At 47.6% G+C, this 118,496-nt stretch overlaps 5 protein-coding genes across 7 annotated transcripts in view; 2 read left to right on the forward strand and 3 right to left on the reverse strand.

The window, feature by feature from the left end:
* Positions 1–4,398: 4,398 nt before the first annotated feature.
* Positions 4,399–10,227, reverse strand: Mpv17l (MPV17 mitochondrial inner membrane protein like). Its single transcript, XM_048333297.1, is given in 4 exon segments — positions 4,399–4,578; positions 4,760–4,789; positions 8,910–8,980; positions 9,866–10,227. Coding segments are annotated over 4 exon segments (591 nt in total). The 5' UTR covers positions 10,176–10,227.
* A 7,722-nt stretch (positions 10,228–17,949) lies between these two features.
* Pdxdc1 (pyridoxal dependent decarboxylase domain containing 1) lies at positions 17,950–60,123 on the forward strand. 2 transcript variants are annotated; one of them, XM_048333292.1, is made up of 23 exons: positions 17,950–18,150; positions 30,776–30,849; positions 31,320–31,385; positions 33,175–33,255; positions 34,394–34,540; positions 36,041–36,230; positions 37,301–37,369; positions 41,449–41,527; positions 43,169–43,253; positions 43,796–43,844; positions 43,944–44,045; positions 46,129–46,254; positions 49,620–49,670; positions 52,543–52,606; positions 53,800–53,888; positions 54,617–54,722; positions 55,991–56,162; positions 56,477–56,595; positions 56,769–56,890; positions 57,516–57,608; positions 57,692–57,788; positions 58,180–58,284; positions 58,670–60,123. In XM_048333292.1, the coding sequence occupies exons 1-23, from the start codon at positions 18,130–18,132 to the stop codon at positions 58,894–58,896; spliced, it is 2,334 nt and encodes a 777-aa protein (XP_048189249.1). In that variant the 5' UTR covers positions 17,950–18,129; the 3' UTR covers positions 58,897–60,123. The 2 variants fall into 2 exon arrangements, with proteins under 2 accessions (XP_048189249.1, XP_048189250.1); XM_048333293.1 differs by lacking the exon at positions 17,950–18,150 and adding an exon at positions 18,463–18,577.
* A 312-nt stretch (positions 60,124–60,435) lies between these two features.
* On the reverse strand, positions 60,436–71,374 carry Ntan1 (N-terminal asparagine amidase). Its single transcript, XM_048333295.1, has 10 exons — positions 71,208–71,374; positions 65,567–65,669; positions 65,425–65,490; positions 65,103–65,211; positions 63,996–64,069; positions 63,017–63,070; positions 62,738–62,791; positions 62,150–62,247; positions 60,975–61,088; positions 60,436–60,772 (listed from the first exon to the last, which is right to left on the reverse strand). The coding sequence occupies exons 1-10, from the start codon at positions 71,286–71,288 to the stop codon at positions 60,587–60,589; spliced, it is 939 nt and encodes a 312-aa protein (XP_048189252.1). The 5' UTR covers positions 71,289–71,374; the 3' UTR covers positions 60,436–60,586.
* A 1,510-nt stretch (positions 71,375–72,884) lies between these two features.
* Positions 72,885–97,178, reverse strand: Rrn3 (RRN3 homolog, RNA polymerase I transcription factor). 2 transcript variants are annotated; one of them, XR_007208806.1, is made up of 19 exons: positions 97,036–97,178; positions 95,727–95,832; positions 94,396–94,452; positions 91,400–91,489; positions 91,169–91,298; positions 90,176–90,235; positions 89,839–89,902; positions 88,661–88,730; positions 87,644–87,742; positions 87,006–87,098; positions 86,282–86,420; positions 83,623–83,753; positions 81,644–81,774; positions 80,202–80,386; positions 77,878–77,986; positions 76,585–76,737; positions 75,955–76,042; positions 73,155–74,393; positions 72,885–73,120 (listed from the first exon to the last, which is right to left on the reverse strand). XR_007208806.1 is itself a non-coding variant. In XM_048332449.1 (18 exons), the coding sequence occupies exons 1-18, from the start codon at positions 97,119–97,121 to the stop codon at positions 74,211–74,213; spliced, it is 1,974 nt and encodes a 657-aa protein (XP_048188406.1). In that variant the 5' UTR covers positions 97,122–97,178; the 3' UTR covers positions 72,885–74,210. The 2 variants fall into 2 exon arrangements, 1 of the variants encoding a protein (XP_048188406.1); XM_048332449.1 differs by having other exon boundaries at positions 72,885–74,393.
* A 16,097-nt stretch (positions 97,179–113,275) lies between these two features.
* The window catches only part of LOC125341073 (group 10 secretory phospholipase A2-like), a 12,571-nt gene continuing 7,350 nt past the window's right edge, over positions 113,276–118,496 (forward strand). The window contains exons 1-3 of the mRNA XM_048333079.1: positions 113,276–113,363; positions 115,230–115,380; positions 116,782–116,888. Coding sequence (XP_048189036.1) covers positions 113,276–113,363; positions 115,230–115,380; positions 116,782–116,888 — 346 coding nt within the window. The remainder of the gene's footprint in view (positions 113,364–115,229; positions 115,381–116,781; positions 116,889–118,496) is intronic.

Genomic DNA, 118,496 nt, shown 5'->3' on the forward strand with positions numbered 1-118,496 from the left:
GCAATGAGGAAAGAAAGTTAAGGGAGTGCAAGGGCCGGAGTTCAAGCCAAAGAGCCAGCACTGGAAAAATAAAACCAAAACAGCATATACAAAAAAAGTATATATATATATATATATGTATATATGTATGCACACATATAGGTATATGTGTGTGTGTGTGTGTGTGTGTGTGTGTGTGAAAATGAATCCTCCCATTAGTTTTTTTGTTTGTTTGTTTGTTTGTTTTGCCAGTCCTGGGCCTTGGACTCAGGGCCTGAGCACTGTCCCTGGCTTCTTCTTGCTCAAGGCTAGCACTCTGCCACTTGAGTCACAACGCCGCTTTTGGCCATTTTCTGTATATGTGGGGCTGGGGAATCGAACCCAAGGCTTCAAGTATACGAGGCAAGCACTCTTGCCACTAGGCCATATCCCCAGCCCCCTCCCATTAGTTTTTAGAAGTAACCAGTATTTAAATAAAGCACACAGTAATGATGCATGGATTAGAAATTATGATTATGAGTTATCTCTCTCTGAAAGAAACTATCCATATTCATTTAGCTCAGACAAATAGTCAAAATAGAAAGCCACCTGACATGCCAGAGTTAAAATTCTAGAGGTTTTAATGTGAAGAAAATAGAACAAATTTTATACTCACACCATTAGTTTTTAGTGAAGTACTACAGATGGGATGTTTTCCTCTTGGAACCAGGACTTTTGGTTCTTTTACTCATTAAACAGTTTCTTATTCTGGCCCAACCAGAATAACTGAATCAGATAATATTTAATTGTCATCTGTATGAATGAATCTCTGTGAATCACTGATTTCACAGTGATGGCTTTATCTGTTCTATCACCCTATCGAACAGATTTTGAGAAAAATACCGGTGTATTACAAAGAGACTCTCAAACTTGGTTCATCAAAAGATTTAAACAGGGGCTGGGAATATGGCCTAGCGGTAGAGTGCTTGCCTTGCACGCATGAAGCCCTGGGTTGGATTACTCAGCCCCACATAAACAGAAGAAGCCAGAAGTGGCGCTGTGGCTCAAGTGGCAGAGTGCTAGCCTTGAGCTAAAAGAAGCCAGGGGCAGTGCTCAGGCCCTGAGTTCAAGCCCCAGGACTGGCCAAAAAGATTTAAACATCCAACCAATTCTCTCCCATCACATCAACTATAACACAGATAAAAGAGAATAACTTTCATTAACTTTTCTGCAAATAAAAAGACTCATAAGGTGCCAGTTATGCATGATTTTTTAATTGTATGTAAGCTGAGTAATCACATTTACACTTTCAACTCTCCCTTCCCCTGGCACCTCTAAGGCCAATGCTCTGCCCCTGAGCCTCTCCGTCAGCCCCCACATATTTTCTGTCTTCTTATTCTCTCCTCAAGACCCCTTTCTTGTCTCAGTCATCGCCAGTTTCCTTTTTTTTTTATTATTATGAGTCAGCACTGGAGTTTGAACTTAGGGCCTTGTACTTAGTAGGCAGGGGCTCTACCACGTGAGCCACACTTCCACCTCTGTATATAATTGTGTGTGTGTGTGTGTGTGTGTGTGTGTGTGTGTGTGTGTGTGTGTGTGTGTGCTGGTCATGGGTCATGAACTCAGGGTTGGGGCACTGTCCCTAAGCTGGTCCCGGGGCTTGAACTCAGAACCTGAGCCTCTTTATGCTCAAGGGTAGCACTCTTGAGCCACAGCTCCGCTTCAGGCTGTTTTGGTAGTTAATTGAAGGTAAGAGTCTCAAGGACTTTCCTGCTTCAAGTTGGCTTTAAACCACAGTCCTCAGATTCCAGCTTCCTGAGGAGCTAGGATTACAGGTGTGAGCCACTGGCACCTGGCACTTCTTGCACATTTTGATAACAAAAGTTATCTTACATATTATGAAATACTTTCCTGTATTGCATTAACTACTTTTAAACTAATGTAAATATCCAGGTGTTTTAGAATGGGAATGTAGCCTAGTGGTAGAGTGCTTGCCTAGCATGCATGAAGTCCTGGGTTGGATTCCTCAGCACCACATCAACAGAAAAAGACAGAAGTGGCACTATAGCTCAAGTAGTAGAGTGCTAGCCTTGAGCAAAAAGAAGCCAGGGACAGTGCTCAGGCCCTGAGTTCAAGCCCCATGACTGGCAAAAAAAAAAAAAAAGTTTCCTTACTATATTGTCCTAATGTAAAAAATATTCACATCAATTACATTCACATAAATTATATACTTAGAAATTACACACTCATGTATATATTATGGCACAATCATACAAATTACATGTGTAGAAATTTAGATATACATTCTTTTTTTTTTTTTTTTTTTTTTTGTCTTGTGGCTTGAACTCAGGAGGCCCTATTCCTGCGCTCTTTTGCTCAGGGCTAGTGCTCTACCACTTTGAGCCACAGCTCCACTTCTGGTTTTCTAGTGGTTAATTGGAGTCTCATGGACTTTCCTGCCCAGGCTGGCTTTGAATCATGATCTCAGCCTCCTGAGTAGCTAGGATTATAGGCATGAGCCACCAGCGCCCAGCTTCTGTATACATGCTTGAACTTAAATATAAATTCTCAAACTAAGCATTCGGTACTTCATTACTTGAAGTTTGTGAAATATGCCATTGGAACCAACAAGATTATGAAGTAATATTAACTCTTAGATAAAATTTGCTGAAACGTGAGATATTCATATACGATTGATTATTTGTTTGTCTAGAGTCAAGTCTCAATAACAGTAGCCTGGCTGGTCTGAAATTCATGGTTGAAGTATTCCTCCTGCCTCAGGTTCCTGAGCAGCTGAGACTACAGAAATGTGCTACCACACCTGGTTATCCACATACTTTTTAGTCCTGATGAAGTTGAGATTAGACAAAGGGAAAAACTGGGTCAAGTGTCTCATGTCTACCTTAAAGAGTCAGGATTTATTTTAAATCACCAAATTTTAGAGACATAATGTCAGAGGTCTAGGGATGTAGCTCAGTGGTAGAGCCTGAGCCAAAGAAAAGAAATAAAAACGCTAAATGATGCAGCAGTCCAGAATGGATTGGAATTCTTCCTTTTCAGGAAGAAAATTATTATTATTTTTTTACAACTTTCATTGCCTATAGTTCATTAAGAAGCCAGATATTTGATATATTTAGAAAATGGGGTTCTGTAGTGTATGTAGTCAAATAGGTTCCAAACTAGAAAATGTTCATTTAAAATTATTATGCTAGATATAATAATATAAAAGCCAAAGATATCAAGAAAATATTCTATATAGAACATACCTGTTAGACATGATTCCTTTTTTTGGATGATAAAAATGTGCTTGTATTAATATAAGACAATTGGGGGGGAAATACGATCATCAGGTTTTTCATTTGTATTAAATAAAAATTTACTATCAGAACTATTTTTGGTATAAAAGGTGATCTGATTCAAAAGTGTATTTCAAATAACCTGATATATATATATTTAAATCCCATCTCACCTCTGTCATTCTAGCTACTCTGGAGGCTGAAATCTGAGGATCAAGGTTTCAAACCAGCCTTGGCAAAAAAAGTCTGTGAGACTCTTATCTCCAGTTAGCTACAAAAAAAAAGAAGGAAAGAGAGAGAGAGAGAGAAACAGAGAGAAAGCAAGCTAGCTAGCTGGAAGTGGTGGTGTGGGCCCAAGTGGTAGAGTGCTAGCCTTGAGCAAAAAAAAAATCAAAATTAAAAAAAATACATATATATAATAATAATAAACACTGGGTTACCCAAATTCTACTGGCATTAAATATTCAAATGTAAATATTAATAATTCTGAAATGGCCTTTTGCCACTGGTGCTGAGTTTAGCCAAAATACTAGAGGAAGCATTAAAGAATTAAAAGACACTCAGGGCTGGGAATGTGGCTTAGCAGTAAAGTGCTTGCCTAGCATGCATGAAGCCCTGGGTTCAATTCCTCAGGACCACATTAACAGAAAAAGCCAGAAGTAGGGGCTGGGAATATGGCCTAGTGGCAAGAGAGCTTGCCTCCTATACATGAAGCCCTGGGTTCAATTCCCCAGCACCACATATACAGGAAACAGCCAGAAGTGGCGCTGTGGCTCCAGTAGTAGGGTGCTAGTCTTGAGCAAAAAGAAGCCAGGGACAGTGCTCAGGCCCTGAGTTCAAGGCCCAGGACTGGCCAAAAAAAAAAAAAAAGCCAGAAGTAGCTCTGTGGCTCCAGTGGTAGAGTGCTAGCCTTGAGCAAAAGAAGCACAGGGTCAGTGCCCAGGCCTTGAGTTCAAGACTGGCAAAAGAAAAAAAAAAAAAAAGGAATTAAGACTCTCAGACTAGAACAAGGGGAAAGGTTTAGGTGAAAGTGAAAGGATTACTAAGCATCGCCATCTTCTAAATGCTGCAGGTTGACTGGAAAGGCCGAGTGCTCTCTGCTTTGGAGGCACAGCTCCAGGCATGGAGTGGGCTGCCTGGCTCCTCACTTCTCTGGGGGTCTTGCCTCTGCGGAGACCTCCTTTGTATGAAGGAAGATGAACAGTGACTCCAAAGTGCCGTCCCCACTCTGCTGTGAATAGCAAAGGAATGTGGCCCAGAAAAATCCACAGAGCCCAGTGTAGGCCGTCCTCCAGTGCACAGGCACAAGGCTGAAGTTGGTCAGCTGCAACACACAGAGAGAGGCTGTTAGCCTGCCAGAAGCGAGGCCAGCAGCCAGCAAGCTGGGGAGGTTTGGGGCTGGTGGGTTGTTGTGGTGGTTGTTTTGGGGTTGTTTGTTGTTGTTGTTTTTTTACATGCTGTGTGCTCCATCCCCAGCCCCAGATTCTAAATTGTTTGAAACTTACCTGAACAAAAGGCCAGTACATGAGACCACTCTAGAAGAAAGAAAATTTTTTTATTAGCATGCTTTTTAAGGCATTCAAAATAAGCACACAGTTCAGTCTATTAAAAAAAAAAAAGCAGGTTGGGTTCCCAGGCAGTATTATATTTCCAACTAAGCTGGTTAAATTAACTACTTAAAACCGCAAAGGCAGGGGTTGGGGAGTTGGGGGGTAAAGCAATTGGCTCAAGATTGTATGTGTGTGTGTGTGTGTGTGTGTGAGTGTGGGTGTATGTGTGTGTACACACACATGCATGCACATGCTGGTACAAGAGGTTAAACTCAGGGCCTAACACCCATTCTTCTAGTTATTCATAAATGCCAATCCCAAGGGCACTGTCCCTTAGCATAAGATTGTCCCTTTGCTTAAGGTTGGCACTCTCCCACTTGAGCCACAGCTTCACCTCGGGCTTCTGGTGGTTAGTGGGAGATAAGAGTCTCTCAGGCTTTCTTGCTTCAGCTGGCTTCAAGCCTCAGTCCTCAGATCTTAGCCTCCTGAGTAGCTAGGATTACAGGCATGAGCAAACAGTGCCCAACCCAAAACATTTTTATTAATTATATTCCTAAGTGCAGAATGAAGCCAACCAGTACCAGTACCAGTTCTGGAAGAAATTGGTACTTTAGAAATAAGCACATAGGGGGTTAGAGGTGCAGCTCATTTGGTAGAGCACTAGCCAAGGCGTGAAAGAATCAGGTCTTGGACCTAAAAACAAAGAAAAGAAAAGGGAGGGAAATAATCACATATTTTTTCACATTGTAATTTCCTAGTAAGCATAAGCACATGGGGCAGAGATATGTTTATAAAAAATGGGATCAGCTGGGCACCAGTGACTCATACCTGTAATTCTAGCTACTCAGGAGGCTGAGATCTGAAAATTGTGGTTCAAAGCCAGCCTGGACAGAAAAGTCCCTGTGAGACTCTTATCTCCAATTAATCACTCAAAAATTGGAAATGGAGCTGTGGCTCAAAGTGGTAGAGCACAAGCCTTGAGCAAAAGAGCTCAGGGACAGAGTCCAGGCTCCCAGTTCAAGCCCCACGACGGACAACACAGAAACAAAACAAAACAAAAAAAAAGGGGGGGGGGCTCTGGGAATGTGGCGTAGTGGTAGAGTGCTTGCCTTGCATGCATGAAGCCCTGGGTTTGATTCCTCAGCACCACATAAACAGAAAAACCTGGAAGTAGCATTGTGGCTCAAGTGGTATGGTGCTAGCCTTGAGCAAAGAGAAGCCAGGATAGTGCTCAGTCCCTGAGTTCAAGCCCCAGGACTGGCAGAAAAAAAAAAAAAAAAGATGGGAGATGGTTGCTAGGATATGGAAAGCAGGCTGAAAGACTAGCCAGACCTGAGACACTTGAGCATGCAAAGTCAATACAGTAAGGAATTATAAACCACTGGCTTAAAAAAAATGCAAACAAGAACAGGAATACAGAAGCAGCGTGAAGGAAGAATGCTCGCTGTGGAATGCTGAGTACCCACCTGGCCCGTAGGGACATGGCTGGGGTGGAAATGAACCCCCTGCAACAGCACATCCAGCTATTGATTGAGATGCGGGTCTTGCATTTATCCCTAGGCTGGCCTGGAACTACAAGGATATCTGCCTCTAGAGCATTAGGGTTATAGGCATGAGCCACCATACCCTTGCTAGATAGCAGTGTCTGTACAAACTAGCTCCCAAATGATTCTGGAAAATGTATGTTTGGATACATGCATGGATGGATCATAGATAACGGCTAGATTAATGGATGAGGGATGGGTGATAAACGAATGATGCATAGGTGGATGGCTAGATAAGTAGATGGGTGAATTGATGGATGAAGGTATGGAGCAATAAAGTAAATTGGGCTTTATCGTGATCAAGCAAATGTTAACAAGTGGCGAATTTGCGTATGTGGTATGTGAATGTTTTTCAAGCTTGTTCTTTAAGGTCTATAAGTTTGAAGTTATTAGATGTTCTTTTAAGTTCTCTAAATTTGAAAAATTCCAACTCATTTCTTAGAAGCTATAAGAGAGAATAGCAGATATATTTCTAAAAGTTAACACGCAGTGCAGCTGGCCAAAGGAGACAGAAATTGCCTACCATCTGTGCAGAAAAGAAAACACAAATCACAACCCCCCCCCCCAGCCCAAGTGTGACGTAGAAGGCAACAACAAATAAATTAGGCCCATGCTTCCTAAGCTTTTTCAGAAGAACATGGAATAGGCAGAGGGACGGTCCTCAACAACAACCAGCTATTACACGACAGCGGCACATGGCTCTCAGATGCTTCTTTTAGATTCTTAGTTTCATTGATCAAACTTGGATAGGAAGAGCCTCACTTGGGCCCAATTTCTGCTGGGTCTAAGACCTCTAGCTCAGAACACTCTCCTCTGTTGTACAAATCTCCCTGAGAATAACCTAAAGTGTCCAAAAGACATTTCCAAAACTGATCTCATCTTACTTTCTCTCAAATCAGTGCCCTTCTCTTTGCTCAAGCTGGAAACCCGTGTCTTGTGAAACATCCGCACTTCTGAACCTTTCATCAAGCTAACTGTTCTACCTCCTAAATGCTTCCAGATCCTTCCCAGGATCTTGGTCTGGATTATATGCATTTGTCATGAGCAAACACTACAGCAGGTGACTTTCTCCATACCTAAGAATAACCTGAAGAAACATTATCTTCTGCAAACGCCTTTGGGATCAATGTCTTAAGAAGGCTTTTTTTTTTTTTTTTTTTTTTTTAATAAGGACTCAGCCAAATGCGCACTTGGTTCTGAAGGCAAGACTGATTTCATTCAGCTACTCATATTCTTTAATTCTTGTCTGGCAAATCACTTCTAAAATTTACCAAACTGTGATCAATAAGAGTAAATAGGATACCGTCAGAAATCATTGTGAACACCAAAAGAAAAATGCAAATGTATTATTTCTTTCCCATTCTTGAGGAGGGTGAGCCAATCTCATCAAGCCTCTTCTTATTCATCAGGTAAAACCGAAGCAAGGGCTGAGAGCTTGGCTCGAGAGGTTAGAATGCTTGCCTGGCATTCATCAAGCCCTGAGTTCAATCCCTAGTCCTTGAAAATATTCAAACTGGGCTCGGTGCTGCACACATGCAATTCCAGTTGCTTAGGACGCTGAGTCAGGAATATCACTTGAGACCAGAAGTTTGAGACCGGCATGGGCAACATAGTGAGAGATCCTTATCAAGAAAGAAAGAAAGGAAAGAAAGAAAGAAAGAAAGAAAGAAAGAAAGAAAGAAAGAAAGAAAAAGAAAGAAAGAAAGAAAGAAAGAAAGAAAGAAAGAAGGAAGGAAGGAAGGAAAGAAAGAAGAGAGAGAGGGAGGGAGGGAGGGAGGAAGGGATGGATGGATGGAGGGAGGGAGGGAGGAAGGGATGGAGGGAAAAAAGTCTCTTGGTCAAAATTGGGACTCCTGAGCCAATCAAACTGGAGCCCTAATTTAAGAAGAATTTCAATAAAAATCTATGTTTTGTTTTAAAAAATACTAAAAAATATATGGATTACATTTGCAAAAAGCCTGTCTTAGTCAGGCACTGGTGGCTTATGCCTGTAATCCTAACTACTCAGGAGGCTGAGGTCTCAGGATCGTGGTTCGAAGCCAGCTAGGGTAGAAAAGTTCTTGTGAGGGGCTGGGGATATGGCCTAGTGGCAAGAGTGCCTGCCTCATATACATGAGGCCCTGGGTTCGATTCCCCAGCACCACATATACAGAAAATGGCCAGAAGTGGCACTGTGGCTCAAGTGGCAGAGTGCTAGCCTTGAGCAAAGCCAGGGACAGTGCTCAGGCCCTGAGTCCAAGCGCCAGGACTGGCCAAAAAAAAAAAAAAAAAAGAAAAAAAAGAAAAGTTCTTGTGAGACTTATCTTCAATTAACCACCCCAAAACAGAAAGTGGTCAAGATCACACAGCCAGGGCTGGGAATGTGGCTTAGTGATAGAGTGCTTGCCTAGCATGCATGAAGCCCTGGGTTCAACTCCTCAGTACCACATACACAGAAAAAGCCAGAAGTGATGCTGTGGCTCAAATGGTAGAGTGCTAGCCTTGAGCAAGAGAAGCTCAGGGACAGAGCCAGGCCCTGAGTTCAAGCCCCACAACCAACAACAACAAAAACCCTGTCTTACCTTATAGGTATTCCAGAATTTCTGTCTCAGGTCCAAAAATATATCATTCTTTCCCTGGAGAATACTCATACCTGTTTGCAAAACACACAGAATTGTAAAAGATTCCGTCAGAAGAGTGCAGGCCCATAATCCTAACAATTTAGGGGGATGAGGCTGAGGTCTGACGATCAAAAGATTCCAAGCCAGCCAGGGAAGACAAACCCAAGAGATTCTGCTCTCCCATCAACCAGCAAAAAGCTAGAAGTGGAGCTGTAGCTCATGTGGCAGAGCACCAGGTGTTGGGGTGAAAGGTTGAAAGGAGAATGCAAAGCACAGTGTTCATTCGAAAACTGGGAACATTTCAAAGGAATCTAGTAAATCTTAAATTATAATAGGTTACAAAATTATAGACAAAAAAAATTTTTTTTTAATTAAAGCAGAAAGGACCAGGCACTAGTGAAGTAGGCAGAGGCCTGAGGATTGAGGTTCAAAGCCAACCAAGGCAGGAAAGTCCATGAGACTCTTATCTCCAATCAACCAGCAAAAAGCTGGAAGTGGAGGTGTGGCTCAAGTGGTAGCATGCCAGCCTTGGGGTCTGGGGTGGGGGTGAGCACAAGGCCCTAAATTCACCCCACACCCACACACACACACTACCTAGACTCAGCCTTCAACTCTTGAAGACCCAGCCTCTCAGCCCCTACTCTAGCTTAGTAGATCAGGGCACGCTGGACCTCCAGCTCCCCAAACCCTAAGCTCCACCAACAGTGTCCCCCAGTTTTCCCTTTCAGAAGCCTCACCCCCAGTCCCTAGCCACCCCAGCCCCCACCCTCAGCCCTAGTACTCAGCCTCCTAATAGCACCCAGCCCCAGCATCCATTCCTGCTTCCCACCCCTCCCCCCGGAAGCTCCCTCTGCCAGTCTCCAGCCCCCCCCCAACCTCGAGCCCCCCCACCACGTGGCCTCCTGGGGGCCCCTCACCCGTGTAGAAGGCCGAGAGGGCGATGGGCCCCCCGACCGTCTGGTCGCACAGCACCTTGGCCAGCACCACACGGGGCGCGCGGCCCGGCAGCGCGCGCTCCAGCAGCCGCAGCCACGCGTAGTTGAAGTGGCCGTGGAAGGTGACGGCCAGGGCGGCCACGCAGCGCGTCTGCCGCCAGTCGGCAGGGCCTCCGCGGAGCTGCTACTGCACCGCGTCGCCCGCCGAGAAGAGCCCGGCGTACAGCAGCACGTTGGTGGGCCACGGGTAGCGCCGGGCCGCGCGCTGGAGCGCCCGCCACCAGCTCGCCATACCCGCTCCGGGTGCCACCCCGGGCCGGTCGGCTCCGGGCCGCGGGACCCCTCCACCTCCGCCCCGTCCCCACCTGCACCTGCCGGCGGCCCAGCGATTGGGCGGCGCCGCGCACACCCAGCCGGCGCGTCCAATCCGGGGCCCGCTGGCCGTCCCGGGGGCTGCGCCCTCGCCCGGCCCACCCAGGGCGAAGGGCCGCGGAGGTGAGATTCCCCAGGGCGGGCAGATCCGGGCAGACGGGAGGAGGGCGATCGGCCGGTGAGATGGGCAGGGGCTGGGGGGGGGGGGGGGGTGGATTCAGAGGGAAGTGATGGTGCCGCCTGGCCCTTGAAGGTTTTGGTTTAGTTTTGGAGAGGTTGAGAACGTGTCCTAAGAAGCATGCTTTAAAAAAAAAAAGAGAGAGAGATGCCCTTTGAACTGTGCGCCATAGGACGGTGGGGTTGGTGGCGTGTGATGCCTCGGTCATGGAAGAAAAGATGTAGCCAATCCCAGTGACCGGAAGAGCGATGTGTTTTTTCCATGCCCGCGTTTTGGAAAGCATTCATGGAGCGCTTCCAGCGCACACACACGGCGGCCTGGGGCATTGGGCCACTTTGTTGGGAAATGCCAAACCCGGAGGCCTCCCGTGAACCAGGCGCAGTGTGTCTGCCCACGGCCTTCGCCCTTAGTGACCAGGGCCTCCCACGACCTGAGCTGTGCTCCCAGCCCAGGCCCTCGAAGCCGAGGTCCGTGGGCGTCTGCTCCACAGATGGAAGTTTTGACCTCATGGAATTCCTTTGCTTCTTGAATTTTAAGTGTGTGTGTGTGTGTGTGTGTGTGTGTGTGCACCCTCATACTGGGGCTTGAACTCAGGGCCTGGTTGTTCTCTATTAGCTTTTTCACTCAAGGCTAGTGCCCTACCACTTGAGCCATAGCTCTACCTCCAGCTTTTTGGTGATTTAACGGAGAAAAGAGTCTCTCAGGCTTTCCTGCCTAGGCTGACTTCAAACCCCAAACCTCAGATCTCTGCCTCTTGAGTAGCTAGAAGGACAGGCATGAATCACAGGCACATGGCAATCTTTACATTTTTAACTTTAATTTTAAAGTAATTCCAGACTTTTAAAAAGTGGTCAAAACAAAAAAATAAAACAGGGCTGGGAATGTGGCGTAGTGGTAGAGTGTTTGCCTAGCATGCATGAAGCCCTGGGTTCGATTCCTCAGCATCACATAAACAGAAAAAGCCAGAAGTGGCGCAGTGGCTCAAGTGGTAGTGTTAGCCTTGAGCAAAAAGAAGCTCAGGGACAGTGCTTAGGCCCTGAGTTCAAGCCCCAGGACTGGAAAAAAAATGACAAAAACATACAAACAGTTCATATGTACTCTTCACCCTAACTTCTCCAAACGTTGACATCTTACATAACAAGGAAATACTGATGTAATATAGTTACCCAACCTTCAGACCAATCTTATTCAAATTATGGCCAGAAAGTTCCTTTCTCCTGCCCAACAGCCAATTCTGGCACACCTGGCACGGAACAGGATTGCAACATTGCTTAAGTCTTAATCACATCTTTAAGTCTCCAGTGTGGGCCATGGAACCGGCTCTTCTGCATGCCATCCCTCAATGTATCATCCCTCTACTGAGAGCTAAATTGTGTGTCCCCAAAATTCCTAAGCCCCAGATGTGCTTTTAGTTCAGGGAGGGCTCTCAAAGAGGTGATTAAGGATACTAGGTGTGGCCCCAGAGTCAAAGCAACAGCCAACTATGTTGACATTGGCATGCACGCGCGCACACACGTGCGCACACACACACAAATGATTGCCTTAAAATGAAGTCAATGGGGTGGGCTACCCTAATGATACAGTTCGTTTGGTGTCCTTACAAGGTCATAGGCAAAGGCATCCCTTTATGGGAGGAAAGGCTGCCTCCAAGGAAAGAGGCTCAGAGTGAAGCCAACGTTGATCTTGAACTCTAAACTCCAGCACTGTGAAAAAGTAAATTCTATTGTTTATGCCCCTAATCTGTAGCATTTTTATCATGGGAGCCTTCTCTCTTCCATTCTTGGGAATCTTCCAGCTTCTGTGTTCTTTGACCTTTGTCTACCTATTCATTCACTGATTTCTACTCTGCTCTGTCGTTTGTTGCTGCTCCCAAGTAAATCTGTTAGACTTTTCCAACAGGCACACTTCTAGCTTACCTACACATCACTTTGTGTGCTTATATCCCCCTTTGTGTGTTCTTCTGGTTGTGGCTGTATGAGTGTGTGTATGTGTCATCTAAAAAAGTCTGTCATTGAAGTCTAGATTCTGCAAATAAAAATGTGGTATTTGTACTGTCCTTGTTTTTGTTTTTCTCCTCAAAGCCAGTGCTCTACCACTTGAGTCACAGCTCCATTTCTGGCTTTTTTGGTAGTGAATGGGAGATAAGAGTCCCATGGACTTTCCTGCCGTGGCTGGCTTCAAATTATGATCTTCCTCCTCCTGAGGAAGATCCTCCTGATCTCAGCCTCCTGAGTAGCTATTGGATTACAGGTGTAAGCCACTGACACTTGGCTTTTATTTGGCCTTTTTATCTTGTCTTATCTCAGTACACACTATGGTTTCTAGCTCTATCTGCTTTACTTTTACTGGGGACACAAAGAGAATGATAGAAGTATCAAAAGTCATGGGGACTGTCTATTCAGATGGCATACAAAATGCTACCGGAATTTGCTGACCAAGGTGTGGGAAATGGGGAAAAAGAAAGAGCAACAAAGGGAATTATTCTAAATTATAAGATATGCACATGTGAAATACCATGGTTAAACCCTTAGGCACAATTAACACACTTATGGATGGGACTGGGAAAGATGGGGGGGGGGGCGATGGAAGGATGACACTGATCAAACTATCCTGACTGAATTGAAACCCCTTTGTATAGTACTTAAAAAAATACACACTGAAAAAAAAAAGAATGACAGAAGAGTAAAACAGGTTGTACTGGGGAGGGGTGGAGAGTGGCTAGATAGGGTGAAGGAGAGTGGATGTTGTCAAAGTTCTTTATATGCATGTAGGAAAATAGACATTGTGCTGGGCACTGGTGGCTCATGCCTGTAATCCTAGCTACTAAGGAGGGTGAGATCTGGGGATTGTAGATCAAAGCCAGCCCTGGCAAGAAAGTCCATGGGACTCTTGTCTCCAATTACACACACACACACACACACACACACACACACACACACACACACACAGTGGTGCTGTAGCTCAAGTGGTAGGGTACTAGCCTTGAGCTGAAGAGCTCAGGGGCAGCACCCAGACCCAGAGTTCAAGACCCATGCCCAACCAAAAAAAATACAATAAATATTCCTTGACATGATTTTCTTTTTCTTTTTTTCTTTATTGCCAGTCCTGGGTCTTGAACTCAGGGCTTGAGCACTATTCCTGGCTTCTTTGTGCTCAAGGCTAGCACTCTACCACTTGAGCCTTAGCGTCACTTCTGACTTTTTCTATATATGTGGTGCTGAGGAATCCAACCCAGGGCTTCATGTGTGCTAGGCAAGTACTCTATCACTAGGCCACATTCCCAGCCCATGATTTTCCTTTTAAAGATCATTGATCATCTATTTGAAAAAGACTGGCTAGTGTCATAAGGTGTCAATAACCACAAATTATAATTTAAAAATATTCATTTTAAATTTTTTTTTTTTTGCCAGTCCTGGCGCTTGAGACTCAGGGCCTGAGCACTGTCCCTGGCTTCTTTTTGCTCAAGGATAGCCCTCTAGCTTTTAACCCAGGGCTTCAGGTGTGCAAAGCAAGCAGTCTACCACTAGGCCATATTTTACATTATACATTTTTTATTTCATTTTACATTTCTTTTTTTTTTTTGCCAGTCCTGGGGCTTGGACTCAGGGCCTGAGCACTATCCCTGGCTTCTTTTTGCTCAAGGCTAGCACTCTGCCACTTGAGCCACAACACCACTTCTGTTTTCTGTATATGTGGTGCTGAGGAATCGAACTCAGGGCTTCATGTATAAGAGGTGAGCACTCTTGCCACTAGGCCATATCCCAGCCCCTCATTTTACATTTCTTATTTTCATATGATTGAATCAAGCCTAGGGCTTGAGCTCAGGGCCTTCCCAGTCGTGCTCAGTTTGCTTGCTCATGGCTGGTGCTTTACCACTCAAGCTACACCTCTAGTCCTGCTTTTGCCAGTTTTTGAAGGAGTTTCTTTGAAGATGCAATCTTGAGCAAAACAAAGCTAAGGGACAGTGCCAAGCCCTGGCTACCAGGGAGTGTCAGATGACCCCAGAGCTACTTGGACTATGGGAAATTATAGAATAATCAACTGACATCTCCAACAAAGCAATCACAAGGCATGTCAGGGAGTCATGTAGATTAAAAGGGATGGAAAATAGATCTTTTTCAAACAGTGAAAACTAGGGTTTGGGGAGACTTGTTTAGGTGATAAAGTTATGAAAGAAATCATCAGGAAGAATTTCCATAAAGGTCAGAAAGTGGTGGGCATTCTTTTATGGGTGGGGGACCTAGGGTTGTGTTCATGAGGGGTTATGAGTTGCTTGAATATTTTCATAAGGCTGAGCACCAATTCAATTTTTTTCTTCTTCTTTTTTTTTTTTTTTTCCTTTTTGGCCAGTCCTGGGGCTTGGACTCAGGGCCTGAGCACTGTCCCTGGCTAGCACTCTGCCACTTGAGCCACAGTGCCACTTCTGGCCGTTTTCTGTATATGTGGTGCTGGGGAATTGAACCCAGGGCTTCATGTTTACAAGGTAAGCACTCTTGCCACTAGGCCATATCCCCAGCCCACTTATTTTTGTCTTTTGTCAGTCATGAGGCTTGAACTCCGAGCCTGGGTGCTGTCCCTGAGCATTTCCTCTCAAGGCTAGCATTCTACCACTTTGAGCCAAAGCACCACTTCCAGTTTTCTGGAGGTTCATTGGAGATAGGAGTCGTACGGACCTTTTCCTGCCCGAGCTGGCTTCAAACTGTGATTCTCAGATCTCAGCCTTCCGAGTAGCTAGGATTACAGGTGTGAGCCATCAGCACCTGGCCGGAATTCTTTTGTACAAAGTTTAATAAGAAAGGTTTTGTTCTTTTTCTCTGTAAGCCTCTATTTGTGAACTCTGGGTCCCTAGTGAAGCAAGGGAAGATTTGAGTCGTCCCAGGGTCGCCACCTGGAGTTGCTTTCAGGGATTGCAGTCTTCTCTGAAATTGCTCAGGATTTAACAAATGAAATGTATTTCTCATAAGTAATTTACATTAGAAATTTTAATTCATAAGAGAAATCCATGCAAATATGAGCAGACCAAGAAGTGCAGAAGAACACGAAGTGGGATGTTGCCATCTTTATGCTCATCTTCATCCTAACCAGAAAAGCTTTCACCTGCTTTTGAAAAAACATCCTTGTGCAGTGGGTACAGACTCATGCCTGAAATCCTAGCTGCTCAGTATGCATACATGCATGCATGCGCGCGTGCATGCGCACACACACCCTATGTCTGTTTCTTAATTTAGAAACCACTGACTTGTGCTTTAAAAATGAGAAATTTATAATCATTTACCCTCTCTCTTCTATCAGTTTCAACTCCTTACTTTTGTGACTTAATTCTATTTTTTTCTGAGGTCTCCTTTGTCTTATTTATTATTTAGTTGGGTATACTGGTGTGAACCATCATGCCTGACTTCCTAGCTCCTTTGTAGCCAGTAATTGTAATGATCAGAGTTATCTTTCCGTCCACCCAGAAGCCAATAATTTTAACATTATTCTTTAGCCACTGGAGTGGAAAAGAGTGTCACAAACTTGAGAACAAAATGAAAACTATGACCATTTTCCCCCAGAAAACATTTTGACCTCCACATGAGCTGCAAATTAAAATTTTCTGCTCTAAATGGTTTGCCTATGGGAGCAGGGATCTTGCCTTAGGTTTATGTTTCTAGAATCTAACTGGCAAGATTATTATAAATCAATGTTTGACTAAAGAGGAAGCATTTCTTCCAATTTCCCCATGTTGAGTTTCCAGCTTACTTTTTTTTTTTTTTTTTTGCCTGTCCTGGGTCTTAAACTCAGGACCTGGGCACTGTCCCTGAACTTCTTTTGCTCAAGGCTAATGCTCTACCACTTGCGCCACAGTGCCACTTCCAGCTTTTTCTGTTTATGTGGTACTGAGGAATTGAACCCAGGGCTTCATGCATGCTAGGCAAGCACTACCACTAAGCCACCTTCCCAGACCACAAGCAAGCTTTTAATGGTATCCATGCTGATGTGTTCCAGGTGCAGTGTACCAAATTGTATCTGGATAATATAGGCTAATACAGATAAAAGATGAGAGGGGATGGATGGGGTTGGGAGAGATGAGAATGATGAAGTAACACTGCATTGTACTCAACTGATATGTTGAATTGAAACCCTTTTGAACAACTAAAGACAATTTAACAAATTTAAAAGGTATATTAATTATAGCATCTAGGTAGTGGATACATTGGTTATTGTATGTTCATTTTTTCAACTTTTATACATGTTTGCAACATTTTATAACACCTGATTAAAGTGATGGGACTTGCTCAACACAGAGGCATATTAAATTTCTCCTTCCCGGAAGACTGAATTCCTATTTTCTTTGCCCTTTGGAATGTCACCAGTTGTTTGCTTCTTTTGGCAGGACTGGGGTTTGAACTCAGGGCCTGGTGCTCGCTAGTTAGGTGTTCTACCACCTAATCACGCCCTCAGACACCAGAAAGGAGTTTCTTCAGAAGGCTGGCAACACACAAGGAAATGCTTTGCTAGGAAATACTTGTTTCACCTAACAGGACAGTTTACGAAAATACAAAATAGCTCAAACTATGTCATTTCCTAGGCTGGAAAAAACTGTGACCACAGCTTTGGGAATATATGACAAATGTTTCGTGGCTGTTACTAGAAGGTCTTCGGGGTGGGGGGAGCGGGAACGTGTCTTACCCAAGGCACCTACTGGTGATCCTCCAGTCCATTCATCGCAGTGAGAGGGATTAGTAACAAAACCAGGCCCTGTGCAGACATACAGACGCTCCCATCAACAAGAGCAGGAGTAGTGGATGGGGGGAAAAGGGGGCAGCCCCGGGGTGCACCGGCCTGGCGCTCGGTCCTACCTCGGGCGGCCCCGAGAGATGAGATAATGACGTGGACATCAAAGGGCTGCTGTAATAAAATGGAACAGCCGCGGACCTATTATTATCATCACCACCATCATCCGTATCCTTATCCCATCCCTGGACACGCTATAATTATGACACGGAGGCGCTGTCTCCAGACCTTTCCCCTTCTAGACTGCTACGGAAGAGCTAAGGCAAATACCTCAACCTGGACCCGCGGCCCTGCGGGAATTTAAAGAGCCCCAGCTCACTGAGCCACCCACGCCGTCGGCCCGGCGCAGGCGCCAGCGCGCTCGCTCCGCCCACCTTCCTCGAGGTTGAATGGACCGTTCCATTCCTGGGGGATGCCGAGGGGTGGGATGGAAGAGACGGGCTTGGAAGCCAAGGCCCGGGAATGCAGGTGGGTCTCTAGTATTTCCAGAATTTCCATTCCAGAAATGATACTTTGTAAGTATTATATCTATACTCCCACGATGGCGACTCACTTCTGGAAAAGGTCCGGTACGGGACGGTTCCACTACTCACCTCCCCCCCCTCTTCCCGCCTTCACCTGGGCGCGTCGGGGCGGCCAGCGTGCGAGGGCCGAGTACGGAAGCCCGGAAGGCCCCGCCCCCTCCGCCGGGGCCCCGCCCCGCCTCGCCTCCCGCAACGCGCGGCTACACCGCCCGGCGACGCGACCGCCGGACGGCTCCTCCTCCTTTCAGCCCCGCCGGCCGCGGGCGCGGGGCACGTCAGCGCTGCCAGCGTGGAAACCGCTGCGAGGCGAGGCGAGGCGAGGCGAAGCCAGGCGCGGGAGGCGGAAGTAGCGCCCGGGACGGTCGGGTCAGCCGCGGACTGCGCCGCTCTCCTCAGCCATGGACGCGTCCCTAGAGCAGGTCGGTACCCGGGGTGAGGGGCGGTGCCGCGGCCCGGACACCCCCGGGCCTCCGGGGCGACTGTTTCCCCGCGAGCTGCCATTGTGACCCGGGGGGAGACGGCCGGGGTGTGGGGGGGTAACGGGCCCCTCCTGCGGACAGCGGGCCGCCCCGCCCCGCGCCGGGCCTGGTCACGTCACGGGGGCCCCGGGGTGGTCGCGGTGAGGCCCGGCCGGGTCCTGCCGCGGGGGTCGGACCTTGGTTGGCCCTGCCGCACGCGCGCGGGCTCCGGTGGGTGACAGGAGCTGAAACCGAGTGGGGTCCCGGAAGCTTCTGGAACGAAAGAAGTCTCACCTGCGAAGCTAGCTGTACGTGTGCTGCGGCGTGCAAGTTAGGAAGAAAATGGTTAAACTTTGTTGGCGTGTGTAGGACTCACCTGGGGCCCTAGGTGGGTTTGTTTGTTGTTTGAAGGTAGAATTTCAGCCTGGTGTCTGAACCTGGGAGTCGGGGTGCTGGACTCGGAGCTGCGTGTTTAATAAGAACCCCCCCCCCCCACCATCACCCACCCCACCCCACCACCCACCCCCACGTGATTCCAGGACCGTGAGACTGGCGAACCCCCGGTGGGAAGCTCTGGGGTCAAGAAGGGGTGGGGTGGTCCGGCGATGGTGAATTTAGTTTCCGGGATCGCCACGGCCGGGCTTTTCCTCTCCGCCAGGCAGGAGGGACCTAGGTGTCCACCTCCCAAATCCGGTGGCCCCGGCCTCCCTGCCTCTGGGGTGGGGGAGGGAGATGTAATCCGGCTGGCCGCTCTGGCGTGGAAATGGGCTCTCATTGTCCCCGACGGAGGGCCCGCCAATGAGAACAGGTGTTTCACTGGGGTTTTTCTCCACCGATCCTGCCTGCGGTGCCTTAACATTCTGCCATCTTCTGCGGCAACCTGAGATTCGGCAAGTCGAGTGTGATGCAAACTCAGTTTTTCCCTACGTGGGGAGGATGGGGGGGAAGGAACGCACGGGGGGCGGTGGTTCAGCAGCAGCTGATGTAGATTTGTTCCCTTGTGGAGCCGGAGAGTTGAAGGCAGTCATGGTAGAAATTGAGCCCGGACACATGGTGCTATGTCTTGCTCCTTGGGCATTTGGTGTAAACTGGTCAAAACATTTAGATAAAACAGGAAAAGATACTGTGGTGGTGGTGGTGGGTTTTTTTCCCCTCGAGTCTTCTGACTAATGCAGTGTCTACCTTTTGGTACTTTGCATTTCATTTAGTATCACCGATTCTCAACCATGGGGAAATTGTGTTCCCCAAGAAGACATCTGGCCAATCTGGAGGTGTTAAGTTGAGGGCAGAGAGGTGCTTCCCTAACCTAGTAGGAAGAGGCCAGAGATGTTGGGAAACATTTTACAGGACACCCTCAACCTTCTAACATCTCTTTCAAAATGTTTAGATCTCTATTCCAAACCCCACTCGGGCTCCATTGGGAGACGCTGTTATTTGAAAAATAAACAACAGCAACACAGCTGAAGCTGAGAAGCTCAGGTTGAGCTCATGTATATGACACCAGTAGTTGAATACAAATGATTTCTAAAAGTGTCCCTTCTGTATTGTTTCTAATTCCATAAGAAGTCGGGGTGGGCTTTGCGTCATTGAGTTAAAAACGTAAGAGAACTGGGGTGATCATTCTCCCAAGAATAGTTCTTTATAGGCAAATCTGCAAAACAGAGTGGGTAGAGATCCTGCTTTAAATATTACTTTCTTGACACTTGATTAGTAGATTACAGTGGTTGCTCCCTAAGTGCTAATTGATAATAAAGGATCCTAAACTTTTTAAATGAAGATCTGAAAAGGTATTGAACCTCTTACATGCTCAAGGCTGGAGCAGGCACGAAAACAGCCATGAACTTTTAGGAATTCAGAACATGTGGACTGGAAGTGTCTGCTTTATAGGCCAGTGTGAAAAGTGTGAAGTGACTTTTTTTTCTTTTAGAGCTAGGGCTCTTATTTTTATATTTCGTGTAGTCCTAGAGAACCTTACTTATAGGAAAAGCTTTGCTGTGATATGTGTTTTGCTAATTGTGTTCCAAAAATAGTTTGAGTCAAAGCAAAACATTAGATCGTGTCATGATGAATAGGCTATGATTCTGGGTGAAGTTCTACATTGCTGGTATAAATTTGAGAGCTATTTGAGCAGTTCTGAATGATCCCATTTAAACTGATCATGCATAATTGATGTGGCTACAGAAACCACAATGTTATTTGATAGTTGTCCTCTAAAATTTCAACATCTCTCCAAGATGTACTGTGCTGTCCTCATTTAATAGAATCACTCCTTGCCTCTCCTTTGGTCCAAACCTAATTCTGTACCTTTGCTTTTTCTTTAGATAACATATCAGCATGCAGAGCTGTGCTGAGAGTTGCTTGTCTTGATTTTTCTTTTACAATGGTATCCGTTCTCTTGTATCTGAAATGATGACTTAAGACAGCAGCTAGGTTAACTGAGGGGACAAGGAATTCAAACTAGCAGAGTAGAAATAGGTCCTTGAACTCCCTAATACTATGAGACTGCTGGGGAATAGTCTCATAAATTCAAGTACAGAATGCCACAAAGTAATTGCTGATAGTCTTATTTACCTCTTATACGCCTATACTTTTCACTGAAACTTGTTACTTTAAAGTTTTTTTTTTCTATTGCTTAAAAATCTTTTCCTGTGTGTACTTAGGCAGGGTATATTGTTTTCTTATTTTCTGTTTGTCTTGATTTTCTTGGGGCACTTGGGGATTGAACTCTGGGGCCTTGCACTTGCTAGGCAAGCATTCTACTACTCGAGCCACACCCCCAGCCTGCAGTGTGTTTGGGTACTTCCATTCCATCTTTGAGCAAACTGAGAGCTGAATCTTTCAGTCTCACACTCCTGACATTGGCCAGATGCCTGACTGTCATGGTGGTGAGGAACGGTTCTGTGCACTGAAGCATTTAACAGCGTCCCTGACCTCCATTCCTCCATGGGAGTACTACTTCAGATGGAGGCAATTACCTCCTGGGAGTGGGAGGAATGGCTTCTCTTTGGAAATTACTTAGAGAATCTAGAGCTGCACTGCCCAATTCAAGAGTCACTAGTCACACTTACCAACTTAAATCTAGACTAATTACAGTTAAGTAAAACTCACAATTCATTTTCTTAGTCAAACTAGCCACGTTCCAAGTATGGAAAAGCCGCATGTGGCTTGTGACTGCCCTACTGGTCAAGACAGATCTAGACCATTACCATCATCAGAAAAAGTTCTGCTGGACAGCTGTGGAGCTTAATTTACTCAGCATATCTAATTCTTACCTCTGAACAATGCAGCTTTTACTGTTTCTGACTTAAACACTATTCAGACCTGATTATGGAAAATCCTTTTATCACCTTACTGGTAGGCCTGAAGTAGTTTTGGGGTGGTTTTTGTTTTGTTTTGTTTTGTTTTGTTTTGTTTTTTGCCAGTCTTGTGGCTTGGATTCAGGGCCTGAGCACTGTCCCTGGCTTCTTTTTGCTCAAGGCTAGCACTCTGCCACTTGAGCCACAGCACCGCTTCTGGCTGTTTTCTATATATGTGGTGCTGGGGAATCGAACCCAGGGCTTTATGTATACAAGGCAAGCACTCTTGCAACTAGGCCATATCCCCAGCCCATGGCCTGAAGTTTTTAAGGAGGAGCAGCAACAGGAGTGAAACTTCCAGATGATTACTGAGTGATGATGACTGCAGAATTTCTTTCCTTGCTTTAAGAAGGAGTTAAGAACCCTGTTAGGCCAGCCTGAAATGATGGGTTTCCATGTGTGCTTTGCAGAGCCACTCAGTGCTTGGAATGGAAGGGCTTCTGTGTGGAGCTGATGGCTGTGATTGTAGGTTTCAGTTAAAGCTGGTCCTTGCCTCGTCATGAAGTGAGGGGTTCATACTGGTTGGGGGTGAGGAAGACTGCAGGACTGATCACCTAGTGCTAAGTGGCAAAGAGGTTTGATGGGATTTGCCATGGTACAAAGTTTCTGCTCCTAAAAATGTTTGGCCTTGATGATTATTCACAATTTAGGGCAGTGGTCAGTAGCAAAGCTGTTGTTGTGGCCTAAGAATTCCAATTATTATTAGGAGTTTCTGGAGCTTAGTGTGTACTCTCTTTACCTACCACAGAAACCAGTTTTGCTTTATACTTTATTATATTTTTATTACATATGTGTATATATATATATTTTTTGTTTGTTTTGTCAAAGACCAACCAAGGCCAAAACCCAGTGCGGAGTGCTGCACAATACACAAGGCAAATAAGATATGATCCCTCTTGGGGTTATGGGCTACTAAGGGGAATGAATACATATTGAGACAAATACTCTATAGCAAGGAGGGATAAATGTAGCTTAGGTATGGTGGACTCAGAAGGCTAAGAATAGGAGGATCACAGTTCCAGGCCAGCCTGGGTAAAAAGCATGCAAGACCACTTCTCTACCAATAGCTAGGCACGGTGGCATATTCCTGTCATTCTCAGCTGCAAAGGTCTAGGTACAGGCCTGGGCAAAAAAGTGAGACCCCCTAACTCAACATAGCCATTGCAAAACAAGATTGTGAGCTGGAGGTAGAATACCTGTCTAATAAGTGCAAGGCCCTGAGTTCAAACTCTCAAACTTAAAAAAAAAAAAGAAAACCCAGCATAAAAATTGGGGAGCAAAGGCTGGGAATGTGGCCTAGTGGTAGAGTGCTTGCCTCGTATACATGAAGCCCTAGATTTGATTCCTCAGCACCACATATATAGAAAAAGGCCAGAAGTGGCACTGTGGCTCAGTTGGCAGAGTGCTATTCTTGAGCAAAAAGAAGCCAGGGCCAGTGCTCAGGCCCTGAGTTCAAGCCCCAGGACTGGCAAAAATAAATTAATTAACTAATTAATTACTTAATTGGGGAGCAAGCAGGGAATCCATGGAGTGGATGACCAGCAAAGATTTTGTGGAAGAGGTTCTTTTCTCTTTTTTTGCTTCTTGGAGCAGTGCCCCGCTTGTGAGGTCCAGGCTGGCCTCAAACTCAGTACTCTCCTTCCTTAGACTTTTTTTCTTTTTTTTTTGGCCAGTCCTGGGGCTTGGACTCAGGGTCTAAGCACTGTTCCTGGTTTCTTTTTTGTTCAAGGCTAGCACTCTGCCACTTGAGCCACAGCGCCACTTCTGGCTTTTTTCTATATATGTGGTACTGAGAAATCGAACCCAGGGCTTCATGCGTAGGAGGCAAGCACTGGTAGAGGCCACATTCCCAGCCCTCCTTCCCAAGACCCTCGATTGCTGGAATCACAGTGTTTGCCATCACACCTCGCTTGAAAGAGGTTCTTTAGGGAAAATATGTAGCTTAGAATTATGCTTTTCTAGTTTGCTTTAATTGTAAAAGTAATTTAGAGTTTTGCTTTATATTGTAATTGTGTCTCATACTGTTGCTGTTAGAGTATAAATCAAGAGAGAGAAAAGCCATTGATCTTGGGAAGTTAAATCAGGTATCTAGCTGATATTCCTTCTCTTCTAACAGTACTCAAGGACCATGCCATAAAAGAATTTTACAGTTTTGGTTTATTTGTTAATAGTATTGCTGGATTTTGCTTTGCTGCAAGAGACACTTTCCTTTTTGGTGGCAGTGCATTCTGAGTTAGAAATGACCAAGAGAAGGGTAAGATTTTCATAAAATCCCTTCCCAGTTGCACAAAACCAGAAACACCAAAACAGTGCTTTTACTCTGAAGTTGCTGTTTTCGTGCATTAAATCTAAACACTTGAATATTGGCAGTTTTGCACAACTCAGCCTTAACTGTCTCAAGACACATAGAAGCACCAGGAATTGATGATGTTTCCTCAGAATTATGTTTTAAGAGAGGGCTGCCAAACTGAGTCCTACATAATTGGATATAATAATATTGATAAGAATGTTATATTTTTTTCATTTTTAAAGATTTTTAAAATTAGCGTATAAAAGAGATTCATTGTGACATTTCCACATATGCATTCCAGGGAACAGATCAAACTCTCTCTCTCTCTCCCTCTCCCTCATCGCTCCCCCCTTTCTGCCCCCCCACCCCCATGGCAAGCACTGTACCACTGAGCTGTACCTCCCGCACAAGGATAATAGTTATCTTTCTGACTTGTTCTTTGGAACGTTCTAGGAACACTTTAAAGAAGATTTTCTCAGAGGAAGTTATTATATTCAGTTGCTATGGCATGCTTTAAACAATTTTATTTTTGTCTAGGTGTGTGGTTCCAGATAAACTACAAGGATTTAGAAATAAAGCTTGCCAGTTGTGTATGTCTTGCCCTGTGTATGTGTGTGTGGGGGGGTTATGTAGAAGTGCTTTCTCGTGGTCTAACGTTGAAGTGAATGGATTCTAGAAGCAATGGCTTTTAGGAAGGTGTTTTTTTTTAACTTGGATCTCTAGGGTTTCCAACATACTTCTAGGACATGTGATTGGAAGCCTTTCCCTCCACATAACACACTGTGAGCAACATTTGACATCTGTTAGCTGTGTTTCCCTGCTAACCCTCCCACCTTTACAGCGACCACCAAGAGTCAAATCAGGGTCCCTATTTGCTCTTTGCTGCCTCTTCTGTAGGAATTTGCAAGGTTAAGTCCTCATAGTCACATTGTATACTAAAGCTTTCCTACCAGGGAAGAAGGACAGAGGGAAGGAGGGATAGGTGAAGAAAAATAGGAGAAAAGGTGAATCCCTTGCTATATGTAATAGAAATGTCCTGTAGGGAGTTTAAGTTGACTTTTCCTAACCATGGGTAGACCTGCCCCTGACACTCAAAAGTACAAAGCCGGGTTTGCTTGCATAGCAATAAATGTTTTGTTTTGTTTTGTTTTTGTTTTTGCCAGTCCTGGGCCTTAGACTCAGGACCTGAGCACTGTCCCTGGCTTCCTTTTTGCTCAAGGCTAGCACTCTGCCACTTGAGCCACAGCGCCACTTCTGGCTGTCTTCTATATATGTGGTGCTGGGGAATCGAACCCAGGGCTTCATGTATACAAGGCAAACTCTCTTGCCACTAGGCTATATTCCCAGCCCAGCAATAAATGTTTATTTGGATTAAATTTAAAAATTTTTTTTAAAAAGCTTTCCTATCATGTGGGAAGATTAGGTTGCTTAATGAGCTAGTCTTTATGCTCACATACACTCAAGCAGAGCCTCCAATAAACATCCAAACCTTAGAATTAATCATTAAATACTGTTGAAATCAGGCAAAAAAATACAGATATAGACATTGAGAGTCTAACAAAGTTTGGTAGGCAAGTTCTGTAGGTTATCAGCCTGGAGAATTCCTGTGCTTCCTGTGCTTCGCCATTGATCCATAGGGGCTGCAGTGTTCTGGGCCTGCCGTGCTGTGTTGTTGTTCTTTTTTTTTTTTTTTTTTTTTTTGGCCAGTCCTGGGCCTTGGACTCAGGGCCTGAGCACTGTCCCTGGCTTCTTCCCGCTCAAGGCTAGCACTCTGCCACCTGAGCCACAGCGCCCCTTCTGGCCGTTTGCCATATATGTGGTGCTTGGGAATCAAACCGAGAGCTTCATGTGTAGGAGGCAAGCACTCTTGCCACTAGGCCATATTCCCAGCACACCATACATTTCTTATCAAACTTATTTTCCCCTTATTTTCTCCCATCTTCTCCCCTCCCCAGCCAACCCCCTACCCCTGCCCATGTGCATTTTTTAAAAGCCATACTTTGGTAAGCTGGCAAATGAAGAAAGTACATCTGAGAATTTAATTATGCTTGAATACTGGGAGCAATTATTTGCTTATTTATTTATTATTGCCAGTCCTAGGGCTTGAACTCAGGGCCTGGGCACTGTCCCTGAGCTTTTGCTCAAGGCTAGCCCTCTACCTCTTGGAAGTGGCCAGGGTTCCACTTCTGGCCTTTTCTGTTTATGGGGTACTGAGGAATCAAACCCCAGGGTTCATGCATGCTAGGCAAGCACTCTACCACTAAGCCACATTCCCAGCCCTGCTGAGAACAATTTTTAAGTGACTGTAGTTTAGGAATTCCTCAGTTTTAAATCCCTTTTATTATTTCTCTACTGAAGTTTTCACTTTTGCAAGGTTATGATAAATAACTTCTTAAATATTTAAAAAGTGATAGGTTAACTAAGATTATCAGTAAGCACAAACATCTATTAAAATGGTGGATTTTCAAAAAATGAATCATATCCTACACGTAGGATGGCAAGTCAGTGAATCAGATAATGCTACATAGTAAAACAAAGCAAAATAGAAAGTAGAATGTGTTCTAAATAATAAGGGTGAAAAGTTTACCCATGTTATCACACTGAGTTGGTACAGTTTCTTGCCACAAACCAATAGAAGTGATTTTTTTTTTTGTCTGAGACCAGGACTCTGACTTGGTCTCCGATGTTTTTGCTCATTGGCTGACACTCTACAATTGGAACCACTCCTTCAACACTGGTGATTTTCTCTTTGTTGGTCTATACAACCATATACAAAATACATTTATAAAACTTCCAGCTTTTTATATTTTGTGTGTGTGTGCCAGTCTTGGAGCTTGAACACACGGTCTGGGCACTGTCCCTGAGCTTTTGTGCTCAATGCTAGCATTCTACCACTTGAGCCATGCCTCCACTTCCAGCTTTTTGTTGATAGTTTAATAGAGATAAGAGTTTCATAGACTTTCCTGTCCAGGTCGGCTTTGAACCTGGATCCTCAGAGGTAGGATTGCAGTATCAGCCACTAATGCCTTGTTGTAGCTTAAAAAAAAAATTGCACATTGCTCCCTGACTTCCTTTACTCTACCTTACCTTGAAGTTGACTCCATTTAAGTAATTTCAATACTGTGTGTGTATTCCTGTTAGTGTCAGGGTATTTCACTGAGCATGCAATTAAATGGTTCTCTTTAGGAACCTTGAAATTGAGATTGGTTAGGTGTACATATAGCAGAATACTGAATCCATTTAGTTCCATACAGATCAACTAGTTGAAATGTCATTTATGAATTTTCAGCCCAATGAGTATTACTGCTTCTGAATTCTCAGCAGTACTTAGTAGTTTTGTGATTAGAAAATGTGTTTGTGGCTGGGTATGGTGGTATACACCTCTAATTCCAGTTCTCAAGAGGCAGTGGGGGCTGGAAATATGGCCTAGTGGCAAGAGTGCTTGCCTCATATACATGAAGCCCTGGGTTCAATTCCCCAGCACCACATATATAGAAAATGGCCAGAAGTGGCACTGTGGCTCAAGTGGTAGAGTGCTAGCCTTAAGCAAAAAGAAGCCAGGGACGGTGCTCAGACCCTGAGTCCAAGCCCCAGGACTGGCAAAATTAAAAAACAAAAAAGGCAGTGGGCAGGAGGATCTGGAATTTGAGGCCATCCTGGGCTACATAGGAAGACCTTGTCTCAGAGTAAGAATGAATATATGTGTATGTGTGTGTATGCATATATATATGCACACACATACATATATACTTTATAGATGCTTTGTTGTAGGATTTTGTTTATTCCTTGATGGTCTGGTTGCTACAAGACTTTTTAAGGCTTGAGTTACAGCTCGTTCTCCTAGAGAAGCAACTTAAAACACCACATTCCTACATATTGTAATGGCCCAGCTTACTCAGTGAGAAAAGTAATGGAAAGGAAGCAGGCTAAATGCCAGCTGACCTCAGGGGGTGGGGAGTGGGGTTGGAAGCTGTGGAGTTTTCTGTGATAAAAGGACCTTTTCTCTGAATTGTTTCTAGCAGGCCCTATAGACAGAAAGATGTATTTAAACCTGTTCACAGGTAGGAAAGGAAGTCTACTGGGACCACATGGGAATTGTGAAGTGCTAAGTACTGAGTGCCCAGTATTGAGTACTGAGACAGGTGCTGCTGGCAGTGCCTACATTGCAGCGTGCACTGCTTCAAACTAGTACATTGTCTTCATTCCACTCACAGAGCTCATAAACAACCCCCACGGAAATGGAATGAGAAATGAGGTTTAAGATCTGAAGTAAACTTCACCATTAAGGGTAGGGTGACGGTACATCTGCGTTTGCCCAGGACCATCCCAGTTTATACCTTTTGTTCTGGGTTAATTATTACCAGTGCCCCATTGGCTCTTAAAAGTGCCCCAGTAAGGATCAGAGAGGTTTATTGTTATCCAGTTGAGACTGTTGTACAATGAAAATTTCTCTGAAGGGAACTCCTTGTGGGTTTTTTTTTCTGTTTATTTATTTTTATCATGGGACTTGAACTTAGGGCCTGGGTGCTATCTCTGAGCTTTTCACTCAAGGCTAAGTGCTCTATCACTTTGAGCCACAGCGCCACTTTTCCCTGGTGGTTAATTGGAGATAAGAGTCTCACTGACTTTTCCTACCTGGGCTGGCTTTGAACCGTGATCCTTGGATCTCAGCCCTGAGTAGCTAGGATTATAGCTATGAGCCACTGGTGCCAGGCTCATTTATGTTTTGTTTTGTTGACCTTGTGAAAATATTAAGCAAAGATAACTTTAACATTCAGCCTTAGTGCTAATTATGATCTTCGAGCGTTCCCAGAGTATGAGTTGCTTCATTTACTTTCTTAATAAAATTGAGAAGCAGTATTGTCTAATGTTAAGAGTACTGGTTCCAGAGAGATAATGAGGAAGTGAGGTCTGCAAGGAGATCAGCGAGCATAATGACTGGATTATAGTGTGTTAGTTAAAGATCCTATGTCTGACTAAGTACTTGCTCTGCGGCAGACCCTGTGCTTGGTTCTAAAGCATACAGAAATTAGTGACTTTCTTCGTAAGAACCTGATGTAGAATAGTTCTCAATATCATGTCTTCTCCTATATAGTGAACCACAGGTAACTATGCTATAGTTGAACTCTTCATTCATCTGGGTTTGTGTCTGGCTGTTGCTGTGCTGTTGTGTGGTGACATAGCCACTTTGCCTGGCATTGTAAAAGGTACTGAGGATGTGAATGGGAAGAGGAAGCAGTGGCTGCCCTTTGTAGACGCTTGTATAGGCATGGCTTTTTTTATATTTCATTTTATTTTATTATTATTATTATTATTTATTTTTTTTTTTTTTTTGGCCAGTCCTGGGCCTTGGACTCAGGGCCTGAGCACTGTCCCTGGCTTCTTCCTGCTCAAGGCTAGCACTCTGCCACCTGAGCCACAGCGCCCCTTCTGGCCGTTTTCCATATATGTAGTGCTGGGGAATCAAACCGAGAGCTTCATGTGTAGGAGGCAAGCACTCTTGCCACTAGGCCATATTCCCAGCCCTATTTTTTTTATTTTTTTTATTTTTTGCCATCCTGGGCCTTGGACTCAGGGCCTGAGCACTGGCCCTGGCTTCTTTTTGCTCAAGGCTAGCACTCTGCCACTTGAGCCACAGCGCCACTTCTGGCCGTTTTCTATATATGTGGTGCTGAGGAATCAAACCTAGGGCTTCATGTATACGAGGCAAGCACTCTTACCACTAGGCCATATTCCCAGCCCAGGCATGGCTTTTATTATTAAGCAGTGAGTTGATGAATGTACAGCTTCTTTTAGAACCTGGTATTATCCTGCAACTGGATAACACTTTATATTTTGGATCATTCAGTTACTGCAACGAGCATGTGTTCTGTGAGGGTCAGCATTTATGCACATTTGAATTACTCAAATTTACCTGCAAGTGCTCCTTTCCCTTCCTGTCCACTCCTGCCTTCTGTTTACCCTCCAGAAGTATAAGACTGAGAGCAATCAAAACTCCATCAGTGCACTCCATGAGCAGGACTCAGATGGGGATGATGGGGCCGCATGTGATTCTAGTGTTTATAAATGTTGCTCATACCATTTGGGTTCCTTGGTCTGTAAGAGAAACCCAGTTAGTGGGAGTATGAAGACCTGCCTTCACAATGTATTTGGGGAACTATCTGTGCTAGAAAAGAGCATCCATAACCCAGTTCTCAGTAAAGGGTGTAAGGATTCAGGTGGGTAGACAGCAGTTGCCGATTAGAATGGCTAATATGCTCAATTCAAGGGCTCTGTCCCAGTAGCCCCATGAGTGCAACCATTTTTGTCAGACTTTGAGTCCAGATTTTGGGTTCTAAAAAAAAATGACATCAGTATCCTTAGAATACAAAGGCATGAAAGTGGTTTTCCCCATGAAGGATTTTTGGAAATACTGAATTGTGGTTGAAAGGCAGAGGTGTTCAGAGAAGCAGTTTGAGGTCCCTTTTCACTGGATAGCTGGGCTGTGTGGCACATACCTGTCATTTTGGGGAGTAGGAAGACTTTTTTCTGTTACACTCTTATACTATTGGAAGTTTCACATTGCTTTTTTTTTTTTTTTGCCAGTCCTGGGCCTTGGACTCAGGGCCTGAGCACTGTCCCTGGCTTCTTCCCGCTCAAGGCTAGCACTCTGCCACTTGAGCCACAGCGCCGCTTCTGGCCGTTTTCTGTATATGTGGTGCTGGGGAATCGAACTTAGGGCCTCGTGTATCCGAGGCAGGCACTCTTGCCACTAGGCTATATCCCCAGCCCTCACATTGCTTTTTTGTGTGTTATACTTTTGTACTATTAGACATTCTTACATGTAGTATTTTATAATCAATGTAGAAGAAAGTGGACTTGCATTTGAGTTTTTGGTGAATTGTGTTGTCAGAGTAATAGAGGAATGTTCAAATTTGCTTTATTCTGGATTGTTTTCCAGATAGCGGACCCTACCTTAGCTGAAATGGGGAAAAACTTGAAAGAGGCAATGAAGATGCTGGAGAACAGTCAGAGGTGAGCATGTGGGACAGAGTGTGGAACAGAAGGCCACCCTGCTCAACGTGTCCAGCCTGTTTAGGAACTGGTGGCTCTGGTTTCTCTCTGTCAAGGACACCTCTAGACTTCAGAGTGTCACACATAGCTTCTACTGACTTGAAAATTGGCATTTGTCTTGGGTTGAAGGAATTTTATAATTACAGGATTTTGAGATGAGGGGAAGAACTTTGAAGTTTCCATTCTGTCTGTAAAGAAGGCCTTTACATAATACTGATTTAAATCTGTAAAATAGTTCTTACTACAGATTCAGGTCATATTGAGCCTCTAACCAAAAGTGGGTTGAAGTGGTTTTGTCATGTTCTTTTTCTGAAACACTATCCAAAACTGAGGCCAGAGTGACATGATCAGTGTGTTTCATGTTGGCATGCTCACATGTTAGCAATTTGACATGATAAAATCAGTGACCCATTTTACTCCCTTCCCATTAGAAGAGTAGAGGAAGAGAATGGAAAGAAGCCCGCATCGGAAGACATCCCAGGACCACTCCAGGGCAGGCAAGTAGAAATGGAGATCAATTAGGATGCGTCCTTTTCTACCCCAAGACCTTGTTTACAAATTTAATTTAATGAGCACAAATAAAATTTACATAATGTTATGTTCAGCAGAACATTGGAAAACTGAAATGCCTTAGGCTGGTTGGTGATAATGTGGAGCCTACCATCTTTCCACTCAGAGTTTAATATGACTCCATGACTCCAAAGCCATACCTGAATTTGTACTTATAACTGGAATGTCATGCATAGTTCGTCCTTGAACCTTGGAATCTTCTCAGTAGACTGAGCTTTGTTTTGAGAGAAATTTCAATTAGGTAAGACTAGTCATTGTTGCAGTAGATGAAAGTAAAATGTCAGCTGTCATCATTGATTGGCAACTAAAGCAAATCAAGTCTTTGTGGTTTGAACAGAAAACCACAAGTAGCTGGCTGCAGTTTTTGCAGGATGCTAATAGTTAATCTGAAGCTAAAATCCCTGCCTACTTTCCCTAAGACAAACTTATTTTTCTCTTTTATAACCAGGAAACTGCACGTAGGTCAATAGTACAACTCCCTTAAATTGTTCTCTGACCTGTATAAGGTTGCAAAAGAAAAAGTATGGAGGAAGTATCCTGGTGTACCAGGAAACATCGTATCTAAAATACCCGGATGCTAAGGCCTTAAGATACTCCTCCTGCTTAAAATGAACCTGGCCGACTCCATGTGAAATGTTTCTATAACTGTATAGGAGGCAGATTCTGTAAGACTCCTTATGCAGGCCAAGAGGGACATAAGGTGGTAAGGTTTGTTTGTTCTTCCCATTGCACATTCCCTAGAAGAGACACTCCCAAGAACATCTGAAGCCCTCAGAATGGCAGCATGTTTTTCACCATTATGATGTTGATCGCCATTTTGAGTCTGGTGATATGCCAGGCATGGCACCAGGTGTAGTACACACACATTCGGACTGCATCTTCAACCGACCTGTAAAGGCTTAGCAAGTTTGGATAGCTAGCTCAAAGTCACAAGGCCAGTAGCAAAGTGTGCCTCAACTTCCCCTCCCTACCCCAGTCTCACACTGTGTGAAGGCCAGAGCCCCTCTCACTGGAAGGTCATTCATTGCCTTGAGGAATTGAGCATTGTTCTGACAGTGATGCTCTATTTGAAGGTGAAAATTTTCTTGGTTGTGATCTTATCCACAGATACTGTTTTTACATTACACCCGTCACAAGTTGTGTTACCAGTTACCATCCTTATCCCATTAGCCATTCATATTCTTCTAAGCAGGTGGAAGCTCGTGCAGTGAGCAACTAGAGGCATGTTTTAGATGGAAGTATATGTAGTTAAAGCATATCACAGCTCTCCCATGGTTTCATTACATGTTTTCATTACACGTTTAAGGCTATTAGTCCAATCAGGCAAGCCTCCTTCATGGAGGGAAACAAGGTATGCTAGTGGCCTTCTGCCTTTGTGAACTTCTGGCACCTTAAAAGGCCTTTTGACTCTTCTAACATGATTACTAAATATTCTCTGCTAAAATGAATCAGCATAGGAATATTGTAGAGCAAAATGTGAAATTAAAATCAAACTCATATTTAAGTAGAGATAATCATCAGTAAGGTTAAAATTCTGAATTTATAAGTTGAGAATCGATTTATTTCTTAAGTATAAACTATATCTGAAAACACATTTCTTCTCCCTTGTAGTCAGCTTGCTACCCAGTGAAAGGGAAGCTTGTACAAATGCACTAGTTGGTGGCTGGGATAGGGTGTGTGCTCTTTTCAGCAGGCTGTTGACTTTCTGTTTTGCAGTGGGCAAGACATGGTGAGCATCCTGCAGTTAGTACAGAATCTGATGCATGGAGACGAAGGAGAGGAGCCCATGAGCACACGGTAATGGAGAGGGCCGGCAGGAGCCATCGTGCCTGTTCTGGCCATTTTATCCTAATTCTGTTCTCTGTAGTTTCTTTTTTTGTTTGTCTCCCTGCAGTGCTAGGAATGGAATCTAGGGCTTTGACAGTGGTAGAACTTCTCCGGCCTCTCCTCTACTTCTTAAGCTGGAATTTAATTTTTAAAATACTAAAAAAAAATACTTTTAAATAGTTTGGGCATATTCAATAAAAAGAAAGATATTTACAGCATTTTTTTTTTTTTTGGTGAGCTGTAGGGCTTGAACTCAGGACCTGAGCACTGTCCCTGTATTCTTTTTTTTTTTTTTTTGCCAGTCTTGGGGCTTGAACTCAGGGCCTGAGCACTGTCCCTGGCTTCTTTTTGCTCAAGGCTAGCACTCTACCACTTGAGCCACAGTGCCACTTCTGGCTTTTTCTGTATATGTGGTGTTGAGGAATTGAACCCAGGGCTTCATGCATGCTAGGCTAGCACTGTACCACTAGGCCACATTCCCAGCCCTGTCCTGGTATTCTTTTGCTCCGTGCTAGTGCTCTGCCACTTTGAACCACAGCTCTACTTCTGTTTTCTAGTGGTTCATTAGAGGTAAGAGTCTCACAGACTTTCCTGTCCAGACTGGCTTTGAATCACGATTCTCAGATCTCAGCCTCCTGAGTATCTAGGATTACAGGTGTGAGCCAACAGCATCCATCTCTGATAGGATTCAATTAAAAAAATACTTTTCTCCTGATATTTTCAGTATTTAATATGCATTGAATTTCTGATTTTATCTTTATTAATGCCTTTTGAATATTACATGGATTTGAAGTCTGACAAATTTCTTTCTTTTTTTTTTTTTTGCCAGTCCTGGGGCTTGGACTCAGGGCCTGAGCACTGTCCCTGGATTCTTTTTGCTCAAGGCTAGCACTCTGCCACTTGAGCCACAGCACCACTTCTGGCCATTTTGTGTATATGTGGTGCTGGGGAACCGAACCCAGGGCCTCATGTATAGGAGGCAAGCACTCTTGCCACTAGGCCATATCCCCAGCCCAAGTCTGACAAATTTCTGTGGCTCACTATAGCTCCTTTTATATTATTCAATTCTAATACTTTTTTTTTAAATGTAACAAATTTTTATAAACAGAGTCCAGAGTATTGGAGAACAAGGTCACATGGCTTTGCTGGGTCACAGTCTGGGAGCTTATATTTCAACTCTAGACAAAGAGAAGCTGAGAAAACTTACGACTAGGATACTTTCTGATACCACCCTGTGGCTGTGCAGAATTTTCAGGTAAAGACATATGATGACATTTTAGGTTCTAGGAGGACACTTGCCTCTTGGAAGATTGCTTAAGCTCGTGTGCCTTTATGTTTGTGATGTATTAAGAGGGGAGACAGTTACTATCTGCTTCACGGTGCTTTGGGGAGCCAAGGGAGCCCTGTGTCAATATAGGTCAGAACTGAGTACAAGGCACTGACGTGTTTGCTGGAGTCAGCCCTTACTTATGTTTAAGTATTTATTTTCCATATTTGGTATGTTAATGCAAGATAGAGCAGTGATATAGATTGAATACTTTGAATCACCATGTTCCTCCTCATTCTGTAGGAGAATAGGAAGCGTAAAAAGTCTCAAAGTTATAATTAAAGCAAAACTTGCGGCTGGGAATATGGCCTAGTGGCAAGAGTGCTTGCCTCGTATACATGAAGCCCTGGGTTCGATTCCCTAGCACTACATATATAAAAAATGACCAGAAGTGGTGCTGTGGCTCAAGTGGCAGAGTGCTAGCCTTGAGCAAAATGAAGCCAGGGACAGTGCTCAGGCCCTGAGTCCAAGGCCCAGGACTGGCCAGAAAAAACCACAAAAAACAAAGCAAAACTTGCTGGGTGCCAGTGTCCTACACCTGTAATCCTAGCTAGATATGAGGATCAGTTTGAAGCCTGCTCAAGCAAGAAAATCTGTGACACTCTTTATCTTTAATTAACCAGCAGAAAGCAGAAGTGCAGTTATATGCTAAGGGAAAGTACCCTAGTCCTTCATGCCTCAGTACCAGCGTGTTTTTTTTTTTTTTTGGCCAGTCCTGTGCATTAAAATCAGGGCCTGAGCACTGTCCCTGGCTTCTTTTTGCTCAAGGTTAGCACTCTGCCACTCGAGCCACAGCATCACTTCTGGCTGTTTTCTACATATGTGGTGCTGGGGAATTGAACCTAGGGCTTCATGTATAAGAGACAAACACTCTTACCACCAGGCCATATTCCCAGCCAGTACCAGCATTTATTTATTTATTTATCTATCTTTATTTATTTATTTATTATTTTTAAATTTAATTTATTAATTAAACAAAAACTTTTTGATAAGGTGTTGTGCAAAAAGGGTACAGTTACATAGTAGGGCAGTGTGTACATTTCTTGTGATATAGTACTAGCATTTTTTAAAAAGCATTTATTTTGGAGGTTTTAGGGCTGATGCTAACAACCATGCTTGAATCACCCATTCTTTCCTTTGTGTGGATTCTACTTTTGTATCTGGGACTCCAGGTGTCTATTTGCTAGTTTCTGCTTTCTGGAGTTGAGTGTGGATATCATGTCCTTACTGCTCTCTATTATAACCTTTGCTGGAGTGAGTGGCCAGCCAGCCATCTGAGATGAGGGCACCTTGCACCCTGATCCTCCCTGCCTATGCTAGGAGAGTTTCTAGTTGAGAAAAGAATTGCTCTCATGATTCTAAAGTTGGCATATACAGTCAGAACTAGACAGAAGCAAGAGTACATTGATATTTGGGATCTCTTGATAGGTATGAAAATGGCTGTGCCTATTTCCATGAAGAAGAAAGAGAAGGACTTGCCAAGATCTGCAGGCTTGCCATTCATTCTCGATACGAAGACTTCGTTGTGGATGGATTCAATGTGTTATACAATAAAAAGCCTGTTATATATCTTAGTGCTGCTGCTAGACCTGGCCTGGGCCAGTACCTTTGTAATCAGGTAATATGAAAAACAAACAATGTTCAAATGTGGGTTTGCTTTGCTTTTGTTTTTTTACAGAGTGGTGGCTGGAACCTAGGACCTCACATGTGCTAGGCAAGCATTCTACTGAGTTCCAGCCCCCGTGTTTTGTCCTGAGACCTTAAAACATGTCCATGCATTTTTCTAGCTCTGGCTCATCTATTTATATGGGGAGAGAGAAAGAATATATTATTATTACATATATTGTATTTGGAAGCTCAAAATGAAGAACATTAATTTGTCTAGCTACCCATCCATAACCCTGACTTCGTTTCTCCCAGTACGTATTTTCTGCACTCTCAGGGAGGGAGTCCTGTAAAGAAGGCACTGCTGTTCTCTGAATGCCTTTGGTTGTAGTGTTTACCATCGTGTTTGGAGGAGGAACCCTGAGTTACCCCAGAAATGTCCAGTGCTCAGTAGTTTCTTTGTTTGCAAAAGTCTGTTTTTTAGTATACTCTAGACTGTTCCAAAGCTAGTTCCTTGGCTTATTTACAGTTGTTCTTATGTATGTATGTGTGTGCTGGGGTGACCCTGTATCCTGAGCCACCTCCTTTGGAAAATTTTACATTGTCTACTCTTAAAAAGCCTTAGAAATTCACATTTTTCTGTTCCTGGTGGGGTTTAGCCTTCCTGTGTACTTCGATGCTTCTTTATAAATGTAGCTGGGGGGAAATTATTTTCTTCTGTGTTTTTCTTTGAAATGGATTTGTTACATATTCCAGGCTGTCTTAAATTCAGAGTTTTCCTGCCTCAGCCTCCAGAGTGCTTAGATTATACATGTGTGCTACCATGCTTGGATGATTGATTTATATTATAATTTTTTTAAATAGTGCTGGGGTTTGAACTCAGGGCTTTGAGCCTGTAATGCAGACTCTCTGCCATGCCCTTACTGCTTTTCACATAGGGTTTCACATTTGTGTCTTTGTAGACTTGGATTCTGTCTTCCTACCTCTGCTTCCTGGCATTCAGATACTGTGGCTTGTCTTTCACATTCATAAGTGAATGGTAATAAAGATCTTTCTTCTAAACTTGCATATTTCTTCTTGCAGCTCGGCTTGCCCTTCCCCTGCTTGTGCCGGGTACCCTGCAACACTATGTTTGGATCCCAGCATCAGATGGTGAGTTCTCCTTTGGTTGAGATATGGTATCTTGTAAATATTTTGCTTGGGCTGGCCTTGAACCATGATCCAGAGGACCTCCAGAGTAGAGAGGATTACAGGAATGAGCCACTCTTTTCTAAAGAATCTTGTAACCACATTATCCATCACCTTCTTTGTGAAGTGTTTTTGGTGCTAGAAATGGAGCACAGGGCCTGATGCATATACCAAGTATACACTCCATCCAACTCTATTGCCTATCTTAAGTAGAAATATAGTAGCCCAGATAAGTGCCAAAACTTCCTTCTGAAGCTCATGGTTAACTAGAGGGGGGCAGCATTTGTAGGGAGACAAGAAACCAGGATCAGACACGCATCACCCAATGCATTCTATTGCTTTTGTCCCATTTCTGCTCAGTGAGGTAGGTTTTCAGGGATCTCAGCATATAAACGAAACCCCTTTTTTCTCCTTTAGCTAACACAACAGTATGAACCACTGTGCAGCAGGGCAGGACACTGGCTCCAGGTGCTACAAAAAGACCCTCACTTAGGGGTCTCCCTGGAAGCCAAGACTTTTTTAAAAATTTATTTATTAATTGAACACAAATTTTTTTGACAAGGTGTTGTGCAGAAAGGGTACAGTTACATAGTAGGGCAGTGTGTACATTTCTTGTGATATCTTACACCCTGTTTTTCTTTCCCTTCTCTAGGTCAAGTAGACAGATATACAATACACAATGTATCAAGTACATATACAGTAGCCACGTGGCCTAGCCCAAGAAAATTCGCCTAGGGCTTTAAATGTAATGTCGATATTAGACAATATGTCGACAGTAGTCTTATATGAATGTACATACATAGCTTTTGAGCTATTGTATTCCACTGAGAGGTCAATTTTTGACTTTTATATATTGAGTAGTTGTTTGGTTTTAGGTATATACTGTTGGGTCGCTGCCCCAATCCTGTGGAAAATACCATTTGACAAGCAGTTTTTGGTTTCACAGACCTGGTCTCTACTGTCTCTTCGTCTCCCTTTCTTTTTTTTAATTTTATTTATTTATTTATTTTTATTTGTTTATTAATTGAAAACAAAATTTTTTTTACAAGGTGTTGTGCAAAAAGGGTACAGTTACATAGTAGGGCAGTGTGTACATTTCTTGTGATATCTTACGTCCTGTTTTTCTATCCCTTCTCTAGGTCAGGTAGACATATATACAATATACACTGTATCAAGAACATATATAGTATTCACAGACTTGGTCTCTACTGTCTCTCCGTCTCCCTTTGTTAACAGTCATATATCAGGGAGATCATGCCCCTTTGTCTTCTGTGTTCTAGGCTTGTCTCGCTCAACATTATTTGTTAGCATTCTGACCATTTCCCTGCGAATAACAATATTTCACCATTCCTAATCGCTATGTAGTATTCCATTGTGTATAAGTACCATATTTTTTGGACCCATTCATCTGTGGAGGGGCATCTGGGTTGTTTCCATATTTTGGCTATTGTGAATTGTGCCGCGATAAACATGGAAGTACAAATGTCTTTTTGATATCTTGGGGTTTGCGGTTTAGGATAGATGCCTAGGAGTGGTATGGCTGGGTCATAGGGTAGGTCTATATTGAGCTTTTTGAGAAACCTCCATACTGTTCTCCAAAGTGGTTGTACTAATTTGCACTCCCACCAACAATGGAGAAGGGTTCCTCTTTCCCCGCACCCCCTTGAGCATTTGTTGTTGAAGCCAAGACTTTTGAAAGGCTGAAATTTTAGGTCCTTGCTTTATATATCCATCCATCCCTGCCTGGTTAGTACAAGGGGAAGACAAATCTGTGGTCTTAACATTTAGCCATAGCAATTCCCATTTTTTCTTTTTCTTTTTCTTTTTTGCCAGTCCTGGGGCTTAGGACTCTGGGCCTGAGCACTGTCCCTGGCTTCTTTTTGCTCAAGGCCAGCACTCTGCCACTTGAGCCACAGTGCCACTTCAGGCTTTTTCTGTTTATGTGGCACTGAGGTATCCAACCCAGGGCTTCGTGCATGCTAGGCAAGCACACTACCACTAAGCCAATTCCCAGCCCAATTCCCATATGACTTTACTGAGTTTTTGAGTTGGTAATTGCTAGGTGGCCTAGTTTGTGTAAATAATAATGTATGGGTCATTCTCCATGATCTTTTGGGGTTTTATTGTTTACAAACTTTTAGAATTGAGAAAAATAGCCAAAGCATCTTTGACAGAAAGTTCTGCGCTAGACAAAAGGATCTGAAACTAAGTTGAGGGGACCTCTTCTAAAGTGAGGATCAAACCATCATTTTTCTTTTGTGCCCTCACTTCTCCTATTTCCCATTTTGGACTAGATCTTTTCTAAAAAATAAGCCCTATTCCCTACCCTTTTCTCCCTCAAAAGAAAACCTGTGTGCTTATACACAGTTAATTTGTGGAATGTCTCTTCAACTCTTATGTGACTTATGCAAAGATTCTGAAGCTAGGGCTCCACCCCCCCACTTTGTTCCCAACCTGAGTCCGTTTTTTTTAAATGTGATTATCACCAAACAAGACACTTGTGACCAAATCTACTTGTTCTGTAATAGTAGAGAGAAACAATTGGTGCTTTCCATGTAGAAAGTGGGGTCAGGAGACCAGGAAACAGAATGTGAATGTATGTTCAAGTCACTCAGGAACTTGTACACAGGTGCAAGAAAGTTATGTCAAAGTGGCCACAAGATTGTTTAATAGGAGACAGACGAATGTAACGCCATGTTTACTGTGAGAAATCTTGACTTTATGGGGAGGAACGGTGCGAAGTGTGTACCTGTCTGTCCTTTCTCTGATCCCTGCAGACAAAACTCCCTTGGGCTTTGATGATCCCAGCCCTGGGGTGTTTTATTTCATGATTGATTTTGCTGTACCCAAGTACTTCCTTTCCCCTTTTCTAATCATTTTTTTTTGTAACATACGCTGACTCTTGCCTTCCCTTCTTTTCCTGGGAAAATACAATGGATAAATAAATACTTATTGGTACTCAAAAAAAAATAAAGCTCATGGTTGTAAGTTGTCATCGCTGTTGCCTGGACTCATGTATGGGTGTGTTGGGTCTTTGGGTCTTTTTGAGACAGTGACTTGCTGTGTAGCCCGTGCTGGCTGCATACTCAAGGTTCCTCAGCACCCTGAATGTGAATGGGTAGATTGTGAAAATGAGATCCTTCTTTACATGGTGGATTTGAGTTCAGTTATTTTAGACATGCAAGTGACAGTAGGAAGAGGATTGATTTTTTTAGGGTCCTGGGTTCTGCCTTTCTTTTCCAGGGTGGCTCAGTTTTTTCATTTGTTTGCTTGTTTGTTTGCTTTGCTAGTCCTGGGGCTTGAACTTAGGGCCTGGGCACTGTTCCTGAGCAGCTTCTTTTTGCTCTCTACCACTTGAGCCACAGCACCACTTCTGCCTTTTTTCTGTTTATGTGATTCTGAGGAACTGAACCCAGGGCTTCATGCCTGCTAGGCAAGTACTCTACCACTAAGCCACATTCCCAGCCTGGGTGGCTCCATTTTTAACTCAGGTATACCAGTGAATAGCTATTCTCTTGTCCATCTTTTGAGAAGGGTACACGATTGTCACTAAATGCAAATGTTTCAAAAATAGAGAAGTGTTGGTTTTGAATATGAACACTTTTTACCTCATTTGGCTGATTTTTCTGATTAGATTTTAAGGGAAACTAGTTTTAACATCTATGATTAGAGGAAGCATAAATTGTCAAGAGTAAGAGTGTTTAACTTCTAGAGTCATCTGTGATACTTTTGAAAGTCATAATTTTTCTTTTTAATCTAAAAGTGGTTTTTAAAAAAAATTAACATATAGTAGTTGTGTAAAAGGTTTCTTTTCCACCAGTGTATTCAATGTACCCCATAAATTCACCCCTTCTATCAGTCTCCCTTGTAAAACAAATTTCAACAGGTTTCACTGTTCTGTTTTCATACATGCAAGTAAACTACTTTAGCTACACTCATCCCCATTCACCTTCCCTGATCTCTCACCAGCACTCATCCCCAGAAGTCATAACTTTGTACTGTATGCCTTTTATGCTGGTTATCTTCTATTTTTATGGCCCTAGGATGTTGCCTTTCTGGAGAAATTGATTAAAGATGATATAGAACGAGGAAGACTGCCCCTACTGCTTGTGGCAAATGCTGGTATGTATCATACATCTGAGTCTTTGATTTTGGATATCTGAGAAACTTAGCCTAAAAAGACCAACTCTTTAAAAATGTTCCACCTGGGTGCTGGTGGCTCATGCCTGGAGTCTTAGCTACACTAGAGGCTGAGCTCTGAGGATCATAGTTTGAAGCCAGCCTGGGCAGAAAAATCTGTGAGCCTCTTATCTCCAATTAACTGCTAGAAAACCAGAAATGGCACTGTGACTCAAGTGGTAGAGCACCCAGGTCATGAGTTCAAGCCCTGGGACTGGCAAAAAGAAAAAAGAAGTAGTGGTAAAACTATCTTTGTAGATGACATGATTGTATCGCTAGCAGGTCTTTAGTCAACTAATGAGAAGCTACTGGAATGAATTAAAACACTAAGAAAATGTGAGTGTAGAAGAGCTTCAGAAGATGCTTAACATCAGTGGTGATCATTAGGAAAATTCAAGTTAAGCCAGGTATGCTGGTATACACCTATAATCCTAGCTACTCAGTAAACAAAGATAGAAGGATCCTAAGTTCCAGGCCAACCCAGGCAAAGTTATTAAGACTTTATTTCAGGAACAAAAATACAAAAGGGTTGGGGTCCTGGCTCAAGCAGCAAAACACTGGCCTAGCATGCATGAAACCCTAGATTCAACTCCCTGTCCAAACACAGTGCAGTTTACCAAGGGTGATGGTGTAGTACATGCCTGTAATTCTAGCGCTGATGTGGGAGGCTGAGGCATGGAGATTGGGAGTTTGAGGCCAGCATAGACTACACAGAGAGACTTATCTCCAAATAAAAAAGAAAAGAAAAACATAATTTGAAAGTACAAGGCTGCGGATGTAGCTCAGTGGTGGGGCAATTGCCTTGAATGCAGGAGGCCTTGCACTAGTCTTCAGTATCACATAAAAAAGCAGTGAGATAACGTTAAAACTGAGGAAAGTAAAACAAACAAAAAAAAAGTGCCAAATTCTGGTGAACTGTTGTGTTACTGACGGGGATACAGGTAGTAGAGTCATGCTAGAAGACAGCTTGGCACTTCCTTACAAGGCTTCCACACTTACCACCGCGTTATCCATCAGTCTTCCACACCAAGAACTTGCACAAGTGTCAGTTGGCTGTTGTGTACCTGCTGTGGGGACTAAGCAGGGATGGGCACGTCCATCAGGAGGAATTGTGGAAGGCAGAGACAGAAAGTTCTGTGAGCTCTGGTTCCATGGATAAATTGTTAGTGACTGACAGAAACAAGTGCCGGGGGGTGGGGGGAAGCAGTGGGGCCCGCACAGAGCTGAGGAGGTGGGGAGAAGAGGGGCTGCCGTGGGGACAAGGATGCTTCAGGGAAGTAGAGGCAGCCTGTGTCCATACTGTGGGGTGGCTTGCACCATATCCTGAACTACACTTGTATACCAGTGGGTTTTATTGCATGTGAATTGTACTTCAATAAAGCAGTTCATTTCACAAAGAAAACACTTAAATACCCACCTATTGCCAGCAGGAAAACTACCGCTTCCTGTCTGACTTCGTGTGTTTGAAAGAAACACAGATCCACCTATGTTTAGTCACTTGCAGGACTCAGGGATTTTTTTTTTTTTTTTTTGGCTTACAAAGTTTGTTCCTTTGAATAGCCTTGCTTGTTTGGTTTATCATAGGAACAGCTGCAGTCGGACACACAGACAAGATTGGGCGATTGAGAGAGCTCTGTGAGCAGTATGGCATATGGCTTCACGTGGAAGGGTAGGTAGAGGTGAGGTTCTCAGTAAGAGGGGACCCCACTCTAGTGACAGTCATCTCCAAGGGCTCTTAGACCAAGGTAATAAAGTAGCTTAAGTTGATTAAAACAGATCTTACTGGTTCACATAACTAAAAAGACCAATGCCTAGCTGGTTTCCGGCAGTCATTCTGTCAACAGAATTGTCTGCATCAGTCCCAGAGCCACAAAAAAAAAAATGTCCTGGGAGCAGTTGCCACTAGCGCATCTAGGCCAAGTCCTGCTATCTTGTCTCTTCAAAAAGACAAACAGGAGTGGTGGCTCTGGAGAAACCAGCATATCTGGGTGCAGTATCTTAAGCAGGCAGGGACACCCTGATACATGTCCCGGTTAAAGTGCATCTGCAAGGGTTTCTTGGCTCCATAAATACTGTACCTCCTGTAGCTGGAGTGAGAACTAATATGGGGCTGTCAGCTCGCAGCTGGGCGTGGGGTTTTTCCTTTTGGACAGCACGCACTTAGTGAAGAACTAACACTGAGTACTTAGTTTCTGTAATTGTGTTTTCCAGGGTGAATCTGGCAACCTTGGCTCTAGGTTATGTCTCCTCGTCTGTGCTGGTATGTTGTGAGTCTTCACCAAATACTTTACAGTGGGGTGTGGGGAGTGGGTTTAGTGTACTCTGATCACGTGGTGACAAGTTGTTCTCCTTTGGGTAGGCTGCAACCAAATGCGACAGCATGACGCTGACTCCAGGCCCCTGGCTGGGGCTGCCTGCTGTCCCCGCAGTGACACTCTACAAGCATGATGACCCTGCCCTGGTGAGTGAGCTGCCTGGTGGGGTGGGGGTGGGAGTGGGGCCGAGGCCGGCGGGGGGGGGGGGGGGGCTGTTACCATTCATTACAGATCAATCAGACAAAGTCACAGCTTTCCTTCATCTCATTTCTTACACGAACCCATACTGGCTACTCTTTTGTTGTTGTTTGTTTATTCATCTCATGCTCCCCTAGTTGTATAAAGAACTTTCAGGACAGTTTATAACTGCATAATATTCCATCAAATATCACTCTTGTTTAGTCATGGTCATTTGTGAACTTTGATGATGTTTTCAAATTTCTGGAATAGAAGTTTGGATGAACGTCTTTCTGCTTCGCAAATTATTTCTTTAGAGTAGGTTCCCCAGAGTGAAATTCCTGACCCGTCCAGGCCACTAAAGCCTGTCTGTAATCCAAGAAACTTGGGAGGCAAAGATCTGAGGGGCAAGGGCTTAAGGCAAGCCTGGGCTAAAAAGAGTTCATGAGACACCACCTCAACTAGTAGCTGGGTGTGGTGGCACATGCCTGTTATCCCAGCTACAGGGGAGGCACAAGTAGAAGAGTCATATGCCAAGCCAGACCGAACATAAAGCCAGACTCTTCCATAAAAATAACGAATACCAGCCTGGGAATATGGCCTAGTGGTAGAGTGCTTGCCTCATATATGTGAAGCCCTGGGTTCGATTCCTCAGCACCATGTGTATAGAAAAAGCAGAAGGGTGCTAGCCTTGAGCAAAAAGAAGCCAGGGACAGTGCTCAGGCCCTGAATTCAAGCCCCAGGACTGGCAAAAATAAATAACCAGTACCAAATGGGATTGGAGGCATGGCACAACTGACAGAGCACCTGCCTCACAAGCCCAAGGCCCCGAGTTCAATAAGGTTTCTCATCTACATTGTTAAGAGGTGGCAATACAATGCTTTTCTTTTTCCTTTTTCAGTCAGTATCTCACTACAGCCCAGGCTAGCCCTAAATGCCATGGTTATCTTACCTCAGCTTCCTGCCTGCTGGTATTACAAGTATGCACTATCATACCCATCAAGCTATATATTATATATATATACATATATATATATATATATTTTTTTTTTACTGGTATTAGTAATCAAGCCTGTGGCCATGTACCTACGAGACAAGTACTACCACTGAGCTACAACCTGAGTCCTGGTGCATGTGTTTAAAATCCTAAATTCTGTTTGCTGTTAATAGAGGAGTTAGTGACAAGGTGATTACTGCTTGAACAATTGATGTCTAGCAGTTATAGATGAATGGATGGATGCTCAAGGTGAGGAACTGCTGTTTGCTTCACTGGGACTTTTTTGGCAGTACTTAAGTTTGAACCTTTGACTCACTAGATAAACACTATGCCAAATGAGCCACACCTTTAGGGCCTTTGCTTTATTTAATTCAGTCTTTAGATAGGGTCTTGTAGTTTTGTCCCAGCCAGCCTTGGACCATGGTTCTCTTACCTCAGACGCTTGCGTGGCTGGGATTGCAAGTGTGTGTCACCATGAGACAAGCTTGTTTTTTTGAGATAGGGCCTCTTTTTTCCTTTTGTGTTTGGCCTGAGCTGGTCCCAGGAACTGTGATCCTCCCCTATTTAGTTCCAGTGTAGCTCAAGAGGCTATCGCCTGAATTTTTTTTTTTTTTTGCCAGTCCTGGGCCTTGGACTCAGGGCCTGAGCACTGGCCTGGCTTCTTTTTGCTCAAGGCTAGCACTCTGCCACTTGAGCCACAGCGCCACTTCTGGCCATTTTCTGTACATGTGGTGCTGGGGAATCGAACCCAGGGCTTCAAGTATACGAGGCAAGCGCTCTTGCCACTAGGCCATATCCCCAGTCCCTATCTCCTGAATTTTTGAATCCAGATGTGGTCCATCTGGATTCTCATCCTGGAGTAGCTTTGCCATACCTTTCCCATGAGCCCTTGGACACTGCCAGGTCTCTGAACTGAGCTACAGTTGTTGGCAATCCGATGGTACACAGGCTGCATGCTGGGCGGGTATCCACCCCACACAGTGCCTCGTAAATGGTGGCAGCACTCTGAGGCTTCTCTGCTTTGACTAATGTACCCATACTGGACTTTATTTTAGACTTTAGTTGCCGGTCTTACATCAAATAAGCCAGCAGACAAACTCCGTGCCCTGCCTCTGTGGTTATCTTTACAATACTTGGGACTTGACGGCATCGTGGAAAGGATAAAGCACGCCTGTCAGCTGGTGAGTAGAGACCTTGGCGACGGCCACGGTTTCCATTTCTGCCTCATCCCTGGATTTACCACCTTATAACCAATCGCTGAATGCCTGTCCCGTATTCTTGTTTCTTGTTGCAAGTTCTGGAAGAGGTTGCTGACACCCAGCATTGTATATGGATGAAATCAAACCAAATGAAAGGGAATACCACTGTTAGCCAGGGTGGAGAAGTTAAGATGATTTCCAGAGAGGGGAGGAGGCAGAAAGGGGGGAATAGTGCTCCCCTTCCCTGACTAACCTGAATAAGGTGAAAGGTAGAATATGGGTGGCATGGATATTTTTTATTTTTATCTTGTGGCAGCATTGGGGTTAGATCTCAGGGCCTTATGCTTACTAGACAAGTGCTCTACCACTTGAACTGTGCCCAACCTTTTTTTGCTTCAGGTATTTTTCAGATAAGGTCTCAAACTTTTTACCTGGCTGGACTCACATGGCAGTCTTTCTGCCTATGCTTCCCAAGTAGCTGGGATCGGCATGCACCACCATACCTGGTTTGCCCTTTCAGATGGAGTCTTGTCAGCTTTTGCTTAGACTGACCTTGAACCTAGATCCTCCTTCCTCAGTCCCTCACATAACTGGAATTACCACTGCATGTCTTGCCTCTTCTTTCTTTCCTTCCACATTTGCATGAGGTTTTTGTGTTTGTTAGGTTGATTGGGTTTGGTTTGGGGTTGGCTTGGTTGGTTGATTGGTTATTTCTGTGGTACTGGGGTTTGGATTTGGGTCCACATACTGGCTAAGCTGTCACTTTCCAGCACATGCCATCATGCTCAGTTGGTTGAGATGGGTTCTTGCTAATTTTGTTAGGCTCGCCTTGAACCTCTAGCTTTTCAATCTTTGCCTACCAGATATCTAGACTTACAAACATGAGCCACTGCACCCAGCAACCCCGTCTATCCTCCCACCCTGTGTTTTGAGATAGGATCTCCAAACTGACCATGAACTTTTTTTTTTTTTTTTTGCCAGTCCTGGGGCTTGATCTCAGGGCCTGAGCACTGCCCCTGAGCTTCTTTTGCTCAATTCTAGCACTCTGCCACTTGGGCCACAGAGCTACTTCTGGCTTTTTCCATTAATGTGGTACTGAGAAATCGAACCCAGGCAAGTAGCTCTAGCACTAGGCCACATTCCCAGCCCCCGACCATGAACTTTTGATCTTTCTGCTTCAGCCTGCCCAGTGCTGCCATTAGAGGCATGTTGCACCATGCTCAGATTGCCCTGGATTTGTGACACAGTGGCTTGTGTTCCTAAATTTGAGGTTTCTGGGGACCTAATTCTAACTCTTCTTGCGTTCAGGATATTCTGATTGTGAGAAATGTATAGTTATCCTTTAGTATCTTGACCTGTTGGGTACTGAGTAATTCCAACGCCATCTTACTCATTATTCAGTGCCTGGGAGGGAGGGCCTGTTGCTCACACATGCGCCAACAAGAACACTTGTTTGTGCTTGCTTTTATAAGTGCACTCTCATCCCCTCCGTGAAGGCTCCACATTCAAGCCTCAAGCACCTCCCCTGCCTCTTGCTGTGCGATGGAGATCAGGTTTCAGCATCCAAACCACAGCTTTTAGAAAGCAGGAAGTTATGTTTATAGAGTGTGGGAGCTGAGCCTGCCCAAACTCTGCAGCATCTTGTACTGAGTCCCCTCTCCATGCTGCCTTAGTTGTCTGCCCTGCTAGGTAGCAATAAGTCACTAAAGAAGTTACTAAGGGTACCACCTGATCACCACCTAAGTTCTACATTCAGTCTCTCTTTAAATATGTTCTTGGGCTGAAGTTGTAGCTAAATGGCAAGACATGTTTAGTGTATGTAAAGCTCCAGGATCCGTCTCAGCACCTCAAAAAATGTTAAAATTTAAAATGTGGGTGTGTGCTTTTTGGGGAACTGGCACTTCCTAAGTGTCGTGTGTGTGTGTGTGTGTGTGTGTGTGTGTGTGTATTTTTTTGGTCATGTATATGGATGTATGTATTTATAACATACTATCTTTAAGTAGTTGTACAAAGGGGTTTCAATTCAACATATCAATTTATGAGCATAAGACATCTTGACCAATGTCCTTGACCAATGTCACCCCTTTCCAATTTTTATATATATTTAAGTAAATTATCACTTTCATAATTTTTCTAGCAATAGTTTTCTGGTCCACAACTTAGCTCTTTTTTATATTGAAGAATAATTTGAAGATTTGTGTTTACAAAAGCACAATAGTTATATTTTTAAATATATATATATATATACATATATATGCTGCTAGCTCATATCTTGATTTGCATCTTAGGAAAGAGAAGCATCTATTGCTGTAGTAACTTCGTCTACTTGGGGAAGGTTTGGGCACTCAAGGGAAAGCTTTCAATTCCCCTGGGCAGGAGGAGTGCAAGAAAATACTGATGACATTAACTGTGGCACCCCGGAGGCTGCCGCAGCCTGGGGCTCCTCTGCAAGTGAGAGCTGTGCCTGGTGTTGGCGCCTGCGTGGATGAACAGTGCCCACTTGGCTCGCTGCACTGGGCGGGCCCCACCACTAGGACGCCACAGTCCATCCTGCGCCATCCATTCCCCCTTCCTCCTCGCCTCTCTTGCAGAGGGGGGTGGCAGTTGGGGAGCACTTTGTTGGTGCCCAGCACCATGAAGCACATATATTGTGTCATTGGTTCCACAACTTCACCAGACAGAAGTTCCTCTGCTAAGGACATATGAAGAGTGGGGCGTCCTGGAGGCACTCTGTGTGTGTGTGTGCTGTTGTGGGTGTAGCCTGACTCCATGAGGCAGGTGATGGTTCTGGGCGCACCAGCGCTGAGGGACCGAGGAGCAGATGTGAGGGAGTGGTGAGGACGGTGGCTGTCATGCATGTCACTCACAGCGTATGTTGCTGAGCACCACTTGTGATTCTTTACAACAAATTGGCAGGGCACATCCTGCTACCCCCATTTTATAATTGAGAAAGTTGGAGCCCAGCAAACTTACAGAACTTGGTCAAGATTATAGCTGGAGCAGAGGGGAGGCCATGAGTCCAGGAGCACTGCTGCAGTGCTCAGCTGCCCTGTGCTTACATTTGCCCTCAGCAGCTTTCTCACAAGTAACATCAGTGACCTCCAGATAGCTCGTAGAACCTACACCTTTTGTTCTGGGTGATACCGAGTGGGGTTTGAAGTCAGGACCTTGTACATGCAATTGAAAGAAGGTCATTTGCAGATTTGAATTGCAAAAGTTGACATCCAGACTTAGAAATTCTCCAGCTACAGATGCCTGAGGTGTGTGTTTGAAGATCTGTAAAGGCCCTATATACTATATCGTGTTAATCTAATGAAATCATACGCGTGGTGTTTTGTCGTTTGCAGAGTCAGAGACTACAGGAAGGTTTGAAGAAGGTGGACTACATCAAAATCTTGGTATGCTATCCAATTTTCTGTTTTTGAAATAACTTTATTTTTGGCTTCAGTGACAGAATGGTTTCCTCTGGTGTGCTTCATCTCACTGGAGTAGCTCTAATAAAAGCAGTCTTTGGGATAAAACCATACAGTTGTTTAAATTCCTACAGTGCTTTCATAGAATCCATTTATCCTGCTAAAATTTAGAATTCTCATAGGTGTTGGTGGCATATATCTGAAATCCTTAATCCTTGTGTGCTGGAGACTGGGAAGATCAAGGTTCCAAACCAGACTAGGCAAAAAATAAAAATAAAAATCTGGGATCCTGTGTCAACAGGAGGAACTGGATGTGCTGGCATGTGTCTGGCATCCTAACTATGCTAGGAAGCTGGAAATGGGTAGATCACCATCAAAGCACAAGCCAGACAGAAAGCGAGATCCCATCTCAAAATAACCACTGCAGAATGGGCTGGGGCATGGCTCAGTGGTAGAGCACCTGCTTAGCATGTGTGTGGTCCCAAGTTCAAACCTAAGTACTGCCAAAGGGAAAAAAAACAAAACTGTACAACTCTGCAAAGATCTTACAAAGCACACAGCTTCACCTGCCCATCCACTTGCAACACCCATCACCCCTGTGAGACAAAAAAGCATGTGTCTCAGAGACACTGAATTACATTTTCTGAAACCCATGGAGGCAGGGATGAGGAGAGACAGATGGCCCTGCCCTTGTCTTCCTGGCTAATCCTCTTGAAACTCTAGGGAATGGGGATTCCACAGTGCCAACAAGCAGCTGAGTTTTCAGGAAATCCACAGGTTGGATTTTGATTTCAGTATGCACATTCAGTGTTTCAGTGTACAGTTGAGTTTATCGCAGCTTCTGTTTAGAGCACATTTAGAGTCTTGGCGCTGTTGCCTTCTGACTGGGACTCTGGAGCCAGGTGGCCCAGCTTCGAGCTGGAGAGAAGCTGGGAAGAGAGTGGGTCGTTGGAGCTGTAGAGGGCATGCTTGTGAATCAGGAGATCTGAGTTCTGCTCTCAGCAGTGTCACAGGATCACCCTGTGACTCTGAGTCATTTTTTAACTTCCTAAGGCTATGGGCTCAGCTGTCACACAGAAGTGCAATGGATGTGTAGACTGCGGGCACAGGCACCCCACGGGGGCCGGTGTGAGGGGGCTGCTGGGTCTCAGGCCCCGCGCTCCTCCCTCCCCACCTGCCTTGTGAAGCCCACTCGGACTCCTCCTGCTCATCCCTTTCTGCTTAGTCCTTTCTCCTGCCTCCTTCACCTCCTAAAGTAGCAGGGCCTCATGGTGCTAGTTATTCAGTTTTGTTTTTTGCAGTACCCAGGGCTTTGTGCATGGTAGGCAGGTGTTCTACTGAAGTTTGATCCCCTTGGTTTTTTTTTGAGGTGTGTGTGTGTGTGTGTGGGAGGGGGTCTTACTGTGCAGCCAGCACTGGCCTTGAACTTGAGATGCCTCTGTCTCTACTTCCCGGCATGAGGATTATAGGTGTGCATCATCATTCCTGGCAATCACCAGTTCTTCTGGAGCATCTTATATGAAGGCCAGGCATATGCCTGAGCTGCATGCCTTCTGGTGGCAAACCACGAGGTGTAGAGGCTGGTCAGCCACCTTCATGGGCAGCACTGCAGCCAGGGCTTGTGCAGTGCATCCTAGTGAACCTGCCTAGAACTGAGATTTTCACATGCTGTTCCTTTGACCCTCACCAAAGTCTCCTTTGTACTGCTTCTTCCTTCCCGGCTCCTAGTGCAGAGCCCTGGTGTTCGGCAGAAGTTTCATAGCTGGCCTTCCTGCCTTCCTCACCCGAGCTCAGGCGCTCCCATCCAAGTCAGCTCACCCCTGTCCCTCGTGGGGACATTGAAGTCCACCCTGGCCGCACTGCCCCGCCATGTGGCTGGCAGCCTACTCTGTCACCTTTCATTCTGGACTCACTGCTGTTATGTGAGCCCTGCCTGCAGTAGTTTAAATTGTCTTTAGTTACTATATTTAATCTAGATATTTAGTAGAAATTGATCATTTCTGTCTACCGAGTGAGCTGCTCAAACCCTAAGTTTATGTAAATAACACTGTAAATTATTTCTTCCACTCAAAGGCCTTGGGGACCAGAGGCCATGGAGAGAAAGGAGGAAAGACAGTCAGAATCTACTTAGAAGGCTGGCTCGTAGTTCATCCCACCATATCTTAATTGGCCATAGGGATGGCTGGATTATTTGTCACCTTTCCTGCCCACTGGGATTTCTCCAGTCGACTTAAATAATAAGTTCCTGCTCCTTTAAAGGCAGTAATCGTTTCATTTCTGTGGCTGTTAAACAGTGTTTCAGTGGCATTTTCGCATGGAGTCGGGCTGATTGGGTGGCAGCAGAGGGTGAGGGGAACAGCCTGGGTGGAAGGGCTCTAGAACCGGCACTTCCCAATGCTCTGAGATGGTCTGTCCTCTTGTCCTGGCTTTCTTCCCTCGGGCTGTGACACTGCTGTTGTTGAATGGCAGAAGGCTTCCCTACCCCGGAGCTGCGTCCTGCAGAAGCACCGCAGGCCTGCCAGGGGCAGCGCTGTCCAGCGAGTGGCCTCACCCCACAGCCACTGGCCGTGTGCGCCAGCACAGTGCAGAGCCTCTTCACGTCATGAGGTCACACTAAGTAGGGAGGTTCGTGTGTCATGTGTCTAGTACCCAACACAGGACGGAGCGAGTGCAGTTAGGATGGCATACCCAGTGCACAGGGTCTCTCACAGCGGGCTCAGTTGCTTCCACACATTTTGCCAAACCTTTGCTTTCTGCCATTCTCGCCACTGAATTGGAAAAACCCTTGAGCGTGCTGTCCGGGCACGCACCGGCCTCGGTGCACTCAGTAGGTAATGCCAGGCTTCTGTTTCTGCAGGTGGAAGATGAGCTCAGCTCTCCAGTCATCGTGTTCAGATTTTTCCAGGAATTACCAGGCTCAGGTAGGTGATTTTGGAAAAGGGTTTCTTTGGTATCCACGTCTACAGGCTTTTAATTTGGTAACATTTAAATAGTACAAAATAACTCATCTTTGATTTAAGCTTGATGTATTTTGAAGGAGGGAAGTGTTTGAAGGAATTCATCCTATGCAGGGGGGAGGCTTCCTGTGCGGAGGGCAGTGGGGCGGGAAGGGCTGGCGCGTGCTGGGGTGGCGGTGGTGCGTGGAAGGGTTGATGCTGGCACCATCCTGGCACCAGTACAAGGAGAGGAAGGAAGGTCACATAGTGCGAAAGGTTTTTGCTCAGATCTTACTTGAACTCCAGTCCTCCAGGCCTTAGCGTTTGCTCTAGTTTCCACCTCCCAATGCTGGAGGCGGCTGTGGGGCTTGAGATTCTTGGGCCGTAGTGCCCAGAGACATAGCTTCAGGAGCTTGGAGTTGTAGATTCAGGAGCTTGGAGCCTGGGAACCAAGTGTCACCACCAGATGACCACAGTCCACACCCAGATGACCACTGCTGCACTGGGCAGCAGGTGAGCTTGTAAACGGTGGCAGCCACCCACTCACAACCCACCCAGAGATCCCCTCCACACGCGGGGGCCCGTGCTTCCTCCTCCCACTTGCAGCTCAGCTCCCCTGCTTCCCACCGGCCCTCTTGCCTGCAGAGGGCTGGCTCCCTCGGTGGGTCCAGAGCCCTCAGTGATAAGGCAGGAGTTCATGGTTCACAGGAGTATCTCCCGGCCCCTCTGAAGGGGCCATGTTGGAGCCCTGACTCCTTTCAAGAAAGCAGCAGGACGGTGGGTTTTTTGGTCAGTTTGCTCAGCTAGGGTGTGAGCTCCAAGATGGCACAAACCCTGTCCGCTTTGATCTGGTGCGAGGAGGAAGCCGGACGCATGGCAAGGGAGGAGTCATGGCTGTGATGCTCAGGACCGCGGGCCCTGCCTGTAGACAGGTTAATTTACACTGGCTTTGATTTCCTCCTGGAATCCCATGAGAGCAAACTTTGTTTTTAAGGGAATGAAGAATTGTGATTCTCAGAATGCATTCAGAGGTAGAGTCGGTGAGACATTGACTGGTCAGATACGCCTTGGCATTAGGAATATAGGAGGCTGCTCACATGGGAATCTAAGTGAATTGGGGTTGGGTTATTTAACCTAGCCCTGTTTCTGAGCGTGAATCCCTCTGTGTTTGGCCTCAGATCCAGGGCTTAAAGCTGCCTTGGCACCCAACATGGCCCCTTCGGCAGTCGGCAGGGAGAGGCACTCCTGTGATGCCCTGAACCGCTGGGTAAGGATGGCGTGGTCTCCTGTTCCCTTCACTGCCTTGAACAGTCCCGACCTCACGCCTGGGTGACAGTGGGCATGGGTAGGCAGCTCTGGGCTGGGGGCCTGGAAAGGCTCTGGCCTTGTTCTGGCCTCCAGTCTGAATGGGATCCTATAGTCACCTGTGGCAACATCTGCCGTTTGCTCAGGCGACCATTTCCCTGCTGCCATGTCAGGCTGCAGGCACATCTTGCAGCTTCTTGAACATCAGTACAACATGGCATCAGTACCCACACTCAGCAGGGCAATGTGGCCAGAGGCACTGCGTTCAGGCAGCTTTAGGGGCGTTGAAGTAGCACCTCAAGTCCAAGCTTAAAGAGTGTCCTGCACAATGGGGCCCCAAGACTTTGCCAAATTGTGGTTGGTCCACACACATCTCAACTACACTCGCTCCGTCCTGTGTTGGGTCAGCCACGCAGCTGAGGGTTTACAGGGGCGGGGGGGGGGGGGCAGGGCTTATTAGAGTGTGCCACACAGACCTGCACAAGCGTCAGTTTGGAGGAATGCCCAGTACGTGTGTGGTGGGTTTTGGTTGGTGTGTGTCTTTCGACTTAATGCGTTTCGCACGCTTTCCTCTGTAGGCACTGAAGGGAGGCCGCTAGCTCCAGCAGTCGCGGTGGTCAGGGGAGTGGAGGGGGCGATGGGATGGGGGACACTGGCTGCGTGGCAGGAGCTGGGCACTTTTCCCTGCAGCTGGGAGAGCAGTTGAAACAGCTGGTGCCCGCCAGTGGCCTCACTGTCATGGATCTGGAGGCCGAGGGCATGTGTGTGCGGTTCAGCCCCTTGATGACAGCAGCAGGTAAGGACTGGGCTCCCCCCCCCCCAACTTTGTCCCGGGCAGAACTAACTGGCCATGCCCACTGAGGCCCAGGCCACTGAGTGATGGGCTTTGCTCTACCTTGCTCTTTCCTCTCTTTGGGGCTAAGTTGAGGCAAATCAGCATTGTGGTATAACTTCTCAGAAGTACAGTGAGGCTACTGGGGTTCCCGCGATCGCCCAGGACCATGGGTGTTGTCCCAGTTCTCACTCAAGTTGCACATGGAGCTTTCCCCAATGGAGCTTTCAAACCTAGCTGCTGCCAGCCATCCAACATGCGGTGCCTTGGATGCGGGATGAAGCCTGGCATCTGTTGTCTCGTAGCTCAGCACCATGCTCTGACACACAGAGATGAAGAGATAGTGGGGTGGGGTGGAGAGTTTTTGGGAGACATGGGGGGGCAGAATAAACATCTCCTGGTCCCCTGCAGGACCAGTGGTAAGGACATGCCTTCAGTTTTTACAGCTCCCTGGGGGTTGTAACAGGCCTGAAGGGTGTGGGCTTTTTATGAGAGGAAGCCTTCTCAGCCATATCACCACCTAGAGTAGGATTCTTGAACCCCAGGCTGCTTCCCCACTTCCTTATGCCACCGGTGTAACCACTCATGTGTGACAGATTTCATGGTGTCCTTAAATGTGTGTAGTTTGGGGTGTCAATTCTGTAACAAGCATCGTGGTGCATTCCTGTAATCCTAGCGCTAATGAGGCTAAGTCAGAAGGACTTAAGTTTGAGGCCAGCTTGAGCTACATAGGAAGACTGTCTCAAAAAACAAAACACTGGAAAAAAAATGATAAAAATCAGTGTTTGATTTTTTAGTGAGGTGACTTATTTTTAGAACACATTTGGTTCTTTTTCCTAAGGTGTCTTTCAGCATTTGTTAGGAAGATATTTTCTCAAACATATGCAAGTTAGGACACACAGGCGTTTGTCTTCAAAGGCCCCTACAGCTAGGACACCCCCGAGAGCAGCGGTGGGGGAGATAGCGGTGCAGCCCTGCTTCTCGGCCCTGACCCGACTAGGCATGGCCCAGACACAAGTTGGCCCCACACTTCTTCCCACCCTCTTAGAGATGCTGGGTTCCCTTTTAACCTCTGAGAGGATTCTTGGGGTAAGAACTGGATTTCTCCGAGCACTCCATTGGACGTTCTATCTACAGCAGCCTCTGCTGTGGTTCAGTCTTCCATGGTGGGTGGGGCGCCCCCACTCCAGCCACTCCCTACACCACCCTCAACATTCTCTCTGGGTTTGCAGCATTAGGGACCCGAGCAGAGGATGTGGACCAGCTGGTCACCTGCATCGAGAGCAAGCTGCCGGTGCTGACCTGCACGCTGCAGTTGCGGGAGGAGTTCAAGCAGGAGGTGGAGGCTGCCGCAGGCCTCCTCCATGTTGATGACCCCAACTGGCCTGGGATAGGGGTTGTCAGGTAAGGGCGTGCTTAGCAACCCAGAGCGCTGGAGTCACAGCAGAGCCATCCGTGGAGGATTCAGCTACACATCTGGCCATTTACAGAGGCCCGAGCTGGGCGGGCAAGCTGCCCCAGCATAGGGCTCGGTGAGGCAGCTGTGGTCTGGTCTGCTCTGGTCTGCGTGTGCACGGGCACCACACACAGCACAGTCCTGAAGGTTTTCCGTCCACACTCCATCCTTAGTGCTCCTTGCCCTCACTTCTGAGCTCTGCCCGCTGCCCGTAGTCCTGATGATCTCTAGATTGAAGTACTGAGGTTTGATTCTATTTCAGGTATGAACACGCGAATGATGATAAGAGCAGCTTGAAGTCAGATCCAGAGGGGGATAAAATCCATGCTGGACTCCTGAAAAAGTTAAATGAATTGGAATCTGACCTTACATTTAAAATGGGTAATTATGCTTACAAGTCAGCTTCCACCCCTGAAAGAGCCAGAGCCTAGGCTTTGCATGCAGGTGAAGGTGTCATTCTCCTAGGCCACCAGCTCCCCTGCTCCATGTCCCACACCCCTCCCCCCTCCCTGGGGACAGGATGTGAGGCCACGCTCACCTGTGTCCTCGCACAGGCCCCGAGTACAGAAGCATGAAGAGCTGCATTTACATTGGCATGGCGAGCGACGATGTGGACGTGTCTGAGCTGGTGGAGACCATCGCCGTCACGGCCCGGGAGATTGAGGAAAACTCAAGGGTCTGTGAAACCAGTTGGTATTTCCTGCCTGTTCTGGGCTTTGCGGGGCTGCCTAGGTGGGGCTGGAGAGGCAGATGCCACCCTCCGGAGTGCCTGCTCCTTTCATCCTTTCTCTGGTGGTGTCCCTCTTTCCTGTCGCGCTCAGTGAGGTCACTGCGCAGTGCTGCGCTTGCCAGGGAGGCGGGGCCTCTGCTGCGTGCTGGGCTCTTCCTCAAAGGAGCTGGGGCTTGAGGACTTACTTCCTACTGGAGATGCGCCTGCTTGTTGGCAGGGTGGCACAGAATCTCCAAACCAATGGTGTCTGAGAGGAGACACATGTGACATATGGTGGGGTGGGTGGGAAGGAGGAAGCTGAGGAACAGCGGTCCTCACTGTGGTGGAAGTCTCACACTAGACTGTTTCTGCCTCTTTACCCACCATTGATAAGATAGTTGTAGGTAGCTCTTTTCCCCGTTCGAGCCCAGTGAGGCCACAGTGAGGCTGCCCGGCCTCTACCAGCATTCTCTCTGGTTTGACTTTGACTCTGGCATTTAAATACAGAATCCCGTTTACTGCATCTCCAATGCTGTTAAAATTTTTCTAGGCGAGAAGCTGGGACAAATAACAGTTTCTTAATCTCCCTTAGCTTCTGGAAAACATGACAGAAGTTGTTCGGAAAGGAATTCAGGAAGCTCAGGTTCAGCTGCAGAAGGCCAACGAGGAGCGGCTTCTGGAGGAGGTGAGGCTGCCCGGGCTGGGCTGGGGGCTGGGGGTGGCCAGGAGGCCCGGCGCGGGGTCCCAAGCGAACATTCTGTCTTCCAGGGAGTGCTGCGACAGATCCCTGTGGTAGGGTCGGTGCTGAACTGGTTTTCTCCAGTCCAAACTTCACAGAAGGGAAGAACCTTTAACCTAACTGCAGGTAGGACCGGCAGGCCCTTCGCCCCCTGTCCGGACAGCTCTGCTGCCTCTGGGTTGACAGATAACATCCGCCTGGGGCTGGGTTGCTCTTCCTTGAGGTCCTCACGAGTGCGCTGCGCAGCCAGAGGCTGTGCTGGAGCAGCACAGCCAAAAAGGGGACTGCTTCCAGTTGCTGGGATTTGGGGAAGATACACAAGTTCCATCAAGGAAAGGGTTCCCAGACCTGAGGCCCTTCCTGACTCCTTCCACGAGGATTGGGTTTTCAGGCTGCCAGGTCTTGGCCCGGAGCAGAGGCACGTGTTCCTCAGCCTCGTCCAGCTCCCCACCAGGGGGTGGCAAGCTGAGTGCCGGGCAGCCAGGAGTGTGTGCCCATGCCTCTCTTTCCCTGTCAGGCTCTCTGGAGTCCACAGAACACACGTATGTCTACAAGGTGCAGGGGACGGGAGTGACGCCACCCCCAACCCCCTCGGGAGCCCGCAGCAAACCCAGACCTCCAGGTACATGACCTCTCCTTGGCCTCATTTCTTAGCATTATCGCTGCAGCCTGGACCCCCGTGCCAACAGGTCTCCTGCTCTCTGCTTCCTTCCTTCTCTGGGTTCTTTACCTGAAGTCCTGTTTGTCTTCACAGCAGCCTAGCCATCGCTGGCCTTGCAAATGGCCATTCTTTCTTCTTGAGACTGAATCCCCACCTAGAGCCTCAGTGGCACCCCGAGGGCAGGCCAGGTCTGGATGGGGGAGGGGGGCTGCCTACGGGCGTGCACCTGTCCTCACGGGGCCAGAGGTCCAAGCTGCCTCAGCAGGATCTGTGCAGCAACTTGTGACTTGTGATCGCAGAGGCCCGAGGTGCCGCAGCTCAGCTCCATCCATCCCATCTCTCCTAGGCCACAAGCCCTTCAAAAGGTCCCTGCGAGGCTCGGACACCGTGAGCGAGACCAGCTCTGTCAGCCACATTGAAGACTTGGAGAAAGGGGAACACCTGGCCAGTGGGTCGGAGCACAGTGGCCTAGAGGCCTCCAGCCCCGAGCAGCCCCTGGAGGCCACTGTGCCTCAGGCCAGCCACCCCGAAGATGACCACCCACAGGTAGAAGAGCCAGAGAGCTTGAGATAGGTCAAGTGCCAGGCATGAGGCTGCGCTGACCAAGTTACACTGAATGTGTGCACCGTGCCACGTGCTCGTGATAAAGTTCCTGTTGTCTCTGCAGAACTTGGACTTTTGCACAAATAGATGCCTGAAAGCCAGGCTTTCTTGGAAAGAAGTCATTCATTTTATCCGTAACAGCTGCTTCTGGTCTGCCCAGCTGTAGAGCACCCATTCCCCCAATTACTACAGAACACTAGTCACTGAGGAGAACGGGGCTTTCGAGTGTCCGGGCTCGCAGGGCTCGCTCTCATCTCTAAACGTAAGAAATAGGCTGCACAGACTTCTCTGCCAGGACTTGGGGTTCCCGCAGGGACCAGGGACTGCGTTCGGCACTCGTCTCAGCGGAGCTGCAGGAGACAGCCCTGGTTGGCTCGAGTGGGTTCTCGTGGGAGCCTCGGGAAGGGCACTGTGGGCCGTCTGGCCACACTGCTACTTTCCTGGAGGCTGAGGAAGGCCCGTGTGCACTCGTGCCACGTGTGGCGGGACCTTCCTCCCTTTCTCTACTACTCTTTGTAAACAGGTCTGAGGACTCATCTGCTAAGATTAATTGTACAGTCTCTTGACCATATATATGTATATTTTTAAATACTGGTAGCTTTTAAATTGGTGCCCTCATGTACTGCTCACTTCTGTTCATCCGAAAGCCCAGTGGAGGCTCCCTGACACTGAGCTGACACTAACGTGCTGCACACTGCTTCCTGAAGGCAGTCGCCCTAGACCTGCACCCCCAGGCCCTGCTCCGGGAGACCCTGTAGCCCCCTCTGCCCGGCTCCCAGACACTCCTGACCTGGCAGTCTCTCCCCGCACACAGCATCGCCTTCCGGAGCAGGTGTGCGGCAGAGAGGGTAGGAATCACACTGGTTTGAGGACTGTTGTTGGAAGCCTTAGTTACACCACATTAAGCCTCTAATTATTCTGATCAGATGTGATTTTTGACATTTGCCACTTGTCAAAAGGCAATTTTCCTTTTTTTTTTTTTTTTTGGTGCAGATGATTAGTCTTCCCTGTTTATTTGGTGCAATGAAGTCTAGCAGATAACTCGGGGGAGGGGTAAATTATCACCTTTAATGAGATTAATTTTTAAGTGTTTTTATATATTTGGAATTGTTAAGTTTTGTTGAAACAGAATTTCACCCTTGAGATACTATTTGAATGTTGGTTTCAATAAAGGTTCTTGAAATTGTTACTGGTGAACTAACTCAGTTTAGACAGCTTACTGTTTTATCAGGCACAGTAACATTTTTAGAAACAGAAAACGTTTCTAAAAATATAGCGTGCATAATGACTGCAATCTGAGCATTTTAATGACCGCACAGTTGGCCTCCCAGGCGCAGAGAGACAGAGCCTCCACAAGGTGCTGGGGCCGCAGCTCCGCAGTGTGGACGTTGCTGGGTGATTGGGTCACATTTTCCGTGTTGCTTCTCCGCTGTCCCCGCACCTTGTCCTCCTCCTCATCGCTGGATGCTGACTTTTAGCAGCGAAGCACAAAGTCAACATGAACAAGTGCCTTTGCCAAAATAAGATTTTATTTTGAAAATTACTTGAAAGACTAAGGATGGTGACCTAACACTAATGGATGTAGATTGCAAATTCCTCCCGACTCCAACCTTCAATAATAGTCTTTGCCATGCCAAAAAGTTGCTTTCTTTGGTAATTCCTATTTGCAGCTCCGGGGAGAAGAAATCTTTTCCCACAGGCCGTCTTGATTCTTTTTGTAGAGAAGAGCTTGATTTCCAGGAAACAGCGTGTTCATGGGAGAAGGGTTCTTCTTTAAGAACAACAAGGTAGACCTGATGTGGTCAACGAAGTGGGGGGGCTCGGCCAAAGGGGACGTGGAAAGGTTCTGAGGAAACAAGGGGCACGAGAGAGGAGAGGCAATGAGTCCTCCATGAGGACACCTGGGTCGCACTCACTGGGTGGATGTCGCCTGCCCCAGCTGCGCGCTATCCCTTCTGTTGAGGATGTGAGGACATTTCCTATCCCCTGCGGGGAGGCCCTTGCTTCCTCACGGAGGAGGAAGGCAGGGTCTGCAATGGAGTCCTCACCTCTAGTATGTGCTGGTCATCTTGCTGCAGCCAGAAGTCCACATGTGGAAACGGCATCCAGGAGTACGGGCCTATCCTCAGCAGCTGCGTGTGCGCGTCATAGATGCTGATCATCTGGGGAGACGAGAGGAGGGTACTCCTGAGTGTGCCTGCGCGTCAGCCTCCCACCACTGTGCTTCGTTCCAGCAACAATCTGAGGCTGAGCAGCAGCGCCAGCATGGACAGCCACGTGTCCACTGCGCCGTGCTCCCTGGGACGGCCCAAAACCACCTGGAGCTGCTTAGCTCGCGGTGCCTGCTGGCCCACCAAGAAAAAGGAAAACCTGGGGCTAGGCACCAGTGGCACACATGAGTCCTAGGCAGGAGGTTGAGATCTGAGGATGGAGGTTCAAAGCCAGCCTGGGCAGGAAAGGCGATGAAACGCTTATTTCCAGGTAGCCAGAAAAAAAAAAAAAAAAAACAGCAATGGAGCTGTGGCTCAAGTGTTAAGAGTGCCAGCCTTGAGTGCAAAAGTAACAGCACCAAGGTCCTAAGTTCAAGCCCCAGAACTGGCACAAATAAAACCAAGGAAAACTTGTATGAAGTGGATTCACCAAATGATCCATTCCCCAAGTCTGCAGTGTGACTTAACCCGCAATACCCAAGTTATGCCTCTTGATTCCAGGAATGTCAGTCTTTCACAGACTTAAGTATGTTTCATACTCTGAACATTTCTACAAATCCTCCCACTCATTCCTCAGATGGGGCATGGAGTGTTTTTGTGTGTTTAATTGACTCCTGTAGTGCTAGGAATGAATCCATGGTCCTGACATTCATGCTCATTAAGCAAGCACTACCGCTGAGCCCTAGCTACAGAGCCTACTTTTCAAATAGTCTTTAAAAAGCACCTACAGATTGGGGCCTTAGGGCTCTCTTGCACACTCCAGGCCCTGCTGGCTCAGCTTGAGGGCGTTCCTCAAGAGTTGTTAACTTGAGTGAGCTGTGGGGCCAGGGTATGGAGCGGAGCTGTGAGGCGAAGACCTAGGTTCTGCACTTAGATCTGAAGGATGTGTGTATCCAGTCCTGGGAAACCCTAGCTTTCAAGAGGCAGTGATCAGCTCCTCTCGGGCTCCTTAGAGTCCCTCTTTGGCCCTTTTCCCACTTCCCTGTCCCTTGGGGTGAGGGGTCTGCACTCACCGGGCCTCCTGCTAGAGCCCTGGCAGCCCGCAGCTCCGCCTCTGGACCCCGATCTCGAAAGGAAGCTCTGTAGATCTCTGCAGTTTTAATGTTGACAGCTGCAAGGACAGCAGAGGGCTGACATGAAAGGAACAAGTACGACCCTTGCACTCTTACCACCACGCACAACAGCCAGAGTTGGGAGGGGAAGGATGGGATGCGGGGAACACGCCGTGACTTCTGCAGGTGACCTGGGAGGCTGTAACTACCAATGATTGTGTTTGATGCGCACAGAATTATGGAGACTAAAAGAACTGACGACCACCAGGACAGCGCAATTTGGTGCTCGAGTGCCAGATCATGGCGGGGGCCTAGAGTTCCACACGTGTGGAGGATTCCTGTCGTCGCCCCAAGGGAGAGCAGAGGCCCGAGAGACACACACATCAGCGCAGGCACAGGCTGTACTGTTCTCTCTGCATGGCTTCCCAGATGTGGTAGTGGAGCTGTGTGCTCACGGGAAAGCCACAGAGCCAGGGTTTGAACAGATTCCAACCCCAGGCTGCCCCACCCACCTGTAACACCGCCAACCCCCCAATAAACACTGCTTACCAATGCCATAAATGATTGGGAAATGGTTTTCATTTTCTTCCCGGTCATTTAATTCTAAAGAAAGACAAACAACTGTAAAATACCGGGTCAAGATGCACTACACTGCTGTTTCTACTCTGTACTAAAGAGCCGGCTCAGTTTCCCTGCAGCGGCCCTGCCACCCCCTGCAGCTCCTCTGCCCAGCGCGCTCTCCTCCCGCCCCTCCCGAGAGGAGAGAAGCCACTGTGGCGGGGCGTGAACGGCCAGAAGCCTCGCAGGGAAACAGCAGAACATACGTACCTGTCACACACAGCGTCACTAGATGAACATCATCTTCTTGCTTGTCAAATTCACCTACAGTGGGGACAGGGAGGCTGAGGTCACTGGGGGAGAGGTGTGGGGCTGTCAGCTGGCCTCAGCCCCACCATCCTCTACAGTCAGACCTTGGGGAGCTGCCTGCCCAGCACCCCGTCTGCGCTGGGACAGGCAGGGCAGCTGCCTCGCTTTCCCTGCACAGGTGTGTGCGTATTGTGATTTCAGGTCCTGATTATACTTCTGTATTTACCCATGGAACGCAACCCTCTTCACAAGCAGTACTGTCTTTATGCTGTGATCCCGCCCCCCACTTTTTGTGCCAATCCTACCTGGGTCTTGAACTCAGAACCTAGGCACTGACCCTGAGGCTCATTACTCAAAGCTAGCACTCTACCCCCTGAGACATCGCTCCACTTTTGGCTTCTAGGTAGTTAATTGGAGATAGAGTGCCTGGGCTGGCTTCAAACCCCGATCCTCAGATCTCAGCCTGAGTTCTTTGACACAGGGACCCCCCTGCCTCCGCTTCTAGGAATGACAGACATCACACCGGCTCCTAAAAATGGTTAGTGACAGCAGAACTGCTCTACTGAGAGACCTTACACAGGTCCTGCTGTCTCGTGTGCCCATTAGGTGACTCAGATCCCTAAAAGTAAAGAAGCGACCCTCCCAGTGCAGTGTCTGCTCCCTGGGTGCCCCCACCCACATCACTGCCTGCTCTTCAGCGCCCTCCCAGGTGCTCGGCCCGGTGGGCGGGTATGCTCACCACAGCTCCTGCCAACTAATCTCATGGTGCCAGTTCTGCTTTAGCAAATCTTGTTTCCCCACATTGTACGCTCCGCTCCGAAGTTCAGTCTGCACCTACAGCCCCCGACCCCCCAGCTTGTCTGCGGGCGGCTCAAGGGCTCTGCTACTAGAGGTGATCACAGGAGCAAGTGCAGGAACATAAGGGAAAAGACAGACTTACTAAGCAGCTGGTGGGTCAGTTTCTGTGACAACTGCCTGTCGTCGCTGAAGCCCCCCACGAGGTGCACCTCCAGCCTGGAGAGGGGACAGTGCTCAGAGTCACAGAATGCGGGGGTCTTTAGTGAAGGTGTCGAGGCATCGGCCACCTCTAACACCGGCCCCTTCTGTGAGAGGGTGAGCAGCAGCAGGGTCCCCCTGGGGGGCAACTGCAGCAGCCATGAGATGGAGAAAGGCCATGTCCTGCCCTGTGTCATGTGCATGTGCACAGAGGGTTCCCACAAGGACCAGGATGGCTGCTGCAAAACCACTGCACTGTGCCTTCCCCAGACCTGCGGCCAGTGCTGCCGTCCACACTGCCTGCTTCCAAGACACAACCTTCCCAAGGAACACAGGGATGTTCACGTGGGCCCAGTTCACATGCTGCCTCCAGGAGGAGGGGAATACCCAGCCTTGCCTGAGAGCCACACGGCCCCCGGTGTCACCGTAGGTGGCCATCCCTGCGGGCCACATGGACCCGGGCACTTTACATTTTAGGAGGGAGGAGGGAGCCCTCTATCTGTGGCCAGGGCCCAGTCTCCAGGGTGTTCCCTGGGACTCAAGCGAACAAGCGCTGAGGCAGCCACGCAGGCGCACTGGGCAGAAGACGAGAGGAGGGCCAGGTCTGGTGACAGGAAGGAGGGGACAGGGTGTGGACACTGGTCCGGCAGCTGGCTCCGGGCTGTGTGCCTAGACAAATGGGACTCTGCTTGTGTAACGCTTGTGTAACACATGTTGTGGGGGGACAGTGGGAGGGATGGGCAGACCTGTTCTGAGCCAGTGGACCCCACTGAAACCACTGCAGTGCCCAGAAAGTGTGGACGGGCCCTGGCTCTCCCGTAGCACCCTGGTGGGGGCTCCTGAACCCCAAAAACAGCCAATGCTGGAGGAGTGACTGAGTGACGGCTGTAGCTCGAGGGTGCTGGGGTCCAGCCTTGGCCTAACTCAGGCGAGGCCACAGAATAAGGGTGAGTACATTGTGACTCAAATGAGTTCAAAGTCCAAGGTCCCCTTCACAGCCAGTGCCCAGAGCTCACCACGCTGACGCCAGCACTGGCACCGGCATGCTCACCTTCCGCACTGAGCGCGGTCAGAGAAGGCCTTGATGGAGTTCATGATGAGCGGCACCTCGGCCTTGGTGTCTGACCCATCGCAGTGCGTCAGGCAGGTGGCCCCGTTACCTGCAGAACAAGGTGACACGGCTCGTGAGTCCCCACGGCAAACCCCCATGCCAGAGGCAAGGCCACTCCCGTCCACTCGGCCCACCTCATCTTTGCATGGGACACAGAGCGGAGAGAGCAGCCGTGCCACCCACCAACCCATTCCCACCAGGGCGCCGGACTGGCCCACATGTGCGGAGGGGTCACATGACTGCTTCCTTCGCCTCAGCATACCTGTGTGCCTCAGGACCACAATGTGACAAGTGGTGGCATCATCAGAACCCAGAACGGAGACGGAGCCTGTACGAGAGAGAAAGAAAATAAGCCATCCAGTAACCTCCGGGAAGAACACCCACTTGACGGCTTCCTAACCTACCATCCTTTGGGGAGGTCACTGCAAGCTCTCTTTGCTGAACATACAGAAGGCCCTGGGGTCCCACTTGTTGAACAGACTGACCTCTGAGAAGTCTGGCTCTTTCCTGTTTAATTAAAACAAAATAAAATAGGGACGTAAATTAGTGAGGCATGAATAACTAGGGGTGGAGAGAGCCGAGGAGTTACTGGGCCTCCGGTGTGTCTCAAGTATACTCTGCCACACTCATTGTGGATGCCAGCAAACGAAGTGCTTTGACCTCCTGAGGAAGGAGGCACACAAACGCTCAATGCGGAGCAGGGGCGGGTGGCTCCCCACCCCCAACCCTTCGCTTTCTAAGACTGGGGTGAAGGACTTCCCGACCCGCTTATCTAGGAACCCCACTTCTGCAAATGCATACTGAGGAAGGAACTCAAAATGGGCCCATTGCTGTTGCTCGGAACTGCAAAAGGCTGGGAGCAACAGTCAGTCACAAATAAAGGAGACTGTGGGAGAACTCCTCGATGTTCCCTAGAAGGCCAGGCATAGAAGGACACGTTCTCAAAGAGCTGTAAAACACTATTACTATCATAGTGGTGAAGAGTTTTCACACCAAGAAAACACTAGAAGAATATGAACAGACCCACAGATGAAGCAAATGTGCTTTTCCTGTCACTCTGGCTTTGCTCTAGTGTCTGAATGTTTTCTGATCTCATTATTAAAGACAGGGCATGTAGAATATGTTAATTAGGTATCAAAGATGTGAATATTTGTGGGCTGGGGATATAGCCTAGTGGCAAGAGTGCCTGCCTCATATACATGAGGCCCTGGGTTCGATTCCCCAGCACCACATATACAGAAAATGGCCAGAAGTGGCGCTGTGGCTCAAGTGGCAGAGTGCTAGCCTTGAGCAAAAAAGAAGCCAGGGACAGTGCTCAGGCCCTGAGTTCACGACCTAGGACTGGCCAAAAAAAAAGATGTGAATATTTGCATCAATTCTTATCCATAATTGCTTACACAGCAAGCCCAGTAGGAGAGAGAATGCCTGCAACCCCAGCCCCCAGGAGGCAGAGGTAGGACTGCAGGGGTTGGAAGCACTAACCAAGAACAGAACACCGGCTAGCAAGTGTGAGCCCAGTTAAAGCCCCAGTACCGCCAAAGAAGGGGGGAAAAGGAAAGGGAAGAAGAGCATGTGCACCTGGAAGCCACAGTGTGTAGCTCAGTGGCAGAGCACTTGCCAAGCATGTGCAAGTGAAAGCCGAATTAGACACTTTTTCAAAAATGTAAAGCTGATAGAACACTAATGGGTCTCACAGTTTCCCTCTGATGCACAAGACTTCAGATGGGGCTGCTTCCACTCAGCCCTATCTATGGTCCCCTGCAGACGCCACACCACCTCCCAAACTCCTTTAGGTTTGTGCTTTGTTTCCTAATAAAATAGAGGATGAGGGGCTGGGAATGTGGCTTAGTGGCAGAGTGCTTGCCTGGCATGCATGAAGCCCTGGGTTTGAGTACTCAGTACCACCTAAACAGAAAAAGCCAGAAGTGGCGCTGTGGCTCAAGTGGTAGAGTGCTAGCCTTGAGCAAAAAGAAGCCAGGGACAGTGCTCAGGCCCTGAGTTCAAGCCCCAGGACTGGCACAAAAAAAAAAAAAAAAAGGATGAAAGCCAGGCATTGCTGACTAACACCTGTAATCATAGCTACTGAGGACTCTGGTTCAAAGTCAGCCTGTGCAGCAAAGTTCATGAGACACTCATCTCTAGTTAAACACCAAAAAATACTTAGTGGAGTTGTCTCAAGTGCAGAATGCTAGACCTGAGCACAAAAAAAGCTCAGGGTCAGTGCCCAGGCCCCCAGTTCAAGCCCAGAACTAGCACCAAACACACAAAAAAAGAACAAAAAAAAATCTTATAGATGACATTGCAACTTGAATTTCATATAATGTCCCATGTGATAGAATATTGCAGTTTTAGCTGGGCATGAGTGACTCACACCTATAATCTTAGCTATTCAGGAGGCTGAGACTAGAGGCTCAAAGTCAGCCCAGGCAGAAAAACCCCATAAGACTCTTAACTCCAATTAATCAGCAAAATGCTGGTTAGAGGTACAGCCCCAGCCATGAGGGAAAAAGCCAAGCAAAGAGCAAGAGGCCCTGATACAGGCCCCAGTACCCAGGTACTTGTATGCACACACAAGTACAAACAGAACTGGAGGTACAGCTCAAGTGATAGCAACCTCAAAGCCTTGAGTTCAAAGCCCAGCTTCATCCAAAAGACGGGAAAAAATTTTTAAAAGTAGAAACACGGGTAGTGGTATAGCTCAGCAGCAGAGGGCTATCCTCACACTCAGCACTGCAAAAAACAAAACAAAACCAAAAACCACAACCAAAGTCATGCACCAACATCACGGGATTCTGGAAACAAGGGAGTTACAACTGGGCCAGGAGAGGCCACTCTGGGCAGACTGTGGCCAGCATTACCCTTGGCGGGGAGGAGGGGTGTGTGGCAATGGTCTGCGCATGCGCCAATGGCCTGTTTATGCGCCTGAGCATGTGCACTCCCCCCCCCCGCGCCTGCGCATGCGCCAAGAACGTGTCTATGGGCTGGCTAGGTTCTGCGCATGTGCCAAGGGCCTTTCTGTGCCGACGGCCTGCACATGCATCAAGCCATGTGTGCACCCCAGACCCCAGGCTGTGACTGGGGGGGCTTGCTATGCTTTTACTGAACCTCATGATGTCATGGAAACAACCCCAGGGCTAACAGCCCTGCAGTGGCGGAGTCGGGCACACTGCAGAGATTGCAGGCCTGGCTCCCGCCACCGCCAGTCTATGGGGCCTGCCTGAGACAAGTCACTCAACCCTCTATCTGGTCCACACGTGAAAGAGAAAGATCCGGGCGATCCAGGTAGTGGAGGCCTGTGGCCTGGCCACCCGGAGTCCGGCCCCCAGCAGAGGCCTCAAAGCACTTGTGTACTGTAGCTCCCAATACATCCCCCCCGCCAAGATATAGTTTAGTTTATCAACTAGGCACTGTAACACATAATAATTATAAACAGAACATTAAGTGATAACCATAAAACTAAACAATTCCAACAATCCACTGAAATAAGAGTGGCTCACATTTATGAATTGTTAATCTAAAACTTTCCACATAATACTTTCACACTTTGGTTGGCTGCAGTGAGTGAAACCGCGGACAAGGGAAGATTCTGTATAGCTTTCCAGGTGTCCAGTTGCTGAAAGAGACACAGTACGCAGGATCACAGCTGAGTGCTACTGGCTCACGCATGTAATCCTATGCCCTTGGGAAGCTGAGATCTGAGAATCATGGCTCGAAGTCAGCCCAGGGAAGGAAAGTCTGGGAGACTCTTATCTCCAACAAACTACTCAGAGAAAGCTGGAAGTGGTGCTGTGGCTCAAATGGTAGCGCGCTAGCCATGAGCTTGAAGAGCCTTAGGAACAGCGCCCAGGTCCTGAGTTTAAGCCCCAGGACTGGCAAAAAACAAACACCTCAGTATAGTCACAAAAACATGAACTAAAGTGTATGTGCACACGCATGTACACTCACACACACAATATTCTTTTTTTGTAGTTTTGGCACAGAATCTGTGTAGCTGAGCGCTGGTGAATACACCTATAATCCTAGGTACTCAGGGGACAGAGATCTGAAGATCTCGGGTTTCAGTGCCAGCCAGGCAGGCAAATCTGAGACATATCTCAGCAGGGACTCTTATCTACAATCAACCAGTAAAATGTCAGAGTGCAGGCATGGCTCAAGCAGTGCAGCACCAGCTGTGAGCCAAAAAGCTGAGGAAGAATGAGAGGCCCTGAGTTCAAGCCTTCATAAACACACACACGCTCACTAGGTAGCCCAAACTGATCTGGAACACTCAATCCTTGCCTCTTCCTCGGGGCTGGGATCACAGGTAGACAGTGCCAGCCCTGACTGGTTTACATGATCTTTTCCCCTTAGAAGAGCATATGCTGCTGATCACAGTGGAACCATGAAACTCATCTCTCCCTATGGCTTTTAGCTACAGGATCCATCACACCTCGGTAATCTGGGTTTACTTCCTCTCCTCCCCACACGCCCTAGGTCAGGGAAACTGGCCAGTCCCCTTTGACAGGGCCCACGTGTCCCCAGAGGCCCACTCCCATCCCTCCACCATGTTCCTGCAGCCCAAGCTGCTCCCCACTTGACAGCCTTACCAGACCCCTCTTCTTCAGGAGGCCAAAACCTATCTCCAGAGGCCCCTCAGGAATGGACCCAGACCCCACTTCCTGCCGTAGAAACTCGCAGACATAAGAGGAGAGCCACTGAATGAGGTGATTCCAATGTTTTCCTTTGACAGGAACCTAACACCAGGGAAGTGACAGCCCAGAGCCCCACCCAGCACCTCGCAGCTGGCTAGCACTAAGATCCTCCGTCTCCAGCTACTCAACAAAAAGACGGAAGTGGAGCTGTGGCTCAAAGGCTAGAGTGGAAAAGGGTCAGAGACCAGGCCCTGAGTTCAAGCCCCAGTACAGGCACAAAAAAAAAAAAAGGAAGGAAGGAGAGGGAGAGGGAGGAGAGGGGACGGGAGGGGAGGAGGAGGAGGAAATCCAAGGGGTGGCAGGAGCACAGGTGCAGCCCTGCAGACCTCTAGTCTGTCTGTCCATTTGCGTGACACCCACTGAGCACTGAGCCTATGCTAGGAGCCGCCAGGTAGGGCTCTGAGCCCCCGCCCCCCTTCCGGAAGTTAACTTTCTGGGAGGAAGATCCGGGGGGAAAACTAACAAAGAGAGCAGACCCAAGTGGACGGCTGTAATCCCCGCTACTCAGGAGGCTGAGATCTGAGGATCGAGTTTGGAAGCCGGCCGGGACAGGAAAGTTCACCAGACTTCTATCTCCGCTGAACCATCAAAAAGCTGAAAGTGGCGCCGTGGGCTCGACGCGGTGGGGCGCCAGCCTTGAGCAAAAGCGAGCTCAGGCACGGCGCCCAGGCCCCGAGTTCAAGCCCCAGGCCACGCGCGCGCGCGGCAGGAAGACGCTCGCCCTAACTGGGGACGCCCGCGGCCCCCGTCTTTCCCTCCCGCTTCCCAAGGGGTCCCCGCGACTGCAGAGACCTGGCCAGGGGACACACAGACCCCCCCCCCCCCCCACACACACACCCGCTTCCCCAGGGCGTGGTCCCCACCAGCTCCCGCCGGGGCAGAGCGAGCGGGGCGGGCTTCCTTCCGGCTGGAACTCTCGGCGCGCCCGACCTCCCGCGGGCCGGCCGGCGAGGGGAGGAAGGCGAGGGCCCCCCCCACGCCGCGCTCCGCTCCCTACACGCCGCCCGAGGGCCCCCAGGACCGCGCTCCGACCGTCCGCGCTGGCGTGACGTCCGGCGCCACATTCGCGCACACCTGGTCCGGCAATCGCGGGGCCCCGGGGAGCCCTCTGGGCGCGGTGCTGGGCGACCTTGGGCCAGCCGCCTAACCTCTCTGGCCCCCGACGCTCGTGTCTGAGAGCAACCCGGGCTTCCCAAGTCTGAGTGCGGAAGGCGCTCCGCAGTCCGGAGACCCCGGGGCCGGCCGCGCCCGCGCGCTCGCCCGCGCCAAGTTCAAACTCCGACCTGGGGAATCCGGGAGGCGGCGGCGGGTCTCCCTCGGCCCGCCCCGGAGCCCCCCGCGCCGGCCCGCTCACCTCCAGACACGGGTGGGAGCGGACCAGCTCCGCCGCCGACTGCGGCAGCCGCACCCGCCGCCCGTCCACCAGCAGTGGCATCGCCGAGGCGGCTGCCCCGGCTGATCCCGGGAGGCGGCGGCCTCCGCTGCCCGGCGCCCCCGGCGCCACTGCCGCCGCCGCGTCCCCGCCCGCGGCCGCTCGGGACACCTCGCCCCTCTCAGTCGCGGGCGCTTCCGGGAAATGTAGTCCGGACGGAGCCCATACCCACAGAAAGGCTTAGGAAGCGCCAGGTAGGGCCCGATGTCTTATGGGAAATGTAGTCCGAACGAAGACACGCAGCCAACCACGAGTCCGTCCTGGCACCGCAAGGGACGCCGGGAAATGCAGTCCCAGAAGCGTGGAGGTGACGTGGTCTTCGCAGCGGGTCGGAGGGGACTCCGCATTTCGCTGCGGCGGGCGCTCAGCCGGAGGCTCGGGCATGAGGTTGGTCATGGCTCCCGCGCCTCTGTGCTCAGGGGAGTGGGTGGCCTGCGGGGCGGGCTTGAGTGTGGGGTCCCGCTGAGCAGCTCCGTGGAACTGTAGCCAACTGAACCGAAGCGGCTGCCGCTGCGCGCGCACCTCCTGAAAAAACCACCGTGCCGCGCGCGTCCGGGGTCCGCGGGAGCCCGGGTGGGCTGGAAACCCGGGAGGCGACCCCTAAGCCCGGGGTGGGCTGTGGGCCCTGCGGGAGGCGAGCCCCTGCGGCCCTGTGTCCGGGTGCACGCGCCCCACGCGTGCGCCCCCCGGCTCCACGCGGGTGGCTACAGGACGTGCGGGCTGCATGCTGCGCACCCCACACCTCCGGGGCACCGTGTCCTCTCGCTCCCACATTCTCACTTGTTCCCTGGGCAGCAGATGCAGGGCACTAACTAGCTTTCGGGGACTCCCCAGCCAGTACTCGCCTCATTCCCGCAGACAATCAGGCGGGAAGCAACTTGTAATGACCATGGCCTAAAATTAGGGTTTGAACCCAAGGCGAGCTGTGTGACACTGAGCTCCTAACTTCTCTAAACCCCCAATCGTGGGGGTTCGCGCTCGGTGTAAAGCCACAATGCTGGGGTGGAAACCCGGGGCTTCCGGCATGCCAACCCCTGGGGCAAGCTGGAGTCAAGACACTGCTTTGCGGGTTTGCCCGGGCGTGCGCAGTTTGCTGTAACTTTTAGGCGACTTTCTCAAGGGGCCCCAGAGGGTACAAGAACCTCGCAGGCTGCCTGTGAGGCTTGGCAAAGGTGGCTTTGCCCCCTCCCACCCAAGCCCTACACATCCGGCTTGAAGCCAGCTCAGGCGGCCAGAGTGAAGCTGTGGCTCCAGTGGTAGTGTGCCAGCCTTGAACTAAAAAGGGATGGGGCTCCGAGTTCATGCTCCAGTTGGCATGTGTCCCGTGCCACACACACACACCCCTGAAGGATTACTTGGTTAGTAAAACGATACAAAATCCTCATCCTTTTCCAAGAATAATTTATTATTTTCCCTCCACATTCCTTCAAAGCATGTAATGTGAAGCAGGGTCTTGCCTCCCGGTTCTCCTGCTTCAGCATTCCAAGTGCTGGGGTTATGGCTGTGTGCACCGGAGAGCATGGCCTGCCCCTCTTGGCTCAGTGAGGGCGGCGGGCAGTATGACAGGCCGAGCAGCTCCCTCCTCTCCATAGTTTTTTGTTTCTGAACTGCCCAAACAAGGCAGTTTCCTCTCAAGCAGCAAGGTCTGGGAGCTGCTGTCCCATGCAGAAACAGTACTTTAGCATCCCCAATCAGCTTTAGAGTTGTTGTTTTAAAGCAAACTCAGAAATCCTAAGAATATTTATGTGAATTGTCTTCGTTAAGATAACCCCATTTATTGGCATGAGTGAAAATTTCAGATTACATTATTTTCATGATACTTTTTAGTCAACCCCCTTTAAAGCTGAACAGACTTATTTGTAAATTAACCTTATACCCCATAACTACTTCCTAAGTCACAGACACATCCCTCCCTCTGCAGGGGACTCGATTTTATCCTGTACACGAAGGCTACCTTTTGTCAGCAGTTCACCAGAACCCCAGGGATTTTTAAAACAATACAAATTTCTTTTTTCCAAAAAGGTTATTTACAGACTGGAATGAAAACACTACATTGCAGCCAATGTAATGACGGAAGAGCCCTCACAGAAAGCCCCGAAGAGGAAGTCATTCATTACAAAATATCTGTGATCAAGAAAATATTGCTCCATTTTAAATAAATACAAGTGGAGAAAAATAAATATGCATAAAAATGGCCATTTTCACAAATACAAGTAAACAAGCTTGGGCTTTAAGCAACAGTTGAACATGTGACACGCTCAGCGTCACACCCACACTGAGGACAAGGGGCCACTGGCCACAAAACAATCGAGAAGATTGTTTTCCAGTTTGGACAAAGAAAATTCTCAAAATAACCAACTGATGCCAGGCCAAAAGAACCCACTGTGACTTGGGCAGGAAGCAGCTTACAACTGGCAGGCTGCTTCCGGTCAGCAGGAACCCATTTCTGAACTGCAGAGCACTGACTACAGGTGACCCCGCAGAGCTCGCCCCTTCCCTGCGCCCCTCTGGGGCTGCAAAGTGGCTCCCTTCCTTCCATGCGGGATGAACACCCAACACACAAAACAAACCATTGGAGAGCAAACACGGCAGACGAAAGGACCTGTACCCCGAGTCCTCCCCAGGAGGGCTCATCCGAGAGGCCTTGCATGGATCAAAAACCCATGTGGAAATGGCCACCAGCTGAAACTTGTAGGGCCCACAATACAAGCCACGTACACACAAAAACCAACACGCCCTTCCCACTAGCCCACTGTCCTGCCACTCGTGATAGACACTCAAGTCTTTGCTTCTCATCTGAAGAGAACCAAAAGAGGAGACAAAGACACGTCTGTTCACCACTCGTGGGGTCCGCCCGACCGGCATGGCCCATGGCAGGCCTCTAGTCTAAAGGAGCCAATGGCCTCCTTTGAAGGACAGCGAGCCTCAGTCACAGATCCTTGAAACAACCGGGGACTGGCCCGGCACGTATAGCACGGGGGGCGACCCCACGCTGCTAGAAGGGCTGCGGAAGTGGGCGTCGAATGAGCTTGGCGTGAGCCCGATGGTGGCTTCACTCTGGGCTGCTTCGCCTTTCAGGAAATCATCGTCCTCATCTTCTACTGCCACCTGCACAGAAAGCTGAGCGTTAGGAAGATCAGTGCAGTTTCCAGCCAGTTTGGGCAACATGGTAAACTCCACCCCATGCCCTCTCCCGGGCCAGGGGTGAAAGTTACAAATCACCCACAAAACTGCTCATCTGGCTGAAATTTGACTTTCAGAGATTTTAAGTTCCATGAGGGCAGGTAGCCCCCCAAATGGAAAATACAAAGAAAAACACTAAGAGGGGGCTTTTAGGAGATGGGTCAGAATGTGATTTTGCAGTAGTTGAGCACCATTTAAGAAAAGTTTGCTGGAGGCCAGGCACTGGTGGCTCACGCCTGTAATTCTAGCTACTCAGGATGTTGAGATCTGAAGATCAGAGTCAAAGCCAGCCACCAGCCAGGGCAGGAAAGTCTTAGTCTGCCCAATTATCTTATCTCCAATTAATCACCAGGAAACTGGAGGCTCAGGGGCAATGCCCAGGCCCAGAGTTGGGGCGGGGGGGGGGGGGGCAGGCCAGGGAGTGGATAGACACAGAAAAGCTCCGGGCCCATGACTGCTGACTTGGTGGAAACAATCTTACCACACTGAGACACAGCTGAGCAGCTGATTCTAGCTGCTGGAGGAGCTGCAGAGCTGAGCTATCACCTCACCTCCACGCTCTCTCTCAAACCTAACAGAACTTCGGGGTCACTTCAAAATAAAGCACACCTATCATCCTAGCTATTCAGGAGGCTGAGATCTGAGGATCATGGTTCAAAGCCAGCCCAGGCAGAAAAGTCTGTGCAATTCTTATTTCCAATTAAATCACGGAACAAGGTGGAAGTGGTGCTGTGGCTCAAGTGGTATTGTGCTAGCTATGAGCAAAAGGAGCTCAGGGGCATGGCCCAGGCCCAGAGTTCAAGCCTTAAGACCAGCATGCATTAATTAATTAATTAAAGCATTTGAGGTTTGCCTTGGTGGTAGTGATCAGTGAGTGACAAAGATTTTAACTAGCACAGCTTATTTTCAATTACCTACTTCCTAAATGCCAGTATGGGAAGCATTTTATCAAAAATTCAAAAACTGGGGCTGGGAATATGGCCTAGTGGCAAGAGTGCTTGCCTCGTATACATGAAGCCCTGGATTCGATTCCTCAACACCACATACATAGAAAAGGCCAGAGGTGGCGCTGTGGCTCAAGTGGTAGAGTGCTAGCCTTGAGCAAAAGAAACTCGGGGACAGTGCTCAGGGCCCTGAGTTCCAAGCCCCAGAACTGGCAAAAATAAATAAAATAAAAATTCAAAAACTTCCCTTAAAATTTTGTCAGTCCTGGGGTTTGAACCAGGGCCTCAAGTTTTCCAGGTAGGTGCTCCAGCACTTGAGCCCCTCACAGCTGTGTTTGAACTCATTATCTTGCTGTAGGCCTGGTCTAGGCGCCTGGACTGCGATCCCCCAATTTGAGCTTCCCTCTGTTGCTGGAATGCTGGGCACATGCCACCAGGCCCTAACCATCAACAGAGGGGGAATCCCTAGATGGTTTGCCCACCACACTTAGCCCAAAAACTCCTAACGTTTTCAGAATGCATGCTGCTCCTCAATGCCGCACCTTTGTCACTGGTTTCTTAAACTCTTGCAGCTCCTCGGCGCTCATGTCTTCCCACTGCTGGTAAAGGGGTTCAATGAACTTCTTGGACCTGTCAACAAGGACCTGCATCAATCCAAGTCAAGCGGAGTGCACTGACGCAGCCGGAACGTCCTTAGCTCCTATGTGGGAGGGGAAGGCCTCAGCCTGGACACTACCTGACCACTGCTCTAGGTGAGTGAGCACTGTGAGGGGTCCCGCTGCTCCCAGTGGGGCTCCTCACATGCGGTTTCTCCTGACAGCACAGGGACTTCAGTGCACCCCAACCGAGGCAGAGCCCCTCTTCTGGTCTGCAAAGAGCCTAGAAAAGTCAGCTCGTCTGATCTCCACAATCAAGGCTGAGACCAGAACAGCCCCGCTGGCTGTGCTGCTAGTGAGAAGTGACAACACCAAAACTGGCCAGTGGCGCCTCCCACAGCACGTCTGGTCTGCTTCTGCCGCTGGCTTTGGCAGGAACTATGCAGAGGAAAGGCAGCCCCTTCCCTGGCTGCTCCACCCACACAAACTCCCCTTACTCAAATGCCTGGTGTCCCTGTGCCAGGCGAGTGTGGCAGGCAGCTAGGACAGGGCCGCAGTCTGGGGCAGAGGACCTACCTCTTAAGCATGCAGGGGTCGAAGGGGAAGAAGGTGTCAAGTGGGTTGGTGCAGGTCTGCACCGTGTCCCCTCCGGCGGTACTTCGGATAACCGGGAGCATCTGGCGGCTGTTCCTCTCGATAATGGTATAGCAGAAGGCCAGCTGGTATTTACTGTGGACATAAAGACCAACAGCGGAGTGTGACATGCTGCCCTCACCCTTGCATATGTGTGACACATATGCCAATTGTAATTATGAACTAAGTGGTGTTCCTGGACGGCATTTTCCAGCTGCCATCATTTGAAAAGGAGATGGGGCTTAGAGGGAGGCAGCATGAAAAACCACATGTGCAAGGCAACCTCCGCTCCTGTCTCTAGACAGGTGTCCGCTTTGTCTGACAGTGTGAAAGAACCTCGGCAGCTACTGAGGGCAGGGGATAAAGGCTGCGTGGCGGACAGGACACAGGGATGACTGAGTCTCACAAACGGGCAGATGCCAGCACCAGTGGCCTGCAGTCCTGGCAATGCAAGACACTGAAATCTGAGGACAGCAGTTCAAAGCCAGCCTGGCAGGAAAGTCCATGATACTTTTATGTCCTACTAACCAGCAAAAAGCGGAAAGGGGAGGTGTGGCTCTAGTGGTAGAGCCACAACCTTGAAGGAGAAGGGAGAGAAAGCACCAGGCCCTGTACCAGCTGGAAGAGGGGCAGGGTAGGGGAGAAAGCAAAGCCCTCATGGGCGCTCTCCACCAGAAGGCACAGCTCACTGCTGAGGCCCTAGCACAGGGCACCAGAACTGCAGGGCTCAGTGACAGTCCAGCTAGTGAAAGCCGCCAAGTCTGAACCCTGTTTAGTGTTGACGAGGAAGACAGACTGGGGGATGGAGGGGGTGCTTCCCAAGCCCTAAGCACATCCAGGCTTCTGACTTCCGGCAAGGAATTAAACCACCTGTGCCCCCATCTCCGCAAAACAGCTGCGTAGTGCTGCACACAGGTGCTCAGAGCAGGGTCCGACACCCAGGCAGCAGGTGTGGGGTGCCTCAGGCCTTTGAGGCCAGTAAGCTGCCGGTGCGCCTTCCTTCCCACCATGCATCCCAGGTGCCATCTTCCTTGGAACTGTCCCCGACAACCAAAGCCCGCAGCACTTCCGGGAGACCCGAGGAGAACAATGGCGGCAGCACATGGGTCCTGCGGGGTTCTCTAGCCCTTTGGTGTTTAACACGTGAGTGGAATCTCACAACACAACGGCTCACACAGGCTGTGCCACAGCCTCACACACTCCCTGCCAATCATAGAGGAAAGAAGAGTCCCTTACTTCGTGATAGCAGCAAAAAAGTTCACCACAGACGGAAGGCAGATCTTCAGAGGGTTCAACTGGCTCATCACCAGCCGCTCAAAATTCAGACCCTGCAGATACCTCAAACCTGAGTGAACGAAAGAAAAAAAAAATGCAGGGCTCAGTGGTGGCATGTGTACTCAGACTGCGCAGGGCCCTAGGTTTGTTCTCCAACACCCAGCTCATGAAGCCATTTTCGAAACTGCGTGTGCAGAAACGCCTCGGCATCCAGAGGTGTCCCAGCTCGTGGGCGTGTGAGCAGGCAGCTGTGCTGAGGAGAGCAAGCGGTTTCGGCTTGTTGAAGTCCGCTGCCACAGCTGGGATGACTGCAGGCATGCACCCCTGCCCGGCTTGGGGGGGAAGGGGACTGTGAGACTATGTGCTTTTGGGTTCACAGCTGTGTGCTCGGCACAGGCTGAGGCCACAGAGGAAAAGACCATGCATGGCCTTGATCACGGCCATGGCGGACAAACGGCAGCTGCACATCAACGTGAGAGACTCAACAACTCCCGAGTCTCAGATCAGGAGCAAAATGAAGTGGCATTTTAAGGTGTACACTGAACAAAACCTGTTCACATTTCTCCCTCCCTCCCTCTGTCCCTCTTTTATTATTTATTTTTGGGGGAGAGTGTTATACCAATCCTGGGGCTCAAGTAGTAGAGTACCACCCTTGCACAAAAAAGCTGAACAAATGGGACTACTACAAATTAAAAAGTTTCTGCACAGCTAAGAACATAGCCACCAAAATAGAAAGACAGCCAACGATATGGGAAAGGATCTTTACCAGCACAGCAACAGACAAAGGCCTGATATCTGTCATCTACAGAGAACTCAAAAAACTAAGCCCCTCCAAGCCCAATAAACCTATTAGGAAATGGACAAAGGAGCTAAAGAGAGACTTCACAAGAAAAGAGATAAAAATGGCAAAGAAACACATGAGGAAATGCTCAACATCCCTGCTAGTAAAGGAAATGCAAATAAAAACAACCCTGAGATACCACTTCACCCCAGTTAGAATGGCCTGTACTCTGAACTCAGGCAACAACAAATGCTGAAGGGGGTACGGGGAAAGAGGAACCCTTCTCCATTGTTGGTTGGAGTGCAAATTAGTACAACCACTTTGGAGAACAGTATGGAGGTTTCTCAAAAAGCTCAATATAGTCCTACCCTATGACCCGGCCATACCACTCCTAGGCATCTATCCTAAACAGCAAACCCCAAGATATCAAAAAGACATTTGTACTTCCATGGTTATCGTGGCACAATTCACAATAGCCAAAATATGGAAACAACCCAGATGCCCCTCCACAGACGAATGCATCCAAAAAAATATGGTACTTATACACAATGGAATACTACATAGCGATTAGGAATGGTGAAATATTGTTATTAGCAGGGAAATGGTCAGAACTCGAACAAATAATGTTGAGGGAGACAAGCCTAGAACACAGAAAACAAAGGGGCATGATCTCCCTGATATATGACTATTAACAAAGAGAGACGGAGAGACAGTAGAGACCAAGTCTGTGAATACAGTATATGTTCTTGATACATTGTATATTGTATATATGTCTACCTGACCTAGAGAAGGAATAGAAAAACGGGACATAAGATATCACAAGAAATGTACACACTGCCCTACTATGTAACTGTACCCTTTTTGCACAACACCTTGTCAAAAAATTTGTGTTCAATTAATAAACAAATAAATAAATAAATAAAAAGCTGAACAAGGCTTGGAGTTCAAACCCCAGCAATCTCACATACACACACATACACACACACGTATGCACGCATGCACGCACAGGACAGTTTTCCACAATTAACAACTAACCAGGACGAAATAAATACTAATAGATGAAGGTGGAAAAGCGTGATTTAGAGGAAACAACTATCAAACTATCAGTACTTTTCACAAACACAAATTAAAATGGCTTGAGTTGCTTGTGGAGACACTGCGCTTCCCCTGGCAGTTTTAAGGTATATTTAAGTCTCAAGATCCACAAAGCTGAAAGGCAGTGAACTGGCTCTGGTGTGGCAGGCCCAGGGCTGGGGCACCTCTGGTTCTGGCCTGCTGGTTCCTGCCTTGTCTGTAGTGGTCCTTCACCAGGCCTCATGTCAGTGGTGTGGGAAAGCCAGCCCTCACCAGGCCAAAGTGCCTGGCACTGACAGCCTGAGTGCTCAGAGGCAGCATGGGAATTTCCTAGTCAAAGTGTGAGTGCATGTGCAGTTTTCAGAGTCATCAGAAGTAAAGGGTGACAAGTACATGAGAGAAAACCCAGATTTTAGCCCAGAGCACTGACCTTCCTTCAGATTTCCACTTAAAAGCTGCTTGTGTCGAAAAACGAACGTGTAGAACACAGCTTGGCAGGCTGAGTAAAATGGACCGTGAAGAGAGACATCACAAAAAGCCTTGGCTCCCGAATCCTGGTTATTAAGGTACGTGTGCAACCAGTTAACCAAAAGATCCAGGCAGGACTTCACAGTGCTGGAGAGAAGAAAAGCTCACATCAGCTGTGCTTGCTTTGTAACCAAGCCCCCCTGAATACACACCCCATGGGTGGTCCCTCAGGGGCCTCCTCCTGGACACCCCCCACACACAGGTGGAGCCCTAGCTCAGTGGGAAGTCTGCCTAGTGTGCTTGCTCTCCAGCACCAAAGTGCCAAGTGGAGACAAGAATGGAAAGGGGCTGTGCCTGTAGGACAGCATTCACCTTCTAGAAAGCACAAGGGAGGCTCCTAGAACCTCCCAAAGGAGAGAGGCCACTTCCTCCTAGTCCACTCAGAGGGGTTCTCAGGTGGGGAAGAAGAGGGGCAGTTCCTCCTCATCGACTCAAAAAGAGTTCTTGGCTAGGGCTCAGTCCTGTAGCATCATGGCCAAAGAACAAGGCACATTTACCCACACCTGACACAAGGAAGGTGGCCTGCCCGACTTCCCTGCTTCCCAGAGGACTGTGATGAAGTCCTGTGGTCAACAATTCAAGCACAGGCTTTTAGTGTTGGGAATGTTACTTGGCTCTTGTTTGGGGCCAGTCCTGGAGCTTGAACTCAAGAGCACTGGCACTGAACTTGAGCTTTTGTGCCTTATCACTTGAGCTACAGCTCCACTTCCAACTTTTTTTGGAAGTTTGGATTTCCTGCCTAGGCTGGCTTCAAACCACAATCCCCAGATCTCAGTCTCCTAAGCAGTTAAGATTACAAGTGTGAACCCACCAGCGCCTGGCAGCATTATTTTTTGTTTGTTTTTAACAGCATCTTTGCCCAGAATTATCTTCACCGATCATCACCTGGAGGAAATGGCCTCCTAAACAGGCCTCTATATTAGCCACATTTCTTTTAGTGCTGGGGAATGAAGCCAGGATTTTACACACGTGAAGGGTAGGATATATCTCTGAGCACTGAGGGACATCCCAATTTTAAAAGTTTTTCTTTTCCAATACATATTTGATTCAGAATGCAAGTGAATACTGATAAGCCTACAAGAAGAATCAAAATAACATGCAACACCATGCTACCACCAAGTCACCATGATTCTCATGGTGACAGATGATAAAAGCCTCAGGTGGGAGGTCAGATCTCCCAGCCAGGAGACCCTGTGCTCTGAAATCACTCTTAGAGATAACTATAAACACTTTGCAGAGTAGGAACAGATTTATTTTCACTAAAAATAGAAAAAAAGGAAAAACAACAAGGATTTCTCTGACAATGCTCTCGTGTTAAGAACATGGAAAAATTAGGTTACTTACATAAGAGGAATAAATCTTGCTCTTGCCAGAAAGCTCCCAATGTAATTCCCAGCAGCCTGCCGGATGATGGCAGGATTATTTGGATCCTGTAACTTTTTCCACAGATGTTCCAAAAAAGCCTCTGCAAATCCCTATAAAAAGAGATGGTGTTGGCACGATCTTTTTTTTTTTAGTATCACGAGCTACTCTAGCTATTAGAAACACCAATGGGGAAAAGTCCTAGCATCTCTGTTACACTGCTAAATAATGTGCAGTGGCCAGGAGATACTATTACTGAAAACTGGAGGTATTCCGGGTGTTGAATAATCAGAGAAGTCCAGATCCAGCTCAGCACCAGAATCAAAGCTGCCCACCGGGCGTGTGCACCTGTAGCCCAGCTACTTTCAGAAACAAGTGAAGCAGCAGAACGAGACTTCATATTAAGAATAAAACAAACAGCAGTAACAACGACCAAAAAAAAATCAAGCATGTCATGAGGCACACATCAGAAGGATCACAGAAATCTAAGGCCAACCAAATAGTGGGACCCATTTTAACCAATAAACTGGGCATGGTGGCACACACCTGTCATGCCAGTTACATGGTAGGCATCAAGAGAAAGATCATGGTCAAGGTTGGCTGCAGGCAAACACACAATACCTAAAAAATAAGTGAAGCCAGAAGGACTAGAGGATGGTTCCAGTGGTAGCCTGCCTAGCAAGCTCAGAGCTCTGTGATCAAAAGCAGAAGGAAGCGGGGGAAGTTAGACTGAGTAGGTATGAGATGTGGCTTTACAGTGTGCACCATGGGAACTCTTCAGGTGACTCGGGCTCTGCTGCACCTGGAAAGCAGTGATCACCCACACCTCCAGAGTCCCCAGGGGCTCTCACTGTCTCTGCACGAGCTACACCTAGCCAGGCACAGAAGTGTGGCTTAAAGAACAGAAGCTGTCTGACTGCTCAGTGCTGCTCACAGAAAAATGACTGAGCTTTTAGGCAAAGTACTCTGCTGAAAAGCTGGAATGCGTGGGTTCAGGCAAACTGAGGTCAACCATCTCACCTACACCAGAACTCTCGGCTGATTATTCTAACAGCGACAAAACATCTGCAAAGAGGAGGAAAGGACCTGCTGTGCTGGCACTTTTTCTGACTTCTTTATTTTACCAAAAAAAGTCGAACCCTCAAATTTCAAAATTCTAAGTTGAAGTATAACTAGGACTAGGTCTCAATACTGAAAGGATAAAGAAAATGAGCAGTGAAATATCCCGTAGGAGATTTTAATAGAAAAGACTGAACTAAGGGAAGGGTACCACCAAGCGAGCAAAGGCAGAACCACATCTACGGAGCTCCCATCTGACCAGATGGAAATGGAATTTTACTAGGGGTGCCAGTAAAATGAGCTCAAGGACAAGAAATAACCCAGTCTCACTCCACCCAGTTTTCAATTACAGAAAAAAGTTCACACAAGAATAGTGAAGCCTGGGCTGGGGATATGGCCTAGTGGCAAAAGCACTTGCCTCGTATACTTGAAGCCCTGGGTTCAATTCCCCAGCACCACATATACAGAAAATGGCCAGAAGTGGCGCTGTGACTCAAGTGGCAGAGTGCTAGCCTTGAGCAAAAAGAAGCCAGGGACAGTGCTCAGGCCCTGAGTCCAAGGCCCAGGACTGGCAAAAAAACAAAACAAAACAAAAGAATAGTGAAGCCAGACACGGTGGAGCTATGCTAGCTACTGGTGAGGTGGAGATAGGGAGAATCACAGTCCTGAAACAACACAGGCAAAACACATCAGGAGACTCAACCAATAGAAAGCTGGGGAAGGTGGTATGTATCTGTCACCTCAGGTATACAGGAAGCATAAATGAGTTCATAGGTAAAAAGTGTGACACTGCTCAAAATAGTATGAGGCCTTGGGTTCAAAGCCTACCACACACACAAAAAAAAAAAAATAGAAAAAAAGAAAAAACCCAAGTAAGATACTGACAATAGCACTTTACTTACCAATTTGAAGCTGCAGAGGTAAAACATGAAAAACTGGACATGGCAGGAGGCATGGGTAGGCAACAGCAGTTTATCGAAGATGGAGATAAGATCACGATACAAGTCCTTGGTTTTATTGTTGTCAACCTTACCTACAGAGAAAATTCATCATCTCAGTTGCATAAATACACAGCTTCAAGCTATCAGTGTTACATGCCCAAAGCAGAATGTTAAACACGGCAACAAAAGCAAGGAAGGTGTCGTGGCGCTCGCCTTGATCCCAGCACTCAGAAGACTAAGGTATGGGGCTGGGGATATGGCCTAGTGGCAAGAGCGCTTGCCTCGTATGCATGAAGCCCTGGGTACGATTCCCCAGCACCACATATACAGAAAATGGCCAGAAGTGGCGCTGTGGCTCAAGTGGCAGAGTGCTAGCCTTGAGCAAAAAGAAGCCAGGGCCAGTGCTCAGGCCCTGAGTCCAAGGCCCAGGAATGGCAAAAAAAAAAAAAAAAAGAAGAAGAAGACTGAGGTATGAGGATACAAAGTTGGAGGTCAACCTAGCTGAAAGAGTGAGACCCTGGGAATGTGGCTTCATGGTAGCATGCATGAAGCTCTGGGTTCTATTCCTCAGCACCACATAAACAGGAAAACTCAGAAATGGCACTGTGGCTCAAGAGGTAAGAGTGCTAGCCTTGAGCAAAAGAAACTTGGGGACAGTGCTCAGGGCCCTGAGTTCCAAGCCCCAGGACTGGCAGAAAAAAAAAAAAATGTGAGGCCCTGATCTCTCACCAAAAACAAAAACACAGCCAGGTACAGTTGACTCACACGCAAAGAAATTGTAGCTATTTAGGGGACTGAGATCTGGAAGAGCTAGGTTCAAGAGCAGAATGAGAAGAAAAATTCATTAGATACCATCTCCAAAATAACCAACCAAAAAAGCAGGCTGGAGGCATGTTTCACGTAGTAGTGCATCAACCTAGGAATTATGAAGCCTGGAGTTTAAGCCCAAGTACTACAAACAAATATCTAGCAATATGCAATAAAGTATGATTAAAACAAAATACTAGATCGCAGTTTCCTTTTTGGGGGTGGGGGATGGGGTCAGTCCTAGGTACTGTTCCTGAGTTCTTTTGCTCAAGGCTAGCACTGTACCACTCTGAGTCACAGCTTTGCCTCCAGTTTTTGAGTGGTTAATTGGAGATTGTCTCACGAGTATTTTTCTGCCTGGGATGACTTCCAACCTTGGTCCTCAGATCTCAGCCTTCTGAGTAGCTAGAATTACAGGTGTGAGTCATAGGCGCCCAGCAATACAGACCTTCCTAAAGGGAAACTTTACAATGAACTGTAACCTCTCCTCTACATTTTAAAAGAAATGTTTGCTAGTACTGGGTGGAGCTTGTACTCAAGGCCTCACACTCTCACTTGGCTTTCTTGCTCAAAGCAAGAAACCAACTTGAGCCACACCTCCAGTCTAGTATTTTGCTGGTTAGAGGTGGAGTCTCTTGGACTTTTCTGCTAGTGATGGCTTCAAACCTTGATCTTCCAGTTCTGCTTCCTGAATAGCTAGGATTACAGGGGAGAATCACAGACATATAGCTTGAGCACATGAGCACAGCCCTTTAATATAGTAATTTTGCCAGGAATTTATCATAAGCAAATAACTGAAGATACATATATGAGGTTCGTTGTGCTGTTATTTATTTATTTATTTATTTGGCCAGTCCTGGGCCTTGGACTCAGGGCCTGAGTGCTGTCCCTGGCTTCTTTTTGCTCAAGGCTAGCACTCTGCCACTTGAGTCACAGCGCCACGTCTGGCCATTTTCTATGTATGTGGTGCTGGGGAATTGAACCCAGGGCTTCATGTATACGGGGCAAGCACTCTTGCCACTAGGCCATATCCCCAGCCCCGCTGTTATTTATAATAATGAAAAAATACCCAGTTAAATCCACTGGTCGGAAAAACAATCTGAGAACAGTGAATGGCATAAAATATGTTTTTAATTGGGCTGAGAGCAAAGCTCAAGAAGTAGACTGCTTATCTGGCACACATAGACTCTGGGCTCAATCCCCAGTATACAGAATAAAAAAAAATTCACAATTTACATTAGAATGAGTTGTGAAACATGTTTTCACAAGACCTCTCAAATCCATAGGAAATTACTTGGGACTGGTGCTACAACTCAGCTGTTAGGACTCCTGCCAGCATCTGGGTGGGGTCCCTGGGCTTGACTGCCAGCACTTCAAAAACAATTACACATAAATGAAGTTCATCCTTAAATCTTAGGAAAGTGTCAAGTCTCAGTCTGCAGATTTGCTCAGAACAGTTCCAAGCTGGTACAAGGGCTACTGGCAGAGGCCCTCTAAACTCACTCAGCCATGCAACCACCATGCACTGGTATTGGCTAGATGATTCTAAACACCTCAAGCAATTCAAGAGTAACTTGCCGAGCACCACCTACTAGCTCTGAACACAAGGAAAGACCAAGGGCTTTTGAAGTGCCATGTAACTGTGCCTGAATCTCAAGCCCGCCCTGCCGAACCTGTGTGAAGGTGGCAGGTAGCGGACCTCTCTAAAGCTTTCTCCAGGTGTACAGATTTCAGATTTGTGCAAGAAGGAAATGTGTGGGAAATCCCCAGAGGGACAGGCTCACTAGTGAGGATTGGCAATGTCATAGATTACCATCCACATAGCAGACATCCTTGATGTAGGACAAAAGCAAAGCCAGTAGGATGTCCAGGCGCTCAGCTACAGGATGGGCCATCTGAACCCGCAGCTCTGGGTCAGCCTTTGCTTCATGCTCTGTTTCTTCATCTTCATCCTTTGAAGGAAGAAAAGCTGACATTACAAAACTCGATGAACCCAGCACCAGCAGCTCCTTCCTAGCTACTCAGGAGGCTGAGATCTGAGGGCCAAGGTTTGACACCAGCCTGAGAAAACTAATCCAAGACTCTTATCTCTGATTAACCAACAAAAAACCCAAAGCGGAGGTGTGGTTCAAGGGGTAGAGAACCTTCCTAGTAACTCACGGGCTAAAGTTCACAACCCAGCACCATCAACACAAAATACAAGCCACAGCTGGCTGGGAGAGAGCTCGGGAAGGGGTGACACTGTCCAAAAGCAATGGTACACTTCACCTGACTTAAGGAACTGTAACCCTTTTGTACATCACCTTCATTAACAATTAAAAAAAAAAAGCCACAGCTAGATAGGAAGTTCAGTGGTAGAGCTTGCCCAAGGTTCAAGCCCCAAGGCTTAGATAAAAAGTTTAGTAAATAGCTCCAAGATTAGTAAACATGGAAGAAACCCCAGCCACCTCCTCAAGTAAGGATGCATTCTCGGGTTTGGTGAACACTTTTGACTCTTTGGAAAGGAGGAGGGGACTCTGGCCGTGAGAAATGCTAACCATGTTGAACAGTCCTTCAGCAGAGTCGGTCCCAGCCTGAGCGTGGGCCGCAGCCTCCTCGGCGTCCTCAATGTCCTGGCAGGAAACATTGACCTGTACCAGGGAAGCAGAAGGAAGAGCACTGAGAGCACAGCACCTTCCACGCCCCGTGCTTCAGCAGTGTGGTTATTGGCACCATGATGGTGCTAACCTGCCCAGTGGGCTGCAACAGGAAGTAACTAAATACTAGAATCCAAATCCCTTGACGCCAAACTCGCATATGCATATAAAATCAACATGAACTAGTCAACATCCATTCCCTCATTCTGCGCAAGGCCCTCATATGCACGGTCCATAAGCATCTCGCCCATCACCTAGCAGAAAGGAGTGATCAGAGGTCATTTTCACCTCTCCTTAGTTCCATCCTAACAGCCTCCCAGCCTCTAACTCTTCCAATCACAGAGGCTTCTACAATGCTACTGGACCTCCATGGGACTGAACACAGGCCTACACCCAGCCAGAGGACTGCCGCAGCCCCCAGCACGTCCGTGTGATCGGGACAATAGGTTGGACCAATGGCACATCATTTGCTGGGAGTGTAACAAACAGAATCATTCAATAAATGCAAACCAGAAGGAAAATGCTTGTCCAGTACTTACATCCAACTTGAGCAGCTTCTCAATAACAAGTTCCAGAATGTCATGCCTCAGGGTGGGAAAATAAACACTGATCCTTAGTAAGTTATGGACGTAACATTCCTAAAGTGTAACACAAAGATCAAGATTTGGCATTAAGAGTCAGGGCCAGGCTAGCACGTGAGGCAGGGCTGACACTTCCATTTCCTACTTGGGCCTTTGCCCATATATCTCTGGGCACAGTGAATATTTCTTCTCATAGACTGTTAGACTTGCTTTTTTAGTATTTATTCAGAATTTCTATTTCTATATCCTTTCCTTTTTTGGAGACAGGGTCTTCAGTATATAGGGCAGGTTGGCCTTGAATGAGTGATCCTCCTCCCTCAGCCTGGCAGCTATTTTCGTAGCTATACAGTGGCTATACCATATTTCGTAGCTATACCACTCCATAGGAAGCAGAGTAGGACAAACAAGAGCAAAAGTGAGTAACTCTTTCTTAGTGCCTCTAACAGCTTATGGGGAAAACACAAGGTGAGGTAGACACTAGGAATTAATGAAGAGCACCCAGAAGCTGGGTGCCAGTGGCTTACACTTGTAATTCTAGCTACACCAAAGGCTGAGATCAAGGAGATCACAGCCCAGGCAGAGAAATCCTGACAAATCCATTAGCCAGCAAAAAAAAACAAACAGAGAGGCATGGCTCAAGGGGTAGACCCCAGCCTTTAGCAAAAAAGCCAAGTGAAAACACGAAGTCCTGGATTCAAGCCCCATTTACATGCCTCTAAAAGCTCTGCTTTCTGTGTTCAGGTAAGTTATGTCTACAAGCAGTAACATATGAACTGCTATTGTCCATTAATTATCATGTGTCAACATGAGACCTCTAAGAAAGCCTCTGAAATGGACTCTGACCCTTAACTTCTTGCAAGTAAGAAGAAAAGGGCACCGAGGATTCCCAGTATCCAATTTAAACTCTACAAAAGAACTTTTAAGAAAAACTAGCATAATCTAAAAGGAACTCACATTAAACAAAAGGATTCTTACCAGAATTCTCTCAGATTTTCTTACAAATGGAAATTTTTCCACCAGTATCGGCATAAGAAACCATGGTGTCCTATTAAAACAAACAATCCTTGTAAACTGCACTTGCTAAGAAAGTTGACATCCCCATTTCCAGAGCAGACAGATGGAAGGCAGACAAGAACCCCTACACTTCCAAAGTAAAAAGAAATGTATAGTCCCACAGAACAATCTATGAACTAAAATAAAGAATAGAAAATGGAAATATACAATAGATGCTAATAAAAATTTTAAGTTAAAAAAACTAAGGTGGAAAAAGTTTAATATTAACAGCAAATCAAAAGAGGAACTTTGCTCCTTTAAATGTTTAAAAGAAGCTGGGCACTGGGGTTCACACCTGTAATCCTGACTACTCAGAAGGCTGAGATATGAGGATCACAGTTCAAAGCCAGCCTAGGCAGGAAAGTCTGTGACACTCTTCTCTCCAATTAACCACCAGAAAACTGGAAGTAGAGCTGTGACTCCAAGTGGTAGAGCTCTAGCCTTGAAGGAAAGAGCTCAGGGACAGTGCCCAGACCGAGTTCAAGCCCCATAACCAACAAAAAAGGTATAAGTTAAAGTATAAACATTTCCCACCACACATATATTACTTTAAAAAGGCAAAAGAATGCCAACTTGGAATTCTGTTAACAAAAATCAACCTAGAAGTCTACCCTCCAAAAGAAACCCACAAACCTGCAAAGATTTTCTTATTCATATGGCATGACACAAATACACATCGGGATTTCTCAGTGAAAATATTTCGATACCATATCTGTTGAAGATAAAAGCAAAATTCCAAAAACCGCCGGAAATTTGCGAGAGAACTGGTATGTCTTTCAAAATGGTTAAAGAAAATGAACGAAACAGAAGTACTATTTTCAACAAGTGACGTCATCAACACGACGCAGCCAGTATCATGACACATGTCCTGAGGCTACTGACATTTTATGGCTTTCTACCAATTATAATTTTCTTTCCTTCTCTCTTTTGTGATGCTGAGGATAGAACCCAGACACACACAAGCCAGTCAAGCACTCCATCACTGACATATGTATCTATATCTATAGGCACATAGATATAGATACATAAATATATACCAGCCCATTTAAAGTTTCTTCAGAATCAGACGTCACAATTCAAAGTAACAAAAGAATACTCACGATGGGACATATCTCGCTATTATTTGCAAGGCTCGGTGACATGTGTCAAAAATCGCAGGAAGATCTACAAGAAGAAAAGTTGGGCATGTGACCATCAAAACTAGGAGTTGAAAAGTCAAGTACCTGAAGCTGAAATCACTAGTTAAGCAAGTGAGGAATTGATCAGAGAAGTAAGAATTTCAAGGTTCCTCTCTACAACCATCAAGATTAAATGGAGTAATTATATGAGAACATTTGTTGCCATCTATTTATTGGAACAGATTCCACAATAGTTTGCAGTCATCCATCACATTCTCCACAATCTCCGTGTTCTTTTCTTGAATCCTTTTATACTTACTGTCATCTTCATCATCGGAATCCGAAACATCTATGTCACCTTCCTTAATGATCACTCGTGCTTTGGAGGGAAAAGAGGCACATGTCACTCACCCGTCACAGACTTACACAATGACAGCTTTTTTAAAGGAAAACTGTTTCTTCCATAGTTCAAGCTAAATACAATGATAGATTCACCATTTGAAAAAGTGTCGGCTAAAAATGTGGCTTGGTGGTAGAGTGCTTGCCTACATGCATGAAGCCCTGGGGTCCATTCCTCAGCACCACGTAAACAGAAAAGCCAGGCCCAAAAAAAGAAGTAGCAACCTGATAGTGCTTAAATAGCCACAAAATCTGAGATGAGTTCTAAGACTTTGTCAAAGAATCACCAAAACGAATGACAGCCTGTCAAAACCACAGCTAAATGGACCTAGACATCTCTACAGGGGACAAGTGCCTCCATAATACCAGCATGCACGTCCGTGATGGCAAAGTCCCAACGTGATGCATTTCTAAAATGCATAAAGATGCATTTCCTTTTTTTTTTTTGGCCAGTCCTGGGGCTTGGACTCTGGGCCTGAGCACTGTCCCTGGCTTCTCTTTGCTCAAGGCTAGCACTCTGCCACTTGAGCCACAGCGCCACTTCTGGCCATTTTCTGTATATGTGGTGCTGGGGAATCAAACCCAGGGCCTCATGTATATAAGGCAGGCACTCTTGCCACTAGGCCATATCCCCAGCCCATAAAGATGCATTTCTAAAACACCACATACAGTAAAGAAATAACAGGTAATGTGCACTTTCTGCCCCTTGCCTGGATGTCCCCTGTCACAAAGGACTCTGCCATTCAGGCAGCCATCACAAGTGGCCCTTCCATCTTGGGTTACAATTGTGAACCAAATAAATGAATTGTGAACCTCTTTTCTAATAAGGAAGGGAATGGGGAAAGGGGAAGGGATGGGACAAGAGGAAGGGGAAGAAGGAGCTTGCTTTTATAAGCAGAGCACAACTACTCACGAGGTACGAAGTGGGAAGCCAGCATGCCAAGACAGGGCCTAAGGAAGACAGTCTGGGCTGACACAAGATTACCGAGAAATGCCAAGTACTCCTCCACCACTGCCTGACTTCTAGTCAACCAAGGCAATTTCTATGCAAGAGAGAAGACAGTGGTAAGACTTCGCTGATAAGTATACTATTTCAAAAACACTGAGCACTTACTAGTCCATGATATGAACTAAATGAACTCACCAACACAATGCTAATCAGGTGTTCGAAGTCTTTGGTCAAGTACATGATGGAAGAGCGGAGCTCCAGCAGCCAGCTAATGATCTGCTCATCCTCAATTTAAACAGAGAAAAGTCCTTTCAAATTCACAAATCCTCTACAGTAACGGAAAATTATACATACACACACATACACACTTTGTACCAATCATCTTATCAGTAATAAATGAGGGCTACATATATGAAGAATGTAATTGGACTCAACACCACAGCACAGCAACTATATCCCCAGCCCACAGAAAAATTATTTGTGTCTATGTATATAGATAACATACACAGGTAACATACATATATAAAAAAAATAAGACAAGACTCCAATTAGGGAGAGAAAATGGTTAACATCATTAAGAAGACCAAGTAGGGGCTGGGAATGTGGCTTAGTGGTAGAGTGCTTGCCTAGCATGCATGAAACCCTAGTTTCCATTCCTCAGTACCACATACACAGAAAAAGCCAAAAGTGGCACTGTGGCTCAAGTGGTAGAGTACTAGGCCTTGAGTAAAAGATCTCAGGCACACAGGGCCCAGGCCAAGAATTCAAGCCCTACAAACAACAACAACAAAATTGCAAAAGCATTTGCCCAGCACTTGCAAGGTCCTGGATTCCATCCTCAACACTGAAAAATTAAAAAAACAAAAGGTAAAAATTTTGGGCTGGGAATGTGGCTTAGTGGGTTGATTCCTCAGCACCACATAAACAGAAAAGGCCAGAAGTGGTGCTGTGGCTCAAGTGGTAGAGTGCTAGCCTTGAGCACAAAGAGGCTCAGGAACAGGGCCCAGGCTGATTCAAAGCCCCAGGACTGGCAAAAATCAAAAAGTAAAAAATTTAAAGATGCAGTACAACACAAACTTTGAGCCTGAGAGAGAAGGCAAGGATCAGGAGACATTTTCAAGTGCAGGCAGTGCTTCTGCTGTCTTTAGCCAGCAGCAGTATTTCCAGAACTTTCTTGATTCCAGGGAAAATTTGCTCTCAGAAAACTGTTAAGTACCCACTGGGAATGTGGCTTAGTAGTAAAGTGTTTGCCCAGCATGTATGAAGCCCAGGGTTCAATTCCACATTACCACATAAAACAGAAAAAGCCAGAAGTGGTGCTGTGGCTCAAGTAGTAGAGTGCTAGCCTTGAGCAAAAAGAAACCAGGGACAGCGCCCAGGCCCTGAGTTCAAGCCCCAGGACTGGCAAAAAAGAAAACTGTCAGTACTTCAGTTTGGCTGGAGCATATACTGAGCAAGCAAATAGATAAACGTAGGGAGCAGATAAGTCAGTGGGCCCAGGAAGGCAGCTACAGAATTGGAAGGGTTTGCTATAAGAGTAGAAAGTGGATGGAATGAAAGAATGATTGTGCTCCGGAAGAAGCAGGCCAAGAACCATTAAAGATGCTAACCATTCGGCTGGGTCTGAGTGAAGAATTCTGCAAATTATATTAACGGAAATAACCACCAACAAAGCAGCCAATTCAGTTACTTCTGACCATCACCCCATGATGTAGGTACTGACCCCAGGGCACCACAGGGCAGAACTGGCCCCGAGTCACATAGCTAGTAAAGGAGAAAAGCAGGGGATCCAGAGCCCAGGCTTAAATGCCATGGACAGAGGACCTGCTCTGGTCACAAAGAAAAGTTGCATAGAAGACATAAGGTGGAGAGTGACAAATCAGGAAATAATATGTGCAGTGAGACTACACTGAGATGTAAGGGAAAGTGGCATGCCCAGACTTGTCCTCTTAGACTCACATGAATCAGGTTACTCTGTAGAGGATTGGGGGGGGGGGGGAGGGGGAGAGTGTGTGTATGCCAGGACCAAACACTACTAAAGCATTATTGTAGAATCCAGACAAGAGCACCAACAAAATGGGGAGAGAATCTAAGATCTTTTTTCCCTAAGGCTCAGTGAATGAGTGGACATGGAAGGTTTAAGTCCAAGGTTCTCAGCTCGAGACCTGGGAGAGCAATATGCAGCTGCAGGGACTTGGGAGGGAGACAAGGAGTCTGACTTGCTAGTATACAGCAACTGTAATAATTTTGGGCAGATACATCTACATCAGAGGAAGATGAGAAACAAGTCTGGGTGGGGACTAACAGCTCATGCCTATAATCCTAGCTACTCAGGAGGTTGAGACCTAGAGAATCATAGTTCAAAGCTAGCCCAGGCAGACAGTCTCCAATTAACCAGCAAAACATCAGACTCTTGAGGTGTGGCTCAAGTGGTAGAACACTGGCCATGTAGGGGGCCAGAGCACAAAGCTCTGAGTTCAAGGCTCAGTACCACCACAAAACAAAGCTGGGTGTGGAGGCACACACCTATAATCTCAGCTATAGGGAGAAGTAAGAGCTCATCAGATGCCAGCCCTCTGCAAAGAGCTAGAGCTCCAACTTGAAAAATAATCCAAAAGCCAAAAGCCACACTAGAGGTGTGACTTAATAGTAAAACATTTTTGCCTAGCAAGCATAAAGCTTTGAGTCCAAACGTCAATTTAGGGCTGGGAATATGACCTAGTGGTAAGGTGCTCGCCTCATATACATGAAGCCCTGGGTTCGACTCCTCAGCACCACATATATAGAAAAGGCCAGAAGTGGCGCTGTGGCTCAAGTGGTAGAGTGCTTGCCTTGAGCAAAAATAAGCCAGGAACAATGCTCAAGCCCTGAGCCCAAGCCCCAGGACTGGAGGGGAAAAAAAATCTATTTTTTATTTTTTTCAAATCTCTATATTGGGGGAAAAAAAACATTTCCCTAATTTTGCATCATCCCTGTCAACCACCCACTACATGCCTGTAGCACCCCTCCTTCCCATTTGTCACAACCCAAGTTTCCAGGCATCACCAAATGTCCTCAATGGAGAAAAATGGCCCCTGGTGAAGAGCAATTGAATTGAAGTAAGAGAGCCATCTTGGAAAGACAGAACAGCCTGCAAAGTGCACTCTAACAAGCCCACAAGGTGGGATCCTGCTTCTCCAACTACAACCTACCTTTATGTCTGGGTCTGAGAGCTGGTTCTTCAACAACTCAAAGTCAGTTGTCTCACCCTGAACAAGAAGAGTGGGAGGGGTTAAATGATTACTGTTGTTGCCTATGAAATGTCAACAGCAGAACTTTGAACCTTCCCTTACCATCTGATGGAATTAACTTTGTAACTTTCACAAAACCCTTGCCATTATAAAATCATGACACAACTTGAAGAATTCACTTTAGTAGAGGCAGGAGACTTGGGGGAAAGAAAAATGGCAAGTACCCCAAAAGCCATTTATATTTAGCAATATTTGTATATGGAAACTTGAACATTTTAACTGTTACTCTTCTTCTGTGCGGGATTATCAGTAGTGAGATTTTTTTTTTGGGGGGGAGGGAGGTTGTTTTGTTTTCTTTTGCAGATCCTGGGGCTTGAACTCTGGGCCTGGGCACTGTCCCTGAGCTTTTTTGCTTAAGGCCAGCACTCTACCACTTGAGCCACAGCACCACTTCTGGCTTTTTGGTGGTTAATTGGAGATAAGGAATAAGAGTCTCACTAGGTTTCCTGGCCAGGCTGACTTCAAACCATGATCCTCAGATCTCAGCCTCTAGAGTAGCTAGGATTAAATGTGTGAGCTATCACACACAGGCACACGCCTCAATTTGGTTTTTTAGATAGAATCTGATTGTAGCCCAGACCACTCTAGAGCTCTTGGCCTCCAGAGTGCTAGTATATAGGTATGCAACATTCATTTCTGGCTACTGTTGAAAATTCTCAAAGAAAAAAGGAAAACTAATATGCATCAATTATACCCTTTCTTTCTGAGATCTAATAGAATCACTTGAACCAAAAAGCTAACACCAAAACCCCTAGTTTATTCTTGAGGTAATTCCTCAAGAAATAAAATGTTTTGCCATGGTAGTACACACCTAGAGTCTCAGCTCTGAAGAGGCTACAGAAGGATATTGTGTTCAAGACCAGCCTAGAATACACGGAAGGGCCTAGCTCAAGAATACAGATATTTTTTAAAAATAAAATGTCCTAATGGCTTTTTATTCTAAAAGTTGCTAATGCTTTACAAAAGATACCTAGTAAAAATAACATTTTAAAGTTGCATAAACACATTAAACACTTTATTACTCTTCTGAACTAACTGCATCATATATACTCTTTTAATTATTTGATTTCAATACTGGTAGCAAAAACTATGCACACTCAGGGGTTTTTGTTTTAAAACACTGGGGATTGAACCCACAGCCAAAGCACAAGCTCTACTGCTGACCACCCAGCTTTGGTAGAATAGCTCTTTATTCCATCCAAAAAACCCAACCCTCATACATCGCCTCTTACCTTTTTGTATTTCAGCAAGACTTCTGGTACATTACCACCAAACCGAACAGTTTTTCTTGGGGGAGAATTGAAGAAATCATTCTCTAATGTAAGCATATTTGAAATCCTGCAGAATCAAGATCATCAAGCTATTAAACTCATGACAAAATAGCAATAGGAACCCTCACAGAACAGTCAGTGAGACAAGTTCTCCTTGCTTCCATTCTTGCCCAGCAATAGCTCCATCCTTCCCCCAATAAAACGCAAAAATCCATTCATCCTAGAAGATCCTTGGTTAATCTGGCCCCTGACTGCCTTTGATCTCATCTCCACCAATTTGTTTTATAGCAAGCATAGTGTCCTTTCTGTTCTTTCAACTTACTGGGCTAGTGCTTTCCTGAAAGCTAAAGGTCATAGTCATTCATGTTGAAGCTCCAATGTTGCATGTTTCTCCACCAAAAATCTAACAAATCCATCTTTCCCCTATTACCTTCCTGTATTGCTGAATTATTTTTTACTTTTGGGCTATTTAATTTTTGGACAGCGTCTCTCCGTAACTCTGAACTGCGATTCCCTACCCCTGACTCCGTAGAACCACCACACTCAGCTGTCATGTTCCTTCACTTAAATTTATCACTATCTAAAACCATCTTGTTCTCTTATTTCCTGGTCTATTTACTGCTATTGCCACCACTACCCCCCCCAAACACACACACAGTTGGCAATGCCCCATGTCTGACACACTAAGTATGTAACTCCTAATTGGGAATAGGATGCTAGGAGTTCGCTTTAAGCAGACGTCAGCAGGAACACAAAGCATTCTACTCAAAAGTATTGAATGGAGGAGAGGGCTAGAAATTAGAAGCTGGCTAAGGTACGGACTGTTTAAAATACTGTTGAGTTATATCGACAGCTTATTTTTGGTCAAAACAAGTTTCAAACAAAATTTTAGGATTCGATCCGACATCAGTGACATTCGGTTGGAGGAAAGAGTAAAGGAGAAGACAGTACAGAAACGGAGTGAGGGATCCCAGGAAGGGAAGGTGGTTGAGAGCCCGGGAGGAGTGGATGAGGGCCAAGGAAAGGTGGAGGGGGCCCGGGAAGGCGAACGGAGTGGATGGGGGCCTGGGATGGAGCACAGCCTCACCGTGCTGGCAGTTCCCACCCCAGTCATCCATCAGCCCAGGAACTGGAACCGGGCCCGCGACGACCTCCGCCCCGGCCCGCCTCCGGATTCAGTAGAGGGCCCAGGTCCTCCCAGGATCGTTCCAGAGTCCCGGTCCCGGGCTTCGGTCCCAGGGACGCAGACTCAAGGGGCTCCCAATCTCACCCAGGCCTCGTCGTCTCCAGAGTAGCGGCCGCCGAAGCCGAGGGCGCCTCTCGGGGAAACCGCGTGCGAACCACCTGGGCCGCCATCTGGGCCTAGACTAGAAGCGCGATGACGGCGCCTCGCGCCGGAAACCTCACTCCTCCCAAGCCCCGCCCCCGTCCCGGAAGTCACGTGTGCGAGTGTCGGCCGGTGGCCAATCAGAGCCGGCGTGTGAGGGAGCGTCGTGAACGGGGCGGGCTAGAGCGCCGCGGGTTTTCTTTTCATCCGCCCTCGAGCGGCCCCTCCTTCCCTAGGAGGACTTTCTCCGCGACTTTCTTCACCCAAACCTCCGGAAGGGTTGGGATTCAAACCTCCGGAAGGGTTGGGATTCGAACCACCGAGTGAATCAGGGGCCAGGAGTCTACGCACAGTGCCCGGTCCTAACAGAATCTCAAGATCACCTAAGGTCATCTCATCTTCTGGGAAAAGCTCCCCGAAGTGATGGAAAAATCAGAGATCATTTCCAGGAACGCCCTAGGGGTGGAACCCAGGGCCCCCGACTAGGGAATAGAAACCGAGCCCAACACAGCAGCGGAAGTTGTTTCCAGGGCGGGAAGGCTGACTAGGGCCAGGCATGCGGGCTAGGGGAGGACGGGCTGGAAACGATTAGTCATGGATACACCAGGCCAACTACAGCAGCTTGGTTTTGTTTTGTTTTGTTTTTTTGGCCAGTCCTGGGCTTTGGACTCAGGGCCTGAGCACTGTCCCTGGCTTTTTGCTCAAGGCTAGCACTCTGCCACTTGAGCCATAGCGCCACTTCTGGCCATTTTCTATATATGTGGTGCTGGGGAATCGCACCTAGGGCTTCATGTATAAGAGGCAAGCACTCTTGCCACTAGGCCATATTCCCAGCCCCACAGCTTGTTAAATATTGTGCAAGAGTGTAAAATCAGAGATTGGGGATTTAACTCAGTGAAAGAGCACTTGCCTATCAAGTGCAGGGCCTGTGGTCTTCGGCTCTGAAGAAATAAATCAAGGCAGGCGCGGTGATTCTCACCTGTAATCCTAGCTACTCAGGAGTCTGTTCAAAGCTAGCCCAAAAAGAAGTCTGTGAGGGCTGGGGATATAGCCTAGTGGCAAGAGTGCCTGCCTCGGATACACGAGGCCCTAGGTTCGATTCCCCAGCACCACATATACAGAAAACGGCCAGAAGCGGCGCTGTGGCTCAAGTGGCAGAGTGCTAGCCTTGAGCGGGAAGAAGCCAGGGACAGTGCTCAGGCCCTGAGTCCAAGCCCCAGGACTGGCCAAAAAAAAAAAAAAAAAAAGAAGTCTGTGAGACTCAATTACCAAAAAGCGGGAAGTGGAGGTGTGGCTTCCATGCTAAAGCCTGGAACACAAAAGCTCAGGGACAGGGACCAGGCCCTGAGTTTCAAGCCCTAAGACCCAGACAAAAAACAAAATAAAATAAAGACCGTCCTCTGTACAACAAAGAAAACCAGCCAGCATTAATAAACTGCACAGGCATGCCTGCCCACAGCACACCATCTTCTTACACCACTGGCATTACAGTTAGTAACTGTTCTGAGAACTTCATTCCACAATGAATCCTTCTACCTTCATATATACAGAAGACCCATTAAACTGTTGTTTCAAAAGAGCAGTCTTCCCCAGAGACAATGTTATGGCCTTCCCTGGAGTAACTGTATTGGTTAAAACCTTTGGCTTACAACTAACAGAAGCTAACTGCAGCAGAAATGGAGAATTGCTCTAAAGACCCAAAGTATTATAAGGTGCGCACGCACACACACACGTGCACACATACACAGCCAATTTTTGGTTCAATGTCCTATAATACATCAACACTGGCTAGAAAGCTGGGTGTGATAGCACAAGCTTGTAGTCACAACTCAGAAGAGTGAGGCATCAGGGTTACTGAACCAAGGAGTTTAAGACCAACCTAGGCCACAGAACAAGATCTGGTATCAACACATAATGTTAGCCAGGCACTTATGGCACATACCTGTAATCCTAGCTTCTCAGGAGACAAGATATCAGAGGATCGGTTCAAGGCCAGGTCCAGACCAAAAAAAAAAATCTCAAATATATCCAAAAGTAGAGCTATGCTGTGTGTGGCTCAAATGGTAGACTGCTAATCTTGAGCAGAAAAAGCAAAAGGACAGTGCTCAGGTCCTGAATTCATGTCCCTGTGATGGCAAACACACACACACACACACACACACACACCCTTCTCAAGACAGTATCTCAACTAACAGCTGGGTGCCATGGTGTATGTCTACCATCCCAGTAATAGTGGGAAAAATAAATAGGACAATCACAGTTCAGGTTGGCATGGGCAAAAAAGCAAGACCCTGTTTTACAAAGAAACAACCAGAGCAACAAGACGTGGAGGTGTGGGTCAAGCAGTAGAATCCTGAGTTCAAGCTCAGGTATCCCACCAACTAATACCCACACACACACACTAGGCAGCGAGATGAGGTCACATATGACAGCTCTCAGTGAATCTTTGCTATAGATGAGGTCACCATAAATGCTCAACAAATGCTTTTCAAATGGCTGAGCTGTAGGGCGGGGCCAGTGAATTATATCTCACCAGTCAAACCATTCCCTCCTCTCCCATTTCCAAAAGAAGTCAACAGTTATTTCAAGTTAGTTATCTTTAAAAAAAAAAAAAAGGAGCTCTTCATTCATAGCCACAGGTGGAGGTGCAGGCTATAAACATCTCAGCCTTGGAAGACTGGGGTGAATAGCTGGGCTCCCTTGTCCAAAAACAAAGACAAACCAAGGGCCAAACTCTTATTAATAAAAATTCAATATCTCAACATTATCGCTTTAATTTTGTTTTTGTACATATACATATGTATGTACATGCTTATCGATAGAACCATAATCTTTTTTTTTTTTTTTGCCAGTCCTGGTCCTTGGATTCAGGGCCTGAGCACTGTCCCTGGCTTCTTTTTGCTCAAGGCTAACACTCTTCCACTTGAGCCACAGCGCCACTTCTGGGTTTTTTTGTTGTTTTTTTTTTTTGGGGGGGGGGCAGTCCTGGGCCTTGGACTCAGGGCCTGAGCACCATCCCTGGCTTCTTCTGGCTTAAGGCTAGCACTCCGCCACCTGAGCCACAGCGCCCCTTCTGGCTGTTTTCCATATATGTGGTGCTGGGGAATCGAACCCAGTGCTTCATGTATAAGAGGTGAGCACTCTTGCCCCTAGGCCATATTCCCAGCACCGCCCCCCTTTTTTTTTTGTCAGTCCTGGGCCTTGAACTCTGGGCCTGGGCACTGTCCCTGAGCTGCTTTTGCTCAATGCTGGCACTCTACCACTAGAGCCATAGCACCACTTCCAGCTTTTTCTGTTTATGTGGTAGAGTAATGGAACTAGGGCTTCATGCATGCTAGGCAAGCACTCTATCACTAAGCCACATTCCCAGCCCCAAGAGCCATAAATTTAAATGTCTTCCTCATCCCAATATTACAAAGAAATTTGAAGCAGTTTCTCAACCTGTGCATTGTTGGTATTTTGGATCAGATAATTACATTAGAAGGGGAGGGAGCTATGCCTCTATGTGTTCTGCGTGTGTGTGTGTGTGTGTGTGTGTGTGTGTGTGTGTGAATATTGGAGGGGGGTACTTTAATTCAGGGCCTGGGCACTGTCCCTGAGCTTTGCTCAAGGCTAGGGCTCTACCACTTGAACTACAGCTCCACTTTCAGCTTTTTACTGGTTACTTGACGATACAAGTCTTAAGGACTTTCCTGCCTAGGCTGGCTTTGAACCATGATCCTTCATATCTCAGCCTCCTGAGTAGCCAGAATTACAGGCATGTTCTGTGTGGATACTTAGCCTTTTCCCTAGCTTCTGCCAAGACAGTAGCACTCTTCTCTAGACACTGCCAAATGTCCTGAGAGGCAAATTTGCCCCAGTCAAGGACCGATGTCATAAACACAAAGATACTCAAAACCATCGGAGAACAGTAAAACGAACATATACAAAAAATCATAATCATGCCAGGCACCGGTAGCTCACGCCTGTAATTCTAGCTACTGCACTGAGAACTGAGGATCATGGTTCAAAGCCAGCCAAGGCAGGAAAGTCCAAGAGACTCTTATCTCCGATAAAACCACTAAGAAAAAGCTGGAAGTGTTAGCTGTGGCTCAAGTGGTAAAGCACTACTAGCCTTGAGCAAAAAGCAGCTCAGGGACTGCGCCCAGGCCCTGAGTTCAAGCCCTAGGACCAGCCAAAAGAACCCACAAATAATCATAGTCATAATATTGTCATTTCCTGCTTTAATATTCTTGGGAACATAGACAATGTTAAAACAACAACAACAACAACAACACAACTTCAATACATTGAACTTAAGGAAGAACAATCTTGTCACTAGCAAGTTTTGAGAACTGCAGCCTACACTGTAGTCCATCACCATTTATGGGCACAACACAGTAGTGGCTTGGAGAGTTGGATTGAATCCAGTTCGGGAGCCTTTGCCTTATTTGCACATGGCCTGATAGGTTGTCCACCTGTGATTGACTGGAGCTTGGCTGCTGTGATTGGCTGAAATTCAACTATTTGTTACAAAAGTATATTCCTAAGATAGACCTTCAGTCCCCTTTATGTACTAAGTTAGCTTGCAGTTCACTATGTAAGCACTCAAGTAGAGCTATCTTCAGGCCAAATTTAAGAACAATCGTTTAGTATCTTGTTCCTTGGGAAAATAGTGGTAAAATTATATAAGAAATGTGTTGTTTAATTTCGATTTGGGAAACATTTTTCAGAGTTTTTTACTAGGATGCTAGAGAAAAGACCTGTGTTTTCCCCCCCCCCCAAATTCCTTAGAAGGCAAATGTACCTAATTGAACCTGTCAATCAATACCACCATTTTCTAATGTTTTACTGGTGTAATTCCAGAAGAGAGCTTTCTTTCCATAATGGATCTATTTGGTCTTCAGATGAAGCTACTCAGAGGAGGGCACTATGGATATGTGGCTAATAACAACACCACATAGCAAAATTACTTATTTTTCAAACAAATTTCATTTAGATCTTTTGGGGGGGCAGTCATGGGGTTTGAACTCAGGGCCTGGGTGCTGCCCCTGAGTTCTTTTGCTCAATACTAGCATTCTAGTACTTCAGAGTTATAGCACCACTTCAGGTTTTCTGGTGGCTAACTGGACATAAGATTCTCACGGACTTTCCTGCCAGGGCTGGCTTTGAACCTCAGTCCTCAGATCTCAGCCTCCTGAGTAGCTAGGATTACAGGCATGTGCCACCAGTCCTTGGCTCAGCAGAATTTCTTATGGTTTAAAATTCTAGCAATAAGGGCTGGGAATATGGCCTAGTGGCAAGAGTGCTCGCCACTTATACATGAAGCCCTGGGTTTGATTCCTCACCACCACATATATAGAAAAGGCCAGAAGTGGTGCTGTGGCTCAAGTGGCAGAGTGTTAGCCTGAACAAAAAGAAGCCAGGCCCGAATCCAAGCCCCAGGACTGGAAAAAAAAAATTCTAGCAACAACCCCCAGCACTTGAGGCAGGGATACAGTAAGATTAAGGTAAGTCCTGAGCATTTACAAAGCCAGCCATTAAACCTGTGGAAACACTAATGGGTTCTGGAAAGAGAAAAGCAACTTCATTTGACATATTTATAAATATAGTAATCTAGAGTGGAATAAGAAAACCAAGGAGCTGTTCTCATTTTCTCTCTGCCAGGAAAGTTTGAAATCAAGAGGTCACCTAGAGAACCTCAGGTGTTACAGTAGCTTCCAGAAAGGTTAACATGCTTAAAAAAAGGTTCACTAATGATTTTGGAAGGAAAGCTTATTGTATATACCTTATAAAATACTGCTCATCAAGTATTCATCTACTCCAGCTCTATTCTTGTGACTTTGGAAAAGGCAATCTCTCAATACCACATCTATCCTAAGTGGAGATGGTGCCATTCTGATGAATGCCTACATAGTACGTGCAGTGCATTGTGAACACCCAATAGCTATTATCACTCATAAATACCTCATGTGGGGTTGAAGACATGGCTCCATCAGTAAAGCACTACCCAATGAGGAAAAGCATTGGGTACTGAGTTCAAGTCCCAGTCTTAGGCCAAAAGAAGAAGAAAGAAATGCCTTGTGTTTGTGTCATAATTCAAAAATCATACAGATTAGTGATACAAGATGGATAAAATTCTCATGGCTCACTGGAGAAAATAAAAATCATTACTACAGAGAGGTAGCAAGTCACCTGAAGGCCAAGGTTAGGATGTCATACTTTAAATATCTCAAAATAAATAGGACAATTTTAAATACTTATTTTTAATGTTTAAGATAGAGTCTTACTTTGTAGACCAGTTTGACCTCCCAAGTTTTTGGGTTTTTTGGAGGTAGGGTGTTGAATTCAGGGCCTTGGCATTGTCCTTTAACTTTTTTAACTCAAGGATAGTACTCTACTACTTGAGCTGCACCTCATTTCTGGCTTTTTGCTGGTTAACTGGACCAGCTCAGGGAAGACGTGCCTTCCCTGAGCTACCTTTGAACCACAACCTTTAGATCTCAGCCTCCTGAACAGCTAGGATTATAGGTGTGAGCCAATAGTGCCTGGCTCACCTAGCCCCACCTAAAATTCCTAACTTAACCTTCACACACTCCAAACTCCTTTCCCTCTCTCCAACCTCCAAGTCCCAATCCGACTCATGTAGCTGCCATGAAATCGCCCTGGTTTTCTCAAAGCATTGATTTCAGCCGTGGCAGTTCTTTCCGTAGCCATGTCTATGAGGAATGAAGTGCTTAAAGAGGAAGAACTTTGTATTTGGCATGCCTACCACCATGCCTGGCGCTTGCTAAAAGGCCAACAAATATCTGGCCAATGAGTTATTTCAAGGGCTTTGCTTTGCTTCTGTGAAAATGATCATTTCTCCCAGTCCTCTGCTTCACTGGCTAAAAGATTCTCCTCTCTATAGTGTTCTTCCTTTGCTTTAGAGAGCAAAGACTACAAATGCTTTCTGACAGTAAGATCTAGTCTATTCACTGTTTATATTTATCTTATTCTAGGTACTTAGTAAGTGTTGCCTAGAGAGTTGGTTTTGTTTGTTTTTTGCCAGTCCTGGGGCTTGAACTGAGGGCCTGGGCACTGTCCCTGTCTTCTGTTTGCTCAAGGCTAGCAGCACTCTGCCACTTGAGCCACAGCACCACTTCTGTCTTTTTCTTTTTTTTTGGCCAGTCCTGGGGCTTGGACTCAGGGCCTGAGCACTGTCCCTGGCTTCTTTTTGCTCAAGGCGAGCACTCTGCCACTTGAGCCACAGCGCCATTTCTGGCCATTTTCTGTATATGTGGTGCTGAGGAATGGAACCCAGGGCTTCATGTATATGAGGCAAGCACTCTACTGCCATATTCACAGCCCCTAGAGAACTGTTTTAATCATATAGATTACCCAAAGACTAGAGCTAAGGAGAAAATGTTCCTTTGTAGTAATGCCAAGTCCTTTCCTTCTGGAACTATGGCTTATTGGTGTTCGCTGGCGCTCTCTCTCTCTCTCTCTCTCTCTCTCTCTCTCTCTCTCTCTCTCTCTCTCTCTCTCTCTCTCTCTCCTTTTCTTTCCCAGCAGTGGGGATGAAAACCCAACATGCTAGGCAAGCACCATCACTGAACTATACCCCCAGACTCCTGCCTTGTTTTTTTAGTACAATAAACCCAAGTTGCTGAATGCATTTCCTCTTAGAAAACAAGTGTTCAAACTGTACAAAATCAAAATAGTCCATATACCTAGCCCCTAAAGATTATCTACAGAATATCTGTATGTATACATTTAGAATGTACATTCACTATCTTAAAAGGAGAGTTGGGACAACTTCTAAGGAAATAACATGTGTGACCAGCAGTGCCCCATTATTCGGTTCCATTGCTGACATAAAACTGGCCAATTTGAAATGAGGGTGTTTTCTTTGATAGTCTGCTTAGTACTTGGCAGTGTAAGCCAGGAGCACGGTACACTGCCCTGCCCTATACTCAAGAGCAAATAATCTGAGGAACAGAATTGGAGAAATATACTACCTTTCTGGATGATAATAGCTGTTAGAATAGCGGACTTTTCCTTATTAACTTTCCCCACAAACACACTGAACTGGAGCTTTGTAGTTTAAAGCTCATGTGGCATGAACAGACAAATGATTCCCAAACTTAGACTCATTCAAGCTTCACTTGCACGTTGACTCTTACCTTCTCATTGATCCCCATAAGATATTTTTCATTTAAACCCATGTACTTCCACAAGCAACTATCTCTGTTGTAAAACAGGAAACCCCTATCATTGTAGCTTTGACTAGAAATAAAATCCTGAATTAAGTATGTGAACACAGATGTGATTAACTTTTAATTTCTCTGGGTGCAGTTTGTGTCTAGTGAAGCACTGGAGTGTCATTAAAAAAAAAAAAAAAAACACCCAGGCTGGCACTGGTGGCTCATGCCTGTAATCATAGCTACTCAGGAGGCTGAGCACTGAGAGTCATGGTTCAAAGCCAGCCCAGGCAAGAAAGTCAGTGAAACTCTTATCTACAATTGACTACAAAAAAACCAGAAGTGGTCCTGTGGCTCAAAGTGGTAGCAAAAAAGAGCTCAGGAGGCTGGGAATGTGGCTTAGAGGTAGAGTGCTTGCCTAGCATGCTTGAAGTCCTGCAGTTTGATTCCTCAGTACCACATAAAACAGAAAAACCCGGAAGTGGTGCTGTGGCTCTAGTGGGAGAGTTGCTAGCCTTGAGCAAAGAAGCTCAGGGGCAGTGCCCAGGCCCTGAATTCAAGACTCAGGACTGGCAAAAAATAAAATCTCAGGGACAGTACCCAAGCCCTGAGGTCAAGCCCCACAGCCAACAAAACAAAATAAAACAACAACAACAACAACAAAAAAAAACTCCACTAATCCAAGTTGGGTGCCAGTGGCTCAGCCTGTAATCCTAGCTAGTTAGGAGGCTGAGATATAGGGATCATGGTTCAAAGAAAGCTCTGGCAGAAAACTCTTAAGCGACTCATCTCGGATTAACCAGCAAAAAGGCAGGAATGATTAAAGTGGTAGAGGCCGGGCTATGGACAAAAACACAAGAGAGCTCAAAAGCCTGAGTCTGAGCCCCAGTACCTGCAAAATAAAAATAGAATTGAAAAATAAGAAGAAATAATAAAATACTAACCCAGAGTAAGGACAAACAAACCTCTTTGATGAAGGACTGAAAAAAAGGACTTTCCCACTCATCACTTAAGGTTGTCCCTGTACCCTCTGGTACCACCTTCAAAAACCTTCCAGAACTCAAAGCTCCACCTGCCGGCAGGACTTTTAGAGCACACAGGAAAATAAAGTTACCTCCCCCTCTCACGGCTAGGCCCTGGCACAAGGAACAAGTTTCTTGACCTTACAATAGTAGAGTAGACAGGCAAAACCCTTGCCCACTCGAGAGCCCTAAAATAGCTACTCCTTAGAAGCCAAGGCCACTTTGGGGTCAAGTAAATTTTATTATTTATTTACTTATTTTTGGATCGGAGGAGGCGGGAGAAGCCACCCAAACACGGATGGATCTTGGACACAAATGAAAAGAAGGTAATGGTGGGTGATGCCTTTCTCTTCCCAAAGGCACTTACTTGGCAGAGACCTGAGCAGCCACTCAGGTGGCTGGAGCTCCGTCCTCACTTAGAGGGGCGGCTTTTCTGGGCCGCGGCCTCGGTGGCATCGCGGTGGGTGGCTTCGGAGACCGATGCCTCCGAGTTGCCGGGTTGCTGTCCGATGATTTCCTGATGGACGACTGACACGGTGTCGAAAGACCTAGAAACCTTGATGTCAGAAGCCCCCATGCCGTGGGGGTACAACCTCTGGGGCGCGTCCTGAAATAAAGGGATGTTCTGGGAGCTGCGGTGGATTTGGAACACGGCCTGGAAATCCGCGATGGAGGGCGACATCTGGGGCTCCACGGTGGTCACGTTAAGGAACGGGGAGCCGCGGGCCTCGCGCTGCTGCGAGGACCGAGGGACCTGGAGGTCGCTCTGCGAGGCCGCGGATGCCACCGGGGGCCCCGGGGCGGGCTCGGGCCCCGGCAGGCGGCGGTGCGAGTCCACGCGCACCAGGGGGTGGGGATGGCCGGCGGCGGCAGCGGCGGCGGCGGCGGCGGCCACGGCCTCCCGGGATGGACTCTCCCAACAGCCGTCGGACGTCTCCGACCCCAGGACCTGACTCGCCGAAGCCCCGGGCGCCAGGGTCGTCCAGCTTTCCCAGGCGACGGGCACCGTCAGAGGGCTGAGCGGGACCACGGGCTGCGCGAGGCCTGGGGTGGGCCGGACGCCCCCGCCGCCGTCCTGGGACTCAGAGGGCTCCGGCTTCTCCGGGGCCGATCCCCGCGGGTGGCCGCCGCCGCCGCCGTCGTCGGGGCCCGGGCGCGCGGCGCGCTGCACCACCCTGCGGACGCGGCGCCGCCCGCGCAGGGGCAGGAAGGAGACGGGGACACCGCCCAGCGGCCCCGACGTGCGGCGGCCCAGCGGCGGCAGAGGCGTCGGCATCGCCGCGATCGCCGTCGTGGTCGGCGGTGTCGCCGTCGCGTGTTGGCCCGAGGCCGTCGCGGCTGCCCGCACCGGGACCGCGGCGACGTCGTCGTCGGGCAGCAGCTCGATGTTGCCGGTGTACCAGGAGATCCACCACAGCAGGCTGATGAAGATGATGATGGAGCCCAGGTAGAGCAGCATGTCGTAGAACAGCAGGTCGGCGAACACGCCCGTCAGCAGCACCGCCGCGCCCACCGTGTCGAAGACCACCCCCAGCCAGAAGAAGTGCCGGCAGCGGCCCAGCCCCAAACGCTTCCCCGACGCATCCACATTCTTTCGGGAAAACTCCATGGCTCCGTCCCGGGACGACGCCGCCAAGTCCCGGGCTGACGACCCGGCCCGCCGGCGTCGCCTCGGGCGGGCTTTGGCCGCCCGGTCTCCATGGCAACGCGAGAGGGCGTGGCCGGGACCGGAAGCTGGGTAGCCTCGCCTCCAGAGCGTGGGAGGAAACCTGGTGCGCGTGCGCAGTGCGGGCGGGTACCAGCTGCGTTCCTGAGATGTTCCGCGTGGTGCAATTTACATCTCTGGATTCTGGACCCGAGACGAGGGCCCTATCTCTTGTTGGTTGTTGTTTTTTTTTTTCTTTCCTAATTTCTTTTTTGTAACTTTTCTTGGTCTTTTCTTTTTACCGGATATCGAACCCAGGACCCTCGTTGCACTTGCTAGGCAAGCACTTTGCCACTGAGCTACCTCCCCAGCCCCCGGGGGACTGTCTCTTGTCTTCAAAGTGGAGGGCTATATTCGTATTCTTTTCACCGTCCTCACTCATCAACGGCTTTGAACCCACTAGTGATATCTCTGAGCCCCCGGTGCAGTCCGTGAGAACGCTCTCCCCCTCCGCTTTCTTCACTACTGTGTCTGGTGTTATTTATTTATTCTTTTGCTCATTTATGGTCCTGGGGCTTGGACTTAGGGCCTGGGCGCTGTCCCCGCAGGAGCTTCAGGTTTGGCATTCTACCACTTGATCCATGGCTACTACACTTCCAGCTTTTTGTTGCTTACTTGGAGATAAGAGTCTTAACAGATTTTCCTGCTCTGCCTGGCTTAAGAGTTGGATCTTCAGATTTCAGCCTTCCGAGTAGCTAGGATTGCAGTTGTGAGACACCCTAGCTTCCTAATTTCCCTTAATACTCAACACCTAAACGTGGGATGACTACTTTTAGATTAAAAGTGGTTCTCTGCTTCCTGGTACTCTAAACAAAGTAAGAGAAGTGTTGGAAATAGAAAAACTATGGTAGGGGTGTAGCTCTGAGGTATGGCATTTGCCTAACTTGTGAAGCCTTGTTGTGCCAAGTCGCAAGACCACCCCCAAGAAGACCACCGAGATTCAGACACTCCGAAATGCAAAAGCAAGGCAAGGCTTTATTTAACGAGCTGCCAACTCGGGCCTTGTCCTACCCACCGACACAGCAGAGGTTAGGAGGGAGCCGGGAGCTGTGATTACACAGGGCTTATAAAGGCAAAGAACAAGGTTACAACAATCAGCTGTGCAAGCAAGATTAGAACACAGGTACAAATCTGATTGGCTCAGGGTTCGATTCTAAAATGGGGTTCACGTGGTGGGGCCTGACTTCAAAGTCTGGCACCTCAGCCTCAGGTCCTATCTCCTAACACTGTCAAAGAAAAGAAACAAAGAAAAGAACACTGGGCCAGACAGCAGATGGCTTCCTTATACTTGTAAGATGGAGATCTGAGGATTGTGGTTCAAAGTTAGCCCAGGCAAGAAAGTCCAGGAGACTCTTATCTCCAATTAATTACTAAAAAAGCCAAATGTAAAGCTGTGGCTCAAGTGGTAGAGTGCTAACCTTGAGCAAAAAAGCTCAGGGTCAGTGCCCAGGCCTTCAGTTCAAGCCCCAGAACTCACAGACACACATACACACACACACACACACACACACACACACACACACACACACAAATAGTGGAAGCTGAAAAGTAGAGTTTTAAAAATGAGCTAACTTTAAGAAACTTAAAGTGTGTTTTAAAACCTAGTGTTATCCTGGTGCTGGTGTCCCATGCCTGTAATTCTAGCTATTAAGAGGCTGCTTTTTGGAGGATCTCAGTTGAGTCCAACCAGGGCAGTAAAGACCAAGAGATTCCATCTCCAGTTAACCAAGTCAGGCTGGAGGCATGTCTCAGGCAGTAGAATGCCTATCACAAGCAAGCTGAGCCCTGCATTGAAGCCCTTGTACCTGTAAGAAATAAATACATACAACCTGACATCTTGTGGGCAATATGGATGAAAAACACTAACCAAGCACCCACATATTGGTTCCTGGGTTGCTGAAGGCACAAGTTTATTTTTTTAGAAAATCCTCATACATTTTAGGCTAGATTTAGGATTACAATAAAGTTGCCAGGGGCTTGGTGCATCACAACCACAATCCCATCTTTCTCCCAGCAAAAATGGAAGGATCTTGACTTCAATACATCCCGGGCAAAATTAAGTGTAAATACCATACCACCGAGCTCTATCTCCAGCATCATCTTAACACAATTTTTCAACCTGGCCTGTTTTGAGCAGGCATACTTGTTACCACAAGGTAAAAACACGGTTCATCTTCCTAGAATGCTTATTTTCCTTGATAGCAAATACTTATAATATTAAAAAATGAATATATTTTGGAATAGAGTCTTAAAATAAGAAATTAGAAGTTATATGCTAAATCTGCACCATACATTTTGGTTTAGGAATAGTAGTCATTACACTGTATTTACTTATTACTGAAACAATTTCCTTATACTGTCCAAGCTGGCCTCAAACTTATGATCCTCCTGCCTCAGCCTCCCCAGGAGCTATGAGTATAGGTTGAAAACTATTAGGAAAATGGAGGAGAATGGAAAAGGAATAGGCCAGATTCGATCATCAATAGGTGAGAACTGTTTATTGCCAGCGAGGGGCACAGACCTACCTGCGGGTTTGGAGATTGTGCAAGGGACTGGATTTGGGGACTAGTTTTATATGGGGCATAACAAAGAAACAAAGGAGTAAAAATCAGGCTGTAATTACCGGCCGGGGGGGGGGGGGTCCTAGAGCCAGGTACTTTCAGTTAGGTCCAGAATGCAATGTCTGGCCTGGGGTGACGGGGACTTTCAGCCAGGCCTAGATTGGGCAGGCATGTGGTCAAGCCTGTTCGTGTGCACCTGGTGTCTTGCTTGACCTGGGGCAATAAGGCTGGAGTCAATCCTTCAAAAGCTACTCTTAGATAGTCTGGCCATTTTTTAAAAAATGTAAAAAGTGGCAAAATATCAACGGGGAAGAATTTGAAATGTGAGTAGGTACTTATTATTCTATCTGCTCATTTGGAGGCTTGACATTTGTCACAGTATCTGGGGGCTTTTGCTTACAAGTGGAAGTTCAGCGTAGAAGCATAGGTCAAATGTGAAGGATTTCTCTCTAGCTGACAACTAGCCACCAGGAACTAATAGCAAAGGCTACACCTGCTATACCACAGGACACCACGAGGTGGTGTACTGGGGCCACCCTTTCTTCAGATTCTTAGACGTCAGCTAGTTTGGGCTGGGATTTTTTTTTGTATCTCTGAAGTCCTTGAAATAGTAGTTTCTAGAATCCAATAGGCCTGGAAGTTAGATTCTGCTCTGCCACTCAGCATCACTGTGAACTGGAGAGGTTTTTTCACCTGTCTCCCAGCTTCAATCTCCCAGTCAGTAAGTGGGAGGATGCTGCCCACAAGAGGCCCTCTGTTGCTACTAGGTGATGTCTTGGGCAGCCCCAAGGATAGGCACAGACAGGGACTAGGAGAAGGCATGACAGGGTTCATCCTAGAGGCAAGTGAGTGGCTCCCTCTACTCTTGCCTTGCTCTGTCTACTGTTTTGTTTTGTTTTGTTGAGCCAAGGTCTGGCCTTGTAATCCAGGCTGACCTGAAACTTGCTGTGGAATCCAGGCTATCCTCTAACTTACAGGCCTCTAGCCTCAGCCTTCCAATGGCTGGATTACAGATGTGTCCCACTCTGCCCAGCTTTTGCTATTCACTTTGTGTATGTGTCTCTCAGTTCTGGGGCTTGAACTCAGAGCCTGGGCACTGTCCCTTAGCTTTTTTCACTTAAGGCAGACACTGTACCACTTGAACCACAGTTCCACTTCTGTGTTGTTTGTTTTTTTAATCTTTTTTAATTTTTGGTGGTTCATTGAGGAGAAGAATCTCACGGACTTTCCTGCTAGGCTGGCTTTGTTTTTTGATGTTTTTGTTTTGTTCTGTTTTTTGCTTTTCCACCAACTTTGTCCTCAGAGCCAACCTGTGTGAGTTAACTAACCCCCACATTGCCAACTATTGTGGGAATCATATTCCTTCTCTTTTTTTTGGCCAGTCCTGGGCCTTGGACTCCGCCTGAGTGAGCACCGTCCCTGGCTTCTTTTTGCTCAAGGCTAGCACTCTGCCACCTGAGCCACAGCGCCCCTTCTGGCCGTTTTCCATATGTGGTGCTGGGGAATGGAACCGAGAGCTTCATGTGTAGGAGGCAAGCACTCTTGCCACTAGGCCATATTCCCAGCCCCAAATTCCTTCTTAAATGTTCCAAAATCTCATACTCAACAATGCGTTCTGGCTCACACCTGTCATCCTAGCTACTCAGGAGGCTGAAGTCTGAAGATTGTGGTTCAAAGCCAGCCCAGGCAGACAAATCTAGGAAACACTTCTCTCCAAAAAGCCAGAAATTGAGGTGTGGCTCAAGTGGTAAAGGGCCAGCCTTGAGTGGAAATGCTAAGAAAGAGCGCAAGACCCTGAGTTCAAGCCCCAATACAGGACACACACACACACACACACACACACACACACACACACACACAGTGAAGGAGGATCTCAGATCATACACCCAGGCTGGTCCTTTCGAGCAGGGCAGGGCACCTTACTGCTGGAAACAGGAAGAACACTCCTGCTCAGACAGCACCCCAGGAGAGGTGTGCTGACCCAGGGCAGAGGCAGTGAGGTCACCAAGCGGCTCCCTCCCCCTTCCTGTAAGATGGGGTTCACTGTGTAGTTCAAGCTGGCCTCTGGTAGCCTCCTGCCTTAGCCTCCTGAGAGCAATACTGGGATTACAGGTGGTCCCTACCACGCTGGGTTCTAACCCCTCCCCACCTTAAAAAAAAATCAGAATTCTTGGGGCAGGGAATGTGGCCTAGTGGTAGAGGGCTTGCCAAGCATACATGAAGCCCTGGGTTCGATTCCTTAGCACCACATACACAGAAACAGCCAGAAGTGTTGCTGTGGCTCAAGTGGCAGAGTGCTAGCCTTGGGCAAAAAGAAGCCAGGGACAGTGCTCAGGCCCTGAGTCCAAGGCCCAGAACTAGGGGGAAAAATTTTTTTTTGAGAAGAAATTATCCCTGCCTCTCCTCCCTTCTGGCCCAGTGTCCTGAGGCCGCCCAGGTGAGCACCGGTGGGGTGGGGGTGGGGGTGGCAGGATGGGGGGGCTGTGGATGATAGAAACGCAGCCCCTTTATGCTCTGACTCCAGGGGTCTGACTCCCCCTCTGGGTCCCCGGGTGGGGGTGGGGGGCATTAGGGACCTAGCAAGCAGGGGTCGCCGAGGTCGGGGTCGCTGCCCACCCCGCCCCCGCGTGGCTCCGCCCAGTCCCGGGAAGGTGCGGCCGGCGGGGGGCGGGGCCGGAGGTGGGGTCCACCTTGCTGCCCGCGGGCGGCCGGGCCGCGCCGTCCCACACCTGGATGGCCCGGCCGCCGCCCCGCAGCCCGCCGTCGCCGATGCTGCTGCTGCTCCCGCTGCTGCTGCTGCTGCTGCTGGGCCCCGGCCCGGGTGAGTGAGGCGCCCCTCTCCAGCCCCTCCCTGGTGCCCCCACCTCTCCCTGGGGTCCCCTGCTCAGCACCCACCCAGGGGACTTAGAGCCCGCTCCGTCCTGCCCCTGGGCGAGGCTGAGGCCCCCTGCACACGGCCCCTATTCTTGGGGCCCCAGATCTGGGGCGCCAGGGGCGGGAGCACCCCCACCCCAGCTCTGGCCCTGGGCTCCCGCGTGCCCCGCGTGCATCCGTGGCCTCTAAGGCTGGGCTACCAGGCTTCCCGGGGCAGGGCGAGGGCGCAGGACACCCAGGGCTGGGTTTCGGGGGGGGGGCATCTTCTCACCAGCCCTCACTGAGTGACGCCCCCCGTGATGAGGTGCCCGTCCTCAACCGCCACCAGCCTGGTGGGGACACACAGAGCCAGCCCCCAACTTACCTGCAAGCAGGTGCGCGGGCTCCCACAGCCCCGGCCATGCAGGGAGACCCCTCACCTCACCGCTGATGGGCACGGGAGTGCACACCCACAGTCCAGGCGCTCCCCGAGGAGGCCGGCCGTGGGCAGACAGGGCAAACAGACCCCAGCCTGACCTGCCCCTCCTATGTTGGCGCACAGGGAGTGTTTTCTTTGGTTCCAAACCCAGTGCCGGGGACAGGGGGTGTGGCTCCAGAGGCAGAGTGCTTGCTTGCCCAGCAACGCTGAGGCTCTGAGTTCAAAACCCCAGTGCTTATGGGATGGGGATATGGCCTAGTGGCAAGAGTGCTTGCCTCGTATACATGAGGCCCTGGGTTCAATTCCCCAGCACCACATATACAGAAAGTGGCTCAAGTGGCAGAGTGCTAGCCTTGAGCAAAAATAAGCCAGGGACAGTGCTCAGGCCCTGAGTCCAAGCCCCAGGACTGGCCAAAAAACAACAACAACAACAACAACAACAAAAACCCAGTGCTTATTAGCTGGGTTCTGGTGGCTCCTGCTTGTCACCCCAGTGACTTGTAAAAGGCGGAGATCTGAGGATCACAGTTCCAAGCCAGCCTCGGCAAGAAAGTCCAGGAGACTCTTATCTCTAATTAACCAGCCAAAAGGCAGAAGCAGAGGTGTGGCTCAGGTGGTAAAGCACCATTCCCGAGAGAAAAGAACACAGCTACCACCTCGAACAACAAAAGGAACTGAAAAGGCCAGATGGCAGGCTGGTCTGAGATGCCAGGGAGTGGTTAGGTCAGGGCGGGAGTGAGCTTTGCAGACAGTGGGGGGAGGGATGGTGCTGGGGGATGGGTGCTCGGTGGATTCAGAGCTGCCAAGTCAGAGATCTGCTCTAAAATCCCTCTTCCCACCCCCACCCCCCACCCCCACTGGAGGGTCACCCTCCGGAAGTGGGCAGCAGGACTCACATTTGCTCTGGATTCCTAAAAAAAGAAATCACTGTGGGCCAGGCATGGTGGTGTACTCCTGTAATCCCAGCACTCAGGGGGCAGAGGCAGTAAGAGCTCCAATTCTAGGTCAGCCTGGACTACACAGTGAGAACCTGTCCCACCATCTCCCACTCTCTAAAAAATCATAATGATGAAAACGTGTTCTTTTTTTTTTTTTTTTTTTTTGTCAGTCATTGGCCTTGACCTCAGAGCCTAGGCACTGTCCCTGAGCTCTTTCCCTCAAGGTGAGATTCTGCTACTTTGAGTCACAGCACCTCGTCTAGCTTTTGAGTAGTTAACTGGAGATAAGAGTCTCACAGACCTTCCTGCCTGTGCTGGCTTTGAACCATAGTCCTCAGCTCTCAGCCTCCTGAGTAGCTAGGATGACAGGCATGAGCTACGGGCGCTGGTCCCTATGCCCTTCTTTAGGACTAGAAAAGCCCTGACCCTGCAGCCTCTGACCCTGTTCCCCTCCCAGCATCCGGGAGATCACATGTGTACCGCCGGGGGATCCTGGAACTGGCCGGAACCGTGAGCTGCGTTGGCAACCGAACACCCATCGCCTACCTGAACTACGGCTGCTATTGTGGCCTGGGAGGGTACGGCAAGCCCCGGGATGCCATCGACTGGTGCGTGAGTGTACGCTTGTACCCAGGCTGGAAGCAGTGAGGAGCCAGGGGGATGGGCCCCAAACTGAAGTTGGGGTTTGGTGTGGGAAGATACTAGAGCTTCTCATTAAGAGCCCTCAGCTGGCCAGTGAGGACAAATCTTGGCGCCAGCCACCCCTTACCCGTGGCTAGGCTTACAAAATGTGCCCTGGGAACTCTCTGGTCCATTTCACAATGGGACCCCTTTCTCAGATGGGGAAACCGAGGCTCAGAGACATCCAAGGAGTTGTCTAGGGCTGCACAAAGTATCAGGTGTGGGAGATGGGGCTGGAACCCAGGTGTTCTGGCTGGATTTGCACTCTGAGCTCCACACTCTGCCCCTTCTCCCTCTGCTGGGCATGAGAAAAGCCACTCGGCTTAGCCGTCATTTCCCATTGGCTTCTGAGGCTTGGGGAGAGGCCTGAGCTCAGACCCCCCCCCTACATGGGAAGCCTCCTGGGGTCTGTGGGGCCCAGAAACTCACCTACCTTCCACAGCCTAGAGTGCTCACGGGTAGAGAATGCACAAATGAATGAATGAATGAGTGAGTGGAGTGACAGGTATGAACAGGAAATATTTACTGAGCTTTTAAGGCGCTGGGCTGGGTGGTGGGGACCCTGGGAAACAGGACAGACCTGGTCTGGAGGGAAGGAAACTGGGTTTGACGACAGAGTATGACAGGAGATTCTCATAACCTAGGGACATAGCAGGTGGCCCAGGACCTGTCTTGAGTGGACTGCGTGGGAGTGGGTCTGCCACTGTTCTAGGCGTGGGGTACAGAATGGACACAGAACCCAGGGGGCAGAGCAGAGGCGGCGGAGCTCAGAGAGGCACAGAGCGAAGCAGGCATCCAGAGGGGAGGCTCTGTGGGGCACAAGGGGACCCAGTAGCATTCTCCTCCAGAACTGCTCCCCCCCCCCCAATCAGGGACAAAACTTGCTCCATGTCCACCAATCACCGTCCACAGGCTCTTAGGAGCTTTTCACTTCCCTAGCCAGATGGCCAGAGCCAAGCACTGGTGGTGCATACTTATAATCCAAGCTACTCTTGGAGGCTGAGATCTGGAGGCTGAGTTCAAAGCCAGCCCAGGCAGGAAAGGTCTGTGAGGCTCTGATCTCCAATGAACCACCAAAAAGCAGGGAGTGGGATTAAGTGGTAGAGCGCCAGCTTTGAGCAAAAGAAAGCTCAGGGACAGGACCTAGGCCCTACATGCAAGCCCCAGGACCAGCACTGAGAGATAGAGTCAGAGAGAGAGAGAGAGAGAGAGAGAGAGAGAGAGAGAGAGAGAGAGAGAGAGGGAGAGAGAGAAAGAGACAGAGGGGGTGGGGGGCAGAGTCCACTGCCTTCTCCAGTGGCCGTCCATTCTGCCCCTCGCCTCCCCAGGTGCTGCCATCACCATGACTGCTGCTACTCGCGAGCAGAGCAGGCGGGCTGCAGCCCCAAGATGCAGCGCTACTCCTGGGAATGCATCAACCGGACCATCCAGTGCGGTGAGCGCGCTTCCCCTCTCCGTCACAGTCCCGTGGGGCGGGGTCTCCTCATAACCCACTCCTCTTCCCACTTGGCACGGAACAACCCTGGGGTTTGTCGCATCGGAGCCATTTTTACACAGAACTCCTAGAAATCCATACACCTCCAAAGAAGAAAAATACGGAAATGATGCCAGGTATAAACAACACTAGAAGGCAGCAGGGTGTGCTGGTATTTGTTTTCATCCTGGGCTACTCAGGAAGCTGAGGTAGGCAGATCATAGTTTTATCCAAGGCCAGCCTGGGCAAAAGACCTTATCTTAAAAAAAAAAAATAAGAGGGGCTGGGGATATAGCCTAGTGGCAAGAGTGCCTGCCTCGGATACACGAGGCCCTAGGTTCGATTCCCCAGCACCACATATACAGAAAACGGCCAGAAGCGGCGCTGTGGCTCAAGTGGCAGAGTGCTAGCCTTGAGCGGGAAGAAGCCAGGGACAGTGCTCAGGCCCTGAGTCCAAGGCCCAGGACTGGCCAAAAAAAAAAAAAAAAAAAAAAAAAAAAGAAGAAGAAAACCCTAAACGCTTAAGGGATGGAGGTGTGGCTCAAGTGACAGAGCATCTGCCTGGCAAGGGAGAGAGGACCTGAGTTCAAATCCCGGTGTTATAAATAAACAACAACAAAAATACCAGCCTAGGGCTGGGGATATGGCCTAGTGGAAAGAGTGCTTGCCTCTAATACATGAAGCCCTGGGTTCGATTCCCCAGCACCACATATACAGAAAACGGCCAGAAGTGGCGCTGTGGCTCAAGTGGCAGAGTTGCTAGCCTTGAGCAAAAAGAAGCCAGGGACAGTGCTCAAGCCCTGAGTCCAAGGCCCAGGACTGGCAAAAAAAAAAAAAAAAAAAAAAAACACAAAAAACCCCCCAAAATACCAGCCTAGACAACATCGGGAAGGGACTGGGCAAATAAATAAGCTCATGTATTCTCAAATTGTGAATGCTGTGAAATGCAGAAATGCAGTGCCCCACTCTATATAAAGCATAGGGAGGTAGGACCCGAGATGGACGTGGGAAGTCATGGGTCAAAGCCAGAAGAGAACAGAAAGCTGGTGCCTGTGGCTCAGGTCTGAATGCCTAGCCTCTTCTCAGGAGGCTGAGACCTGAGGACTGTAAGTTCAAAGCCACCTCAAAGAGACAAATACCAGATGCTCTTATCTCCAAGTGACCAAAAAAGAGTCAGAAGTGGAGGCATGGCTTAGGGGTAGAGCACCAGCCATGACAGACAAAACAAGCGAGAGTCTGAGGACTTGAGTTGAAGCTCCTAGTAGGAGCAAAACAAAAGAAAAAAGGGAATTTACACAATGGTACTCCTTCCTTCCTTCCTTCCTTCCTTCCTTCCTTCCTTCCTTCCTTCCTTCCTTCCTTTCTCTCTCTCTCTCTCTTTCTTTCTTTCTTTCTTTCTTTCTTTCTTTCTTTCTTTCTTTCTTTGCCAGTCCTGGGTCTTGAACTCAGGGCCGGGCACTGTCCTTGAGCTTTTTTTTGCTGAAGGCTAGCACTCTACCAATTAAGCTATGATGCCACTTCTGGCTCTTTCTGTGTATGTGGTACTGAGGGATTGAACCCAGGATTCAT

This window comes from Perognathus longimembris, chromosome 23, assembly GCF_023159225.1.
Source record: "Perognathus longimembris pacificus isolate PPM17 chromosome 23, ASM2315922v1, whole genome shotgun sequence".
Classification (NCBI taxonomy): domain Eukaryota; kingdom Metazoa; phylum Chordata; class Mammalia; order Rodentia; family Heteromyidae; genus Perognathus; species Perognathus longimembris.

Bases quoted from the DNA above. Each gene is read 5' to 3' on its own strand.
- Rrn3 (XM_048332449.1), bottom strand. From the start codon at position 97,121: ATGGCGGCCCAGGTGGTTCGCACGCGGTTTCCCCGAGAGGCGCCCTCG. The intron at 86,421-87,005 runs GTTAGCATTTCT...CTTCCTTCAAAG, and splicing joins CTGAAGGACTGTTCAACATG to GATGAAGATGAAGAAACAGA. The intron at 76,043-76,584 runs GTAGGTCCTCTG...CCTTGTTGACAG, and splicing joins GACCCCTGCATGCTTAAGAG to GTCCAAGAAGTTCATTGAAC.
- Pdxdc1 (XM_048333292.1), top strand. From the start codon at position 18,130: ATGGACGCGTCCCTAGAGCAG. The intron at 34,541-36,040 runs GTAAAGACATAT...ATCTCTTGATAG, and splicing joins TGGCTGTGCAGAATTTTCAG to GTATGAAAATGGCTGTGCCT. The intron at 52,607-53,799 runs GTAGGTGATTTT...GTTTGGCCTCAG, and splicing joins CCAGGAATTACCAGGCTCAG to ATCCAGGGCTTAAAGCTGCC.
- Ntan1 (XM_048333295.1), bottom strand. From the start codon at position 71,288: ATGCCACTGCTGGTGGACGGGCGGCGGGTGCGGCTGCCGCAGTCGGCG. The intron at 62,248-62,737 runs GTAAGCAGTGTT...CTGTCCTTGCAG, and splicing joins CCCAATCATTTATGGCATTG to CTGTCAACATTAAAACTGCA. The intron at 60,773-60,974 runs GTGAGGACTCCA...TTGTTTCCTCAG, and splicing joins ATGACCAGCACATACTAGAG to AACCTTTCCACGTCCCCTTT.